General features: G+C 56.3%; 6 protein-coding genes across 9 annotated transcripts; 2 read left to right on the plus strand and 4 right to left on the minus strand.

Annotated features, from left to right (window-relative positions):
- Nucleotides 1-18,250: 18,250 nt before the first annotated feature.
- Nucleotides 18,251-22,318, plus strand: CDT1 (chromatin licensing and DNA replication factor 1). Its single transcript, XM_004377761.1, has 10 exons — nt 18,251-18,514; nt 19,130-19,252; nt 19,338-19,480; nt 20,035-20,232; nt 20,326-20,471; nt 20,650-20,750; nt 21,012-21,200; nt 21,530-21,667; nt 21,739-21,940; nt 22,155-22,318. The coding sequence occupies exons 1-10, from the start codon at nt 18,251-18,253 to the stop codon at nt 22,316-22,318; spliced, it is 1,668 nt and encodes a 555-aa protein (XP_004377818.1).
- Nucleotides 22,319-23,266: 948 nt separating this feature from the next.
- APRT (adenine phosphoribosyltransferase) lies at nt 23,267-26,424 on the minus strand. 2 transcript variants are annotated; one of them, XM_004377762.2, is made up of 5 exons: nt 26,295-26,424; nt 25,796-25,902; nt 24,244-24,377; nt 23,953-24,031; nt 23,267-23,797 (listed from the first exon to the last, which is right to left on the minus strand). In XM_004377762.2, exons 1-5 carry the CDS (start codon nt 26,372-26,374, stop codon nt 23,655-23,657), a joined length of 543 nt encoding a protein of 180 aa, XP_004377819.1. In that variant the 5' UTR covers nt 26,375-26,424; the 3' UTR covers nt 23,267-23,654. The 2 variants fall into 2 exon arrangements, with proteins under 2 accessions (XP_004377819.1, XP_023588282.1); XM_023732514.1 differs by having other exon boundaries at nt 23,691-23,797; nt 23,923-24,031.
- A 1,719-nt stretch (nt 26,425-28,143) lies between these two features.
- On the minus strand, nt 28,144-50,040 carry GALNS (galactosamine (N-acetyl)-6-sulfatase). The gene is made up of 14 exons (XM_004377763.2): nt 49,921-50,040; nt 47,389-47,512; nt 46,115-46,189; nt 45,257-45,359; nt 43,610-43,753; nt 42,586-42,652; nt 42,382-42,509; nt 42,050-42,189; nt 41,347-41,450; nt 38,334-38,470; nt 37,331-37,433; nt 33,063-33,184; nt 31,858-31,975; nt 28,144-28,366 (listed from the first exon to the last, which is right to left on the minus strand). Exons 1-14 carry the CDS (start codon nt 50,038-50,040, stop codon nt 28,280-28,282), a joined length of 1,572 nt encoding a protein of 523 aa, XP_004377820.1. The 3' UTR covers nt 28,144-28,279.
- A 281-nt stretch (nt 50,041-50,321) lies between these two features.
- Nucleotides 50,322-54,779, plus strand: TRAPPC2L (trafficking protein particle complex subunit 2L). Of its 2 annotated transcripts, none has more exons than XM_023732515.1 (5): nt 50,322-50,375; nt 52,167-52,339; nt 53,296-53,394; nt 53,677-53,756; nt 54,072-54,779. In XM_023732515.1, exons 1-5 carry the CDS (start codon nt 50,343-50,345, stop codon nt 54,089-54,091), a joined length of 405 nt encoding a protein of 134 aa, XP_023588283.1. In that variant the 5' UTR covers nt 50,322-50,342; the 3' UTR covers nt 54,092-54,779. The 2 variants fall into 2 exon arrangements, with proteins under 2 accessions (XP_023588283.1, XP_004377821.1); XM_004377764.2 differs by having other exon boundaries at nt 53,296-53,383.
- A 1,640-nt stretch (nt 54,780-56,419) lies between these two features.
- On the minus strand, nt 56,420-60,332 carry PABPN1L (PABPN1 like, cytoplasmic). Its single transcript, XM_004377805.1, has 8 exons — nt 60,078-60,332; nt 59,326-59,467; nt 59,210-59,212; nt 58,980-59,047; nt 58,328-58,434; nt 58,126-58,219; nt 56,836-56,972; nt 56,420-56,459 (listed from the first exon to the last, which is right to left on the minus strand). The coding sequence occupies exons 1-8, from the start codon at nt 60,330-60,332 to the stop codon at nt 56,420-56,422; spliced, it is 846 nt and encodes a 281-aa protein (XP_004377862.1).
- An 8,833-nt stretch (nt 60,333-69,165) lies between these two features.
- CBFA2T3 (CBFA2/RUNX1 partner transcriptional co-repressor 3) lies at nt 69,166-87,903 on the minus strand. Of its 2 annotated transcripts, XM_023732565.1 has the most exons (11): nt 87,751-87,886; nt 85,007-85,084; nt 82,137-82,378; nt 81,534-81,623; nt 76,538-76,719; nt 75,252-75,502; nt 71,887-71,972; nt 70,813-71,002; nt 70,065-70,133; nt 69,767-69,957; nt 69,166-69,468 (listed from the first exon to the last, which is right to left on the minus strand). In XM_023732565.1, exons 1-11 carry the CDS (start codon nt 87,869-87,871, stop codon nt 69,166-69,168), a joined length of 1,803 nt encoding a protein of 600 aa, XP_023588333.1. In that variant the 5' UTR covers nt 87,872-87,886. The 2 variants fall into 2 exon arrangements, with proteins under 2 accessions (XP_023588333.1, XP_023588332.1); XM_023732564.1 differs by lacking the exon at nt 85,007-85,084 and having other exon boundaries at nt 87,751-87,903.
- Nucleotides 87,904-116,432: the final 28,529 nt, after the last annotated feature.

Raw genomic sequence — 116,432 nt, forward strand, 5'->3', positions numbered from 1 at the left:
CGCCATGGCGCCCGGGACGGGTCGCCGCACGCGCCGCCCACCGCGGCCAGGACCCTCGGCTCGCCCGGGAGACCTGAGCGTCCGCCTCCTCCGCGTCTTCCTCCGGCCGGGCCAGGGACCGAGGCCCGCGCTCGCTCCAGTCCCGGCGCTGCGCAGCGAAAGCAGAGGCCAAGAGGGACTGCTGCGCGGCACAGCACTTCCCTAGTCGCTCCACTGCCCGCCGCCCGCCCGCGGACTTTTATAAGCTCGGCCCCCGCCCAGCCTCCCCAGCGGGCCCGCCTCCGCGCTTCCCCGACGGCCCGGCGCGCCCGCCCCGGCCAGGCATCCCCAGCGCGGCACCGCAGGCCTCCCGCCCCGCTTGCGCGCCTGGCGGGAGACCCTCGTCCAGGTCCGCCCGAGAAGCAGCACCCCCTCCCCCTTTGGCATTGACTCTCGGGTGTGCGTGGTGAGCGGAGGGAGCGCTCCTCCCTTGGGGCCCGGGGCCCGCATAAAGGCTCCCCAGCCAGGCCTCCCCTGGCGGCGCCGCCACGCGCAACTGCGCCCCGCGTGGCCGGCGCGACTTTCGCTTTGTTCCCCGAGATGCGAGGACGCAGCGCCCCCTGGGGACCGTGGGGTGGCTCGGAGTCCTCCGCCAGCAAGGCCAGCGGTGCCCACGTGGGCAGAGCCTCGGCCAGGCCTGGTCGCTGGACCTCTCGGCCGCCAGCGCTGTGAGCTGAGCCGAGCAGGCGGCTGCTTCCTGCCACTGCCAGGCGACCGGCCCTGCCCACTCCGCCACCCAACAGTGGTAAGGAAAGCCGGAGCACCTGCTGCAGCCCATCCACAGCTCTGATTCCAGGGTATGCTGGCCTTTCCCCACCCTGGACATGGGCTCCGTTGGCTCTGAGGGTGGAAGGGTCCCGTGCTGTAAGAGCAGAGCCCCCAAAAGTGCAGCTGGACTCTCACTCCCAGGACCCCAAACTCTGCAGTAAAACAACACCCCAAAGGAGCGGATGCGCGATCTTCCTCCTCCACTGCCCTCGGCCTGGCCTGCCCCTGGGGCATCACTGGGGTAGCTTGGAGGGGCTCCCCTTTGAGGGCACTGATGCCCACCTGCCCCCAGAGCCCAGAGACCCAGCCCCACCTGCTCCAGAGCAGAAACCCCATCCTCATCACACTGGCCTTCTAGGGACGCCTCCCAATGAGTCAGAAAGCAGAGCCCCTCCTCCCCCTCCCCTCCTTCCCCGGCAGAGGGGAAGTGCCGAGTACTGGAAGGAAGTGAGGACCCAGCACCCCAACCTCCTGGGTGAACCCAACACACATCACTGCCCTTCCCGAGGCTCTGTCCTCAAGAGCAAATAAGAGGGTTGTAGTCTACCTCTGAGCGCTCAATGCTCTGACATTAGAGAATTCTAGGGAATACTTTAAATCCGTGTGTGCCTCCACCCCTCCTGCTTCCAGGGAGCAGCTGTTTTACATATCAGGGGCCTGAGACAACATCTTTTGAATCAAGGGTTTAAAGGCAAAAGAAGTCTGAAACCACTCGTTTAAGCTAAGTCCTTTGAGGCTTAGGATAAGAGGCTTTCAGATCCTTTCCCAAGAGCAAAGGTCCTGGGCGGGGGGGGGGGAGTGCAAATGGTTTGCACTCAACTAATAACCTAAAAAGGAGGCCTGGTGATGCAACAGTTAAGTGCTCATTACTAACTGGAAGGTTAGAGGTTCGAACCCACCCAGTGGTTCCAAGGGAGAAAGACCTGATGATCTGCTCCCATAAAGATTACAATTTATGAAACCCTGTGGGGGCAGTTCTACTCAATCACACAGGGTCTCTATGAGTCGGAATCAACTCGATGACACCTAACAACTACTAACCTAAAGGTTAGCAGTTCAAACCCACCCAGTGGCACACTGGAAGAAAGGCCTGGCGATTTGTTTCTGTAAAGATTTCAGCTAAGAAAACCCTATGGAATAGATCTACTTTGTACCACATGGGGTCACCATGGGTCGGAGGTGACTCAACGGCAACGGGTTTTGTTTTGGTTTTCCCGAGAGCAAGCAAGGGATGAGAGGGAAAAAGCAAGAGGCCACGGAGTGAGGGTGAGGAAGGAGAGCCCCAGAGCGGGCAGGCCAAAAGCCGCCAGACTAAGCAGCGTTTGGGGCTATTTCACAGTACTTCCCACCCTTGGTTGGGCTCCAAACAAAGTAGCTGCAAAGAGATGGGGAAGTCTGGGAACTTGCCCTGCAAATGTACTTGCAAAGGAACAAAATGTATGTGTAGCTAAAAAAAAAAAATTGTTAGAGTAGCAAGAGACTGGAAAAAACTAACCATCTGCCCACAGGTACATCTGTAACATAATACAATATAGCAGTTAAAGAGAATAAGGCAACTATCTGTATCAGTACGCAACAATCTCCAAGATACTGTGTTATAACTGGAGAAGATATCCAGGTATACATGCACACACACACACACACACACACACACACACACACACACACCACACACATACACAACACTATAACAGATACATGCACATACACCAGTATAACAAGTACACACACACACACACACACTCACATAACAGTATAGCAGGTATACACACATACACACAGAGCAGTATAACAGATATACGTACACACACCAGTATAACAGGTACACGCAGTATGAGAGGTACACACACAGTACAACAGGAACACACACACAGTATAACAGGTACACACAGTATAACACTAACCTGCTTTCCTAGGCACCGACCACCTCTGGGTGGATGAAACACACAGGAACTGGTGAGGACTACCTGGGAGAGAAACATAATTGTCATTGAAATACCCTTTTGTACATTTTAAAATATTTTGCTAGATACCTGTATCATCTATTCATGAGATAAATTTAAAATTAGCAGATGGGGTGGGGCCTCAGAAAAAGAACTCCCTGGCCTACTTGCCAGGCAGGGGAGAAGGGTAGGGAGTGGGCAGGGGGTAAGTGGTGGGTACTGCGTCCTCCTGCCATGACCAGCCATGGCCAGCTCACAAATGCTGAGGAATGTGGACTGTGTTCTAATCCAGCTCCTTTCACAGATGAGGACACTGGGGGGCCAGAGTGGGGAAATCATTTGCCAAATGACAAGCCAGGGCTTGACCCTAGCTCTCCTGATTTAAGTCCCAAACTGCTTCCATCCGACCACTTCACTGCTCAGAGTCCTTTTCTAAACTTGTTTTTGCTGTTGTTGCTGAAATAGTAATTTAGTCTTGGAAGACAAGCGAGTCTCCCTGGGGAGAGAAGGGACTGGGACCAAGAGTGGGTCCTTGGGACTTTAGCTTTATGTCAGTTTCTCACTTTTTCCCAAGAATAATGTCATCATCAGTTGTATTTATTTAAAAAGCAATTTTATACATGAATGTTCATTGCAGCATTATTCACAATAGCCAAAAGATTGAAACAACCCGTGTCCATCAAAATGTGGTATTGACCATACCAAACCCTGAACCAAACCAAACCCATTGCCACTGAGTCAATTTTGACTCACGGCAACCCCAGGTGTTACAGAGTAGAACTGTGCTCCACAGGGTTTTATTGGCTGTACTATTTATAGAAGCAAATCACCAGGACTTTCCTCCATGGCACCACTGGGTGAGTTCAAACCACCAACCTTTAGGTTAGACCAAAACCAAACCAAACCTATTGCTGTGAAGTCGATTCTGACTCACAGTGACCCTACAGGACAGAGTAGAACTGCCCTATAGGGTTTCCGAGGAGCGGCTGGTGATTTGAACTGCTGACCTCTTAGTTAGCAGCCAAGCTCTTAACCCCTGTGCCACCAGGACTCCTTTAGGTTAGTAGCCAAACACAAATTCAGCCATAGAGAGAAATAAAGTCCTGACACATGCTACAACATGGATGAACCTTGAAAACATTATGCTGAGGAAATAAGTTAGACACAAAAGAACTAAGTGAGATATTGTATGATCCCACATATGTGAAATAGCTAGAATAGGCAAATGCATAGAGACAAATATATTAGAGGTTACCAGGGGCTGAGGAAGGGGAAAATGGAAGGTATTGCTGAAGATGATCTGAGTTTCTGTTTGGGGTGATGAAAAAGTTTTGGAACTAGATAGTGGTGGTTGTTGCACAGCATAGTGAAAATTCTTGTCACTGGATTGTGCACATAAAAATGGTTAAAATTGTGAACTTTTTGTTATATATGTATTTTCTTTCTTTTATTGTTGTAGTTTAAATGAAGTTTACACTTCGAGTTAGTCTCCCATACAAAAATTTATACATAAATTGTTATGTGACCCTAATTGCTCTCCCCTTACTGTGACAGCACACTCCTCCTTTCCACCTCTGATTCCCCATGTCCATTCAACCAGCTCCTAACCCTCTCTGCCTTCCCTTCTCACCTCCGGACAGAAGCTGCCCATTTAGCCTCTTGTATCTACTTGAGCCAAGAGGCACACTCCTCACGAGTATCACTTTATGTCCCACAGTCCAGTCCAATCCCTGTCTGAAGAGTTGGGCTCGGAAATTGTTTTAGTTCCGGGCCAATAGAGAATCCGGGGGCCATGCTTTCCGGGGTTCCTCCACTCTCAGTCAGACCATTAAGTCTGGTCTTCTTACTAGAATTTGAATTCTACACCCCACCTTTCTCCTGCTCCATCAGGGACTCTCTCTGTTGTGTTCCCTGTCAGGGTGGTCATTGGTGGTAGCTGGGCACCATCTAGTTCTGGTCTCAGGCTGATGAAGTTTCTGGTTTATGTGGCCCTTTCTGTCTCTTGGGCTACTACTTTCCTTGTGTCTTTGGTGTTCTTCATTCTCCTTTACTCCAGGTGGTTGGGACCAATTGATGCATCTTAGATGGTCGCTTACAAGCTTTTAAGACCCCAGACACCACTCACCAAGGTAGGATGCAGAACATTTTCTTAATAAGCTTTGTTATGCCTGTTGACCTAGATGTCCCCTGAAAGCATGGTCCCCAGATCCCTACCCCTGCTACTCTGTCCTTCAAAGTGTTTCATTGTATTCAGCAAACTTCTTAGCTTTGGTTCAGTCCAGTTGTTCTGACTCCTCCTGTAGTGTGTGCTGTCCTTCCCTTCACTAGTTAGTGAATAACCCTCACCACCCCTCCCCACCCTCGTAACCATCAAAGAATGTTGTCTTCTGTGTTTAAACTTTTTCTTGAGTTCTTATAATAGTGGCCTTATACAATATTTGTCCTTCTGTGATTGACTAAATTCACTCAGCATAATGACCTCCAGATTCCTCCATATTATAAGATGTTTCACTGCTTCATCATTGTTCTTTATCGTTGCATAGTATTCCATTGTGTGGATATACTATAATTTGTTTATCCATTCATCCGTTGATGGGCACCTAGGTTGTTTCCATCTTTTTGCTATTGTGAAGTGCTGCAATGAACATGGGTGTGCAAGTATCTATTCGTGTGACGTCTCTTATTTCTCTAGGATATATTCCAAGGTGCGGGATAGCTGGATCATATGGCACTTCTATTTCTAACTTTTTAAGGAAGCGCCAAATCCATTTCCAAAGTGGTTGTACCATTTTACATTCCCACCAACAGTGTATAAGTGTTCCAGTCTCTCCACAACCTCTTCAGCATTTATTATTTTGTGTTTTTTGGATTAATGCTAGCCTCGTTGGGGTAAGATGGTGTCTCATTGTAGTTTTGATCTGCATTTCTCTAATGGCTAATGATCGTGAGCATTTCTTCATGTCTGTTAGCCATCTGAATATCTTCTTTGGCGAAGTGCCTGTTCACATCCTTTGCCCATTTTTTAATTGCGTTATTTGTCTTTTTGTAGTTGAGGTTTTGCAGTATCTTGTAGATTTTAGAAATTAGACGCTGATCGGATTTGCCATACCCAAAATTTTTTTCCCAGTCTGTTGGTTGTCTTTTTACTCTTTTGGTGAAGTCTTTTGATGAGCATAAGTGTTTGATTTTTAGGAGCTCCCAGTTATCTAGTTGTTATATATATTTTTTAACACAATAAGATTAAAATTAAAAATTTTAAGTTAAACAATCAATTTTAATGTTGAGATGGCGTATGTTTTCTTATGTATATTTTCAGCACAATATAATAAAATTTAAAAATCAGTTTTAAGAAATATGCACATGGTTAAAAAACATTCCAGCAGCACAGTGCGTCTTCCCCTCACCCAAAGCCCTCCCCAGTGGCAGCCACATTATCTGTTTCTTCAGCATATTGTTTTCCTGACTCCTGGCCAGAGACTTTATGTGATTGTTCGGGGAGTTATTATTTTACTTCACCGAGTACATTCCTGTTGCGTTTCCCAGGCCCCCTTTCCTGGAAACAAAGAGCAGGGATTGATCCGTAGAAGAATGAGCATATCCACGGCTCCCATCAGCTGCTCCTGGGACGCTTCTAAGGGGCAGGTCTCATGCAGGCCTTGGTGGGGGGGCTCTATCAGGTGGTATTCAAGCAAAAAGCCCTTTCCTTTCTGGCAGTGGGAAGGTTACCCACCCCAAACACATGCAAACTCCCTTCCCCACACACCCACTCTTTTCTCAGTCCCAGTAAGCAGCTGAGGGGCCCAAGAAGGCCAGGGCATGCCATGCAGGACAGAGGGAGGGGTGGAAGCCCATATGCTCAGTCACTGCAATCATTCACCTGCCCACCTCTGGAACCAGGCCCTGCCCTGGCAAGGACCCTCTCAGGCTCGAAGGAGCTGATGTGACCACCGAGGTCCTAGGTCAAGCCCAGCTCTGCCACTCACTGCTGAGGACCTAGAATAGCCTGCATAACACTGTCAGCCCCCATCATACCCTCACATCCATGGGGCAGAGTCCTAGCTCCCCTGGGTGGTTGTGAGGGACAAATGAGGAGTCACTCATGTTCAAGGGCATAGCTGTAAATGGACAATGTGCTATCCAACTTTGAGGGGTGGACATTTAGGGAACCAACAGACACTCAACACACAGGCTAATTACCATCATGACACACGAGTGCCTCATCCTCATCCCTGTCTGCTGGCCTGTACTGGCCTTAAAGAACTGTTCTTGCCCTCCACATGCCTATCTGGATGGCCTGGTGATGAACAACATTCACCACTGTCCATGCCCAGGGTGTGACTTGGCACCTGTGGCCCAGAGTTGGTGCTAGCACCAGCTTGCTGGCCTTGCTGGCCAGCTGAGAGCTAGGAAGGTAGAAGGTGGGACCACCCTAAGTTATCAGGGGTGAAGTGAGCACAGAGACAATTCATTCATTCAAGAAGGGCCAGCTCAGTCCACCCGAGTGCCTCCCACAGCTAGGGTTCTCTAGCCCTGCATCATCCTCGGGAGCAGATGAAGTCTTCAAGGGTAGAGCTCTCAGCTCCTTTTCCAGCCTGCCTGGAACTGGTGGATGCCTCTTCCCAGCCTGGAGACTCACCCCTACTGGCACCAAGCACGCCCTCAGCTCTGCCTGGCATCTCACAGGGCAGCTGGCTCTCCCAGGGGCCCAGCTGGAGCTGAAGGTGAGTAATGGGCCTGGGTGCAGGCTGAGCTGCCCCAGCATCTTCTCCCTCATCCTGCCTGCCCTGCCTCCACTTTTGGGCTTGAACTGGCTGAGTTAGCTCAAGCGTGGAGCAGGGGCCGGGCACACCTACACCTTCCTCTTTCCAGCAAGCTCCTGGGTGGGGCACGTGCCACCTCCAGCCTGAGCATTATTCAGATTCCTGTTGGTCACCATCCCTCGGGTGCGCCATTGACTACTGCCCCTGATGGCAGTCCTGCTGATGGGAGTCAAGGCCTGTGGAGGGACAGGGGAGGAAAACCCCTTGGCAGCCTCCTCTGGGCAGGGAACAGCACAGGACCCCTGTGTGATTAGTTCTCTGAAGCCCCACAGGGTGAATGTGGCCTCTGTGTCCTGGAGGCTCAGCTGCGAGCAGAGATGGGAGACAGGAGACCCTGAGCAATTTGTCACCCCTCCCCCAGTCCTTCCACACCCCATCACCCACAGGGTAAGTCCTGCTCCTCAGGCCTTGACTGTCCCACCACCTGTGACTCAGCCACCACATGCCTCTGCGCCAGCCAATTCCCAATTGCATGGTTCTCCATTCCCTTGCTAGGAACTCGCGTCCCCACCTTGCCGCTCCTACTCGCACTTCTCCACCCCCTTGGAACCCACCTCCTCTGAGAAGCTTTCCTGATGGCCCAGGGCAGGGGGGTGACCACTCTCTGCCCTGGCCCTTCGAGGGGCTGTGTGTCTCTGATACACCCCGACTGCCCTGCCAGGGTGCCTCGGGGGCTCCGTTTTGGGGACTTTACACCCCCAGGACCAGCACAGTGACTGGTACAGAGGAGGGCCACTCAGTATCTGCAGAGCAGATACATGGCCACTACCTTTATCAGACACCACCATTAACTGCTGACCAAAGACTGCTACCACTGACCTCAGAGCGATGACCACTGACTGTTGACTCCAGACTGCTACCCTGACTGCAGACCACTACCAACTGATCTCTGACCTCAGAGCACTGACTGTAGACTCCAGACCACTACCACTGATCACAGACCACTACCACTGACCTCTGACTACAGAGTACTGACTGCTGACCACTGCCACTGACTGTTGGCCACTACTGCAGACTGCTACTGCTGACCACTCTGCTGACTGCTGCCACAACCAGCTGTGTGTGGGCAGCAGACAACACCCTCACCCTTGACCCCGACGGTGTCCCCTCTGACATCCACTCTCCTGCCTCCCACTTGTGCCAAGCTTCCATGTTGATGGTGAGGTGGTACCTGGGACTCCAGTCTGTGCACGTGAGCATGATTCAGAAGGGAGATAACTGGCCTCTGGTCAGTGGGAGCGAGGGAGTGAATTCTTACCCTTTTCTCCTGGACTGACAGCCCTGAGAGGTGGCTGTCCTGGAGGACCACCATGGGCAACTAAGTGGCCAGCTTCCCTTAGAGCAGCTGCTCAAGGACACATCTTCCCTACCTGGCCTTGCTCCTGCCACCATTTTCTTATTTGATTCCCGCCCTAGCAAGAGAATCTCAGGCTCTGCTTCCTGAGGAGCTCAGGTTAGGAGGGAGCTCCTCCAAGAATGAATGAACTATTTCCACTCAGTCCCTCCTAGCAGGGGCTAGGAGGCTGTGAACACACCTGAGGGAGGGCAGCCTCATCCTCATGGGGAGCAGCGCTCACCACCCCTGTGTGGCCACATAGGCACTGACTGCTTCTGACCCCCATACTCACCTCCCTCCCTGGCTCCTGTGAACCTTCCAGTCTACTTTGCTGGCCTTTGTCACCAAATGAAAGTCTTTATCAGGGAAATATCCAGTGATAGGAGTCTCTGGGAGGTGCTAATGCTTTGACTATTAACCTAAAGGTTGGCTGTTCGAAACCCACCCAACTGAGCCACAAAAGAAAGGCCTGGCAATCTGCTTCCATAAAACTTACGACCAAGAAAATCCTGTGGAGCACAGTTCTACTCTGTAACACCAGGGTCACTGTGACTCAGAATTGACTCAACGGCAACTGAGTTTTTTTGTTTGTTTGTTTATCTGGTAATAGAGTAACAACTGTCTGCAAGCAGAATGTCTCCCATCAACAAATCTCTGCATCATGGCTATGAAAATGCAACAGTCCATCAGAAGTTTTACGGGGACAGTAGGGGTTCCATGGAGCACTGGTGGTGCAGTGATTAAGAGCTACGGCTGCTATCCAAAATGTTGGCAGTTCAAATCCACCAGCTGCTCCTTGGAAACCCTATGGGGGCAGTTCTACTCTGTGCTATAGGGTCACTATGAGTCAGAATTGACTCAACGGCAATGGGTTTTGGGTGGTTCCATTGTAGAATTCTTGCCTTCCATACAACAGACCTGGGTTCGATTTGAGGCCAATGCCCCTCATGCACAACCACCACCTGTCTGTCAGTGGAGGCTTGCATGTTGCTATGATGTTGAACAGGTTTCAGTGGAGCTTCCAGACTCAGAATAGGAAGAAAGCCTGTTGATCTACTTCTGAAAATCAGCCACTGAAAACCCTGTGGATCACAAAGGTCCAATCTGCAACTTGTCAGAGGGATGGCGCAAGACTGGGAAGCATTTCGTTCCATTAGAGGAGGGCCACTGAGGGCAAGGGAGACCCCCGGTGAGATAGATTGGCACGACAATGGACTTGAACATGCTAGGGATCATGAGGATGACTCAGGACTGGGCAACATTTCATTCTGTTGTATATGGGGTCGCCATGAGTCACAGTCAACTCGATGGCAGCTATCAACTGCACTGGAAGCACGCCACGGTTCCCTGTGCTCCTGGCATACAGCAGGTGCTCAGTTAATACTGCTGAAGGAAGGCTGTCTCATGCCAGAGTGTGGGCTCTTAAGCACAAAGCTAACCTCTACCAGGCCATGACCTCCTCAAAGACAGGGCCACCTCTGACTCACCCTAGATTTCCCGGAATGGCGGCTGACCACTGGCACACAGCAGGCCCTTCAAAATCTTCGTTAAATAAGATGTACAGTTCATGGGCCACCTGCAACAGAGTCACCTAGGGTACCTGCTCAAAGGGCAGATGACCACCCTCACCTGTGGGGTTGGGGGAAGGAAGCAGTTCTGATTTGTTTGAAAAGCTAGGGAGCAGTCTTGGCCTTCTTCCTGGAGCAAGAGCCCCAGTTTCCTGGGGGTATTCTAAGCTACACACAGTTCCAGGCATTCTCCCCTGTGTGCTTGTAAATAATTGAGGGCACCGTGCCAAGGAAGAAGCGCTGTCTGTGGGCACAGGCCCTCGGTTGCAGAGGGACAGTGGGGTCACAACAAGAGGCTCCTGGTGCCTTTCAGGGCCCCTTGCTCTGTGGGCCACCGATTCCTCTGGACCGTGCCCCCAAATTCAGACTAGGGCTAGAGCTGGCGAGGTGTCCTTAAAGTCCAGGTGACTCGAGTCTGGCGGCTGGCACCAGGCTGAAGGAACCTGGGGTCAGGACAGGACAGAGGCTCCAGCCCAGCAGCAGGCCTGGTGCTCAGGGGACGGGATGGCGCTCTGAGGCCCTGTGCTGGCCCCCGCTACAGTCTGTCTGTACCGGTGCCGTGGGCACTCTGTGCCCTGAGAGCACCTGGGCTGAGTGTTCCTCCAGAGCCCAGCAAATCTCACCTCACGCAGTGAGCGCCTGCGGCCTCTCACACTGACTTGCCGTGGCCGCCTTGGCCTCAGACTTTTCCCCTCAGCCTCTCCGGCCTCAGAATTTTCTCGTCAGTCTCTCCCCCTAAACCTCTCCGCACTCAGCCTCTCCTGCCTCAGACTTTTCCCCTCAGACTCTCCTCCCTGCTTCATCCTCCCTGCCTCCGGCCTGGCCTGCCCTCCCGATTCAGTTTGGCCTCTCTCTCAGGGGCTGTCGGGGGAGGGCGGGGTCGGAATGGCCGGTCAGGTCCCGCCCCGCCGCTAGCCTTGCCCCGCCCCCAGGGCTCCCCGCCAGCCTCTCTGCTAGCTTCGCCTCGCCGCTGCGGACCCTCGCCCCCGACCTAACCACGCGCCACGCCCCCTTCTTTAGTTGCATGTACTTTTAATTAATTGTGATTTTTAAAACTGACACTCAATTCAGTCATGGGAAAACTTTTTAAGTATGTTTGGAACACCTTAGGTATGTGAACACACTTTTTCAACGGAAAATGTTATGAAATCTAAGTACAGATCAAATATTTCAAAGAAAATGTAGCAGTAGTGTGAATTGAGATGTGTTATAAGCATGAAATATACACTGGATTTCAAAGACTTAGTATGATAAAAATAATGCAAATTATCTCATTAATGATTTTTATATTGATTATCGGCTACAACAATAATATTTTGGATATAATGGGTAAAATATACTATTAAAATTAATCTCACCTGTTTCTTTTTGCTTTTTTAATGTAGCTACTGGAAAATTTCCACCATCCGTCTGTCAACTTGTGGTACTGTGGTGGCTTGTGTGTTGCTGTGATACTGGAAGGTGTGCCACCAGTACTTCAAATACCAGCAGGGTCACCCATGGTGGACAGGTTTCAGCAGAGTTTCCAGACTAAGACAGACTAGGGAGAAAGGCCTGGTGATCTACTTCCAGAACTTAGCCAATGAAAACCCTATGGATCACCACAGAATATTGTCTGATATAGTGCTGGTAGATGAGCCCCTAGGGTGGAAGGAACTCAAAATACACAGTGGTGGCAACAAAGGACTCAAGCATACCAGCGATCATGAGGATGAGCAGGACTGGGCAATGTTTTGTTCCATTGCGCATGAGGTCACCATGAGTTGGAGCCAACTCAATGGCAACTAATAACAACAACAACTAGAAAACTTGAAATTATTTATGTGCTTCACACAACCTCTACGGGACAGGGCTGCTCTGAAGATGAATCCTCAGGACAAAGCTAGCCCTCTCCCAACCCTGGCATCCTCTGAAACCAAGCGCTCATTGAACCACGTGGAAGCGTCACGCTCAGAGTGTTCATGGACCAATTGTGCAGATAAGGAGACCTGCCCAGTCATTTGCCTGTGGAGCAGCACTCTGACCTCTGCTCTCTTCCTGTCCTCTAATGGATCCCGAGGTTGTCTGATAAAAGTGGAGCCAAGTGCAAATCGATCCTGGCTGAGACTCTGTGTGTTCATCGTGTATTAGCCGAGGCTGTGAACACTCCCCCGAGGCCACAGGTGAGGCTTTCTACAGGCCCAGGATAGCCCGAACCTTAGCTCCACCATTAGCCCTTGGTTCCTGTCAGGCCCTTTCGGAAGGAAGAGTGGCCAGCCAAGGTGGATGTGGGAGTGCAAAGCCAGCTTCCTGGTGCACAAGCTCTGTGCCCTGCCTGTTTCAGCTTCTTTACCCTCAAATGGGTTTTGTGGATGGGTGACTACTTGGGGGCTTTTTTTTTTTTCTTCTAAATTTTATTTATTTTGTTGTTGAGAATATACACAGCAAAACATATACCAATTCACCAGTTTCTACATGTACAATTCAGTGACATTGATTACATTCTTCGAGTTGTGTAACATTCTCACCTTCTTTTCCTGAGTTGTTTCTCCCTAATTAACATAAACTCACTACCCCCTAAGATTCATATCTAATCTTTCAAGTTGCTGTTGTCAATTTGATCCCAAATATAGTTCTTAAAAGAGCATAATGTTCAAGGCAGATCTTTATTACTAGTTAAGCTAAACTACTGTTCAGTTTTAAGATGACTTCAGGGAATATTTTTGTTTAAGTCTTAAAGATTATCTCAGGGCAATAGTTTCAGGGGTTCATCCACCCTGCATGGCTCCAGAAAGTCGAGTCCTTGAGAATTTTGGGGGTGGGGGGCTTGCTTTCAGGCTGTGACAGACAAGGCATCAAATCACGGGGACAGGGCCTGCACACAGCACACCTCAACAGAGGTCAGCTACTACTGTTTCGTGGAACTGCTTTGAAAACTGTAAAGCGCTGCACACCCCTGGTTGCTGCTGCTGCTGTAATTTTTATTGTTATTATTATTACATGCAGATGGCACCAGGATAGAGCAGTTGAAGAGCTATGGCCAGCCCCTGATACCATGCATGGACTGAGTCATTAGACTGGCAGGGAGCAGGGCTGAGGGGATGGGAACAAGGCTGGGAAGTGGTTGCGATAGGGGCTAGAGAAGGGCAGATGTGGCTTCAGCTCAAACTTCAGAGCTCACAGCCAACTGTAATAATGCCCTTGAGTGTGGTTAAAATAATGATGATAATGGTGGTGATGGAGGTGATGATGATGGTGATGGTGATGATGGTGGTGGTGATAATGGTGAGGATAGTGATGGTGGTGATAATAATAATGGTGATGGTGATGATGGTATTGATGGTGATGGTGATGGTAATGGTGATGGTGATGATGATGGTAATGATGGTGGTGGTGACGATGATGGTGATGATGGTGGTGGTGATGATGATGGTGGTGGTGATGATGATGGTGATAACGATGATGATGGTGACTTGCCCATCTATTCTCCCTGGCTGAGGGCCTGGCATTGCCCTAAGCATTTAACCTATATCCCCTCATTTGGCCTTCACAAGCTCCCTGTGAGAGCCATATATTATCACTATCACCCTTTTATGGATGAGAAGACTGGGGCTCGGAGAGGTGCAGCTGCCTATGCAGAGTCTCACAGCCAGATTCCAGCCTGGGCTGTCTGACCACTGGTCCTGGCCTTAACCCACACTCCTCTTCCTCATTACAAGTCAGAGGTTGCAAATCCAGACCCCAGCTCTGTTCCACGGGGCTCCATCCATGTCGATGGCTTCTTGGGTCTTCCTGCCTAGGAGAGGAGCAGCCTGGATGTGGTGTGGGGGTTTAATGTCTCTGGGAGCGGCCCTCAACCAATGAGGGATGGAATGGACAACTCAAGAGGGTGTTCTACAGTACCTCCCAGGGGTCCCCAAAGGAGTCGAACCCCAGTTGCCTGCAGTGGTCATCTGCTCATAAACACACTTACTGGCTCTCTCTTCCCTGTTTCACCTCCTACCCCCTTTTCCCCGGAACCACCTCCCAAATAAATGATTTGCCCCCAAATCCTTATCTCAGGATCTGCTTCTAGGGTACCAATATGAGGACCCTCAATGGTACCTAAGTCACACAGCCAGCGGGTGGTGGCCAGGTAGGAAGTCCGTCCACGTCTAATGTGGTCTCCCTGGATTTCTGATGGCCCTGGGGCCTGTTTCCCACCTTCTCACACAGCTCTGGGAGGGTCTGAATCCAGCGCAGCAGCCTGTGTTTCCAGGCTGAGGGGTAGGCAGGTGGCAAGAGAAATGAAATGCTGGAGGAGCCTGCTCAGGCTTGGAGGCCCTGGGGCGGCCTCCCAGCCAAACCAGCTCATCAGCTTATCTGTGGAGGTCAAGGGCTTGGCCAAACTGACACTTTGAAAAGTCACTTGTTGTTTGGTCCAGCTACCTCTTCCTCTCTGAGACCAGGTGTTTCTTTAGTTTTGAAATGTGGAACAGAGCGTGAGGAGCCACCAGGTTGCTGTGAGAGGAGACAGCTGTCTTCTTCCTGATGAGAGACCTTGAGCCAAAAAATTTATTGCAGCCGGTCTTATGGAGAGGCTGTGCCTATAATTTATGCTCTCATTACAGTTCTAGAATCCCACATACTTTTCCTCCTTAATGCATAGCAGTCTTAAATTTGCAGTGTGTTCCACTCTGCCCCCCAAATCACTTTCTGTTCCCTTTGCAAAAAGCCAGGTTTTCCCATCTTAATTAGAATGAGACACAACATTACAGCTGGAAGAGACTCTAGAGTAAGGGTTTTCATGCAAAGTTGGGCAAGTTAAGCCTGCACAGGGTGCCTGGCAGAGGGGACCAGTGGGGGCTGAAATTTGCCTGAGCTCTGCTGGCAGAGACATGTATGATTTATGCTGATGTGGCCTGCATTTTTTTCTAATTTTCACAAAGGTGCTTTCTGGGTTAACTGTCATCTGGTCCAGGGGCTTTCAAACTTTTTCTTGTCCACAATCCACAGTGAGAAACACATTCCCCTCAACATTTTATTTTGAAAAATTTCAAACATATAGAAATGTTGAGAGAATTTTACACTGAACACTCATATAGTACCATCCAGATTCTATAATTAATGTTTTACTACACTTGCTTTATCACGTATCTATCTGTATATCCATCCCTCTATCCATCCTATAGGATCCCTTGTGGCACAGTGGTTAAGAGCTAGGCTGCGAACCAGAAGGTTGCCAGTTCAAATCCACCAGCTGCTCCTTGGAAATCCTATGGGGCAGCTCTAGTCTGTTTTACAGGGTCACTATGAGTCAGAATTGACTCCACGGTTTTTTTGTTTGTTATCCATCTTATTCGTTTGATGCATCTCAAAGTGTCAGGCATGAGCACTGTTCACCCCTAAACCACATCTGCATGCATGCCATTGACTAGTGTTCAGTATTTGTTTATAATTTGTTTTTTAAGATAAATTTACATACAGCGAAATGCACACATCTTGAACATACTACTCCATAAATTTCAGTAAATTCATACACCTGTGTAATCCAAACCCCTGCCGAGATATAGACCATTTCCATCACCCAGAAACTTCCCTCATGTTCCTTCCCAGTTAATTCCTCCCCTCAGGCCTCAAAGGCAACCACTCTTTTGATTAAGAAATCCATTTTACACTGTGGCCTACAGCACACACAGCAACACAAAACTCTAACAAAACATAGCCTTAAAAATGTTGGTTTCAGACTTATTGGCCTGACAGAGACTGGAGAAACCCTGATAGTATGGTCCCCGGACACCCTTTTAGCCCAATAATGAAGTCACTCTGGAGGTTTACCTTTTAGCCAAAGATTAGACAGGCCCATAAGACAAAACAAGACTAAAGGAGCACACCAGCCCAGTGGCAAGGACTAGAAGGCAGGACGGGACATGAAAGCTGGTAATAAGGAACCCAAGGTCATGAAGGGAGAGTACTGACATGTCATGGGGCTGTTAACCAATGTCATAAAACAATATATGAACTAATTGTTTAATGAGAAACTAGTTTGTTCTGTAAACCATCTAAAGTACAAAAAAAAAAGAAACCAGAAAAAAAAAAATATGCTGGTCTCAACCCTCTACATTGATTTCTTGATCCACTAACAACTTGCTGTTTGCAAAACATGGATCTAGTTGCCAGCCCTCTTCTTACAACTGAGAAGGGGAGCCACAGTTCATTCAATGTTCCCCTGGCCCACTACATCACTCCCAGCACTCTCACTCTGGAGGTTATTTTGTAAGTACCAATTGTACCATCCGACTGATGTCTCCATCACTTTAAAATTTTAAATAGACACATTCATGCTTTTTACAGAAAACTTGGAAAAGATGGAAAAATAGAAGCCTTTCCCAGTCCTCACCCCTCCCAAAGACAGCCATGTATTTCCTTCCCTTCCAGACCCCGGAGCTACACTCCAAGGACTGGCCTGACTGCATTTTTCTGTGGTAGGAATGTCGTTTATCTCTGGCACAGTCTGGAATAGGGGCTCTAGCACCAGGTTCTCAAACTTTCCAGGTAACCTAAGCTTGACAACTATTTTTCAGAGAATGAATCTCAGCCATTTTGAAGGCCAAAATCAAACCAAACCCGAGGACGTTGAGTCAATTCTGACTCATAGCGACCCTATAGGGCAGAGTAGAATTGCCCCATAGGGTTCCCAAGGAGCGGCTGGTGGAATCTGTTGACCATTTGGTTAGCAGCTGAGCTCTTAACTACCGCACCACTAGGGCTCCATTTTGAAGGCAGACTTCCCTTTTTCTTTTTTAAAATAACAGCTGTATTGAGATATAATTCACATACCGTGAAGTTCACCCTTTTAAAGTGTAGACTCAGTGGTTTTAGTATTCAGCTGTGCACTGGTCACCACTGTTTAATTCCAGAACATCCCATCACTTGGAAAGGCAGCCCTTTTTGAGGTGCATTCCCTGCCCGAGTTCAGATTCTGGTCCCCCCACTCCCCAGCTGGTGACCTTGAAGTTACCCCAGTCCCCTGTGCCTCAGTTTATCTCTACAAGGAGGCCGCCCACGTCATCGTAAGTTGTAAGGATGACTGAGTAAGACCAGGAGGAGCGACCAAGGAGCTGTCCTCCCTTCCCCGTGCGCGTGGGCTGCCCGGGTCCCTGTACCCTCCCTCCCTCCCCAGAGTACGTGCACCCCTTCCTGCGGTCCCTGCACCTCACGGGGTCCTTGCACCCCTCACCAGGGTCCCTGTACCCGATGCGGTCCCTGCACCCCATCGGTCCGCTCGGTCAGTGCGCAGCCCCTCCCTCCTCGTCTGGAGCTGCGCGCCCCGGGAATGCAGCTCGTGCTACCGCGGAGCTGAACGGTAATTGCACAAGTTTTACTTCTAAATTGAACTGTAAGCACTAGGCAGTGTACGTATTTCCCTGCTCAGCGCGCCTCAGTTTTGCTAGGGCTGCGTTTCACTCTGACTCTGAGAAGCTAGCATCCAATGGAGGTGTACTGTAAAGTGCAGAACACACATCGGGTTTGGAAGACTGCACAAAAGCGGAATGTGGGGTTCCCGTTAAGACCTTTAACGCCGCCAGCGCCTTGACTGTGCTCCGACTTGGCGATGCTGCCGGAGCTCCTTCTGCCTCAGCCACGCGCCCCGGCAAGTCAACGCTTGCCCTTCATCTCCTCGCCTCACGCCCTAAAGGTTCCGCCTAGAGCGGGGCGGGGCCGGGGCGGGGCCGGGGCGGGCCTGGCGCCGGCGCGAAAAGCGCGCGAAGAGCGGCGCGAAAAGCCACTTCCGTCCGAACCCTGGCCGAGCCAGCTATGGCGCAGCGCCGCGTCACCGACTTTTTCGCGCGCCGTCGCAGCGGCCCCCCAGCCTGCCTGCCGCGGGCCAAACAGGTCTTGCGCACTCCCAGCCCTGCGAAGCCGGCGCCCGGCCTTCCGGCTCCCGCCTTGAGTGACCCGCCGGGTGGCAGCCGCAAGCGCCCTCGCCCCGCCGCAGACCCCGCGCACGATGAGCCTGCGCCACCCGCGCGCAGGAGGCTGCGGCTGCCACTGCCGCCCACCCCGGAGCCTGCCGACGCGGTGAGGAGGCGGGGGGAAACTGAGGTCTGGGGGAGGCGAAGGAGGGGAAACTGAGGCCCGGGCGGGAGGAGACCCGGAGGTCCAGGTGGGGCAAGCAGGGGGTGGGGGACTGAGGCCGAGCCAGAGGGGACGAATTGGGATGTGGAGCACAGAGGGAAAATAGGCTGGGCGGAGGCAAGCGACAGTGGGACGGGCATGGAAGGGAAACTGAGGCCCTGTCAGGAGAAGACAGATGAGAAATGGGGAGGGGAACTGAGGCCTGAGTGGGAAGGGACAGGGGCAGTGGGGGCTGGGGAGAGGGTCAGGATTTTGGCTTTGACTGGAGTGGGCTGGAGAGAAGCCATGGGTGCGTTGGAGCAGGGAGGGCAGGACCTGAGAATGCTGGCTGGCTGCAAGGCTGGGCTAGGGGCAGGCCCTGGGTAACAGACCAGTGGGTTGCCCTTGTCCTTACCAGTTGGTTTTAGCAAAGAGCAGGTGTTTTTGGGCCAGGCGGCCTGGATTCACAGGACTGCTTCGGAACCCCAGTGACCTGAGGCTCCACCGGGGCTCTGTTTTCGAAGAGCTGGTGTGCCCGGGGTCTCGGCACCTGCTCCCTGTGGGTCCTTCCCCACCCAGGTCCCCACCCCCAGCTCCTCAGTAGCCTCTGGCTCCTCAGCCTGCTCTCCTCCAGGCAAGAAAATAAAGAAGGCCAGCCTCCCATCAGGCCAGCGGCCCTGCCTGGTGGCCCAGGGGGACAAGGTGAGGAGGGTGGGTGAGGATAGAGCTGGCAAGAGGTGGGGTGGCTGCTAGGCTGACATGCCCTCTGTCCTAGGTTCCCAGGAAGGACACCGTCTCTGAGCTCCAGGCGTGCCTGCAGCGGGCACGGAAGCTGGGTGCGCGAGTCCAGGCACTGAGGGCCTATGCCCAGGAGGGGGATGCCAAGAAGTCCAGTGTGCCAGAGCCTGAGGGGCACCCAGCGGAGCCATGGTGAGCCTGGCGGGTCTGAGGGGGGGGTCAGGTAGGGGGCGATCAGGCAGGGGACAGGGCAGGAGGCCCAGTCCTCCCACCAGGGCAGGCAGTCAATGGGGCCTGACTCCTGCACCCGCCTGCCATCTCTGCCCCAACTATGGCCCCAGCCTCCTGTAAAGGGGCGTGATAATCTCTGCCTTACTGAGCGTGTGTGTTTCAGATACTGTCAGTGGGTGTTCATTGAGCATTTGCATGGATTGTCATGTTTGTCCCCCCTGGGCCTGTCATCTTTGTTCCTTTTTCAGACGGGGAAACTGAGGCCAGGGAGGGTTAGGAGCCTCCTGGAGTCACGGGGCAGCAGAGCTGGGTTTGAAGCCGGGTCTTCCTTTCTCCCTCCCTGATACTCCTCGTAACTAGGAGACGGGTGTGAGGGCTTTGTAAACCGTAGAGTATGGTTCGTCCATGCGGGTGGTTTTCAAGCCTTAGCTCCTGGCAGTCCCCCAGGCCACCATGCCTGGTGCTGAGCACCGGGGTGGTTGGGTGGTACCTCTGACCAGGCCCATCCCTCACAGTGGGGAGAAGGCGCCCGCCTACCAGCGCTTCCACGCCCTGGCCCAGCCTGGTGTCCCAGGCCTGGTCCTGCCCTACAAATACCAGGTGCTGGCCGAGATGTTTCGCAGCATGGACACTGTCGTGGGCATGCTGCATAACCGCGCTGAGGCTGTGACTTTCGCCAAGGTCAAGCAGGGCGTCCAGGACATGATGCACAGGTGAGCGGCCTGTGCGGGCCTTGCCCGGCCCAGCCCTGGGGTCTGATGGGTGTCCTGCCCAGTTTTTTCTGACCCTTGCATCCTTACCTAAAGGCGCTTTGAGGAGCGCAACGTGGGTCAGATCAAAACTGTGTATCCTGCCTCCTACCGCTTCCGCCAGGAGCGCAACATTCCCACTTTCAAGGATGGCATCAAGAGGTCAGACTACCAGCTCACCATCGAGCCACTGCTGGACCAGGGTGAGTGCCTGGCCCATCGAGGTCTGGGAGAGGGACCTTGGAGCCTTGGTTTCCCTCTGTGACACTGAATGGGAGGCCTGGCATACACAGGCCCCAGCTCCCCGTCTGTGGCTCCTAGACCTGGGGCCTGGTCCAAGCTGGGCGAGTGTGGGTTACTCAGGCCCGGACTCTTCCGCAGAGGCCAGCGGGGCAGCCCGCCAGCTCACAGCGTCTTGGCTTCTGCAGCGGCGGAACATCTTTAGCCGGAACCTGGTGGCGCGGGTCAAGGAACATCACAAGGTGAGCGGGGGCAGGCCAAGGTCCTGGGTCAGCCAGGCCGGTCCTTGACCGGCTCTGCTCTGGCTCTGCTTTATTGTCCATGCCAGCCTCACAGCTTGCCTGTGAGTAGTCAGTTTCTGGGTCGGCCCCTGGTGCCTGGGGAGGCCACTCGGCCCTGAGTTAGGCCCCAAGGTGCCTCTGCCTTTTCAGCACCTGGCACCCCAGAGCACTGGGCCCTGAGGGGTCACCCAGCTGGGCTTCCATTCCCTTGTCCCCCTACAGGCCTTTCTGGCCACCCTGGACCCTCCCATGGAGGTACCTGAGGACCAGCTGACCCGTTGGCACCCGTGCTTCAACGTGGACGAGGTGCCTGATATCGAGCCGGCAGAGCTGCCCCGGCCACCCCCCACAGAGAAGCTGGTGACTGCCCAGGAGCTGCTGGCCCGAGCCCGAAGCTTAATGTCACCCAGGGTGAGGCTGGAGCCCTGGGGGTGGTTCGAGGGCTTGGGTGGGCCCCACGCTGGTGCGCTGGGGGGGCAGCCTGCCCCCACGTGGTAGGTGGTACTCGATTTGTCCACAGCCCACGGAGTTCAGGGGGTGTGCCTACAGCTACTAGCTAAACATTGGCCTCTGGCCAGCTGCCACTGCCCACTGGATTCTGGTCACTCTCAGTCCTCAGTTGACAAAGACAGGCAGCTAATATGCTGGGGGTAAATGAGGGCCTGGAAATACACACAGGGCTCTCAGGCAAGGGGCTGGGGTGTGGGCTCCTTGTGACCTCTCCCCCATTGCTCCCTCAGATGGAGAAGGCCTTGAATGACCTGGCCTTGCGCACAGCTGAGCCCAGCAGCCCTGGGTCCCCCTGCCCAGTCCCGCCAGCCACCCCACCTGCTGCCCCCAATGCCCTGAAGGGGGTGTCGCAGGCCCTGCTGGAACGGGTGAGTTGTGGCAATCCTGGTGGTTGGGGGTGCGTGGGGCTGCCCACTGACCTCCCTTTGCGTCCACTCAGATCCGGGCCAAGGAGGCACAGAAGCAGCTGGCACAGATGACACGGCGCCCAGAGCAGGAGCAACGGCTGCGGCAGCTCGAGCGACTGCCCGAGCTGGCCCGTGTGCTGCGTGGTGTCTTCGTGTCCGAGCGGAAGCCGGCGCTCACCATGGAGGTGGCCTGTGCCAGGATGGTGGGCAGCTACCACACCGCCATGAGCCTTGGTACGTGTAGGCACTCTGTGGCTGGGAGGGAGGGGTGTGAAGGTGGCTGGCCTCTGCTTGGAACCACCATAGCCCAGGGAAGTCCTGCTGGATGCACTGCCACATCACGCATCTGTACACAGACGTGGGGTTCGGCTGAGGTTACACAGCTGGCCAGGAGAGTCCATCCCTGTGGCCCCTGGCCCCAGGTCATGCTCTCACATGTTCTCTGCAGGGGACATGGAACAGCACCTGCAGCTGCTCGCTGAGCTGCTGCCCAACTGGCTCACCCTGCACCGCATCCGCACCGACACCTACCTCAAGCTGGACAAGACCGCTGACCTTGCGGGCCTCACTGTGCGACTGGCCCACCTAGCTCGCACTGAGGAGGGGCTGTGAGCCACGTGATGATGCCTGGGCACAGCCAGGCCTGTTTTATTCCCCTTTTCTAACATGATGTACTTTTTCTCCCTTCTTCAGTGTCCCCGCGGGGTGGTAAGATGAGTGTTCTGAGCTGCTTGGCCTAAGATCTCCCACCAGCTAGGTGGTGGGTCCCTCAGGACTCGTGTACAGCATATTGATATTAAACTGGTTTCCGTTGGTGGCTGTCTTTGCTGCTGTTGGGGCAGGTTCCAGCATCATTGGTGGTGGTTGGGGGCAGTGGGGCTGGGGGCAGGGGCAGCTCTGTAGCCAGCACAGGTTCAGAGTGTGGTAGACAGAATCCCAAACACCCTCCTGTCCTTATCCTGGGACCTGGGAATGTGTGACCTTATGTGGCAGTGGGGACTTGGTAGATGGAAGATGACCCTGGATGATATCAGTGGGCGCAGTGTGATTGCAGGGGGCCTTAGAAGAGGGAGGCAGGAGAGAGATATTTGAAGATGCCACACTGCTGGCCTTGAAGATGGAGGAAGGGAATGGCTAAGGAATGCAGGTGGCCTCTAGAAGCTGAAAATGGCAAGGAAACAGATTCCTAAAGCCTCCAGGAAGAACTGGTCTTGCCAACACCTTGATGTTAAGATTTCTAACCTCCAGAACTGAAGAGAATAAATTTGTGTTATTTAAGCCACTGAGTTTGTGGTAGTTTGTTAACAGTAACAACGAAACTCATATATTGCGTTTATTCTCTTCTGGCTGACTTCACACTGCTTCCATTATCCTCTGGAGCCTAACTGCACCCATAAAATGGGCCCTACAGCTCCTCCTGCTGGGCTCTGGTGGAAACGGAGGGCCAGAATCATTTGTAACGGAATGTGTGCTGAGCATTCTTACTAGTGCCAAGCCACCCTCAGAGGTCTAAGTCACAGAAGAGGAAGACAGGCAGAGGTGAGGAGGCATGGTAGGATCTGGGTCGGCAGTGTTTCTGGGGCTGGAGCCTGGCACTGAGCTTTCAGGTTCTGGGTGGTGCATCTCCCCATCCCCAGGTCCTAGGTACAGATGACAGCAGCTGGTACTTTTAACAAAGTTGTTTATTCTTGTTTTGCTGTGTGTATAAATAAACCAGCTGTGGCCTGGTCTGGGCTCTGGCACAGGGGACAAGCTCAAGGCCTTGACACACCAGAACCCACAGGAAGGGCCTGCACCCACCAGGAAACTCACTGAACCGCAGAAATCATTAGGAAAAAAAAAGTCCCAGGTGGGCATCCAGTGCCCCTGGTGGCCAAGAGAGGTCACTGCAGCTGCCCCGACCACACTTCCTGTTCAGCGGGAAATGTGCTGGAGCCTCCCAGCCGGGTCATTCGTACTGCAGGAGAGAGAAGAAGGGCACGGTGCCCAGCCTCTCTCGCCCCTTCAGTGAGGTCAGCTCCATCAGGCTCACGCACTCCAGCACCTTGGCCTGCAGCTGGCCTAGCAGCTCGCAGGCTGCCCGCATGGTTCCTGTGGGGTGGAGGGTGGGTTAGGGCACCTCAGCTCTTGAGCCCCCATTAGCATTCAGGGTCTGGCTGTAGAGTGCTGGGGCCCCACCTCACTCTGTACGGGAAGGCACACGCTCCCATACCCACCAGCACCCCAGTGTCAAGCTGGCCCCTCACCACCGGTGGCCAGCAGATCATCCACCACGACCACCCTCTGGCCTGGCTCCAGGGCATCCCTCTGGATCTCCAGCTCAGCCTGCAGAGGAAGGCAGTGTGGTGGTCCTCACCTCCTGGTGCCCGGCCCAGGCCCACCCTGTGTTCCTGGCTAGCTGAGCACCCCTACCTCGAAAAAGTCCCCACATCTGCTCCAACCACCGTGGCCCCACTTGACTTGGGGGTGCAACTTGGGCTCCCCAAGCAAAGGGCTCCCTGTGCCTGAGCCCCAGTTACAGCTGCTTGCCTTCTCACCTTCCCATACTCCAGTGTGTATGAGGCGGACAGGGTGGGACCCGGCAGCTTCCCGCGTTTCCGGATGAGCACACAGCCTACACCGAGCTCCTGGGCCAGGGAGGGGCCGAACAGGAAGCCGCGGGAGTCGAGACCTGGGTGAGAGCTGGGGTGTTGGGTGGCAGCCACATGGCACAACAGCATGGGGGACCCCTGGGGCCAGCACTGGATGGGGACAAAGAGCTGCCTATTCCAAGTGGCCCCTGGCCTTGCTGGCTCCAGCTGGAGACGGCTGCCATCTGTCTATGTAGCCCATGTCTGCTGAGCATCCCCCATGCGCAGGGACTGCTGGGACCCAGAGGTCGAGGGTGTGCAGCCAAGGCCCAGGTCAGGCCCACATGGCTGCCTGTTGGCTGTGAAACATTGGGCAAGTCACCTGGCCTCCCTGCAAACCTCAGGGTCCTCTCCTCCCTACACTGGGCTGCTTATGACGTGGGGGATGCTCAGCAGAGCCGGCACAGAGGTGCATGCATGAGGACAGCCCCTTGTCCTTCAGATGCAGCATCTGCCCAGGGGCTTCTCATCAAGAAGGAAACATGGCCAACAATCCCAACTGCCCTGCAGGAAGGAAGGAAGGAAGGAAGGTTCCTCCCAGCCAGGGAGTGTAGCCAGGGGCAGGAAGCGTTTGTAGGACATGGCCAAGTGAGGGAGGAATGGCCTGGCCATGCCCTCAGGTAAGAGCTGGTGCTTCCCTTGGGTAGCAGAGCTACCACAAAAGTCCGCAGCAGGGGTGGCAGGGCCTGACTGCCCAGCTGCAACTGCCCCACTGGGTGGTGCTGGGGGTAGGACCCCTCCCTCACAGACAGACTCAACAGGGACACCTGGTCCTTCTCCCCCTCACCTCCTCCCTTGGCTCTTCCTGTGACCTCTGATCTGCCTCTCTACTGAAGCCCCCACACCTGGCAAAGACCCTGGTATACACTAGGTGTTCTATGCGTGCTTGTAGAGAGGAAATGGAGAAAACAAGCTTGGCCCAGCAGATTAGGTCACACCCTCTAGGAACAAACCCTTGGGCACCCACCTCCCAGGGCCTGAGCAGGAACTTGGGTGGAGGGGCTAGCTCCTTGGCCTCCGTGGGCTCCAGAAGCAGTAGCCCTTCCGAGCAGTTAGAGGGGAGGCCCATCTTACAATCACATGGAGGGTCACCACCAAGCCTGGAGCCAACTCAGGCCAGTTCCCCTGAAGGTCCCCAAGCCCTCCCCTAGCAGAGACTGGGGTGTGTACCCTGCTCCTGAAGAAGAAAAAATCACGGCCCCACACCAACGCCCCTAAAATCCCCACCCAGAAGCCAGGTGCGCAGCAGGGGCTCGGTGATGGTGAGGCCTGGGTAGGAAGGGCTGGCCATGAGACTCCCGGGGCGCAGGCAGATCAGCCACCTGCACGAGGAAGCTCAGCAGCGAAGCCGGGCCAGCCGGAGTTGCCCTTGGGCACGCAGAAACCAGCGGGGCCTGGGGCCCAGACACGGCTCCTGACGGTCACCCGCCCACGGAGAGAAAGACTGCTCCTCGCTTGCCTGCGATGTAGTCGATCTTGCCGTCATGGGTTTTCTTCAGGTGACTGGCCAGGAGGCTGATGGAGGCTCGGAAAGAATCGGGGTCCTTTAAGAGGGGCGACATATCCCTGGGCATAGAGGTAGGCCTGGTGAGCCGAACAGAAGGTCCGCAGGAGGAGGGCAAAGCCTTACCCCTCCCCGCCGCCCCCGGCTCCCAGTGGCCCTGTGGGGCGGGCTGCTGACCATGCGCTCATTCTACAGAGCGTGAAACCGAGGCACATGGGGGTGAGGTGTCTTCCCCAAGCTACACAGGCCTGCAGGACCTTGCCAAGCCGGTACAGGGCGGGCGCAAGCTCGGTCAGCAGTTGTGCAAGAAGCCAAAGGGCGGTTCCAGCGTACGGGTCGCGGGGGCGCAGGAGACGGGGCCGAGGTCAGGCGCCCGCGCCCAGTGTCCGGGCTCCGTCCATCCGTCCGTCCGCGCAGCCCCACGTGGCCCGGCCCTCCTGGCCCACTCCCGCACCTGAAAAGCACGCCCGGGATGGGGAAGTCCGGGAAGCTGCGGATCCGCCGTGCCACCAGCTGTAGCTCGGACTCGGCCATCGCCGATGCAGGACTGGGTGCGCGTCGGAGTCAACCTGGCCGCACCCCGCGGCTCCGCGCATGCGCGGGGTGGGACGTGACGGGCGTGGCGCCTGCGCGTGGCGAGCCGCGAGGGGGCGTGGCACGACTCGGGACTGAGCGTGAAGGGCGGGGCGACTGCGCGGGGTGGAGCGCTAGGGCCGGTGCACGGGCTCCAGGGGGACAGTACGTTTTCGGCGCTACCGTATTTCTTCGAATCTAAGGTGTCATCGATTTTAAGACGCTCCTTTAGTGTTATACTACTGGGAAGATGCGGGGAACACGCTGTCCCGCGCGGCATCAGGGACGTTCGAGCGTGACCAAGGCGCGAGGGCGGTCGGTGAAATACGATCTTTCACAAGGGAAGCCCCGCCCGCCCGTACTCGGAGAGGTGGACTCTTGGTTCTGGCCGTTTTCACCGGAATTGGGGTTGTACCTGTCACGTCCTCTGCCCGCGTTCCCTCTGAGGGGCCCCCCGATTGCCCAGGAATGTCGGGAACGTCCCTGGGTGGTCCGGCGGCGTCCTCTCTCTGGCCTCCCTGCCAGGTCTTGCTGGCCCGCGACGGCGGGAAGAGCCCCTGGGCTGATCCTGCCGGTTCCCAGCCTGCGCTCGGCCCCCACTTGCAGGCATTTTTTCCCTCCCCGGCCAGCTGCCCTGCCCATTTGCTCGCTGTAGTGTTGGGCTGACCCTCCAGGAGTGGCCTGGGTGAAGGAAGTGGGCGAGGTGGGGGTACCTTACAGAAGGAAGTGCAGGGTAAAGGAGGTGACCTTGGTGACCTGTGCAACTGTGTTTGGGAACGGATTAGGGAGGCCTAAGCGGACAGGACGGGGAACAGCCGAGCCAGAGTGGAGACCTGGAGCGTCTGTGAGCCAGCCTTTGTGTAGAGCCGAAGAGCCAGGCAGGGGCTCCATCACTAGCCCAAGACTGCTCTGGGATTTCCTGCCTCCCCACCACCGCTCCAGGCCCATAGAGACACCAGAGGACACCAGGGATACGGTCCCCCAAACCCAACTCACTTTTAAAAAACACAAGACAACAGAGCTAAAATGCCTTGGGCTATTTTATTCTAAAACTGTTTTCTCCATGATTTCCCATGTTTCTCTTTGGCATGACAGTCACAGCATGAGAAGGTGCTCCTCCAGCCCTGGTCACTGTCCTGTCTGCCACCTGGCTTCTTAGGGGAGAGGGGAGGTGGCTGGCCCTGCAGACGACAGACACAGCCTCACAGTGCTGCTGGGGCCAGGCTAACTCTAGATCCCAAAGGCAGGCAGGACGTGGAGGAGGCAGCAACATCGGCCTCCTACTGGGTGGAGGCAGGGGTGTGCTGCCTTCTTCTGCATCCCTACCCCCTCCACATTCACCCCCCTCATGGGTGGTGCAGGGAGAGAGGGGTGGGCCTGGGAAGGCATGCGGGGTTCAGGCAAGGGGACAGGGCACTGAGGATCTGAACATGAGCCCTGGCAGTGCACCCTCAACACTGGGGCTGAAATACAAGCAGGAGGCTGCGGCAAGTGACTCGGGCCCTGTGGGTCCTAGAAGGAGGGATGGCTTGGGCAAGGCCAGCCTGAGGCGGTGGGCCATGTGGAGGAAGGGCCAGGACAGAGGCGGGTGGAGGAGTCCTGTGATCGCCGGGATGCGGGGGCAGTGGTCTTCCCCATCACCAAGTTCTGTAGCAGCTTGGGGGCCGAGCTGGGCGGTAGTCAGGGCTGCAGGATCAGGCCGATGAGGAGGAGGGCTGAGGTGTGGCTGCTGGTTTCAGGGCCAGGTCCTGGGCGACTCCAGCCTTGCTGGTCCTCTGTCGGCCTTGGGAGTGCAGGGCAGGGCAGCTTCAGATCCAGGCAGACAGAGCCTTCCCACCCTGGGCACTGGCCTGGGTTCAGCAGGTGCTAATGGGGCCAGGAGCACTTCTCAGGGACAGATTCCGGAGGCGTCAGACACTTCCCTAGCTTTTCACAGCCCGGGGGTGCCCAGTTCTGCAAAGTGAGAATTCAGAAAAAGAACGTGGTTATTGCAAGCACTGAATCAGCAGCAACTTGAGGTTTTTAGACTCATCTCCTTCCCGCCACCCCACCCTCTCAACTGGCTGCAGCATGGAAATCACCTCCTGTTTTCACGAGGTCCTCTCCCAGGTGGTCACCTGTCTGTTTTGATTTGGGGGTGTGGGGGTGGTGAGGCAGAACCAGCCACAGGACAACAACAAGGGCTTCTGGGGTGAAAGAGGTGAGGATGGCCATGGGGGGGGGGGCTGCACAGTGACCCCTGACCCTGGCCCTCTGCCCAGTACCCTTCCAGGCACAGGGATGCACAGCTTCCAGACCTTGAAGGCTTCCTGAGGACCCCAGTCAAGGACCTGTCCACATCCAGCTGTGCCAGAAAAGGACAGTACACCTCCAGAAAGGGCTGACCGAGAAGGTTCTCAAAGCTTTGACCAGCAGAAAGTGCTTAAACTGCCAACTTCGGTTTCCTGGGCCGTTCTTTAGAGCTGAGCCTGAGCAATGGCTGAGCCCGCTTCAGCATAGTGGGTGGGGCGAGGCCTTGGGCTGCCTCTCTCTCTCTGACTTTAATAAACAGCCCTGCTCTGGGTGAGGACATTTTTCCAGGAAGGAGACTTGCCGTAGAGAAGCCCTCTTGGTTGGAGGGCAGTGCAGCCTGGTCTTGCTGTGCACTGCTGGGCCACCTCCCTCTGCACCCGGAGGCCCAGAGTCGCCCCTCCCAGGATGTCAATGCTCATCCTGTCCGGGGAGGTGTCAGCTGGCACTCCCAAGTTAGCAGTCCCGAGTTAGCGGGCCTAACTGCCGTGTGGAAGGCCAGCCCTGAGCGGGTGTGTGCTGATGAGCCACCAGAGCCATGAATGCCAGCAGAGTGGCAGTTGTTAGTTGCTGTGGAATCGACTCTGACTCATGGCGACCCCATGTGTGCAGAGTAGAACTGCTCCGTAGGGTTTTCAAGGCTGTGACCTTTTGGCAGCAGAACTGCCAATCTTTTGGCCGGTAGGTGAGTGCGTAAGCTTGTGTTCTACCAGGGGCTCCTTAAAGAGCGGTGGAGCAGTGCAGAACCAGGTCCTGGGCCCCTCCCGTCTGGACTTGGTGGTCCGAGGCTGTGGCCGTGCTATAAGGCCTCCCCAGTGTCTCATGTGGAGCTGGGATGGACAGATGCCACCAAGGGCTGCGACAGGCTACGTGGCGACTTTACTTCTTGTCATCGAGTGCCTCATCCTGGGTGGGGCTGTGGGCTTGGAAGCTTGAGGAGCCTGGCCAGGGCTGGGTGATGGGGAAGGGGTGCGGGGCAGGGGGTATGTAAGGCTTCACACAGACACACGTTCACACCCACAACACGCATCCCCACAACCACGTGCCCACGTGTGCTGATACGCGTGTAAATCACGCACCCCTCGAGTGGACAGTGCTCTCTAAAGTCTGGGGACCAGCCCATACTGTTCCAGGTTTGTTCTCAGTGGTGGGGATGCGGGGTCAGCCGCACTGTCTCCCAGGTTCCAGGGCTGCTGTGGGCAGTTCCTCCAGCACCCAGCAGATGGCGACATCTTCTGGCGCCTCGCCGAGTGGTGGCGGTTACCTCTGTGCACCTGGAAATCAACCCAGGGCGGCAGAGTCCTTCCAAGGATAGCTTATTGGGAGGGGGCGCAAGGACACAACGTCACAGTCACCACAAGACAAGACTGTGTGAAGTGGGTAGCCCCTGCCTGGCTCCCAACATGAGGATGAAGCGAGGCTGCAGGGCACTGGGAGCCCCCGCTGTGCTGTTGAGGTGCAGGGGCCACAAACCCGCCACCGGCCTGTCCTAAGCTGCCCCTCCTGTGGGCTGGCAGTCTCTGTGGCCCGTCGTGGCCATCTGCCTGACAGTCCTTAACGTAGGAAAACAGCCTTGTGATCAACTCTGCTTCCTGTGCACGATGTCCTCCCATTACAGCTCATTACAGCTCCAGCCAAGCCAGCAATCACACCTCCTGGTGGACACGTCCACCTGGCCAGCCGAGCTCTGTGTATTCTGCTTTCAAGGGGGCTTAGGGGACAAAGGAGTCTGCGGGCAGCTGCCTGGCTGCAGTCTGTGGGTCTTGAATCAGTTTTTTCTCCTACAGAGAAAAAGCCCATGTTTAAAAGTATGTAAGCTCCTAAAAGCGCTGCCTTCCCCCTACCAGTCCCTTTGGAACTCGACCCAACTCATCCACGGGCACAGGCAGCTGTCGGGTTGGGCATACGAAGGGGTGTCGGGGCACTGTGGGAGCTGCTGATGGGGCGGGTGCAGGACACTAGGCACGTGCTGTCTGTTCCTTGAGTGGATGGCCTGCCCTGTTGTCCAGGTCACGGCTGCATGTGGCTGCGTGGTGAACAAGGCAGGCGTAGTGGCGTTGGACGGTGCCGGCAGGTGGGTCCCCTAGGGTTCTATGATCCCACCTGCTGGGGCTGCCTGTTGGGTGTGCTCATTGAGGATCTGCTTGTTGTCCCTGCCGGGCGGCCCTGGGGCCTGAGACCGTTCAGGATGGCCAGAGCATTGTTTGTTTCGCGTCCCTACCCTGTGAGCCGTAGCCTTATAAGACCCCGGCCACTGCTGCCCACGGCAGGTGGGAGGCGACCTTAAATGCTCTCTAGCCATTTCTGGGCTACCTCTATGGCTGTGTGTGCCTCGGACCTGGTGTAATCAGGCTGTTTTTCCGCCAAAAATAGAAGTGGTTTTATCTCACCAGGTTGTCACGAGAAGTCACTCGTGAGTTAAGGTGCGTCGGGGTCTGACATCAGGTTCCTAAGGAGGTGGTGGTGCTACGCACCAGAGCAGAGTGGCAGGAGGAAGCCCCGCCATCACGTGTCTGGTGGGCACTGCACCCACAGCGGCTGCGGTGCCTCTGACCACAGTGCACCCCACTCCAGGTTGGTTCTTCCTGCACTGGTGCCCAGCAGAGCTGGGGTACAGGGAGAGGGGACACCCCCTGCTCTGGATGGTGACGCCCACATCAGGAAGAAGTGGCTAGGCCCCACAGCTCCACATGCCCTTGGGGCACTCTCCCTCTTTCCCTCAGTGAAAGCCCCGATCAGACCACCAATTTTGGGGGCAGCCAGGTGCTGGGGGAGGGTGGTGTGGGGAAGGGGACCCTGAGGGCCAGGGTGCCCACTCTGCAGCTGGCTGCTGGCTCTGCCATGATGTCCTGGAGTCTTTGGAGGTCCTGGCTCATTCTGCACCTGCAGAGGTGGCCGAGTGGCTCTCTAGAATGAGCAGCTGGAGGGAAGTGGTTCTGGGCTGCGGTGCCACAGTCCCAGCCAGTGGGGCTTTTCAGCAGTTATCTGTGGAGGTCAGGGCCTGGGGGCGCCCTGTGCACCGAGGAGGAGGGCACCCTGGTCCGAGCAGCCACATGGCCTAGACACTTGCTGTGGAGGACCCCAGGGCATACAGCAGCCCCAGGCATGCAGACCCCTAAGCAGCCCCAGGCTGCCCATGCAGGGAGCCCACTCACCATGACAGCTGGGTTGCACACGTTGAGCTGGGGCTGCCCAGGCACGAGGGCCTTGCGGTGCTGCCAGACGGCTGGGGTGATCCTCAGGAGGGCATCCTGGTACTCGGCACTGACGAAGCTAAAAGGAGAGGGCGCTTGGTCATGGGCCAGCGTGGCCACTTGGACCCCAGTGGTGGGCAGGAGGAGGGCACAGAAGACACTCTGCAACTGGACAGGAGGGGACAGGGGACAGGCATACTAAGGTTAGGACTGAAGTTAGGGCAAGAACATGGGCAGTAGTGTCCACACTCAAGCACCCAGACAGGAAGAAGGTAAGGCCCTCAGGGTGGCTGTGAGAAGGACCTCCTTGGTGGTCCACCCCGTGTCGCCAGGCAGACTACGTGTGACAGGGACCTGGGAGATGTGGCTGGGTGGCCAAGTGCCCTGTGGCCACAGTCTGTCCCTGGGGTGGGGCTCTGGAGGCAGAGTGGGCGGGGTGCTGGCACCAGGCCAGGCCGCGTGGGCACCTCTCTGCAGCCTCCTCAGCACGAAGTGCATGCAGAACATTGTTAAGTGATGGGAATTTGCTTCATTATGAAGTACTGCCATCCCAGGGCGAGAAATTTGGAAAAAAGGAAAATGCCACTGACAGCTGTAAAATTCCAATACAAGTACTTTCAGCATCTTGAGTCCTTCTATTATTTTCTAAGAAAACACTTTAAATGGCCCACGTGTGTGTCATGAGGCCGGCATCACTGTTTCACAGTAGAGTGCCCTGAAGCCGGGTGACCTCAGTGGGCACAAGCCTTTCTGCCACTTAAACCATTCCCAGGAAAGCAAACAAGCACAGAAGATGCCATTCATCACCAGGGACAGAAATGGGAATTAAGCCACAACGAGATGCCACTGCACACTGTGGAAGTCGGGGGGAGCAGTACAGGAGGGGGCAGGGGCACCCCGAAACAGATCACACAGATAGTGTGCGGGAAAAGTGGGCACATGGGGGGTCCATCGGGGAGGGGGCACACAGGGACAACACCGTCGGCCCTTCGTGTCCCCTCAAAGAGCTTATAGCTCTTCTGTATATTGGGAAAACAACTAAGAATAAAGTGTCATGGGCATGGTGCTGGCAGTTGCCAAGGCTGTCTGACACGTTCTCTTGGTTTGGGTCTCAGTAGTCCACAGAGGTCCACCCTGCAGATATGCATGTGGGTGACTCAGCTCACCTGAGGGGGTAGCGCTCCCCGGGGTCTCGTCCCAGGTGGAACAGCAGAGGCAGTGACGTGTGCTCCTCCTGGGTGTGGGTCGTGACTCCCGAGATGTTCTGCCCTGGGCAGTAATTGATGCCCTGCAAGAGAGAGGCAGAGGAGGGTGCACCCTTTAGAGCTGGTGGCACCCTGAGCCCGGGCGGCAGAGCCAATGACTGAAGTCTCCCTGAGGGCCGCCCCTGGTGACCACTGGGCCCAGAGCTGTGGAGGAATCATGTTCCCCACCATCCTCCCTACTTTGGGTAGGGGTGATGAGTGTCTTTATTTAGTCAGTTTCATATCTTGATTGCCACTAGTTTTGAAAGGGAAAGCTCACTTCTAACACCCCTATTCTATCTGCCTAGTAGAGGAAAGGGTGGGGTAGAAGGTAACAGTTCACAACGTTCCTTCAAAAATCACAAGACAAGTGAGGACCACACAACCAAAAGCCAAAAGACAACACAGACAACAGAAAAGGACGTACAGGTGACCCAGTAACAGGCGAGGGCTTTAAAGCAACTATGGTTAACGTGTTCAAGAAAAGACTGAGAAAATGGAAGATAAGCTAATTCTCCTTTTAAAAGCTCACGTGTGTGGTCACAGCTCCCCCCTCCCCCCTGCCCCCTGACACCAAGACACAGGAGCAGAACACCCAGCCCTGGTCCACTCATGCCAAGGGCTGCCTTCTGCCCTTCTATGCTTCTTTACCCAGGGGGCAGCCTCTGATGTGCATTAAAGTGGACCTTACACGTAAGCTTGTGGTCTGGGCTCTATGACCCTCTATGGCCAGGGATCAATCTGTAGATCTGTGTTCTGGTACTTGAAGGCTGCTCCTCTGGGCTCCCGGATTTCTAGGGGGAAACCCCCACAAGTCTGCCACAAGGGGAGAGCATGCAGGAGGAGGCGCTCCCTGCCTAAGGCACTGGTGTCCAGAGCACCCTATAATGGATTGGCGTTAGCAACCCAGCCAATGCAGATGACTATCAACAGGTGTTGGAGACGTGGCTGTGGCATGTGCAATGTTAACACTTGAACTGGGGACAGGCGGAGGGTGTGGGGGAGTCATGCTTCTGAAATCGAAGTTGAGGACTCTCTACAGGCATCAGGCCTGTATGACTGCACACTGTTTCTAAGTGCCCATGTGTCGTAATGGACAGTGGCCAGCGGAGCAGTTAATGCTGTGCTTTCCATACAGCGCAAAGTTGGAAGCCTATATTCTACTTGTCTGCACTGAGCCATCAAGCCCTGTGTCGATGCCTGGAGAGTAAGGAGCCGCAGTGTCAGCTGTTCAGGGCGACCGATAATGGGCTCAAAAATGAATTTAATAAAAGGGGTGACCTTTTGACCTCCAGGAGCTGAAATGCTAGAGAACAATGTGGATTTAGCAGCTGGAGAAACAGCCGTATTTGGCATAAAAACACTGAGCCTTTACTGGAGAAGGACGCAAGTCTAGACAGAAAACACAAATTATAATTTGGATGCAAACCAAATAAGCTACTTAATTAAAATCCTGCTAATTGTACAGGGTTTCTCTCTGATGAGGCTGTGGAGGGAGACCTTGTCCACTGGGGTGTTGACGGCTAGGCTGTCTGTGTCCACAGCACACTCTGCCCATCATGGAGTCCCAGGTACGCCGAGGGCAGTGCGGCTGCCCCCCACACCCCGGCCTTGTCCCCAGAAGGCCCCAGGCTGGTTTTTGGAGAGGTGGGTGGAGGGGTGGAGGGGAAACTTTTTGGAGGGGAGACTCATCTAGTTAGGCTAATATGCTTGGTAGCTATATCTAACTGTCCCTCCCACCTCCTCCTCCAACCCTGTTGATGCTTGGGAGTCCTGCCCCAGGTCCCTCGTGGCCAGAGTGTCATTCTGGTCTGCCCCCAGTGAGGTGGGCACACTAACTCATGTCTCCATCTTCAGCGTTAGGCACACAGAGGTGCAGCTTTGCACCCCCCCACGCCCGAATTTACTGAGGGAAAGAATAGATGACCTCTGCCAACCTTGGCTGCCGGGCAGACCCCCTATGAGACAGCGCTCTCGGGCAGTGCTCTCCTCCACAAATCTTGTATTCACGAATCTTGTATGGTAAACAACAATTCCTAATACAGTAGAGCACTGCCCTGCACACCCCCCGCCCCCTGCCACCGGTGCCATGAATGGTGGCAGCCTGGTGGGAGATGCAGAGCCCGGCCTGGCCCTCCAAGACCCCACCAGGGGTGCAACCTAGGCCACTTGTGGAAGAAGTGCCAGCACATTCCTTGAGCTCAAGGACATCATGATTCGAGGACATCTGAACAGATGAGCTGACACACAGCTGAGTGGAGAAGGCCCTCCCTGAGGAAAGGAGCCCATCAGAGCAGCGAGGGCTCACCCAGACCCACAGATTGAAGTCACAGGGGTAGAGGACACTCCCCAGGGCTGCGGGGACTGCACCAGGACCCCCGCTCTGCCCACCCAAGGCCTGTGAATCAGAGTGGGCAGGGCTGCTGTGCTTGAATGCAGGGGCCCCTTCCCCAGGAACAGCCACCAAGCAAACCTCTGGGCCGGGCCCAGTGGTGCCTCAGCAAGTAAAGCCTCCCTGCACACCCCCTGGGGGGTGGTGGGGAAGGGGAAGGTGACCACTGGGGTAGGGGCCCTTTCACATTGGGGCGGCTCTCTGGCCCCCCAGGCCTCTCCCTCAGAGAAGCCCAAGACCCTCTGAGCAAAATCACCCTTACGTGCTATCTGGAAGGAACAGGAGAGGCAGACCAAAGTCTCCAGAATCACTGGCCATTTCAAATGAAAACAATGGCCTCTGCAGAGCCCAAGGTGGGGAGTCAGAAGGAGAGAGGCATCTTTGGAGCAAGTGGGGTCATGGGGAGGGCCCCAGTGATGGCCAGGCTATACAGCAATTGGACCCCTGACTCCACCACTGCCTCTGGCCCCCTCTGACCACCCCACCTCTGACCTCACCCCCACCTCTGACCCCTTTCCTACCTCTGATGGGGAGTTTGCGCTTTGCCCGACCTGCCAGTTGGAAAGCAGGAGCTGACCACAGGACCCAAGGTGGTAACCGGCCTAGGCTCACGCTCTCCTAGACCCAATAGGGTCTGCACGGTGCTGCAGCCATACAGACAGCTCCATGAGCAGAGTGTTCCATGGGTGGGTTGCTCCTGTGCAGCCTAGGAACAGCCAGTCTCTCTGCTGGGTGGCAGGTGGGCCCAGGGCAGAGAGGGAGACTAAGTGGCCACTTGCCCCCCATCCACCTGCTCCAGGACACCTGCCCAATGCCCGATAAATTTGTGATTTGCATCAATTGGTTCAGACTGTTCCATTACTTAAGATTTTTCATTAACTCAAACTGATTTTCCTTCCCATTAAGGCAAATTAGCAAGGTTTTCACTGAGGCTGGGAGGGGGATGGGGTAGAGATACTGGGAGGAGGAGAGCCAGGGAAAGACCAGGGGCCAGGGAGAGTAGGGTGGAGGGATGGGGCAGGGAGTGAGGAGGGGTAAGAGGAGGCAGTGTGGGACCAAGGCGGGAAGGCATGAGGGGAGAGAATGAGAGTATAGGACAGAAGGGAGGGCCGTGCAGGCTGGGGCCCCAGAACCCACGGCAGGGTTAATATGGTCCCTGCCTGTACTCTGCCCACCCTGGGGTGTGGGTGGTCAGCATTAAGGGCTGTGAAACAGTCACAGAAGGGGGCTGACAGATCAAACAAGATCCTGCCCAGATGCACACTTGTCCCCCACCTTCAACCCCAGGGAAAACGCCATGACAGCCTCATTCATGGGCAGTGGGGGGCCCCTGGGCCAGCCAGAAAGGACAGTGCTAAGACTGCAGACCCACCTCCCAGCCTCCAGCCTGGGAAAGGGGGACCAGAGGTGTGAGGGGAGGTTGGCAACCTGTGGGGGGCTGGTGTGGGGCAGGGCCAGAAAGCCACTCTGGATCACCTCCCAGGATGGCCCAGCCCCACGGCTGTCCCTGAGCTACCCGAACTGGGCTCCTAACGCCTCTGGGGCCCGGGACACACTGCAAGCAGGAAGAGGACACAGGCGCCTGCCCCAGCTTTAACAATGCCCTGCTACCGTCCTCGTCGCCCACCTGGCCCCGTTCTGTGCCTGAGATTGTCTCCACTCAAGGACAGGCAGCGGCGGTGGTGCCCAGGAGGTCACACCAGGGAGGAGGGTCACAGAAGGGTAAGGGGCCCCTCTGTTCTGGCCATCTAGAGCCCTGTGTGGAGAGACCCGGCGCCTGTCCCCCAGCCATTGTTACCTGTCTGAACTCTTCCCAGGAATTGGTCCAGGTCCAGAAGTGGGCCTTATACTGTCCCACAGTGGCGGCCATCAGCTCATTGCCACGGTAATAAAAGATAGGCCTGTTGGAGGAGGGGCCATGAGTGACAGAAGGACCCTCTGTCCAAGCCCTAAGCTCCAGCGCACTCGAGGGCCAAGCACAGATGCCACTCTCCTGTGTGGCTCTCTCCAGACATTAACAGATGAAGTGCTGTATCTTACATCCTTCTGTGACAAACAGTGGCAAGCCCTCACAGCCCACCCTTCCTGGGGCTGTGGCGAGAAAGCCCACTCTCATGGAGAGGGGGGCTGCAGGATGGGGTCCACCAGGCAGACATGGGCAGCTGAGAAAGGCCTGGTGGGGCAGGGGCCCTGAGAGCAGCACACCCCTCCCAGGCCAGGTCCTCAATCCATCCACAAAGTCAGAGCTGGCACGCAGCAGTCCTGTGGGGAAGAAGCTGTCTCCTTTCTAAGGAGCTTCTTATACGCAAGCCTTTCAGAGCCATAAGGAGGTGCTCTGTCTCTGACTGTGGACACTGGGCATCAGACCCAGCAGTGCTGGGGCGGGGCAGTGGCCTTCTCCCAGTCAGACCCTAGGACCAGTAAGAGCAACTTCTTCTACCCCTTGCACTTGAAGCAGAAAGGATCACACTGTGAGAACTGCCAATGTGAGCCAGAGACAGGGGGCAGGGGAAGGGACGACACGGCGCTCAGGGCAGCACACACCAGCGCCCCGGCCTGCAGAGAGCCACAGGATGCCTCCCCCACCTTCCGTGGCTGTGCCCTGACACCTCCCCCGAGGTGGGCCCACCACCAGCTGCCAACCAAGGGTCCAGGGCTCATCCACCAGGACTCCCTCTTGCCCTCCACCAGCCTCCCTCAGCACAAATGTGCCTGATCTAAAGTCACAGCCACCAGATAGGTGGAACAACTGCAGTGGCCATTAGTGATGGAGGGGATGGGGACGTCCATCTAGCACCGACCTGTCAATCAGCTTGCCCTGCAGGAGGACAGGGAGCAGGTCCAGGCCATCGATCTCCCTGTCACTGGGTGGCTCCAGGCCTGCAAGGGACAGGCTGGTGGTGAAAAGGTCCATCAGGCTGCCCAGCTGGTGGCTCACCTGAAACCGACACAGCATGACCCACTGCCTGGGCACCCAGAGGGCTCGGGGGCATGCGTGCTCACCTCCCAGCTGGGTCCTAGCCGTGTCTGGAGATGCGTGTTCACACACAGCACATACTTGGCATAGATAGTGTCTGCATACACGGAGTGAAGGCATCCCTGACCCTCATATACACACATGTACACATACACCCCACACAGACATGTCCGCATGCGTGGGGTGAAGGCATCCCCACCTTCCCCTATGTACCACCCCTATGCCCCCAGACTCGCCGGGAACCTCTGTGTCCATCCATGATCCTCTAGGCTGGTGCATGTGCATGGCCTCAGCCATGTGCTCAGCACGTATGAGTGCACTTACATCTCACAACCCTGCAGAGGTGTGGATTAGTGCCCTACTTTCATTGGGAGAGAGCTGCACACCAGGGTTGAGGGATTCGGCCAGCCTCGGAACCCATGAGGGCAGAGAGGGGGCTCAAACCGGGTAGGTCTGGCCCCCGAGCTGAGCCCTTGCTCATGGGATGGCTGCCACATGGGCTCCTTGGCCTTGGGCTCTCCTCAGTCAGAAGTAGGTAGAGGGAGAATGCAGCCACTCCCATTCTAACAAGCTTGGAGACCCTGAGCCGCTGAGCTGCTGACACCACTGGCTTGGAGTGGCCCGAGACCCCACACACTAACACTGTGAGATGGCTGGGGCCAGTGGGGTCCTCTGAGTGGTGCCCAATGCTGGCACTTCTTGCATTCACTTGGCACAGATGCAGCCTGGATGGATCCACCAACTTCTTCATGGAAGAGGTCCACCCGAGAGACACAGGAGTGTCACTGTCACCAGGCTGCTTCTCCAGGATGGGGCCAGTTAGGGTTGGCTGACACTGACAACTCAAAGCCATTTTGGGTTTTCCCAGTCAGGTATGGGTCCCAGCAGAGAGGACCCCACTGGGTTCAGAATACACTGAGGGCAAGGGGGTGTGGTGGGCGCAGCGTGGCTGGGGCCAGTCTCCTCCTGGACGATGGCCCCTGACTGAACTGGTGGTCCAGGTCCTGTGAGCCCACATGAGTTGGCTGCAGCCCCGACTCCGAGTCCTGAGAGCCGTGAGGAGGGCAGGGGCCGCGCATCTTCTGCTCATGTCAACACGCTGGGCCGCTTGGTCCCCTCTTTGCTCACCAGGTCGTGCCTGTGATGCTGGGATGAGTTTCAGTGACAGGAGGAGCCTGGGGCTCTTCCTTGTGTTTGATACCAGCCACCCCCACCCCCCAATGGAGTCCACGCCCCTGCTCCTTAATTGCATCTTGGGGCTTGGGCTGGGCAATGGGGAGACAAGGGCTTGACTGGGACCAGCCTGCAGGACAGATGGACACCGTGTCTGCTGGGCAGAGCCCAGGAAGGCTGGTGGCAGCTCCAGTTGAGCAGGCAGCAGCAGGCAGTGCTGTGGCCTCCACTCCCACTGCCAGTCAGACCAAGCGGCCACCCCACCAGCCCTGGGATCTTGGCTACCCCGGACCCTCCTGACACCAGCCAGGGGGATCATCGCTTGTGTCACCCAGGCCTGCCCTGACTTACATGAGGATCCTCCGAGGGAGGAGAAACATCCTACTGAAGTGGAAGGTGCACTTCACAGTCACAGCATTATCTGGGTTCTGCAGGGCGCAGGGGAGGGGAGCATAGGGCTACTAATGTTTGGTTAAAAATCCTTTACAGCCTTCCCGAAGGGGAAGAAGAGAGACGTCGTTGGGATTTTGGTCAACAGTGTCCTTCCATCCTAGTCACTTCCCTCCCTTCTAGTATTTCTTTAAGGACAAGAAAAGAAAAAGAAAAAAATGCAGACACTTCGAGTGTCTGGGAAGATCAGCCAGGAGGAGAGGTGGCTGGGATGGGGAGGTGAGAGGAAGCAGGTATCTGATCATCCTCCTATCAGCCCAGAACAGCTGGTGCACTCCACAAGATGTGCTGTTTGAAAAACATAAACTCTCCACGTGCACGTAATCCCTTTAAGGAAATGAAACCCGCTGGCTCAGGCCTCATGTCGAGAAGGGTCACTGATGCCGTTATCAGCACTTTCAAGCTTTAAATCTGAATCAAAGGTGACAATTAATAAAGTCGCCCCTGCCTAAGTGGGAGGACGGACTGTGTGAAGCCAGTGGACAAATGTCAGGGAGTTTCTAAACAAGCCCTTCCACGACGGTTATCACAGCACGCAGCCCGACACCCATCTAATTTAATTTTGCAGAGCTGGGAGGTGGTGGGGAGAGGCAGCTCACGATGCCTCTTTTCCCCTCAGGGAATAGGAACGTGCGGGCACGGGCTGGGCTGGCCTGGGGCAGAGGAATCCAACTACCACACACGCATGTTTCCCAGCTGAACGCTTCTGGAGAGCAGATGGAGTGTGAGGGCCTGCGGTGTTGGCTTCCTATGAGCCCACCTGGAAGGTGGGGAGGAGCAGCAGGTACAGGTAGCTCCCCACTCCCCAGTGGGCACTGACAGTGTTGGGGTGGGGGACCAGTGCACCATGTGGGCCTAGGCTCACACAATGGGGCTCCTGTGCCCAGGGAGGGACGCTACCGAGTGTTCCCGTGCCAGGTCACTCCCTGGGAGATGCACTTTGGGGAAGAGAGTCTGTGGCCACATGAGTTCAGAACACTCAGCTTACTCTAGGTCCCTCGGGGAGTTCATGATCACACTAGCAAACTAAAGGTTCTGACAAGTCCCACAGGAAAGAAACCTGTTCCACTCTGTTTCCCTCAGTGATTAATGTAATCACAGGTCAGCCACTCCCACCTGCTCAGCCCAGCAGAGTCCAGCTGTACCTCCGATGACCATAGGTGCCCTGCAAGGACTCTCAAGAGGGACACGGCCACACCCAGTCTGCCCCTTACCTGTCCCGCGGGGATATGCCCGGGCCACCACGCGATTGCTGGCTCCCGCACACCCCCTTCGAAGGTGGTCTGCTTCCCGCACAGAAAGGGGCCGTTACTACCAGCTGGAGGAAGAAAGGTCACAGTCAGCCTGGGCAGCACCCCGAGGCCTGCAGCTTGCTCAGCAGTAGGTGTGGCCATTCTGGCTGCCTGTCCAGGCAGTGCTGCTGAATGCATCGAGATCATCACAAAACCTGGGGTCGGGTGAGGAGCTCAGATGCAGGTATGAGGCCAGAAAGCTCTGGAATTGCTTGGCGGTGGTCGTCAGGAAAACACGTGTGACACTGCGCCACACTCCCGTCCCCAGCTTGCTCTCTAGACCTCGTGGGTCAGAATGAGGCCAAGGTGGGAGGCAGGCAGGTCAGACCAAGCAAGGTGAGCGCAGAGAGGGGCTGAGGGATGAGAGCGGGGAGAGCCGCTTGGTGGGAAATGCATGCTGATGGACACCCCATCTCCATGGGAGGCGGTGTGGCCCTGCCCCAGCCCCCACCTGTACCTGACTCCCCACACCACATCCACAGGCAACCACACCTGCCCCTCCCCCCTTCTCTCTGTGTCCATGCACACAAGCCCTTGTCCCCTCGGCTCCCCTGCCTCGGCTCTCCCCCCATAGCTCTGCACAGCCCTACCAGTGGGCATGAGGGGGGCCACCAGGCACACTTGCCTTGTTTGGGGGCAGAAACGAGGGCAGCGCCATTGTCAGATGTGAAAAACACGAGTGTGTGCTCTGCGATGCGCAGGCCCCGGAGCAGCTGCAGGATCTGCCCGACACTGTCATCGACCTCTCGCACAGCATCCCCATACCTGCGGGACCCCAGGTGATAAGGGTATCAGGGCGCTCCCAAGAGCACCATCCCCTCCACTGCAGGGCAGCTCCCGAGCCACGGACACCATCCTTCTGTGGACAGGAGCACTGCAGCTCAGCGCCCATCCCTGGAGGGGTTGAGTTCAACTAAGGCCACCAGGCAGTCACCAGCACTCCATGACCAGACTCACCGCCCTCTCTGACTGGTCCCCAGGAAAGGCTTGGAGGCGTAGACAGGTGAATGCGTAGCATCGATGGCCCAGTAGAGGAAGAAGGGGCGATGCTGAGACTGCTGCCTCTTGATGAAGTCTAGGGCTTCCTGGGAGGAAAGCGCATCTCCCTCAGTCCCAGGCAGACCCTGCCCCAGCCTGCCGGCCCACTGCAGGTCCCACTACCTGCAAGTAGATCTGGGTGAGGTTGGCTTCCCCGGTCTTCAAATTAATTGGGAATTCTTCATAAAATCTGAAACCAACACAGACTCAGAGGAACTCAGATTCCAGGACAAGGCCTCCTTCTCCTAGACTCCACAGCAAAGTCATGGCCTCATTAAGCAGCATATGACACAAACTAGCTGTCTTACACCCACCCTGACACCAGGCCTGTGCAGTATGAGGTGAACTACAGCCCTGTTGCTGTCCTGCCTTTTGGGAGCAGGAGTGGAGCTGCAAATGATAAAAGCACAATGAGGTGGATCAGTGGTTGCCTGGGGCTGGAGGCTGGGGGGACGGGGTGACAGTTAAAGGGTGCAGGGTTACCTTTTAGGGAAATGAAAAAGCTCTAAAACTGGTGGTGGGTGTACAAGTCCATGCATATGCTGAAGACCACTAAGTTGTATGCTTTAAATGGGTGAGTTGTGTGGTTACACCTCAAAAAGCTGTTACAGAAAAGGCAACAGGCTGGCTCTGCCTTTGGTACTGACATGGGACAAGAGCTTCCAAAAGCTAAACCAAACAACATTCCTGCAAAGTGCCACGCTGGAGGAATCGCTTTCGGTGCCCACTTCAGCCCATCACTTCTCAATCCTGCAACTGTTTTCCTAATCATTGAGGGCGCAGCCGACACTTCTGCCAGGCTCAGGGTTCCTAGTGGGTGGTGCAGGCCTGAGCCCCCACACTCTGTGCCTGACTGTGATCACAGGGAGCTGGGCCTGGAAAGTGAAACCCCACAGTGTGGTCTCTAGCAAAGGACCCCATATGAGCACCTGAGGTGTTGGGGCAGAGCCCTACAAGCAGAGAGAACACAGCTTCAGCTGGAGCTAGGGGGCCACAGAGCTGGCTACCCTGTGGGGGGCGAAGTGGGGCTCTAAGAGCAGCTCACCCAATGCTCCCTGCAGGCAGGGGCAGGGATGGGGTGTTACCTGCTGACCACCTCCTAGTCCCTGTACACGGTGACCAGGCAGGAACAGGGACAGGGCATTACCTGCCGACCATCTCCCAGTCCCTGTACACAGGGATGTTGGGCTTGGCCCTGTTGTCGTAAGGTCCAAAGTGACAGTTGGGGGATCCAAACCACTCGTCAAAGCCGTGCTTCAGGGGGTGGAACTGGGGCCTGTGACCCAGGTGCCTAGGAACAGGGACCCAGGAACTCAGGACCCCGCCAGCATCTTCATACCATGTCTGGTGAGGCAGTGCTCACCAAGTGTGCCACGCCGCACACACAGGGTGCCAGGTGGCCTCACCTGGGGAGGGCTCAGACCCCCTGCCCTGCACCCAGCCCCCAGCCCCAGCAAAGTGTGAAGGCACCACGGGCACGGGGACTCGAGAGGCTCTGCCAGTGAACAGGAGCTGGGCCCTGATGTGTTAAATCACAACAAAGCTGACAATCGTGCCAATGCCATCACCCCAGGACACTTCTTCCTGACTCTTCTTGACTCTCAGGACCTCCCCCCGACCCTACCCCTGCAAGCTGTGGGCCTGGTACTTTCTCTGGGTCTGCCAACATGAAACCTTTCCATCAGGTAATCACTACATCCACCACGTCTGAATGACAAGGCACCAAGCCTCCCTCTGCCAGCTAGGACGGTCAGGTCCGAGTGCTGGCCCACAAGAGGAGGGACAGGCTACTCCATGTTGCAGATGTGCCCGGGTGGCTCACTACCCGAGATTGAGAGCTTAGTGCAGCCATTCCCACACTGTGATCACCACGACAGCGATCACTGCAACCGGTGTCTTGGCAAGGCCGTCTAGGGCATTGAGGAGGTTCCTGTTGCAGCTCCACCAGCCTACAGGCCACAGGCCCAGCTGTGGGGCTTCCTGCCAGGACAGGCAGACGGCCTGGCCTGCAGCGCTCACCACCTGACCTCTGGTTTCCCCACTACTCTGCCCAAGCTCTCCTTGCATGGTAGACACTGCAGGTGGTGCTTGGCCCTGGCCCAACATGCAGCACCCCCTGCATCCTCAGGGCCACCATGTGGCAGAGTGGTCTCTGCTTGTCTGGAGCATGCAGAAACGCCCACCATCTCAGCCATTAGGCAGCCCTAGTCACTCCCCAGGTATCCTCGGACTGCTGGCCTGGCCTCCACTAGCATCATCTGAACATGCTCCGAGCTGCTGCCCCATGGGGGAGGGGGTGGGGGAGGGGTTCTGAGCGAGGGGCAGAGCCCAGGAGAGAGGATCATGAGCTGGGCAGTCATCAGGGAGGGGGACAGGAAGTAGGTTCTGGGGCTCAAAGGGGCTCTACCTTCATACAGCCCCCAGGCTGCACACCTGGGCGCCACTGGGATGACAGAGGTGCAACGTGTACACACAGCGTGGGGCAGTGTGGCTACACAGGCACTCATCCCTGCTATTCCCCATCCCATAACTCAGAGCCACTTGCCCGCCCCCAACCCTGACTGCGTCCTATTCAGAATAGTCCGGCCCAGATGAAGGTGCCTCTGCTGGCTGACAGCGTTGGGTTCTGTGTAGAGGGAAGCTGATGGGACGCTGTGGGGTGCGTCTTGGCCTGGTTGTGCCCACTTCCTCCCAGGAATCGTTCCCCATTTGGAAAGTTTCCATGATGACCCCTGGAAAGCAGCACATGGCGGGGGCTGTGCAGGACCTGCTCAGACGGGTGTGCAGCACTCACCACTTGCCAACAATCTTGGTGGCATAGCTGGCCTCCTTCAGGAGCTCGGGCAGGAGGCGCTCCGAATCTGGAATGCCCCCCACGATGTCCTGGGGTGTGTATGCTGTGGAGAACAACACAGCTGATCTCAGGTTGTGCACAGGCCAGCAGATCTCATGGCTGGCAGATGTTTCACATTAGCTGGTAATGGGCCTAAAAGTCGGTCTGTCCTTGACCCCCATCGGGGTAAGGGTCAAGGCTGTGGTTGGGAGCCGGCATGTCGTCAGTGCAGCACCATTACTGGGGGTGGTGAGCAGGGGCATGGAAAGTGGGGACAGGGTCCATGGCTCCCTCCCACTGGCCCTCTGCCCACCCACCTGCTCTGCCCTCAGTCTCCATACTCACCCCCAACCCTCCCTGGCTCCCCAATCTGCTCTGAATACCCTCCTTTCTTCACAGGCCACCTGAAACCTCACTTCCTCTTTGAGTGGTAACTAGAGACCTCTTCGAAGCTCCCCTGCACTCTCTATCTGGTACCCTGCCCCACCCAGCTCCATCAATCTCTTTATGGACATACAGCTTGTCATCCAAGGGGGGCAGATGCTTCTGGGAGGCTGCGCCCCTGGGAGTGGGAAGGAAGGTCTGGTAGAGGCCGTGCTTCTGCCCCTACACGGCCGTGCCTTCTGATGGGAGGGCTGCAATCTGCTGTCAAACTGTGCTTCGTCTTAATAAGAACCATATCTGATCTGGGTGAGCAAGCCTGTCTTGGAACCAAGTGGTGCCCATTCACTACATGTGGGCCTCCACCCACTTCCCGCTCTCATCCTTGCCCCGATGCCAGCTGCCCTGCCAACAGGGGCCCCTTGTGGGAGGGCATACCGTTCCGGGCGTGCCCGTTGGTGGTGTAGAAGCCGTTGCGAATGGGCAGGCGTCCTGTGAGCAGAGCTGCTCGGGCTGCATGGAAATGACAGAAACATGGTTGAAGGCGCCATGAGGGCAAGGGCACTGTGATGGCACCGTGTCTAGGACATGTGTGCCATGTCTGTGATGTGTGCACACCGTCTGTAACACACGCGCACCATGTAACGTGTGTCGCCCCGTCTGTAACGTATATGCACATCTCTGATATGCACACTGTGTTTGTGATGCATGTGCACCGTGTCTGTGATGTGTGCCCTGTGATGCACGTGCACCATGTCTGTGACATGTGCCACGTCAGTGGTGTGCGTGTGATGCACGCGCCATGTCTGTGCGCTGTCTGACATATGCATTGTCTGATGTGCACGCCATGTCTGTGACTCATACACAGCGTCTATCATGCATGTCATGTCTGTGATGCATGTATGCCATGTCTGTGACACGTGTGCTGTCTGTGACGCATGCACCTTGTCTGTGACATGTGCGCCCTGTCTGTGATGCATGCGTACCACGTGTGACACGTGTGCTGTCTGTGGTACCTGCGCTGTCTGTGATGCCATGTGCTGTCTGTGACATACGTGTTGTGTCTGTGACACACGTGCATGTCTGTGACACACGTACTGTGTCTGTGACGCATACGCCCTGTCTGTGATGCATGTGCACCATGTCTGTGACGTGGGTGTCATGTCTGTGATGTGTGTGCCATGTTGGGTTTCCTCAGGGCTGCAACTGGTCTCTCGGCAGCCCCCAGGTCAAGCACCACCGTCCCCCTGCACAAGGGGTCACTGGTTGCACATGGCACTATGGGCCTCTGCACAAGGCTTGTTCTCCTAGGCAGCTGTTCCTTCTAGACCCCTGGCCCCTGGAGACGCTCCCCTCAGTCTTCCCCAAGAACAGCAGGCATCAGGCTGTATGACCACACAGGCCTGTCTTTGGGAGGAGAGGGGAATGTGATGCCCCCTAGGCCTTATCGCAGCTTGTCCCCAACACCATGCACACCCATGGCAGCCAAGGCAGCGCTTCGACCTCGGAAATCCCCTAAAGACTCAAGTCCATGGAGGTGCCTTGACGCACCCGTGTCCCACACCACAGAGCCCAAATGTTCCTGAGAGTCAGGTATCCAAAAGGAAATGTCTCAAGGTCCCTGGCCCCAGGCGGGTACCATGGAAATGAGCAAGGCTGATGCCAACCCTGGCTGTCTGGCCCCGCTCCAGCTGCAGGCAAGCATGACTTACATGGTGAGCACAGGGGGTTGGCCGAGTAGAAGCTGGGGAAGAGCGTGCCTTCTGCGGCCATCCGGTCCAAATTTGGGGTCTCTCTGGAAGGTTCTCCGTTCACCCCCAGGTCACCCCAGCCCATCTACAGGAAGAGCAGGGAGATGCGAGTGAGGGTCCGTCTGACACATGTATCTCCCCAGGGGGACATGGCGAGGCACACAGGGAGCCACACAGGGAACCACAGGATAAGTGTGCTCACAGACGGCCAGCTGGGCCGTGACCGGGGTCCACCTGTGCCCCAGGCTTTGCCAGTTCCACGGCTCTGTTTCTGTTTGATCTTCCACCAGTGATGGTGCCTGCATACATTTTCCTTTCTCCTGACCTCTGGCCCAACATGTCCATGCTCATGGGGAAATAGAATCTACAATATATCCATTTATCTATCTAAATCTTTGTTCAGTATAAAGAAGCAAGCTCTCATAAATCTGTTGTGCAAATTTAAATTTACGAACAAATGGTGTAGAAATTTAAAATGATGCAGCTGCTGTGGAAAATTGGCAGTTCCTCGAAAGGCTAAACATAGAGTCACCATATCACCCAGAAATTGCACTCCTAGGTATAAACCCAAAAGAATTAAAAGCAGGGACTCAAACAGACACCTGTACACCATTGTTCACTGTAGCATTATTCACAGTAGCCAAAAGGTGGAAACAACCCAAATGTCCATGAACAGATGAATGAATAAACAAAATGTGGTACACCTATACAACGTAATGTTACTCAGCCACAAAGAGAAATGAAGGCCTAATGCATGTCACAACAGGGATGAACCTTGAAAATGTGATGTTAAGTGAAATAAGTTAGACACAAAACGATGAATATTGTATGATCGCAACTACGTGAAATGTCTAGAACAGGCAAAGGTATAGACAAAAGTGGTTACCAGGGATGAGAGGGAGTCAAGAGGGGAAGTCATTGCTTAGGGGGCAATGAGTTTCTGTTAAGGGTGATGGGTCACAGAGAACTTAGTCGCTGCCCTTTGTTACCTCTTTTCTTCCTAGAAGTGTGCCATATGTGTAATTATATGTAGATCTCTTGCATGTATGTGCAATATAAGTGTGTGTGTGGGTGGGGTCTAGAGAGACAGACACAAACAGACAAGAGGACAGGAAGGTCCCACACACCACGCACTGAGCAATTGCTCTGGGCAGCAGGCTCCTGAGCAGTTTGGACTTTTTCTTTGTACTTTTCTATGTTTTTCTAGGTTTTTTTTTTTCATTTTGTACACACCTCACTGATAATTTTTAAAAAATAAAGGTATAGGGACAAAGGGCAGCTCCCAGCAGCTATGGTAAGGGGAACAAGCACCCATGTGAGTGAAAGAGGAGTCATTTCTTCTGACCTACCCACAAGGGTGGGAGAAGGAAAGGCAGCCTTCAGCAAGGCAGAAATGCATTCTTGCCCTGAGGCCACTCATTTGGGAATGGCTTGCTTAGGTCCAATGCACATTCTGAGATACAGGAATGGGGGTTGGCAATGCTTCTGAGGAGGAAAAACTTAACGTAGTGAACCAAGTATTCTCAATCACCCCTGTCTGCCTCTTCTTTTTAACTTTGAGGAGAAAAGCCCTTGGGGAGACAAACAGACATTCCACATTTCTATTTTCTAATTCAAGGGAAAATAGTCAAACAATTCTGTATGTAGCTCTTTGGGAGACCAATATGTATCGAACATCAGCAATGGTCAATATTGTCCCCCAGTCCTCAGGACATTGCTGGAGGAGGCTGTATGGGTCTGACTCTCACAGGTGAGCTGCTGAGGTGTAAAGAGCCAGGATAACCCAACTTTGGCCCATGGCTATGTGGAAAGGTGGGACCAGGCTTGTCAAATTTCCTACATTCCCCCCAACACCTTACGTCCACTAATTCCAGCATCTCCATTTTGCTCACCTGGCTCCTTGGATAAGGAACTCAGGGATGGATAGAGCAGCAAAATGACAGCCCAATGGCTCAGTCCCCTGGGCGGGGCAGGGGGAGATGCGGCTGAGCCCAGGGTTACTGCCACTCCCCCACTGCTGGCTCATCGATCCCACCTGTGGGAAGCCCCAGCCGCACTTGTGCTGGACAGGTGACATTCTGCCCAGCTGATCCCCCTCTGCTTTAGGAAGATGTGACCTTTGATCAAAGTCCTCAGGGGGCTGGAGTGGCTAATTCAGGTAAGATAGAGATCAGGTAAGCCACAGGTCGGAGGCAGGCCAGGCCCTGGGACTTGGTCAGCTCTGTACCCCTTCCTGTCCCCTCCCACCCAGGGCAGTGAGGCCGAGGTGAGCAGGGGTACACTGGGGCGGGTCTACGCCCCTGCGGCCCTTCCTTCCCCTCAGAGAGGCTGCAACACGGGACGAGCACAGAGGGCAGGTGGTCTCCCAGAGAGGGCGGGACAGGAATCAGGACAGAAGTCCCTTCTCAGAACGAGGAGTGGCGGCCTGACTGCGACCAGACGCCTGGCCTGCACCCCTCAACTCGGCTCCCGCCGCCCCTCTCCCGGACTCACGTCGTCCATGAGCATTAGCACGATGTTGGGGGGCTGCGGGGCGCCCACGGTCCCTAACCCCGCGGCGCTCAGCACCAGCAGCAGCCTCCACCACCTTGTCGCCGCGGTAACTGCAGCCATGGCAACCATGTCGGGCCCAGAGGAGCCAGGACACCGGCTGGAACCAAGTGAGCTCGCGGGCTGCCCTTCCGGCAGGTCCAGGGGCGGGGCCGCGTGACAGGCGGGGCGGGGCCACGGCGGGGAGAGGCTAGGCCAACCAAGTGACAGGCGCGACAGGGCCATGACAGCAAAGGAACAGGCTGGGCCTGCCACGTGACAGAAGGGGGGGGCCTGCGACGGCAGGGTTATAGGTGGGGTGGGGCCTGGGCCTGGCGCGTGACTGGCGGGCGGGGTCACGTGATGCCGCTGCAGGGCCTCCCAAGATGGCGGTGTGCATCGCAGTGATCGCCAAGGAGGTGCGTACGGCGGGGCCGGGCCGGGGGTTTGTCGTCTCTCTCCGGTTCCCGCCCCGCGCTCACCAGGGCCCACGGCAAGGTACCCAAATCTGGGCGCCCGGGCCTGCGGGCCCCCTGTCTCCGGGCCCCCCTTTTTCCTCGTTTCTCCGCCGTCTTCCTCTTTCCCTAGCTCTGCAGGATTCCTTAAGAAACGGGCTAGAGGAGGCCGTTGCCGAGCGGAGGCGCTCGGAGGGCGTTCACAGAGAAGTGCCGCCTAGTATGCCCGGAACACCCTCCTCAGCTCCAGACTCGCAGCCCCGCTCAGGCGCCTCACAGGCACCGGGCCTCCTCCCGGATCTTCCTTCTGGTACTCGGCTGGGAGCCCAGGAGGGGCCGTGACGCCCGCTCCCCATCACCCATCCATCAGCAAGTTCTGTTGACGCTTCCTGCGGAATACATGGCTGGCTTTCCACTTCTCTCCATCTCAACCACCACATCCTCTCACTTGACTGCCACAGCCTGGTCACCCGCTGCCCACCCCTTCTGCCATCTCTTCTGCACACTGTAGCCATAGTGCTTTTTTCAAACGCATCAGATCGCTCCCGGCCCCTGCCTACAATTGCTTTACTGGTTTCTTACTGACTAAGGACAACGTCTGAGTAACCCCCTTTACAGGATCCCCTGTAAGAGACCAACTGTGGGCCTCTTTTCTCCTCCCCAGCCTCGTACCACTGACTATTGCCCCCACCTCCTTCACTGGCTAACATACACTTCATTTCCCCTAGAAAGCCTTTTCTGAATCCTGTACTAAGTGGAGGAGCCCTGGTGGTGCAGTGGTTAAGTGGCTGCTAACCTGAAGGTCAGCGGTTTGAACCCGTCCAATGGCTTCTCATCAGAAAGATGTGGCAGTCAGCTTCTGTAAAGATTACAGCCTTGGAAACCCTATGGGGCAGTTCTACTCTATTCTGTAGGGTTGCTGTGAGTCAGAATCTACTGGACAGCAATTGGTTTGGTAAACTGAGTGGGCTGGCTGTCCACTTGCTCCTAATCACACAGCCATTGGTGTCCTTCCCAGAATCTTCCATAGGATCAGGCCCCTCGGAACTGTCACTACTCCACACAGCTGCCTGGTGGCTGCCCTCTAAGCATGTGCTTGGCCTGTCATTGTTTATAGTTCATTGACTGTGTCCTTCACCAGACTGGAGGCCCCCATTAGTGTGCGTTGTCCTGTTTACCGTTATCTGCAGTAGCTGCTGCTGGACAGATAGGCTGTGAAGGGTTGTGGCATGCACTGTGGGAACAAGGGAAGATACTGACTCTGGCTAAAACCTGAGGGGTTTAGTAAAGGGTATACTGGGTGGTACTGGCAGCAGATGACATGTTGGGGAACAGTAAATATTTGTAGTGCCAGGAGAAGGTGCATGCTGGGCTGAAGCCCACAGACTGCAAGAGGGGGGCTGAGGCAGAAAGGTAAAGTGCCAGGTGCACGGTGATGTGTTAGTTCTAGGGCTGAACTCAGACCCATTTCTTGGAGTCAGCTTCTCCTTTCTGTCTATCCTGTTGAAGCCTTTTTGCAGCCACTACCGGTCTTAGGTGAAATTAGATCTGGTCCCCTGACACGCACAGCAGCTTGGCAGTTTAAGCAGCAATTTCAGAGAAGGAGAACATATTCCCCTGCTCCCTGCAAAACACAGGCGAGCTGCTGGTGGTTTCATTTGCTCGTTTTCATGACCACTCCATTGTGTTGTTTTCGTAGTGGGGGTGTGCAGAGTGGATTTTTGTCACCTCAGCAGCCCTCATCCTTTCTTGCAGAATTACCCCCTCTACATTCGCAGCGTCCCCACTGAGAATGAGCTGAAGTTCCACTACATGGTGCACACGTCGCTGGACGTGGTGGACGAGAAGATCTCAGCACTAGGGAAGGCCCTTGTAGACCAGAGGGAACTCTACCTGGGCCTGCTCTACCCCACCGAGGACCACAAGGTGTATCCTCTCGTGCTCGCCAGGGCGTAGGAGGCCCAGGAGGCAGTGCTCCATGTGCTGCAGGGCTTTATGTCTGGGGTTCCATCTACAGTTGCAAGGCGTGTTTTTGGCTCAGAAAACCTTGAAATGCTTTTCTAACATCCCTTGGAAAAAAGGTGAGGGTTTTCAGCTAACCAGGGAATTAGGACAATTTGAGGCTAATTAAGGCCTCATAGTCTTTTCCCTTAATTGGAAGAATAATTTGGGAAAAGTGAGGCTTGGATTATATGGAGAATTTGACAGTATACATTCATTTCTTAAACTGAGTCTTAGAGGAAGTGGGGGCTCCTGCTTCTTTCCTGCAAGGATTTCTGTCTGAGCTTTTTCAGTGGGGCCTCCACCTTTAAGCAAGGGAGAATTAGGTAATTTATCTTTGTCATTAGGTCCAGCCCCACTATCAGCTGTGTCATCTGACCAGTCCCTGAGACCCAGGGAGTTCACAGTAGGTGTTCTTATAAGCAGTCCTGTAGCTTGCTCACAGTCATACTGGGGCCCCGGGAGATGCTGGTTTACAAGATAAAGTAGCCTTTAGAGGCTGGAAGAGCTTAAGCAGGAGTCTCTTTTTTTGTGAAACCACTGGCTTTGCAGTTAAAAACTCTGAGACCTGGACCAGTTCAAGGGGGACAAAGCATTCTGCATACACAGACAGACTGAGGATCTGGGGAGTTGGCCCTTAAGTTTGAATAAGGTGGGGCTTCCTGCCTGCCCCAGGAAGTGTCCAGGACCACACCATGTGGCCTGCATGGCCAGCCTGTTGCACCTTCTGTGATTCCAAGGTCGTCACATTTTTCCAATGTGGTTTTGCCATGGTGCCACAGGGGGGCGTGGAGAAATGGGCCTCCTCCCATGCACCCTCTCCACGTGGTTGCCGTCCCAGCAGTCCCTGTGTCTAAAGCATGTTCCCTAACCAGATGCTCAGGTACGGCTACGTGACCAACTCCAAGGTGAAGTTTGTGATGGTGGTGGACGCCTCCAACACAGCGCTGAGGGACAACGAGATCCGCAGCGTGAGCACCGGGTGGGGAGGCCTTCAGCGGGGGTCTTTATTTATTACACCACTGGTTTTGCATTTAAAACTCCAGACCAGGACCGATTCAAGGGTGGACGAGGATTTCCGGGTGCACAGACAGACTGAGGGTGTGAGGAAGTCAGTCCCATGAGTTTGAATTGGGTGGGGTTTGCTGCCTGCCAGGCATGGGTGTGCTTTGTGTGTTTTGTTTTATTTTCCCCTTTGTACTGTGTTTTAGGTGCTCAGAAGTGTGTACGTGTGAAGTAAAAGTGTTGTTGGGTCTCTTCTCAGATGTTCCGGAAGCTGCATAATTCCTACACAGACGTCATGTGCAACCCCTTCTACAACCCCGGGGACCGTATTCACTCAAGGTGGGCATAAGTCAGACAGAAGGGAGCTGGGGGTGGCATGGTGGGGCGGAGCCTCCCAGTTGGTATCCCAGGTGCAGCCAGCAGGCACCTGGACACCTCCACAGACCCCAGTAGGGTCCTCCCACAGGGACAGGAGCCCTCAAGGAGGAAACCTCCTCCTGTCACTGATCCACTCTGCTGACTCGGTCTTTTACATTGACCTTGGCTGTTAGAACATGGCATTGCAGGCGTCTTCCAAATGGCCCTGAAATAAGTACAGACTAGGGGGGGACGTCACGGAGAGCCCGCCCTCCTCTGAGTGCCCCCTCCTTGCAGGGCCTTTGACAACATGGTGACGTCCATGATGATCCAGGTCTGCTGAGCAAGACCTCGCTGCTGCTGGCCAGAAACACACCTGTACATACTGTATCATGAGATGTGTGTATGCTGTCCCTAGCCTCTTCTCAGCATAACACACCTGCAGCTGGGCTGAAGCCTGCGTGTGGATCACTAAAGCTTGTGTGAAGTCAGACTTGGAGTTTTCCTTCCTTGTCAGCAGAGGAATGAAGAGAGGCAGGGGGTACACACAGCAAGAAGCCACTGCCCCCACTGGGCGTGGGAGGCGGGGGACCCCACAAGAGGGTTGCAGATGGCTGGAGCTGTGACCACAGAGCATGGGCCCCGGCAAGGCTTGGGGGCAGGGGCACACAGGTGGCCTCTCCTACCCCAGGTCGTGGTCTGTGGCATTGGCCACCTGAGCTCAGTACCAGCAGGGTAGGTGGAGGCCTGATCTGAGGGTTTGCAGAGGGGATGGCCATGCACCGTCCCACTCTGGGTGAGGCCTGGCCTCTTCTGGCCCGGTTGGCAGACGTCCGAGGGCTCATCTGCACCTGGCCCCAGTTGCCTCAGCCCCTCTGCACAGACCACACCATGCCTAGAGCCCTGTGACTGGGCTGTCCTGCTGGCCGCCACCGTCTGCTTCCTGCACATCTCAGTATGCAGAACTGGGAAGGACCAAGTGACCTCTTCCTGCCTACATTTAATGGCTCGAGCTCGAGACGGGCTAGGAGATGGGTCACTGCAGCCATGCTCCCCACCCCTGGGCAGGCTGCTTTGGGGTTAAAAGTGAGGACCAGCTGGTGTAACTGGGTTTCCTCACTCTGTACCCCCAGAAACCTGCCTAGCCATGACTCCAGCTGACCCCGTAATTGAGAGATTGCAGCTCCTTGTTGGGGTTGGTCAGCTCAGATCCTTTGTGTCTCCTGTCCACCTTGGGCATCCCCCAGTAGAACTTGGCAGTGGGCATGTGGGGTCTATGCACACAAGGAACCATTCCTGGTCTCTTGTAGCTTCTGTGTCTCCTGGCGTTCCTGGGCTTGTGGTCACATCACCCTAGTTTCTGCCTCTGTTATGTACCCTTTTACTTTGTGTGTCCGTCTCTGTGTATCTTACAATAAGGACACTTAGTCATTGGATTTAGAGCCCACCCAAGTCATCCAGGATGATCTCATCTTGAGACCCTTCATTTAGTGACATTTGTAAAGACCCTTGTTCCCAGTAAGGCCACACTTGCAGGTTCCAGAGGTCAGGATGTGGATGCATTTTGGGGGCCACCATTCAACCCACCATGAGGGCCATCGTTGACCCAAAGTCACAAGGGCAGGTGAATCCAGCTGCGTGAAGATGTCAGAGAAATGTGTGAACAAGTAGGGTGCCACCCCCTCCTAGAGAGTGGCTACCCTACCCCTGTGGTGGAGGAGAGGGCCGGGGACTCTGGGCCCAGCATCGATGGCGATGTTCAAGATGGCCTGGGGTGGATACCAGCCTGCCTGTGAGGTGACGTGTGGCACAGCCCCAACCAGGGTGTGAGGAATTAATAAAGGTAGAGTAATAAGGAGGGTTGCTCCAGAAAAACCCAGACAGCAATGTCATTATATTTAACGCCAGAATCAGAAGTGCTTGCACCTGGTCAAACTTTCAAGTAGGAGAGGGGGAGGACAACTTGTCTTTGACATTGGGGGGGGCGGGGGGCGGTGGAGTGTGTGGACCCAGAGGCCAGCAGACCCTGCTGCTGCCCCAGTTGCCTCAGGCCTGTACGTGGCTCCAGCCCCGACTGTTGACTGTCGGTGGTCAGGTGGGTAGGACCCAGTTTGCCCTGACCCACGGCCACACCCACTGGCACCTCTGTGAAATCTGTGCCTGAGGACAGTGACCACGTGTCCAAGATTAGGGGATAAAAGGCAGACCTGGTGTCACATGCTTTTAAGATCATTCAAATTTAATAATTTATGCTTTACCATTAAGATACAACATATATTTGTTTTCTTTAAAACGAGTTGGTTGAAGAGCCCTGAGAATGCCACGCCCACCCCCACCTGCCCAGAGCTTGCCCCGTGCTGCCCGCTGAGGCCCAGTGTGGCACTCCTTGTCAGGCTCCCACTGTGTTGAGGGCTGTGTGTGGCCCAGCCATGGCCCCGGGTTGCTATGGAAGAACTTCCTCCCACCCCAGTGATGGGACGCCAATTCTCGGGGATCCCCAACCTCCCTCATCCGCCTCTGTATTCCCACGCAGCTCCCAGACCCACCAAGCTCCCAGCCCTTCTGGAATAAGTGGTCTTTCCTGTGCTGAACTGTCGGCTCCTGCCCCAGCCCACAGCCCCGGACGAAAAGTCCAGTCCTCTCAGTCAGTAGAGTGAGAACCATGGGGAGAATCTTCCACGCCCCCTGCACAGAGAAGACAGCACGGTCAGGGCCTTTACTGGGCAGACAACCCTAGACCACGGAGGTCACATCAGATGCAGGTCATGGGCAAGGGCACAGCCAGCACTTAGGGGCTTTTAGGGGAACAGGAAAAGGTGGCTCCTCCAGGCAGGTCATTGCAAAAAAGCCCCATGAGCTGATGCAACACCCCGGACCTGACATCGGCCCTCTGCAGGGTGCCCTGTGTGTGATGACAGCTGCCGAACCAGAGCTGCAGTGACCAAGGCCCCAGCTGCTGCAGAGAACTGAGCAGCCCCTAAGGCCCACGGGGTCAAACTCCGGGAACCTTCCACCCAGGCACAGGTCCAGGCCCCTGCTGGGTGGCCCAGCCCCCACTCACTGGTTCAGCCCTCGGGATCTGAACATAGGTCCGCCCTGGAGGCTGCTGCAGTGGAAGGCACCTCTCCTGGCGCTCGGGTGTCCTCGTAGGCCCCCTCGGTCTGTGGAGCTGATTCCTGGGAAGTTGGTCCTTTTGGGCTGCACCTAGGACAGAAGGTTGAATCAGGCTGACGGGGACACACGCACCCCTCCCTCTCCCTGCCAGAACAGCCTAGATCCAACCCTGCCTGGAACCCAGGGTCAGCGATGCCTCCAGGAAGTCTTCTTGGGTTTCCTTGGTCTCTTGTGCACAGACCAGGTCTTCAAACCCTGCTGAGAATTTGCGTTTCTCACAAATTCCCAGGCAATGCTAATGCTGCTGGTTAGGGACCAATTCTGAGAACTACTAGCAAAGCAGTGGTTCTCAAAATTTATACATAAGAATCACCTGAGGATCTTGTTAAACTGTGGATTCTGATTCAGTGTATCTGGGGTGGAAATGCAAATTCTCAGCAGGGCTTCAAACTGGAATGAGCTGGTTTGAAGCCTTGGCACAGACCCCACGTGCCCACCCTGAGTGTGAGGTCAGAGCCTGAGTGTAGCACACCCCCACCTCCCTACTCCTGCAGTGCTGGCCCTGCAGATACCCTCATGGGCACCTCAGATCAGGACAGGTCCACAGTCAATAAGCTGGCTTCTAGCACCTGTGACCAAGCCAGCTGTCACCCACACTGCCCAGACCCCCTTGGACAAGGTGCCACACACTGAATGGTTGTCACACACTGAATAGCCATATCTGCAGCTGGAAGCCCCTTCCTCTGAGCCATGCTAATAGGCTTGGCCCAGGCACCCAGACTGCAGCTGCCCAGGGCATGGAGCTGGCCAAGCCGTTGGACCCCAGAGTGTGCCCTGAACTTCTTTCTCATGACGACTATTTAGGCCTAAATTGGGAGGGGGGAAGCAGCTCCCATCTGTCTACCTTCACCTGCATGCAAGCAGGACGCAGCCATGGTCACGTGCACCAACAGCCCATTTCACTGTCATCGTTTCCCTATGCAGGGGGGACAAGCTCGTTGGGGACCCCATGCCTGAGGCTTTCCAGCCACCCGGGGTCACTGCAGAGTGTGGACAGGGGTGTTCTAGGGGCGGCTGCATGTCCTCGGGTCAGTGCGCGGCCTCCCTGCGCCCATCACCACATCTTGCTGGAGGCTTGTGAGTTAACTGTGTGCAGAGCGGAGCCGGACCCCTACCCCAGCTCTGCAGCCCAAGGCTTGAGCCCAGAGGTGGGCTGACTTCGGGCGGCTGCGCAGACACACACCTTGATGATGCGGTCCCGGAAGACACTCTCGTCCAGTTTCACAGCAGCCTGGATGGAGCTCACAGCAGCAAACTCTATGTAGGCGTAGCTGGGGTGGGAGGGGGAAGGGGGCAGGGTGAGGGGCTGCCTCAGGGCCATCCTGGCCCTAAACCAGACCCCACACCGCCCAGCCCCTCAGCCTGCACCCCCTACTGACCCCTTGGGGTGTCCGGAGAACTTGTCACACAGGATGGTGACGCGGTGGATCTCCCCACAGGGGTTGAAGAAAGCCTCCAGCTCCTCAGCCGTGGCCCCGTAGTCCACCTGCGCACAGGTGTTAATACCTGGGCCCTTCTGGAGAGGGAGGGGCTGCTCCTTCTTTCAGCCCCACCCTTTCTCAGGCACCTCCAGGCCTGGAGGTAGAGAGGGTCAGAAGGAACCGAGATTGGCAGGATGGTGGCCAAGACCCTCCAGAGACAGCTGCTCCCCGTGGAAACCCTGCAGGCTGTGTGGCCCCACGTGAGCACTTGGCTGTGCAAAGTCTGTGTGTGGCTTTTCAAAGGTGGAATCAGTGGCCATCACTTAAGCAGAGAGGATATTTCATGGGGACATCCCAGTTCCAGCTCATGTTGAGGAATCGGAAGGCCTTGAGGGGGCAGTCACCCCCACCCATCAGACCTGCCCCTCCCGCTTGGCTCCCAAGCCCTCCACCCTGGGGGCATTCAGGCCTGCAGCCCCTACCCCTATCCCAGCAGCCAGAGGAAGTTCTGTCCTGTTTTACAGGGGTCCCTCGTGGGGCTGCCCATCCTGGTGGGAGGAGGCAGAGTGAGCCAGTTGAGGGACCTGACCCGATCTCATGCCCCACTCACGTTGCCCACGTAGATGGATCTGTGGTCAGCCTCCATCTTCTCCTGAGGACTCTCTGGGAGGGGGAGACCTACGAGGAGGGGGGCCTCAGGGTGGCTGCTGGGCGCATTTCTCACACCCCTGGGGGATGCACTGGACTTCTGGGGAGCCAAACCTCAGGGCTGTTCTAGAACACCCCAGCCCAGGCCTGGGGCTCCTGGAGACCATGTATATCCCTGGGCCGGCCCTTCACCCACTGGGGATCCCACCCACAGCTCCCTGAGGCAGCCTGCAGCCAGCCTGTTCCCTGGGGATGGGGGAGCCCCCGTGCTGGGACTGAGAGCAGGGAGGGAGGCCGGTGGTTCTTACCCGTCTCGGGACTCAGTAGCCCTCCAGCCAGCGCAGCCCCCGCGCCCTCCTCTTCCAGGGCAGCACCCTGCACGGTGGGCAGCCCTGGCGGCTCCCCAGCCTGCTCCATGGCCCACAGCTTCAGTTTGATGGCCTCCAGCTCCTGGCAACACAGCACCGAGACTCCTGAGCCCACTGAGGCCCCAGCCAACACCATGGGGTGTCCAGCTCTCAGCTCCCAGCTCCCAACCCTGCCGAGGCCCTGCCCGACCCCGTAGGGTGCCTGGCTCCTCACAGCCAAGGGTGGGAGTGCAGCTAGCCAGCCCTACAAATGAGAGAGCTCCACTTGGCCTGTCCTGAGGGTCCCCGGCCCCTCAGGGACAGGCCTCCCCTCCTCCAGAGCCCACTCAGGTGAGGGAGAAGGGAAAGGGCAGGCTCTCCTTCCTGAGCCTCACCCTGTTGCTCACCACCATGGAGATGGACTCAAACCCGCAGAGAGGACCCCGGAATCTCCAAGGGGACCACTACTGGGAAGGCCCCCAGGTCAGAGAGCCTAACCTTCCCGTCTAAGCTGGTGGGAGGTGGGGCCAGGGCTCCCTCTGGGAGGAGGTGGGCAGTGCTCTCCTATCTTAAGCTAGAGTTGTACTATCTCTCCTCCGCCCTGAGGGTGGGGCAGGGGCTCCAGAACAGGAGAGGCCCTGCCCCAGGTTTCCCCTGGCTGGGCACTCTATGTAGCCCAAGCCAGCTGTCACTTGGTCAGGTATGGCTGTTACCTGGTCAGGTACTGCGCACTCGGCCAGGTTCTCCCTCTCTAAGAGAGAAAGAGGGAAGCTTGCGTCTTCATTGTCTTCTTTCTTTGCTTCCTCTTTCTTCTTCTCCTCCTTTTCTTCCCCATGCCCCGGCCCCAGAGGGGGCTTCCCTGTCCCACTCCAGGCCCCCCAGCCCTGGGCCTCAGGGTCCAAGGTGGCTCTCTGGAGCCAGGCCTCAGTGGGGGGTGGGAAGAGAGAGCTGCTTGGGAAGGGCCACATGACCAGGCTGGAGGAGGAGGAGAGCCTGGGCGAAGCCTCTGCTTTGCTCACCTCCACTGCTGACACCTGCAGGGCCTCTGGAGTCTTAAGCCCTCACAGGCCAGCTGCTCTCACTTGAGCCCTTAAACGCCCTACTGAGCTGGGGCTCCAGCCTGGCTTCTCAGCCCTAAGGGGTTAAAGCCCTGCCCCTGGCTGCCCCCTTCCCCACCCAGGTAGGTGCCTCTAGGACACTATAATGGGGCTAAGTGGGGTGTGGGAGACTGCAGTGCTCTCAGGAACTCCTGAGGGCTCAGGAAGCCTACCTGGGGTCATCGGCACTAGGCTGGGACAGTTGTCTGAGCTCCCAGGAGCAGAAGCAGGAGCATGGTTGCTGGCACATGGGAGTAGAGTGGGCATCTGACAGACTGGGTGGGCAGAGGAAGGGTGAGGGGTTTTGTGAGACTGGGGTGTGGGCAGTGGGGGCTCAGATGCAGTTACAGGGGCCCTGTGGGCTGGCCCAGGGCTGGACGCCCGGCCCAGAGCAACTTCTGTCTGTCCCTCTTGACCTCCCACTGTGCCCCATGGGCCCTCCCCACCCCATCCCGACCAGCTCTGAGTTGAGAACCCCTTAAATCAAGCTGTGATCCTCTCCTGGGTCCCATGGGGGTTCCCTGGGGAGCCTGAGGGATGTGTTGCTAATGTTGGAGTTATGTGCAAATTGGCCGTGGGTGTTTGGGGTCCTCAAGAAAAAGTACCCCCTCCACAGTACTGCCCAGCTTTCCAACTCCTTTGTCTTTCCCTGGATGGTCATCTTTTCCTGACCCATCCCCCTGTGTCCACCTCGCCTCCACCATTCCATCCATGTGCAAATGGGTACTCTAAACTTCATGTCCCATCTCAATGTGTCCTACTCAGTCTTCTCACTGTCCCTTTCACTGGACAGAGAAGCCAGCACCCCACCCCCAGGCCCTGCTGTGTGGGATACGGTGCCAGTGTTCTGACTCATGTCTGTTCATAGGGGACCCCTTCTGGCATGTCTGCCTACCAGCTGATAGTTCTTGCCTTTAGGGGACACGGCCCTGCTCCAAATCGAAGCCCTGAGCAGCTTCTGCTCTGTGAGTCTCCCATCCCAGTCATAGCCAGTTGGTCCAAGTTGGGCCAGTTGGAGACTCTTCACTGGGAAATTGGAATTGTAGGAACAGAGAGACGGGAGTCGTAGCCCTGGTAGAACTGTCTCTCATAACCTGGGAGCTAGGACATCCATCTTCCTCCCATGTAGTGGCTGAGCATGCAGAGGGTGGGGATGAAGCAAGTGAGTCCTGGACAGTGGGGAGATGCTCTTCCAGGCTGAGGGAAGCTGGCCAAGCCCCAGAGGGGTCCAGAGAAGCCCCTGTCTCCAAAGAGGCCGACCTAGCATCTGTGCCCTTGCCTCCTGGACCCATGAGGAAGGAGTTCGGCTTCCACTGGGCTAACCCAAACAGCCAGGAAAAGGTGAGATTCCAGTCTGAGTCCTTGCCTCCATGCCCTTGCTACATGAGCCTTCTACCTATAACGTCCCCCTCAGCTGGAATTTCCACCATCCACGTGTGTTACGTGAGCACAACTCCAGGGGCCCATCCCCATCGAGGTATGTGCCGCTACCTCCAGGCAGCCTGCCTGGATTGCTCCTTCTCCCTTGAGTTACCATGGTGCCTGGACCTGCTCTGGGTAAGTTATTCATCCCCAGGGAGCCCCTAGCCAACCAAAAGTGCCTCAAGAACAGAGCCTGCAACTGCCCACCTGCACTGAGGACGGGGCCTCGGCTGAGTTTGACTAGACGAGCTGGGGGCAGCCACTGTCCATGTTGGGCCTCCTGGGCTGATGGCCTCAGGCCCAGCTCCCCGGCCCCCACGCCCAGCCTCTGCAATGGAGACACAGCGTCATGCCCTGTCTATACTGAGTCTGCTGACATGCAGCCCCAGCTGGGGCTCCAGCCAGTGCCTGGTGTGGGGACAGGCTTGCCCCCTCCCGGCCTTTCAAATGACGCTTTCAAAATACACCGTGTTCCAAGCCTGAGCTGAGTATTAATAACAGCCCATTCCTTCAGCCCCATTCCAGGGAGCTCGAGGTCCCGCACCTGGTTCTGGGCAGCCGCTGCCTGCCCCTGAGCACCCTGACAGCCACACTGTTGCTCCTTGGGGGATGAGGAGTCCCTCCCGCCCATGCTCACCCTCATGGCATGAGGTCTGTTGGGATGAGGTTCTAGTGCCGCCCAGAGTCAGCAGACACACTCAGGGCTCTTGAAATCAGCAGAGCCTCCCTGAGCTAGCTCAGAGGTTATCCAGACCTCCGGGGGTACAACCTTTGAGGTGCTCCCAACAGCCAAGAACTGCAGGAGGAGGTGCCGGCCCCCCCCCATCCTCTTCACACCCTGACACAACACCCCAGGTCTGCCTGTCTGTCTGCTGTCCGTCTCCCCGCTGCCAGAGCACAAACTCCACAAAGGCAAGGGCCAGTCTCTCAAATGTGGGCAAGGGTCCATGTTGAGTCACCAGGAAGTCAAGAAGGGGCAGAACCATGTGATGATGGTCAAGTTCGCTTTATTACAGGGATACAGGGTTAACTGACGCAACCTGAATCATCATGTCTTACAGCGTCCACAAGTCATAGGACAGAACACCAGAGGGGGACACGAGGGGGGGCATGCCACAGTCCCCACACATCGCCCAGGTGGGGGCCGAGAACGGGGGGAGTGGGCTTCGTGTTTCAAAAATCCCATTACAGGAAAGCAACCCAACATCTCGGTTCAACTCCCTGGTGGGAAATAAAAAAGAAGTGGAATTGGGAAATAAAGGTGTACCCCACCCCCCGCATATGCCTCTGGCCCAGTTTCCATTGGCCCAACCCCTTGGCCGTGCAGGACTGGTGGGTAAGCTGGAGGCTGCCTGGCTGGGCCCCCTTGTCCAGGTAGGGAGCAGGGGTACTGATGCCTTCATTTTGGTAATTAAAAAACAGGCTCCAGCTCTTGCCCCAATACTAATTTACTGCAATGCGGGCTCTTTGGGAAGGTATGCTAGGGCCAGATGAATTGAAGCGAAAGGAACAGAAAGTATGTAAGATGGGGTTTTCTGGAACTTAAAGGGAACAGTGCAGGTGTTGTTGCAGACAACCAGCTCCCCTAGAGAGGTATCCCGAGGGGCAGACAGACCCCAGGATTCTAGCTCTTCCGCCTTTTTCCCTCTGCCCTCACCTCTCCTCCTTTTCTGCCAAAATGTATGTAGCCAAGATGGGGCCTTCTCCCAGCACCGTTTTGGAACAGGGCCCACCACGGTGTGGAGGGCAGTGTGAGTGGACAAGAGCCCCGGGTTGAGGGGGGTGGTGCTTCAGGGAGCCTGTGGCTGGGCCTGTGGGGGTCCCGGGACCACCCCCATCTTCAGTCCAGTTCAGCCTGGGTGGAATTCTGTTCCTGGATGGACACCATTTCAGATGTGTAGGGCTCACCTCTAGCCACCTGGGACCCCAGGGAGGAAGATGGGGTGGGACTGAGGAGAGACAGACCAGGAGGACCCCTCAGCAAGGAGTGGGCTCCAGGCCAGGGGTCACTGGCTTCTTTCCCTACCACCTCACTCTCTCTTCCTGGGACACCTCCTCAGAAGGTGACCACTGGAGACAAGGGGTAGAGGGCAGGCCCTGCCCTTCAGTCCACTCTTGCCAGAGAATGTGCTCACCATGAGGTAGGTGTATGGGAGGCTGCAAGGAGGCTCCTGGCCAGTGTCCACTATGCTCACCAGGCTGGCCCCAGTTGGCCAAACTGTTGCTAGGCTATTGGGCCAAACTGCCGACACTGCCTGCAGCAGAACCATCTCTATCCCTTGGAGGTATTTGGACCAGGACTGGGGCATGGGAGGCGGTTGCCCCACAGGCAGGGTCCTTAGTACAGTCCTCGTTGGCTCAGGGTGGGAAGCAGCTGAGACTATGGGAGCTTCCAGATTGCCCTTGTGAGTCTGGTGCGCTGAAGACATTGGCACGGGTGGAGATGGGGACGGGGATGGATGCATGAAACGATAGATGCATGGGTTAGATTGGAGGATGGCTGGCTGGTTCGATGGCCGGGTGGGTATAGGGATGGGTGGTGGATGGACAGGTGGATGCGTGAAAGGATGAATGGATGGGGATAGTGTGAAGTGATAGCTAGGATACAGTGACGGACAGATAAATGGATGAATAGGGATGAGTGGATGGATTGATGGATGGATAGATGGGCAGATGAATGAGTAGTTGGATGGATGGATAGGTGGATGGGTTAGAAAGATGAAGTGATGAAAGAAAAGAATGAATAAATAATTGTGGGTAGGCTGAGATGGCAGACATGATGGCCACTAGAGTAGGGGTAGGGCAGGGAAGCAGGGTGGATGCCAGAGATGGGGTTTTGGTGTCAGCTTGAGTATCTATTTGGAAAAATTGGCAAATAGGAGAAAATTAGGGCCAGTTCTGATCTCTCCACCATGTTGTTGGGATGAAACCAAAACCAAATCAGCCCAGGCCTTCCTGCCCACCTTCTTCTGTCATGGAACCCTCTCCCTTCCAGGGAGGTGGCTCCTCCTGTCCTCATGGCCAGTTCCTTCCTGGGCCCTTAGAGGCCTTCTCCAGCTTTGCACTTGCCTACTCGGGGACAGCCAAGGCTCCCCCCTTTAATCCTAAAGAGCTGCACCCATGTGTGTAATGGGCACACTGGTCTGTGCCATAGTCCCTGTTGTAGGAAAGGCCTGGAGGGACCCCCCCCCCCGGGTGGGTAGCTAATTCCAGCAGACCCCGTGAAAAGATCCAACAGAAAATCTCCCAGATACACATCAGAGGCTGGGACACTTCCCATGAGAAAGGCCAGCCTGGAGCTGTGGCAGAAAGGGCCATGAAGAGATGAGGAGGGGCTGGGGAGAGCCAAGGGGTCATGCCTAACAGTATCCACACTGCTGTCCACTCATCTGCCCATCTGTCTACCCAAGGGCTTGTACGCTGGGCTGGGGGAGCCCCAGCAGCTGCCTTGCCTCCCTGCCTCTGTCAGGTGTCCTGTCCCAGCTTTGGCCTCAGAACAGAGAGTTGAAGCTGCCATTTGGTTTGGGATTTCTGTGAGCAGTGGGGCCTCACAGAGCTTTTGGTTCGACTGTGAATACGGGCTTGGTGGTGGCTGTGCAGGGAAGGGACACAGTGGTCTCTGGGTCAGTGGTCAGTGAGCTCGTGGAGGTACAGGGCAGTACCCACCCAGGGGTACTGCCAGAACCTTCCACCTAGACGCCCCCCTACATGGAACGAGACAGACACAGTGCAGACTGGGGTGGGGTGGGGGGGACGCTGGCCAGCCCCATAGCTCCCAAGGTGAAAACTCTGCCCACTCCCATCCCCTCCCCAAAGCTGTTGAGTTTGGTCCCGCCCTGTGAGGTCTTTGGCTGGAGGGGCCGAGCACAGTGATGGACAGAAAAGGCCCAAAACCATCCTGGAAAATGTCACTGCCTTCCGTAAGCCCCCTGGGTGGAGAGGCTGCCTGGGTTCCCCCCACCTTGCTGCCATCCCCCCGTTGTGATATTCTTGGCTGGCAAGGGCTCCTTCTGTTGGTGAGACCCCAGCAGGTGGGTTTCTTGGTACACAGTAGGGAATACTCTGGGAAACTGGGTATTTCAGTTTTGGTTCAGGGGACATCATCTTCCCAACAGACTGCCCAACCTCAGAGCCTCAGCCCTGTGGCCCAGCCCCTGGGTGCTGGCCAACCATGCTACCCTCCTGCACCCCTGCTTGGCCCTGAGGGGGAACCAGTGAAAGGAAGTGAAGAAGAGGGTTTATCATGCTGAAGAGCATGTCTCCAGGTGAAGGGTTCCCCTAAGGCTCAGCTTAGGCCAGCACCTCCTCAGGGACCAAGCCCCCCAAAGTCCTGACAAGCAGAGATTTGAGTCACCAAGGAAGCTGCCCCTGTGTCAGCCCCAGGCCACCTCATCAGACCTCCAGCAATGCCTAGGATGTTCACAGACACCCCATGGGTGTGCACCCCACTGGCTGCACACCCTATGGGCCACATACCCCATGAGCCACACACCCCATAGACTGCTCACTCCATGGGCACATACCCCACCAGCCGCACACCGTCTTGGACCACACAATCCCATGTGCTGCACAACCTCAGTGCCCCTGCCCTCTGCAGACATGACCCCACTTTCCTCTACAAACATGGTGCCTACCTCCCTACTGGTTACTTGGGGTCTTTGTAACCACGTGGTCAACTGTCCCGCCATCCTCGAAGGCACAGGGGGATGCACAAAGATGTCAGGTGGGAGAATGGGGTTGAGGATGGAGTCAAAGGAGTCCACCTCTGAGACGGAGCAGGTCCAGTTCGTGGACATGTCCGAGACTGAGGCAGTGATGGGTCCAATGCACGCAAACTGGAAACACCAACCACTAGATTTCCACTTCCTGATTGAGAACCCAAATTCCAAATTGGCCCTTGCTTCTCTGAAACCCACAAAAGCAAACCCTGGACAGCTGGAGGTACTCGCGGCACTGGGAGATGAGCAAGGCGGAGGGGACCTGGGAGTTTCTGGAGAGTCAAAGCTACCTATGGCGACCTTTAGAGTTAGCTTTCAGCTGCCAGGCTTGTTTTGGGACAGGCCTCGTCTCTGGCACTCGACTGAATCCTTCCTTCAATGCTCAAAGAATGAATGTTTACAACTCTGAAAATTAGCAGCACTCAACCAGCCATGCTCCCTAAGGGCCACAGTTCCAGTTTCGCTGAAGATCTGTCTCGTACGTGTCACATACTTCTGTGGTTTCTCTTAATTTTTTTTTATTTGGCAAACATTTCTTATTATTATCATCATCACCAGGAATATCATTATTTGGACCTCTGCAAAGACTATATACATTCACATTAACGTACAATATTGACTTCTTGCCTCTCGGCGGGGGTCCTCCAGGAACCCCGGTTCAGTAGCTGGGATCATTCTCCGTATTGCACTCTCATCCTTGGAGATTTTGACAGCGATGCAAGAACACGCGGGATCCCCAACACCGCGTTTGTTCTTCACCCAGCGTGAGCGGAGCTTTCTTACTCCTTTATTTCCTCCTTGAAATTGCTGAGGGCGTCGAGTGGTGGGGGGTAAGGGTCAGCGTGGGAGGGGACGAGCTGGGGAGGAAACATTAGCCCGTTGCACCACAGGCCGGAGGCAAGCAGGTCTGGGAGGCAGCTGGAGAGGAATGCGAGGGTTATATACAGCTGATCCAAGAGTCTTCACAGGTGAGGTGAGGGCGGGCTGCTTTTGTTTGTAGGTTTTTTTTTTTCCCTGCAAAAGTTTGGAAGGAGAGTAGCTGCAGTATGACTCGGTGGCTGGGGGCTGAGACAAGACCGGAGGTTGGGGGGTGGCGCAGGGCGGAAGGAGAGGTAGAGGAGGAACAACCGGATGTGGTCGTTGCAGGCACAGTTGCCATCTCCTCACGCTTTGAAAGCAGTCCAGAATCAACCCACAAGATTGTCACAGTTTCAGCTTGGAACAGTGAGCTCTCTGGGGAGAACACGTTAGCACTTCTTTTTCACATGTGGAAAAATCAAATGTGATGAGAATTATAGAGGGCATGAGGACAGACAGAGGTATCTTCCCCCTACACACACGGAGACTCGCAGCTGTGCGCTGTGCACACACAGACACACGTGTGCACAAGATCTGTGTGTGCACAGACACGTGCTGCACACAAGACGTGCACACACAGACACGTGCGCACACAGACCGGGCATGTAGGTACATGGCGAGGCTGGGTCTCCACCGCTCCCTCCATCTTCACCCGGCAAAGGTGCAGCTGCTTAGTGGGAAAGAAATAAAAGGTCGCTTCTTGTCGGGCAAACGCCCCGCAAACCCCAATATCCCAACACCCCAAAAAGGAAAACAAAAGAAAGAGACCGACATCCAAACAAACCCAAGAGTGGAATAAAACAGTGAAAAAAATACTTTGGCAGTGACCAAACCATTTTGGATTTTGATTTCTTGCATTTGCTTTTTGGATTTCCTTTGGAGCAGAGGTGTGTCCGGTATCCTTGGCTGGCTAGCTAGCAAGGTAGTTTACAAGTATGCTTCCTTTACTTGCTTAAAAAAAATCTTTTTGGATTTTTACTTAAAGCCAAAGAGCTGACATTAAAGAAACAGAAAAAGAAACCAAAACCAAAAATGCCTCTTGAGTCTGAAGCTGAAATCTTTCTTGCCGTCCTGGCTGTATCCACACACACATAGCCGGTGTGGTTTCGGAGACACAGCAGCTGAGGTCTTTGGCTAGAAAAGAACAGTTCTCTTTTTCCCTTTTTAATTGGGAGGGAGGAAAAACCCCACAGTTTTCTTTGTCCATTTCTGAGTAGCTCTTTTGCCAACAGAACAAAATAAAAACCCAAAAAATCTTTGCTGAAAATATAAACCACCAAACAATTGGATGTTTTTCCATTAAAAAGAAAGTGTGTGAAATTCACAAAGACAGAAAAACGAGAGAAGCAGAGAGAGAAAGAGAGGGAGAGACAAAGCCAGAAAGAGGGAGAGGGGACAGGCCGGTCACTGAGGCACCTCCCTGGGCCAGCCTCAGCTCCACTGTCCCAAGCCCAGTTGAGGTTTCTGAGGATGCTCATGAAGAGAGAGAGGTGGTCAGGAGGTCGTCAAATGAGTCGTCAGGTAGCTGAGGAGGTTGCATTGGATGCAGTTTTGTTGGTTCTGTTTTCTTTTGGAGAGAAGCAGTAGCAGCAGTGACTCCATCGGTCGGGCTCCCTGGGGCCGGCCAGGCGGGGCACAGCGTCCAGTGGGCTGGGAGGGTCAGCAGGGCCTGGTGTCCATGGGCCAGGCGTCAGGGTCCGGCAGTGTCAGCGGGGTGCGGCATCCAGTGGGCCAGGAGGGCCGGGGGAGCAGGGGCGGGAGGGCCCTGTGGAGCCGGCCTCGCTGGGGCTGGTAGAGCCCATGGGTAGGGAGGTGCCCAGGCTGGCGGCTGCATCATCGGACTGCCTGGGGATGGGGTCAGTGCCCATGGCCTCCGGGCCCTGCAGGCCCTGGCCACACACGTGGTGGTGTTTCTCCCAGTCCTTGTGCTGGCAGAAGGAGCCGCAGTAGCGCGCGGCATTACAGCCGCTGCAGGTCTCGCTTGCCTTGCGCCCGCAGTTCCAACAGCTCTGCATGCGAGGAGGGGCAGAGAGGATGTTTAGTAGGGGTGAGAACCCTCACCGCACCCTCTTACCCCCTGCCTGCACAGGTGTGGCCGGGGCCTGGTGGCTGTGGCCAGGGGTAAAGTGGGGGCCCTGTGCTTCCTAGGCTGTGACCTTGGCTAGCCACTTGGCCTCTCCAGCCCCTGTTCCCACACTTGCATCCGGGAACCCACTGGCCAGCTCACCAGGGCATGGGTGGGTGGCTCACCAGGTTTGGGGACTACACCGTGGCAGGGGGTGGGAAGGGGCAATGGGGGCGGCCCACCTCGCTGGAGTCCTCCTGCTGGTTGACCACGGTCAGCGCATCCTCAGAGGCCTGCCGCTTGGCCTCGGCCAGTGCCCGCTCCATCTTGGCGCGCTCTGTGCTGATGAGTTCATGGGCCTTGCGCTCAGCGTCTGACACGGCCTTCTGCAGCTCTGACATGGCCTGCCGCTTCACCTCGTTCACTGCCTCCTCTGCGGGGACCAGGGTGTCAGCACTGGGTGCTGAGTGGGCTCTCCCGGAGGAGTGGTCTGGGCCCTCGCCCCACATCCAGCCATCCTCCAGGGCCGTCCCCACTCACCAGCCTTCCTCCAGATCTCCTCAGGCATGTAGCCGGAAAGGGTCCTGGGCACGAACTCCCGGTGGGCGTCTGGAACAGAGGGGCAGCGTCACCCACAGGGTGGCTGCTGGCTGGCTGCCCTCTCACCCCAGCCCCGCCTGGGTGGGGGTAGGCCGTGAGCATGTTCTTCTCTAGGGGTCAGGATCCCCTTGGCGCTCAGAGGTGGAGACCCTGAACCAGTTGCTGGGGCAAGGGCAGGGCAGTGGCCAGGAAGGGGAGAGGCCTGGGGCAAAGGGACTGGGGATTCGGCAGGCAGCCTGGGCAGATGGCTGGTCCCCTCTTGGTTTCCACGTTTATCAAGTGCTCTAAGCCCCTGGCCCCCAGTCCCCTGAGCACCAGGTTCCTAGGGATCGAGTGGCATCTTTGTGTAAAGCAAAGAAAGGTCTCTTTCCTAGTGAAGGGGCCCCTGGGTGGTGCAAACATTAACAAGCTTGGCTGCTAACTGAAAGGTTGGAGGTTCAAGTCCACCCAGAGGTGCCTCAGAAGGAAGGCCTGGCAATCTGTTGCTGAAAAATCAGCCCTTGAAAACTCCATGGAGCGATGTTCTAGTCTGACACACATAGGGTCACCATGAGTCAGGGTCGACTCCGTAGCAGCTGGTGCTTTTCCTAGTGACATTGTTGGGGTTCCTGTTTCCTGGCAACACTGTGCAGTGGTCCAGCTCACACAGGACTGGGTCTCTGTTCCTGGGTCCTTGGGTGGCACCCACCTGCCGGAAGCCCCTCTGCAGAGCTGCTGAGGGGGCGTGCACTGGGCGGGGGGCCCTTCTTCAGATCTTCGGTGTCACTGTAGCGCCACAGCCAGTGGTTGAGCTCCTCACGGTCGGCCTCCTGGCACCGGCGCAGGACAGTCAGTGAGCGCCGTGTTTTTTCCACCATGTCCATGATGCAGTTTAGGAGCTGCGGGGGAGGCAGTAGGCCAGGTGGGCACTGGCTTCTGTCCCCTCGCTTTGCCGGGCCTGCTGCAGCCTCCTGCAAGCTCTACCCTGTGTCAGCCCTCTGGCCAACAAGCAGGAGCCTCGGGGGTCCAAGCCTTTACTCAGAGGAACAGCCAGGTGTTCAGATGGTCCCGTGAAGACCCACGTGTAGTGTCAGGGAAGCCGCTTGAGCAGCGGGGGGCAGGGGGTGCGGTGGAGGGGAGCGGGGCTGGGGGTGGGGCTGAGATGCCCTCTTGTACCCAGCCCAGGGCTCCCCATATGCAGTGCTGTGAGCACTGAAACTGAAAGTGTAGCTCGTGAATAGTGGGGTGGGGGCATCTCCTTCATTCCCTGGGGGCAGGCAGCGCCAGCACTGCTCTTGGGGATACTCTCCACCCAGGCCCCTCCCAGGAAGTGGGGTGAGAGGTACCCCATGCCAGCACTCCCAGAGCCCCTTCCTGGGAGACACCTTGCAGGGTGGAAAGGGCAGGCTCTGAAGGGCACTATTCTGGGATACACTCAGGGAGGGGTACCACCCACCATGCACCCAGGCCTCCAGGAGCCCGTACTGCACCCAGGCTGTATGGAGTGTGCTCCCCAAATGTCTTGGGGTACCCTGGGAAGGGCCAGTGTACAGAGGGCATAGTGGGGCATGCATGTAGGATGGTGAGGTCCTTCTCTCCACGCCCCCAGTGCCTTGCCCAGGGCTCAGATGAAGAGATAGGTTGACCAGATGAGTGTGGGGCAGGGGCGGGCTCTCAGGAGAGGGGCCCGTTGTGCCCACAGCTCTGGTACCCTCCAAGTGCTGGGGTGCTGAGCCCTGCCCCCACCCCTGCAGTGGTCCCAGCTTGGCACCCAGACACTCACGTTGTTGAGATGCTTCCATTCCTCAGCCCACTCACGGTCTGTAAGCCTGTGGTCGATGACCTCCTCTTGCCGGGACCCATGCACCGCTGGGAGAGGGAAGGTGGACACTGAGGACCAGGGTTGCCTGCCTGCCCTGCGCCTCACCCCATCTGTGGGTTGTGCCCGCTTCAGGGAAGAAGGGAGTGTGAGGAGGGGGCCAGGCAATGACCCCTGTCCACCGCCCCAGGAGGGACACACAGGCCTGCCCTCTGCTCAAAGCTTGGGGAGGGGCACAGAGACTCCTCCCATCCCTGATCTAGCCTTGACCACTCCTTCCCTGCCTCCCAGTCCAGCCCTTCTCACCCTTTCTGCCCTCCCCCTCTGTCAACTAAGCATCCTTAACCTCACTGAGAGGCCTCACCACTGCCCCAAAGCCTTCAGGGGCTCCTGTGGCCTTCTGGCTCAAGCCCACCCTTCTCTACTTCCTCTCAGCTAGTGGACTCCTACATATCCCTCAAAGCCCAGGTCACAGGGCCCCTCCTCAGTGGCCCAAGGCCCTCAGAATTCCTTTAGCCCCATATGTCTCTGGTTGTTGGGTAACTGTAGCTGCTCTCTTTTTTGTGCTCACCTGCCCCCCTACCCCAACCAGGCTGCATCAGCCCACTAGGGCTGGGCTGGCATGTCCCATTCACCTCTGTGTCCCAGGGCCAAGCTGCGCCCAGAGGACATGTGTAGGTTTATCTGTTGGATTATGAGCAAGTGAGTTCAAGTGTAGCCACAGTGCCAGTGTGGCAGGAACATAGTGGGGTCAGGCAAAGCTGGGGGCCCGATAATCAATCCTCATGCAACCTAAGGCACCTTGCCTCTCCGTGTCTCAGCTTCCCTGCCCTGCCTCCCCTCCCAGGGCCACAAGCACAGGGAAGCACATTGGAGGTGGAAGAACATGGGTTAATATGCAAACAAGGATGAAATCTGTGATCTGTGGAGCCAAGTGGGGATCTGTGCCAGGAACTTTATCTTATCCAATCCTCACATCTGTCTCTGAAGCAGGTCCTGCTATTCTTCCCATTACACTGATGAGGAAACCAAGGGTGGTTGTGGGATACGCTTGCCCAGGGTGGCCAGACAGGAGGTGATGGAAGCAGGAATGAACTGAACTTGACCTGAGTTGGCCAGGCCCCCAAAACTGCAAAAACTGGGGCACCCCACCCCATGGGTAATAGAACTAAAATGCCTCTGAACTGAGAAGTAGGCAGAAGTCCAACCATGCCCACCTTTTCCCGCAGTTTCTGTGAGATAGCAGATGCTTTCACCCCATTGTTTTCGGCGCCTCGTGTTGGCAGTGCTGAGCCTGCATCTGGGTTGGGTACCCCGGCGGCCACAGGATGCTTCCTGAGGCAGGGCTGTTCTCCTCAGCCTTCTTCAGCCCTCAAGGACCTCCTAGCCACCCACACCTGACATGCCCACCAATCACAGAGGGTGGGGGCACCCTAGCCTGTCCCCCAGCCTGCCCTGCCTCCTGTGGAGCCAGGGTCTGGGCCAAGGCCCCAACCAAAATAGGGGCCGGGACGGTGGACAGCTGGCGTTTATTTTTGCATTAGCAGAAGCGGGTGGGGATTAGCACCTGCCTGACCCGAGGCTGCAGGGGGCCAGACGCTGTCACCTGCTCCCTGGCCGGGCCCTGGAAGCTTCCTCCGAGTTGGGGCAGGGACATGGGCCCCTGCTGACTCCACCTCAGGGCTGGCTGTTCCAGGCCACCTTCCCCAGATGCTGGGGTTCCTGGGACTTTTTCATCCTGTTCCCAGCACAGAGAGGGGGTTCAGGTGAGGTCAGGGTCAGGCTGATGTGGCAGCGAGACTTGGGTGCATTTGTGAAGCCCGCTGGGCCTCAGTCTCCACATCTGTGACGTGGGTGTGCTAACAGCACCAGCTTCTGGCTTCCTTTGAGAACAGAGTATAGGGTGCAGTGTGGTGGGGTGGGGGTGCCAAGGCTTGGGGCTGTCATGACTCTTATCAGTAACACCTAGGTCTCCTACCCAAGCTCTGAGTGTGCCCGACTCAGTTCTCACACACTCTAGGGGTTAGAGGGGCAGAGAATACTCTTAGACCCAGGTGACAGAGCTGGAAACTGAGGCACAGAGAGGCCGTGGGACCTATCCAGGTCGCATCATGAGGAACGTTAGAACTAGGAGGAGAAACTGGGCAGTTCTGCCTTGTACACCCCCAGCCCTCTCTGCCTAGCCCTCCAGCAGCCTCCAACCTCATTTTCTTCCTCAGGCAAGCTTCCCCAACTACCTCATGTTCTAGGGACTTGGTGCTTGTGTGTTTTTTGTCCACCCTCCTCCCTAGAGTGGCCTGCACTCCATGGCATTCAATGATTGCTCATGAGTCTTATGGGGAACATTCGCTTTCCTGTGGGGCACCCATGTGGGGAGCGCCTTGGAGGAAGGGGCTGGTCTCCTGTGACTTTGGGATCACCCCCATAGCATGGCTGCTCAGTGCCCTTAATAAATTGGCATCTTCCTGGCCAGACCCAGGAAGGGGGCTGAGGGAGGCATAGTGTGTCCCTTATCCCTTTGCACCCCTGGGGGCAGAGCTGGACAGCCATCATTTTCTCATATCTATGAAGGGCATGAACGCCCCTGTGCAGGCACTGGGGGCAGCTGATGGGTTTATGCCCACGGGCAGCCAATGCCAGCACAGGCTGAGCGACTCTAGGTCCGCTAGGTACCCAGCCCAGGGTGAGAGGGAGGCACCTGGACCACAGAACAGACACCTCTACAGCCTCCGGGGCCCTGTAGGGTAGTTGAGGTGTGGGGGTCAGGCCGACCCTCAAGACACAGGCCCCAGAAAGATGGCTCTCCCTCAGAGCCTTCTGGGGGCAGCCCAACTAGGGTGGGGGCTCCCCTCTGGGCCTCTCTTCTTACCCTGGGGTCAAAACCCAAACCCACTGCTGTCAAGTCGATTGCAACTCACAGCTACCCTTTAGAAGAGTTGAACTGCCCCATGGGGTTTCCAAAGCTATAAATCTTTTTGGAAGCAGACTGCCATGCCTTTCTCCTGCAGAGCTGCTGGTGGGTTTGAACCATCAACCTTTTGGTTAGTAGCCAAGTGCTTAACCCCTGCGCCACCAAGGCTCTTCCCTGGGGTCAGCTCCCCATCAAATCTTCCCTCGATACTCACTTCATCAGTGACTTTCCTGGACAGACAAGGACCAGGACGCAGGTGATGCATTTACATGCATACAAATGCTCAGGCTCACCAGTGCTCATGCTAACACATACCCACAGGTCATGCATACCACACTCAGGCTCACACATGCAGGCTCACCTGTAGTCATGCTAACACACATGCACAGGTGTGCCCATCTCCCCCTACACTGCTCACCAATTTGCCGATGGTGTTCCCGTAGCTCCCGGGGATCAGGGTGGCGGTAGGAGTCGCGAAAGTGGTGGGCCATGGCCATGTCCTCGAGGCGATAGTGCTGGGGGGGCGGTGGTGTGGGGTGGGCCAGCCCATTGGGCTGGTGGCTCAGCCCATTGCTAGGGCTGTAGCGCTGGGCAGGGCTCAGGGTGCACGGCCGTTTGCTGAGGTGGTCAGGGTGCAGCGGGTCACGGTCTGACCCATTCTCTTTGGTCCTGGCCCAAAGAGCAGGCAGGGGTCAGTGGACACAGTCCCATGAGTCCAGGCGGTGGGGGTGAAAGCCAGACAGAGATGTGGGCCAAGAGAAAGAGCACACAGTGGACAGGAGAGAGAAAGTAAGGGGGAGACAGAGACAAAGAGAGGGATGGGGCAATGAGAGAGATTAGACCAGTCCCATGGGGCTCAGTCCTGTGCCCCCCACCCTCCTTTCCTCCCCTGGGGCTCGGGCCAGCCTCAACCCACCCCTGCCCCTCCCTGTGTGTCGGCTCCTGGACACGGTGATCAAGAAGCCTGATCCTCTGGTTAAGGGAACTCTTATGACCAGAGACCATCCACCCCTTCGGACCACAGCAGGACAAGCACCTCTGGAGACCTTGGACTCCTGGACGCTTGGGGTCTACGTCTAGCACAAAGAGAACAAGCAGGGTGCTTTCTACCAGATACACTCCCCTCTGCCCCCTCCCTGTTCTCCTGGGGCTTCCAGGAGGGCATCTGAACCCCCATGCAGCCTCACTCCAGCAACAGGGGCAGGCTAGGGGCACTCTAGCCCATACAGAAGCCTTGAAAGGTTGAACTTTACCAGGGCACAGCTTGCCGCCCATAGAATGCAATACAGTATCAAACTACATCTGTCTCACCTCCCATAGCATACAACATAGTATCAACCCTCTTAGCCCAGGCTTCCAACAAGATTGTTCTGGTTTGTACCCTGCTGAGAATTTGCATTTCCACCCCAGATACACTAAATCAGAATCTACATTTTAACAAGATTCCCAGGTGATTCTTATGTATAACTTCCTGGGACTTTGTTAAAAATGTAAATTCTCAGCAAGGACTTTGTTAGAAATACAAATTATCACCAGGGGTTTGAACCAGAAAGAACCAGTCTGAAGCCCTGCTCTCAGCCCTGGAACCAGGGGTGCCTGGCTGAGCTCTGGTGTCAGAGGCCATTTTCAAGAGTGAAGTAAGGTGAGAGCTGCCCACCCATCGTGCCCATTACCGCTCAAAGCAAGCACCCAGGCCCAGGGTACCTGTCAGGGGTCCTCTTCTTGCTGTTCTCATTGACTTCCAGTAAGAGCTCTGAGGAGTCGATGGGTGAAGAGGCATTGGCGTCCAGCAAGAGCTGCTCGTGCTGGGCCAGGTACTGGGCAGGCGTCTGCTTGGCCAGGCGGGCACAGTGCAGAAGTTCGCGCTGCAGCAGGGGCAGGTTGGCCTGCAGGGGAGCGGGAGGGGGGATTAGACTCCTGCGAGAGCTGCGGGGGAGCACAGCCCTGCTTGGATGGGAGCAGAGAGAATGTGGGCTGGAGGCCCAGGGTGCCAGCCCTGGCCTTGCCCCTGTGTGACCTCTCTGGGCTGTGCTCCTTGACTCTAACAAGGAGATTGCAATGCCTGTTGAGGGGGAAGACACTGACCCGCCCAGGGGTGCAGTGGGGACCCAAGCCCCTTCAGGTCACCAAGCTGGAGGAGCTGAGAAGGGGTGACATGAGGATGATAACCAGTATTCCCAGCCTGTACCCCATTGTACAGAGGAGGGAGTCAGGGCTCAGAGAGGGGAGTGGCCAGGTCCAGCATACAGCTAATTGCTAGTGGACCCTGACATGCAGTGACCTGCCATAACCTGGCAGAGCCCAGCCTTCCCTCCCACTTCTTGTGGGTCTCCAGCCTCTGTCCTGAGCCTCTAATTACAGTCTGCACTCTCAATGTCAGGAGTCCCTTCTCTGGGTCCACACTGCTTTTGAGCACCTGGCCGTATTAGCTAACGTGGCGCTCACAACCAACTGGTGATGGGAACAATGACTTGGTTCCACATTTTATGGATAAGGGTGCATGGCACAGAGGGGTTGATTGACATGCCAGGGACACACAGCAAGATTCAAACACAGATCCCGGCTTCCGACATTCTGTGCTAACCACTGTACCCTCCTGTCTTTCTCCCTGGCTGGACCCTGGTGCCAGCAGCCTCCCAGCATGCACTGCTTGGCCCCTCGTGCTACTTTCCCAGCATCTTCCCAGAGCCCGCCAAGGGGAGGGAGGGCAGGAGGGCTGAGAACGCTGGATGGAGGCCCAGCAGCAGGCCGCTTGGGAGAGCCAGCAGTTGTAAGTATTTGTAAATAAATACAATTCCCCAACTTTCTCATGGCGTTTCAGAGCCGTATCTGCCTGCTCTCCCTCCATTAGCGCACCCACGCGGCCTGATCAAGCAGCCTGATGCATTTTTGTCAAGCAGCTCCGGCTGCCAGGCCTGTTTTTCTACTTAGATAGCTGAACGAAGGCCAGCCTGCCATCTGTCGAACACGTCAGGAGCATGAGCTGGGAAACATGGTCCCAGAGAGGTTTGAAGATGCCAAACATCCGCCCTCTTCCTCCCCTCCTGAGTGGCTGCCCTGGGCCACGGAGGGGAGGGATCTGTGTGGCCAGCATGGCAGGGAGGGACGCTCAGGGCACCGGCTGGCTGCTGTCAGGGCAGTGGGAACATCTGGACGCCTGGCCAGCTGGGGCCAGCTGGGAGCCGGGCTACAGAAGAGGCTGGCTGGGCGGGGTGGCATCTCCCTGCTTCTGCAATGGAGGTGGCCGGGAAGAGGGGGCCCGGAGACAGGCAGCCCCAGCCATGTGGTCTAAATGTGCAGCAGTCCTTGGCTGGAGGATGGGGCCACTGCTTACCCTTAGGTTAGAAGAAATGGGGTGTGGGCCGTGGAGGGCCCACTGTGCAGACTCTTCCAGGGCAGTGGCTCCATTTTGTTCCCAAGAGCCCAGGGCGCCCAAGGGAGGCCCTACTAGAATGCTGGACAAGCCTGTCTGGGTCACAAACTCCCCTGAACCTCAGCTCTGCCATCTGAGCAAAGGGTCTAGTGCTGCAGAAAACTCCGGAGCTACTGTCCTCATAGAACTCAGGCCAGTGGGAAATGAGTATCTGCACCAATAATGACAACAGTGGTATTAGTTATGCAACTGTCTCCTATTTAACACACTCAGTCTGAAAGATTAGAGATGCGCTGGAAGAAAGACCTGGCAATCTACTTCTGAAAAATCAACCATTGGAAATCCTATGGAGCACAGTTCTACTCTGATACACATGGGGTCACCATGAGTCGAGTCTACTCAAGGCAGCTGGGTTGGTAGATGGAGACCCTGTATGCTTGTGGTTCTGTGGTCCACCACAGTGTTGGTGCTGCCTCCCAATAGCTGTGCAGCCTTGGGTGAGTTACTTAGCCTCTCTGGCTTCTCGGTGCTTCTGTAAGCTGCCTGTGAATTAACTCCATTGATCCCACACCCTGTGAGGCAGAAATCATCACCATCATCATCTTTATCGAGGAGAAAACCCAACGCTGGAGCTGGCCCAAGCCAGGTCTCTTGGTTATAGTTCATATGGCTCTTCCAGAAGGAACCTCCAGACCCATAAGGACGCAAGGTCCCCAGTCCCGTGGGGGGCCTGGTGCACTGGGAATCCTTGTTAAGTTGTCGGAGAGCAGATGACAGCAGAGGCCTTGGGCTGGTGGGGGCAGCAGGTCAGCCCTCTCGTGCATTTTTCTCCTGCTGCTCTCCTGCCTCGGCCTGGCCGGGCTTCCTCCAGGGCTCTGGGCTCTAAATTGGGTGTGGCTCCACAGATGGAGCTAGACTGTGGGCACCCCATAGGGGACTACGGGGCCAGCTCCTAGTAAAAAAGTCCTGAAATGGAGCTGGCCTGCAACCAGTTTTTATTTTTTATTTTTGAATTCCCCAGGCTTCCCGCAGAAGCTCCATGTCAGGGAGATGAATTAGATTCACGTGACAACCCCCTGGCCCTGGGCAGGGTCATGGCCTGAGGCCCTGAGCAGTCCAGGCAGAAGGGAGCAGGTGGGCAGACCCCTCACACTCAGGTCTGAATTACTGCCTTGAGCAATCCAGGCCTAAAGCTTCATATAGCTGTGTGCCTCTGTGGGCAGAGCAAAAACTGATGCAGAGGTCCACAACCAGGCAGTGCCAAGCCAGGGAGCGTCCTTTCTGATGCGCGCTGTGGGTGGCGCCATGTGGGATGTGGTAGGGAAGACCTGGCTGAGGGGCGCAGAGTGGGCGGGGGCTGTGGGCCTGGCTGGGGGCCGGGCCGGAGGACGCAGGCCATCTTTCTGGCCTCTGCTCCCGGATAAACAGGGGCAGCTGACGCCAGGCCAGGACATCTGCTGCAAATATTTGATCTGACAAAATCAGCAGTGCACTGTGTCCCCAAAGATGGGAGGCGGCAGAGTCAGCAGTAAGTTGAAAGAAGATGAGAAGAGATGGGGAGGGCTCCTAATGAATTGCAAATGATTGCCAGATGGGCCCAAACCCTGCTCCGCTGCCAGCAGTTTCTCTTTGTCACCAGCTTGGAAGTGTGAGCAGGGTGGGGCGCAAGCGGGAGGGCAGGAGGGGGAGCGGATGTGGAAGCACGGTGTGGGGTCCCCCAAGGTGCAGTGGAGGGAGCGAGGTGCCTATCGGCATGCTCTGCCAAGGCCATGAGGTTTGGAGCTCTAGGGTCCATGTTCAAGCCTGGCTCAACCACTGCCCCAGCTGGGGACCCCAGGCCTCAGTTTCCCTGCCTGTGAACCCTGAACGTCTGCCTACACTGCCTCCCACATAGGGCTGCAGGTGGTGGTCAACAGAGGTGGAGGTGAAGAGCTTTGCCAAGTATTCCTTGTCCGAGAACATCTTTAAACTTCCAGATGATGGTGGATGGTACCTAGCATGAACTGAAGGTATGCCATAATCTTCCCAACAACCACGTGATGAGTCCCACTTCGCAGCTGCAGAAACTGAGTCTCAGAGCCGTGAGGTCAAGACACCTGGCTGGTGAGTTGCAGATCAGGGCTCATACCTGGAACAGCTGGTCTGGTCTTCTCCAAGACCACCTGGAAGGTGGCCAGCAGCCAGGGCAGGCCTGGCCATGCACAGAAGTGCTGGCCAATGGCCCACGGACCTGGACAGGAAGCCATCATGGTCAGTCCAGGGGGATGAGAGCCACAGTGGCTGGAGGCAGTGGTACTCGTGGTCGGGCTCTGAGGCACCCATGGAATATGCCCTGGAGAGGTGCTCGGCGGAAAAAGGGTCATGTGTCCAGACAGGTCTGGGAAGCAGTTCATCCTTCGATTCCTGTCTAAGATGAGTAACTGCATTGGGGAGTGAAGGCCCTGGGAAGGACTGCAATGGAGATGCCGTTTAACACGGTCTAGGCCTCCACTTCTCCAATTTAGCATGGACATGGATCACCCAGTGTCTTGTGAAAATGCAGATTTCTGCCTCAGTAGGCCTGGGCTGGGGCCTGAGGGTCCGAGTGGCTCACAAGCTCCTGGACACCACTCCCACCTCGAGCACCACTGTTTATCCATAGATTATCGTACTTGTTTGACCTCATAACTCTTTTTGCATGTGATGCCCATTCATCCACCACCTGCCTGCCTGTCTACCCACCTGCTGTCTATCCATTCATCTGTCCTCGTCTCCTCCTCTTTACCCCTTGCTCACCTTGTTCCAGCCAGGCTGACCCCCTTGCTGTTCTTCAGACACATCAGGTGTTCTCCTGCCTCAGGGCCTTTGCACACACTGTTCCCTCTGCTGAGAAAGCTCTGTCTCTACTATCCACATGGCACCTCCATTACTCTTCAGACCCCCATTAAAATGCCCCCCGCTACCCCACGGGGCTTCCTGAGAATTTCCTTATAGCGCCAGTCTCTATAGGTTCTTTATGATGGCTGACTGATCGCCAACCCTCCCCCAGGCATTAGTTTTGCCTGGTTTGTTCATGCTGTGTCCCTGAGCCTGGCCCAGTTCCTAGCATGTAGTAGGTGCTCAAAAAATATTTGTTGAGTGAATTTGGACGTTAACATAGAGCTGAATCAAGCGTCCTGTCTTAGAGCACTGGATTGGGGGCCTGACTAATCCTGTCTGGCAACTAGTTTGTAGCTTTAGGAGTGCATGCTGACGGCTCAAGGGGTCCTGGGTCTCAACAGACCTGGGCAGGGAAGGATAGAGCCTTCCCCAGAGAAGTCCCACAGCAGGAGGTGGGGCTCACCTTACCTTCAGGAAGGGGATGACGAACGGCCGCAGAGGGAAGTTGGTGGCCTCCTGAAGCTTGGAGTGAAACTCCTCGATGGTCAGCGTGGAGTTCTGAGGAGGAGAAAGGCCACATCAGGACAGCTCAGGGCCTGAGCCCAGTATTCTCCCTAGGCTCCTGTGCTGGTGAGGTGACCCATCAGGGATGGCTCGAGAGTGAGGCATAGCCCCAGAAGGGCACACAGCCTATGTGTGAGAGGGCTGGCCCTCCCCAAGCTCCCCGACTCACCACAAGCCTCAGCACCAGGGTACACACCCATTCCCCAAGCCTCGAGCCCCCTGACTCACCATGAGCCCCAGCACCATGGTGTGCACCCACTCCTCAAGACCTGAGCCCCCCGACTCACCATGAGCCCCAATGTGAGGGTACGTACCCACTCCCTGATCCCCGAGCCCTCTGACTTACCACGAGCCCCAGCGCCAGGGTATGCACCTGTTCTCCAGGCCCCCTGACTCACCATGAGCCCCAGCACCAGGGTATGTACATACTTCCTGAGCCCTGAGTCCCCCAACTGACCACGAGCCCAGCACCAGGATGTACGCTCCCTACCCCAGCTCCCCACTCACCACGAGCCCCAGCACCAGGGTGCGCACCCGCTCCCCTATCTCTGGGGAGATGTCACTGCCGAACTGCTGCAGGGTGGTGAGGAAGCGCTTGAGTTTGCTGAGCTGCCGCGCGCCACAGGCTGGAGGCAGGTGCTGAGTGGACAGGGAGGCCGTGGATGAGGTGGCTGGGCCATTGCTGAAGCCATTGGGTGTGGACGGGGCGCCATTGATGGCTGTTGGTGAGTGGCTGCTGCCGTTCATCACTGTGGGCAGAGAGTGGGCATGAGGGTCAACAGTGATGACAACAGTAAAGACAAGAAGGACAATGACAACAACCACTACGTTCATTGACAATGACAACAACCAGGTTAACAACTACAAAGGTGACAATGATGACAATAGGGTGGGGCAGCTGTCCGGCTCAGCTCTGTGGAAGGACCCGCCTGAGTTTGCTTGTCTTGGATGGTGCAAGGTCTCCATTTGCCCCTCAGATCAGAGAGTCTTCTAACCTCCCCAAGCCTCACTATCCCCGCTGTGGGGCTGCTGAGAGGAGGCCTCGAGGATGTGCAGAGCTGTGGGCCCATGTCCGGTAGGCCTCAGGATGTCCCAGCCTCATGAGGACATGGGGGACAGACACAGCTCTGACCTTGTGAACACGGTGCCGTGGATGCAGCCTGGACTTTCTCTGAGTCCCCATGGTGGCTAGGGCTAGCCCAGAGGTGCCGTCTGCCTGAGACTTGGGCCTGGCCTCAGATTCCTCATCTGCAGTGGCCCTCAAACTAGCCTCGGAGTTCTGAAGTGGTGCTTCAGTGGCCAGAGGAGGGGGTGCTGGCCTTTAGAATGTGGGTTATCCTCTGTCCTCCCCACCTCCAGTGAGAAAAGCTCTGTTCTGCTAGGTATATGTGTGGGGTGTTGTGCAATCTTTCTTGTCAATAAGGGCTCTTTACTTAGTAGAAGTTTGGAAGCCATGGATCTGAGGTCAGTGTTGGCTCAGAAAAGCGTGCATATGTGCAGTGTCTCCCCTCTCTGAAGCAGACAGGCTGTGGGAATCAGCCCAGCACTCTGCTACCAAGGCTCTGAATCCTTCTTAACACAGGTCTTAGAGCAGCTACCCCCCTCAGTCGCAATGGCTCATACAAGTCGAAACCTGTTTGCATCCCCAATTTAAACAATCTTAAAAGCTCGTTGTAGGGCTCAGAACGGACACACCGGCTCTCAGGAATAGTTGCCTCATGAGCTGTGAAGGGTTAATAAGGGGCACCTCACCCTGGGGCGCCAGAGACAGAAGACTCCCCCCACCCTCACCCCTCCCTGAGGCTTTGTCCAGGGGACCCTTGACTAGACCAGACCCCAACATACGCCAATTTCTCTCTCACGGACTAGCTCCCGTCGTCGACCCCACGGTGGACGCTCACACACGCCTGGGTAGCCTGATGACAGCCACTTGGGTCACCCGTCAGGCTGGGAGGTGGCCTGTCACCACGGAGACCTTGCACAGCAGGGCTTGCTCCTCTTGAAGAGCTCGTCAGTCACCGGGGCCCGACCTCCGTGAGTCTCCGCGAGTTTCCCCGACGCTCTGTGCCCACCCAGCCTCGCCCCTACCAGCCTGTGCCCCGCCAGCTCCTGTTACGGCCTGGGCCACCTCCCTGCTGCCCTTACCAGCCGTGCCCTCCGTGCCGGGTCCTTTAGGGCCTGCTCGCCCGCCCGCTCCCTCCCGCCAGCCGCCAGGCAGTATCAGCAGCTTGCTAAAGAGACGCCGAAAATAACCTCCGGCCACAAGTGCTTTTACCCCACGACAGGTGTGTTACTAAGTTAAACCGCACACATGTCCCCAGCTGAGGTTTGGGGCACACGCTAGCATCCTCAGGCTTCCCCAGCCCTTGGGCTGGTGGGCAGGGTCGGGCTGGGACGAGGACCCCAGAAACAGACCTCCTGCCATATGTTTTGCCCTGGCACTCAATACAAGACCTCACCCCAGGCAGCTCCCTGGGGCTGGGGAGCCACCCTGTCACCATCAGTAAGAATCACAATGGCCTATTCGGTGGACATGTAGCTGGCACAGGACAAGGCCAAGCACCCTCAGGATTGTGACAGTGACAGCAAACTCTAACACGCACACATCACACACGCTCTGCTCTGTCGTCCTCATCCTTGACCCAGGAGCCAGGTGGCTGCCGCCCCTCTCCCCCCCCCCCCGCCATGTAGCCAACCTGTAGCGTTGCTGGCACCTGCTCTGACTGGCCAAAGTCAAGGGGGCCCACCACCTGACAAACATTCTGAATATCGCCCCTGACTAGCTTCTGTTTGCTGCGCTGAGAGCTCTGATGGGCCTGGCTGACCTGTGGGCATGCAGCGCCCAGCACTGGCTGTGCAGCCTGCTGGCAACACTACTTGCCTCATCTTCTCAGTCCCTGCAATCACCTCCAGCAGTGGGTGCCATGTGTATGTCCATTCACAGATGGGGAAACTGAGGCATGGTGGTGGTACCATGCCCAAATGTCAGAGCCCAGGCTGGGTCTGACCTCCAAACGACTACCTGAGCTGCAGACTCAACACTGACAAATGTCATTCAACCTTTTTGCAACTCTGTGAGTAGCTGTGGCCCTGTTTTGCAGTTGGGGAGAAGCCCAGAGAGGCCAGGCACCCAGTCCAAGGGCTGGGGCATGGATTTGGGACCCAGGGCCTGCAATGGCTGTGCTCTCCTGGGCCCCCTCTTGGACCTTCTCCTCTCTAGGCATCAAGGTGGGGCAGGACTAACATGGCCTATGCAGTAATGGTGGTTGCAGAGGCAGTGGGTGGGTAACTACAGACTCTCCCAGGGAAGAGGGCACTGGGGTCCTGGGAGGCATGGAGAAGAGCCCTGGAGGCCCGTGGTTTGTCATTTTACTTACAGAGACAGACCATAGACCATTTTAAGCAGCCATGAAAACGGCCATGGGGCAGAAACGTCACAGGCCCGTCCTCTCGATCTGTAAGCAAAATAAGAAAAATAGGCTGTCAGGAAAGGGGCGGCCGTCGGGACAGGCGGGGGCGCCTGCAGCCGGCCCTCCCCCCTCTGCCTCTTAACAGCATTTCTGGGAGTGGGGCTCTGTCACCCCCCGGGCCGTCCGCCCCTCTCTGGGCCTTGGTTTCCTTCTCCTAAAACAACAGGGCTGGATTGGGTGACCTCTCAGGGCGATTTTTGGCTCAGCCTCCTGGGGGTCTATGAGAATTCCAGCATCTCCATTGGTGTGTGTGTGGGGGATGTACTGTTTCTTGGAAAAGCTCTTCCCAGCAGATACTTGGTGACTCCACTCAGCACTATCCTTGAGGGACCTGGGGCTCAAGCTGTGGGTTTTGAAACTCTGTTGAGATTCAGGGCTTGGAATTTCCATCAGTAGACAAGCCAATTGTAGTTCCAAAAGGAAGCCCAGGACTGAGCAGCCTTGGAGGGAGAACGCACCAAAATGGAAAAAAGATCTGACTTGTCTGAGCTGGAATTAGTGGGTGAAAGTTACACGCAGACAGACTGTAGCCCTGTCAGCACAGGTAGTGAGCCCCCTGTCACAGGATGTAATCAAGGGTAGGATACAGCATTAGCCCATTGAGGGTCCTACCAGCTCTAGGTAGCTCAGTCTGGGTCCCTCTGTTCATATTCTTTCCCAGTGTTTTCTCTTCCTTCAACCCTCCTCCTACCTCTATGGCCACACTGCAGCTTCAACTCCAAAATGAATTCTTACCGAACCCTGAAGGATCAGGATGGTCACCAGGCAAGAAAAACCACAGCCCTGAGCTCTGGTTCAAGGTCACTCATCAGCTTGGCTGGGAGGCCAGTCCCTCCCCGGCAGCTTGGGAGGATTGCCAGGACAGCTCAACAGAGCAAGCGGAGCCCTCCGCCTAGGCTGCCACTGGCCAGGTGCACAGACACGGTTAACCACTAGCTTCCAGGGAATTATGTGGTTTAGGGACACACAGAGGCCACCTCCGAGGCAACCCAGAGCTTCACACGGACATTCCACCAGCTGGTGGAGCGTTGGCCTCAAAAAGAGAAGAGCCGCTTGTCTTTTCTGTCACCTCCCTGCTCTTTCAATAAAGCTGGGACCCTAACTGAAGAAATGTGAACCGCGGGGTGGGGGGGGGGCGGGGATGGGCGCAGGGGGGCTTGAAGGCTGGGATGGATGCGGCACATGGGACAGCAGCCCCCCCCATGCCAGTGTCCTCACATCTGTTCATAAGCCTGAGGCAAAGCAAAGTCTGGAAGACCCAGCTGATCCCAGGCTGTCCCCAGTCAGGAACATCTGGTTCCCAAATCTGCACTTCCAGGAACAAGAACTCCAAGGAAAGAACTGGACTGGGAGATGCCCCATAAGGGCCTGGCCTTGTCACATGGTCTTTCAGTCTGTCTGTTCCACTGGGCCCTGGGTGGGCAAAAGGAAGGTAGCCCGGTGGAGACCACGAGCCACCACACCAAGAAATTTGAGACTCTTTCCCAGAGAGGGCTTTATTTGGGTTCCAAATCCTGGGGAGGGTACCCCAGGTGTGGGGCTTCTTGGCCCCTGAACATGGGGTGCAGTGGCTGTGGATTCTCTCCAACACCGGTGACAAGACTGTCCCCCACACTGGCCCAAACCTGGGAGTCTCTGTCTTCCCAACTGCTCAGGACCCCAAAGTCACCAGAAAACAACCCCACCAACTTCTCTGACTTACAGAAAGAACTAGAGGCTCTCTGGCTCTCTGGAGCCTTCCCCGGAAGCTTGCCTGGCAAGGCTGGTCTACAGTGGGTCTGACCCCATGCCTCCATGGGTCGCCGAGTCTGTCTAAGGCCATTGTCCTCCTGAGACTGCTTCGGCGTTCAGCATTAGTGCAGCCCGGGAAGTCAGGGCTGCAGCTCAGCAGATGGCTCCCAGGGCTCAGCATGCACTCCCTGCTCCCCACACCCAACCTGGCTCCAGCCCACCATGGCCACCCAAGTGCTGTGCACTCCAAGTGGGCTCAACTCCGAGTCTGCCCAGGGTGGGCAGGCTTCAATCTTGAGAGAGAGCCACGAGGACTGGCATTCTCATGCGGCTGGGTCACAGAGGTGAGCAGGCCCCTGCACTAGGTGGTCCTCACCCTGGCCTGGCATCCTGGCACCTTAGTCCCCCATCCTGACCTTCTCCACCAGCAGGGTGCAGGGCCCAATGGAGTCCACCTGCACTCACGTAAGTTGCTGTGTGACCTTAGGGAAGTCCCCGTCCCTCTCAGCTTCATTTGCCCTCTGGATTCGGTCTGGTCCTGGGCAGAGGGGAGGGCCAAGGGCCAAGGGCCCTACTCTAAGAGCTTTAGAACTGCTAACTCTGTAGTCTCACAACAGCCTGTTAGGAAGGACTTCAGAGATGAGGAGCCTCAGGCACAGAGAAGTTAAGCAGCTTGCCCAAGGCTACACAGCTAGAACCTAGAAGAGCTGGGATTTGTGCCTTCACAGCTTGGCCCTTGGCCATGATGCCGAGCCCTATCCAGTGCCCACTGAGGGCACTGCCTGTCCAGGGCATGGGGCCTCACACTGACTGAAATCACACCAAGGCTTGGTATCCAGAAGTGAAGGCTTCCTGGAGGTGCCGCTCTGCCCTGCCCCGCCCTACGTCCGGTCACCACAGCCTGGCCTCGGGTCACTTACGTGTGTGGGGTGTGAAGGAGGTGTGTCGTGAGGCTCCCTGGGCTGCGGTGGGCGGCGGTGGCGGCATGCTGGGAGGTGTGGACTGGGGCTGCGTCTTCACCTCGGCTGGGGAGTCGGGCATTGCTGCTGCTTTCCTCTCCTTCCTGTCGACTGGGCGGTGAAAGGGGGTGGGAGAGATGGGGGAGAGAGAGATGGTGAGGCCCTGACCAGCAGTGGCCTTAGGCCTGAGCTCCCCAGGCAAGAGAGGCCAAGCTGGCCCCCGGTGTCCCAGACCTGCCCACAGGAGCCAGCGATGGTCACAGTTCTGGGGCCAGCCCAGACTGGCCCCAGGTGTCCTTCTAGGAGCCTGGTGGGTGAGGCCTGCAGGTGAGACTTTGGAGGACGCCAGGCCTGATCATCTTAGGCAGCTGCGGGGTGCAGCTGCTAAACCCCCTAGTACACAAGGCAGCGGTTCTCACACTTGAGCTCCATCAGATCACCTGGCAGGCATGCTAAGACCCAGAGTGCAGCCCCTCCCCAGGTTTCTGATTCAGGGGGTCTGGGCAGGGGCTCAGGCATCTGCATTTCTAACAGGTCCTAGGTGAGGCTGCTGCTGGCCCAGGCCACACTCTGAGAAGCCACGGCTCTGAGGGCCTCTTTCAGCTTTCAGGTCCTGGATGGGGCATCTGGGAGGGGGTAGAACCTCTATTTGGGCTACCGGCCTGCTTTAGGAGGTTCTGAGCACCAGCAAGGTAGGGGGACACGGTCAGCCTCAGATCTTCTAGGCGACTTACAGCACAGCTATGGACACAGGGTCAGCGTCCCCAGGCACCTGGACATCAGAACCTGCTGTGTAACAGGATGCCAGTGACATGGTAATCCTGGGGCTGGAGAGGCAGTGCCGGGGGCTGAGAGGGAGGAGGGTGGGGACAGGGAAGTGGAACAAGGACCAATCAACGGAGGCCCCCTCAAGGCAACAATCTTTGCAGGTGAAGGGGATGGTGTTGGCCCAAGCCCCCCTTCACCTTGAGTTAAGGTCAGGCAGCAACTGGGCCAGTGTGAAGGCCTGGGGGCAGGTGGCTCAGATTTCCATGACGGCTGCTTTGGGTCATTGGGGTGGGCGAATCCCTACCATGATAGGAGGGCTTGGCCCAAGCTGCACGTGTGGGGCCTCACCCCTGGGGCCCCACCCACAGGGTCTCCCCATGGGGCCCCACCCACGGGCCCCACTCATGAGCCAGGCCTCCCCTAAGCACCAGAGCCAAGAGGATAGTGGAGGCAGGGCTGTACTCTGGGGAGCCCAGTACCTGCCAGCTAGGAATGTTAGGACAATGACTGTTACCTCTTCTGATCTCTCACCCACTCTCCACTCCCAGGGCCCGGGGCACATGTGTGCTGCCAGGCGGAGGAGGGGGCCACCCAGCCCCTTTGTGGTGAATGATAATAAGAAGTGGTGCTCACTGCTGCTGTGCACCCAATACTGAGCAGGTCTCCCCTGCTCTCCCTCCTGCCTCCCTGTTCTGCAGAGGGAAGGAAGTCCAGGGATGCTGAGAACATGGCCACGTCACACACTGCTAGGCACTAGGCTGGGACTACAACTGGCCTCTGTACTCCACGGCCTGTGGGGGTCGGATGGAGGAGGCCCCTCCCGCTCAGCCCCATGGAGGGGGAGAGGATCAGTGACAGCAGCCATCCGGCCACTGCGGCACCTGCTGTCCCCATCAGCTGTAGCCGTCTGGCCTCCCTCCCGCCAGGCGCCCTGCCCTTCCTCTCCCTTCCCCTCTGCCTGTCAGGCCACCACCCGCTGATGGCTGGGCACACGTGTGGCTGCAGCTGTGGGGACCTGTCAATGCCAGGCCTGGCTGTGGGGCCGGCAGCTAGCCCCAGGGACAACCAAAGAAGGCAAACGTGGTGTCCTGACCCACCCTCCATCTGACCTGCTGCCCTTGGTCCGTGATCGGGCCAGGCGCCTGAGGGGGGTGGGCAGGACAGGACCAGGTCATGGGCAGAGCTCAAGGATGGGCAGGGGCTCTGGGGGCCAGGTTAAGACATGGAACACAGGTCCGTCCCAATGTCCCAAAACCTTTCCTCAGAGCCGGGTCCATTTGGGCCTCTCGGATGGAGCCAAACAGAAAATCTAATGACGAGAAAGCCAGCTGGGGAGGGGCAGAGAGGATGGGAGCTCCACCAGGGCTGGACCTCCCTGAGCTGGGCCCTTCTCACCCCAGGCCTGCTCAGTAATAACTGCGATGCTGAGGAGAGGCTGATGGCGGCCCCTGTGCTGATGGACCGCCATAGAGGTATGGTATGCACTCACAAGACCAACGTTTCCGGTACTGCCCACGTGCAAGGACACTTCTAGACACTGCAGATGGGATAGGTATGCCCCACTGGTGCCATGACAAGTCAGGAGCACACACAGACAGACAGACAGACCTGGGTGGGAGCCAGCCCCACAGATCCAGGGCTAAGTCTCAATGCCCTTCGTACACTGGCGGAGGCTCAGCAAAACCAACAGCAGCCACCTCTGTGGGCTGCCTGACAAGCTGCCCTGTTCTCCTGCAGCCGCTGGCGTCTGGCCCTGCCCCTTACAAGGGCCCTGAGCCCCAGCCATGGGCTGCATCCACCCCCAGGGCCACGGTGAGGTTCAGACCCTGGGCAGGTGGCCTAGGAGGGGACCCTGTGCCCATAAGCCAGCTGGGGCAGGAAGCTGGCCAGGGCGGGGGTTGACTGGGGGTGATGGCACCTGCCCACTGCCAAGGCCACCAGGCAGTGCCCATGTCGCCAGGTCAGCTGACACAGCCACCCTGGCAAGGCCACATTGCTACCTGGAGAGCTGCCCAGCTTCCGGACAGGCAGCTGGGGGACAAGCTTCCCCTGCCTCATTCTCGGTGCCCCATAGTGTCCACCCCTGCATCCTCAGCCCCTGCTGGTGCAGGCAGTGATGACTTTTTCCCTGTGCTGGCTATGGGACCCATAGCATCTCATCTAATCCTCACACTTCCCCAGAAGGCACTGTCACCCCCATTTTACAGAGGGGGGAAACCAAGGCTCATAAAGGTGTTGCCGCTCAAGGCCACACAGCTGTTAGGGCTCTAACTCAAGTCACAGGCCTGCATCACTGGGCCATGCTGCCTCGCGCTTGTGGTGGTGGGGCAACCAGGGCCCAGAGGAGGCTGTTCTGCAGAGCGGGCATGCTGTGGCGTGCAGGCAGGAGGAGGCTGAGCTGGCCATGGTGGTGATAGCTCCGTACAGCTCTGCTGACTGGTCTCTGGGTCTCACCCTTGGTGGGGAGTGGAGGGTCACGTGCTCATTTGCATCTATGTGCACGGGATTTCATAGGTTCCCGCAGACCCTGACATCTGTCCCCGTGCAGTGTACAAATGCGATGCTCTCACTTTCTAGTGTGACCATGGGTTCACACCCTGGAATCTGAGCACAAGGCCCTGAGACATGCCTGGTTATTCTGCAAACACCCCATGTGGGAGACCTGGGACAGACCCTGAGGGCAGATCTGAGTGTGAGCATTTTATGTGGGAGGCGGCCCCAGGAAGCACCGGTCAGGGTGGGATGGGAAGGAAAGGGGCCTTACTAAGCAGGTGCTGGGGTGGGCCTCTGGGGTGCAGCTTTGCTGGGAAGCCGGGAGGTGGTGGACATTGTCAGAGTTGTCCCAAATGACAATAAACTCTGCTCTTTAAAGCCCCCACGTGGGGTGTTTTATGTTAGGGCAGCTCTAGGACACTAAGACAACCCATCACAGCATCCCTTAATTGCTTGTCTTCTAATAACCTGTCCCCCTGCCACCCTCCATCCCGAGAGCCTTCTGCAGGGCTGGAGTGCTCAGAGGTGAGGGTGTGAGCTCACGGCCGAGGACCTGGGTTTATAGGTCAGGTCTTCCAGTCCTTTGATCTCAGACCAAAGGGTCTGAGACACAGGTGCCAGCTACAAATGAGTGAGGGGCCACTGGCCAGCGAAGGCCCCCATCCTCTCCACACTGCTGAGTGTGGCTCCCTCCTCCAGCCTGTCCATGGCCTCTCTGCTTCCCCACCACTCCCATCCCTCGTGACAATTCCCAGACCCCAGCGGCTGTCCCCAGGGCCCGTGGGAGACCCGGTATCTTTCCCAGACAGTGCATACAGTTCCCAGCTCAAGTCACTAATCCCCCGACAGAGGAAGCAGCCCTCCAAGGCCAGGGGGAGCGGTGGGAAAGAACACGGAATGTGCCGGAACAAGCCACCCCATCCATCACTGCCGCTGTCTGCCTGTGGTTCCCAGCCAGACACACCCAGCTGGAAACTGGCCACAGCCTAGCACTCCCAACCACAGGGTTCTAGAACCTTCTGAGGCGGGCCATTAGCATCAGTGTGGGGCTTGTTTCCCCAGCTCTGCCCTCTTCACAACCCCTTGCCTTGAAAGTCTGCAGTTTGATTTCTGCTCTGTCACTTTGTTTGACCCTTACAAATGTCCTGAAGGAGGAAGGCAGGCGGGAAACCCCAGCAATGGTAACAGAGTCTTGACTGTTTATGGACCAGCCCCATCGGAGCGTTTCATCCACACCGCACGCAACCTACGGGGTGGGCAGGTGAGGAAACTGAAGCCCAGGGAGGGGAGCCTTGAGCCCACTCTGTCTGGAGGGCACCCTGGGCCCTCATCTGGAACTGACTACAGGTGGGCTCCCAACGCTGGGCCCCCAAGGAGCCCGTGCGGGGTCCTGAGGCTATAAACCTCTCCTTCCACTAGTCCAGTGGATCCCTCATGACAAGGACCACCTCAGCCTCAGAGGCAGCAAGCTCCCAGGCAGAAGCCCTGCTGGAGCTTCTGAGCCAGTGCAGGGAATGGCGGGGGGTGGGGGGGCTGCACTCCAAGATGGCCCTACCTCCTGAGGACACTGTGCCTCGGTTTCCCCCTTTATCAAGGGGCAGGACATCAGGATGCTCAGTGGGAATGGGCCAGTCTCTGGACTTGGTATGCTGCCCCTCCCAGCCTCAGTTTCTCATCTGTAAATGGGACAGTTGGTGGCCATCCCTGGTGACACTGAGCTTGGCCAGGACAAAAAGAAATTAAGTCTTAAATTGTTGCTTTAGTATTTTCCTTTTAAATTATGCAAATAATGCACCTTCACTGCAGGAAAAGAGAAGAGCAGATGAAGAAAAGAGAACCCCCTCCACTTCTCTGTAAGGCCAAGACCAGCCTGCCACGTCTGGGGGTGCCAGTTAAGGCAGGGAGGGCTGTGTAAGGAGCATCCTGGGCCACGTCCTGCTACTCACCGCAGCCTCCACACCTGTCTGCACTGAAGGAACAAGGCCTGAGAGGTGGGGCCCCCGGCCATGGCCGACAGTGGGGAGGGCAGAGTTGGGAGCTGACCCTGAGTCTCTGAATTCCTGCCTCTGTCCTGCGCTCGACAGAGGCCCAGTGTTCTGAGACTCTGGCCAAGGCAAACCTATCTGCTTGAATTTCTTGGGAACCAGAGGTGTTAGCTGTCCTTCTAGGACTCCGCTTTCCCAAGACCCCAGGCCAGCACCCTGAGAGTGGCCACAGGGTCTTTTATTAGTGGCCCCATCACTCCTGTCCCTCCCTCCCTGTCCTTCTTCTTGCTTGCTTGCTCTGCTGCAGCCACTGCTGTTCCTTCAGTGTGTGGGGCTACTCCTGTCTCAGGGCCTTTGCACGTGCTGTTCCCGATGCCAGGGTTGCCTTCCAGATGCCTGAAGGGCTGCCCTTGTACTCCTGCCCACCTTTGCCCAAATGTCACCTTCCTGGTCCCTCAGTGAGGCTGCAACCTCCTGATCAGCCCCCACTCTCCCATCTTCCCTCTCGTGTTGTTTTTTTTCCATAGCTCTTCCCCAGTGAATATACTGTATGTGTATGTCTTAGATATTCCTTATTTTTCTCTTGATTTTTGCCCCTCGCCCAGGATGTCCACTCGAGGAGGGCATAGCTCTGTGTCTGTTTTGTTCATGTCATCCACAGCCCTACAACAATGCCGGGCACACAGTAGGTACTCAAAAAATAAGTGTTGAGTTCACGATCAAAATGCCCAAGGAGACCCAGACCATTGAGATGGAATGCTGCTACCTGCTCTCCCACCGGGGCCCCCTCTTAGCCGACTCCAGCCCCGATGGGATGGCCATTCTGACCCTTTGCCTCAGAGCCTGGCCAAGGCAGACCAGCCAGAGAGAGCTGCGAGAAGACCCTCTCTCCATGTGGCCTCTGGTGCCGTTGGGATCATAAAGGTCTGGATGGCAGAGGCAGGTGGCAGGTGTCCCCCCGCTTCTTGGAGGGGCTCATGCTGGCTCTCCTGTATCCACATGATGGGTTTGCATTCAGTGAACAGAAGAAAAGTTTGGGGCAGTGGCAAGGACGAATTATCCAACAAACAAGGTACACATGGGCTTAGTTGTGCTTACTTACTAATCTGTAGTGCACAAAGATGTGATGAAAACCTGGTGAAACTGTGCACTATAGATTAGTGAATAAACACAATTAAGCCCGTGCATACCTTGCTTACTGTAAGCCGGTGCATACTGTGCTTACTAATTAATCCGCCCCTGGGCACTGGACACAGAACTTGACGCCTTTGTCAAAACCCGCAAGACTGTGCAACACAGAGTAAGCCCTTGAGTGAGCCCTGGGCTTTCCTTAATGACAGTGTATCAATATCAGCTCATCAGTTGTAACAAATGTACCACAGGAACGGACTTTAGTTAATATAATGTACTGGTATCAGTTCATGAATCGTAGCAAATGAACCACACCAATACAGGATGTTGATAATAGGAGAAACTGTGTGTGTGTTGGAGTGGGGTCGGGGGAGGGCATATGGGAACGCTCTGTACTTTCTGTGTGACTTTTGTGTAAACTTTAAACTACTCTAAAAAAAGTCTATAAAAAAAGTTAGGTGGGAGCCTCTAGAAAGTGACCACATCTAGAAGGGTCCATGACCAGCGACGGACATTTAACTCCTGGGCTGAGCAAATGTGAAGGAACTGGGAAAGGGGTTGCCTGCATTCTGGCAAACCCAGGACATTGGGTAACACCCCCCAACATCCACATGAGTCAATGGTGAGCAGGGGCTGCCCCCTGCTCCAAGTCCACTGTCAGAGGGGATGGCTCCTTTGAACCCTGATGCTCAGCAAAGGCAACAGGAATTGTTTTTTGGGGGGGGTGGGGGTTGGTGAGGGATGAAGCTCTAATGAGTCCCAGGCCTGGACCTCAAGTCTCTCCCAACATCTGGTATCTGTTAAGGCTCTGTGCCTGGTGAATAAGTAATAATATAAAAATAAAAGGATTAGTTTTTTCTCCTCCCCTGCCCCCTTGCTGACTCCAGAGCCAAGCTGGGGTTCCTCCCTCCCCAGCCTTTCCCGGCCTTGGTCCTCTGCGGCCTGATCCAGGGCAGAACTCAGTGCACTGCCCCTTAACTTACTGCCTGCCGTCTCCTCCCTTTGGCCCACACTGCCTGATCCAGGCATTGGGCGTGGTCTCTTCCCCACCCAAGGACAGGACCCAGCGCGGCCAGCCTGGCAGGGACCCCAGACCACCCGTCCCTTTTGGTGATGGTGGTGAGGTTCATAAGGTCACCATGGAAATGACACTGGGTTGGGGGTCAGGAAACCTGGGTCTGATCCAGCTCTGCTACAGAACTTGGTGGAAAGTATCCCAGAACTTCTTTGAGCCTCAGTTTACCCATTGGCAAAATGGGGGCCCATAACTCTTGCTTCTCCAGGTTGGGAATATTTGAGATGAAGAACAAAAAGTTTATAGCAAAAGGTGAGCAAGGCTCTGGTTGGTATTCATCCTCCTTCCCAGCTCTAATACCCTGGAGAATTGCTAGAGGGGTGCACCTCAGGCTCACTCTCTTGGGGGGAATGCTGTGGCTATTCCTGCTCTGAGCCTCAGTTTTCTCACCTGTAAAATGGGGATGATAAGAAAACCCACCCCGAGAGGATGAACAGGAGAATGTCTGAGGGGTACATGAAGATGACTGTCACAGCCATGGCGGCCGGGCAGTTTTCCACTCAACAAGCAGAAACACTATGGCCACAGAGCTGCCCAACTGCCCCACCTCAGTTAGCTCCTGCCATGGCCACATGCAGAAGTGAAGCTAACAACCGTCTCGTAGTGATAGAAGACAGCAAGAGAGCAGGTCTACCTGGGAACGAAGGCCCTTCATGTCACCGAGATGTGATGAAACTGGAGTGAACAAAAATCTCACTGGACCTTCCCACCAGGCCCCGCCCAGGGGTCCCTAGTAGAAACTCTGAGGGCGAGGCACTGGGGCCACCGCCCCTTCTGAGCCAGCTATGTCGTGCCCAGACTAGAAGACCTGGCCAGAGAGACCCGGCCTCCCCTCTGTCTCCCGCCCAGTGTCTGGTCTAGAAATCCATGGCCCGTTTTACACCCTATAAATGGGGCTCATCAAAGACACTTGGAAGACAGGTTGAAACTGTCTGCCTCTTGAAGCAGGGATGTGGGTGCGCGGGCTGCTTACCGACACTCCTCCACACCTCCCCGGGGTCCGTCCAGTTACCTGCCGGCCCTTCCTTCCAGCAAGCATTCCTGCCTCAGGACCTTTGCACTCACTGTGTCTCCTGCCTGCAATGCTTTACTCAAGATCTTTGCAAGGCTTTCCCCCTGGTGTCATCATTCAGGTTTTGGTTCGAATGTCCCCTCCTCAGAGCAGCCTTCCCTGATCACCCAAGTCTAAATAGTCACTGCCCCAGCCACTTTCCACCACATCATCCATTTCATTTTCTTCAGACACTTCTCAGCACTGCAATCATCCCCACGCTCACCGCCCAGCTCCCGGAAGACAGGGATCTTATCCATCTGTGTGATGTTAATCCCAGGTGGAGCCCAGAGCAATGCCCGACACTGAGGAGTTGCCCACGAGGCTGGCTCACTGAGCTGTAAAAGCGAGAGTCCCCTTTGCCATCCTGAGCTGCTGTGGCCCCGTCCTACTCAGGATGTAGGATAAGGTGGCAGGAAAAAGCTGGGGCCTGGGTTTGAATTGGGGTCTGCCCCCTCATCTGTAAAATGGGAAAAGAAGACCCCCCTCATGGGTATGTTGTGAGACCAAGGAGCATTTTGTGTCTGGCTCTGAGCAAGTGCTCAGTCACTGCTGGGTAGTGATATGTAAGACCCTCCCTCTGTGACGGGCATTCACTGAAAAAGTGGCCTCAATTCTCCACCCTTCCCGGAACTCTACCCCTTGGAATGTGATGCTACAGCTCCTCCCATCAGGAGGTGGGTCTGTTTCCTCCCTTTGGGCCTGGGCTGGCCCTGGGACCTGCTGTGGCCAATAGGGTGCGGCAGTAATGACGTAGCCAGCTCTGAGCCTGGGCTTCAAGAGGCCATCAGTTCCACTGGCTCTTGTATCTGGCCCCAACATGAACACACCCCCATGTGAAGATGTCTCATGTGAATACACCCAGGCTAGCTGCTGGAGGGTGAGACACAGGGCAGAGTTGGCCCAGCTGTCCCACTGAGGCCCCAGTAAGAGAGCCCAGCCCCCATTAGCAGAGTCACCAAACCTGTCTGCAGCTGACCCCAGACCTAAGAGCAAGCCCAGCCCAGACCAGAAAGACCACCTAGCCAAGCAGCCTGAACTGCCAACCCACAAGATTATGGGATAAAGACTGGTGGGTGTTTGAAGCCATGAAGCTTTGGGTTGGTCTTTCACATAGCAATCGCTGACTGAGACATATTGGCATTTAGAATCTCAGCAGTCAGCTGGGAGGGAGACAGTAATGCGGCGGTGGGAAGCAGGGAAGAGGAGTGATCCATCAAATGTCACCTCCCGTCGAATCAGGGTCTCAGAGGCCAACGTCACTGCTCACTCATCTCCTTCTCTGCTCCCCATTCCTGTGTGGTGGCTTCTCAGATTTGTAGATCAGCAATACCACCTTCAGGAATGTCTTCTAAGGAGGTAACCATAGGTGTACACGAACATTTATCTATGATGATGTTCATCACAGCGTTATTTTATGAGAGGGACACACGGAACAAATAAGATGACCCCCAACAGAGGGCTGGTTAAGTAAACTATCTAGTTGATGCAATAGTAAGGAGCCATTAAAACATGTTGCCAGGACATTCACTTTGGAAAGTGGCTTTTTCTACTCTCGGCCTTGGTTTTCTCACCTGTAAAATGGGGATGATAACAGAACCTACCCCAAGACAATGACAGGAGAATGTCCGAGGGGTATAATGGGGACCCCACCACACACCCCATGACGCAGTAGTTTACACCTAGGTGCACTTCCAGCAGAAGTGCAAACACGTACATTGAGAGGTACGAACAGTGGCATTGACTGGCAGCTTACTCATAATAGCCCTGACTTGGAACAGCCAAGCCCATCAAGAGTTGGACAGATACATGAGTTGTGGCCTAGCCAGACAATGAAGTACTACACTGCAGTGAAAAAGAACCAGTACAACCACTCACAACCACTACTGCTGAGGGAAAGAAGCCAGACCCAGAGAGGATTCCATTTCTATGAGGTTTCAAAACAGGCAAAATGGTCTACGCTGATAGAAGTCAGGGTGAGGGCCCCCTTGATGGGGGTCTCTGGTGGTTGACCTGGGTGAGGAGCACGTGGTACGTGCACTTCATGAGAGTCATCCAGAGTCTACCTTTCTTCAAAAACTTGCGGACCTGCCAAACCGATGCTAGGGACCATGCTCTAATGATGGGAAAGAGATCCACGAGGGACAGTCACAGGCAGGTGACAAGAGCATGTCATTCCATCTTGTAAATAGACACACACGTAGAAAAATCACGCGAGTCCAAATGTGACGGCAGCTCCTGGGGGGAAGTGGGTCCCATTATTCTCTTCTTGCCTGCGCTCTTCAAGGAGAAGGGTCTGGGGCACAACTAGGGCCTGGGCTTCGGAGTGGCCACGGAGCTCAGTGTCCCAGCAAGCCAAATGTGCACTCCCAGGCCCCCAGCCCTGAGCCCTGTGAGGTGGCTCCCGAGCTTGCCCTTCCGCAGCACCCTGCGGCTGAGCAAAGAGTTAAAAAAGTGGGAGGTGGGGAGCTCCAAGTGGCTGGAATGAAAACCTTCCTCATTCTCCAAAGGCCGCAAATGCGATCCAGATGCTGACAGCCTGCTAGCCCTGTGGCTGGCGCATGAAGGAAGCACATTCCTTGCCCAGCTGCTGGGGCTGCACCGCCAACAACAGCTTCCTGAAAGCTGTGGGGGTGGCAGCCCCCCCATCTGAGCCTGTCCGCTGCCAAGAGGGCCTGCCAGGCTGGAGGGGGGCAGTGGGAGAAGGGGGACACTCATCACCCAGCACTGGTCCTGGCACTCTGGGAGTCATGGGCATCTTGGGTCCTCCCAAACCCCATGCATGCACACCACCAAGGGTAAGGGGACCATCTGCAGACTGGCAGGTCTGCATGTGAATGGGCTGTGACAATAAATGTGGGTAGTGTGGTGGGTAGACAGGAGGGTATGTGGGTAGATGGCTATACAGAGAGATGAGTGGGTAGGTGGTGGATGGGTGAATCAACTGATGGGTGGATGGATAGATAGGTGGGTTGGTGGATGGGTAGATGGGTGAGTGGATAGACGGTGAATGGTGGATGGGTGCGTAGACAGATGGGTGAGTAGGTAGATGCATGGATAGATGGATCCATAGGTAGATAGTGGATGGATGGGTGGGAGGATAGATAGATGGGTTGGTAGATGGATGGGTAGATGGGAGAGTGGGCAAGTAGATGGATGAGTGGATAGATGGGTGGGTGGGGGTTGATGGATGAATGAGGGGGGGTAGGTGGGTAGGTAGATGAGTTGATGGATGGATGGGTGGGTGGGTAGGTGGGTTGATGGGTGGGTGAGTGGGTAGGTGAGTTGATGGATGAATATGTGAGTGGGTAGGTAAGTTGATGGATGAATATGCGGATGGGTAGGTGGGTTGATGGATGGGTGGGTGGGGGAGTAGGTGGGTTGGTGGATGGATGGGTGGGTGGGTGAGTGGAGGTGTGGGTAAGAACATGGATGGGTGAGGAGGTGGACCAGGGAGTGGACAGCTCACCTCCGCTCCTTATTCTGTGTACCTGGGTTTGTCCCCCAGTCTAACTCCAACTAGGAAAGGTTGCAATGTGCTCATCTAGGAGATGAGGGTTCATGGGGCTGGACACATAGTGAGGGGTCAGTGGTGTGCAGAGTGAACGGATGGAGAAGCAAATAGACTAGACAACGAACAGAGCCAGGGCATGACAGGGAGCCTGGTAGGTTATGTGGTCATCACGCCGGTCAGGCCTCACCCTCTCTGGGCCTCTTCTTCCTATCATGGTCCCTGCCCTCTCCCATCTCAGGAGGATCAGAGGTGCCCCTTCACTAACTCAGTCACAAACATTCCCAAGCATCCTGGGGCTGGGCCAGAGCTGGGGCCCCAGGGTGAGGGACACCAGGCCCCTCCTTCGGGCGGCACAGAGCTGCACAGGGGTAGGGTCAGAGCCCAGGCTTCAGGGTCTGGTGGGTGGCCTTGGGCAGGCTTCCTCCCTTCTCTGAGCCTCAGTTTCCTCATCTGTACATGGGCGCGAGGACAATGGTGTCCACTTGGGAAGGCTGTGTGAGGACTAAGTCAGTGTCTGTTCAGCAAACACTAAACACTTTACCAACACAGCTGCACCTGGTATGGTAAGGGCTAGGATGGGGTGGGGTGGGAGCTGGAGTCCCCGAGGTGGGGCCTCACCAGGCTGTGGGGGTGGGGTCTGCAAAGGCACCCTGGAGCAAATCTCAGTAAGCTGAGATTGGAACAGAGTATTTCAGTGGTGGAGGTGATCCCCCCCTACTCCCACCCCACTGTAAGAGGGGGTGGGGCAGAGCATCTGGATGGAAACAGATGCAAAGAGCTGAAGTAAAGAAGAGAGAGACAGAGATCTCACGCATTTCCTCCAGTGAGTGGATACGGCCCCAAAAAGGTTGCATAACACCCCCTCGAATATTTAAAGAAGGATCTAATACGTACACAGACTTTCTAGAGAGAAACAAAACCTGGCCTCTGGGGCAGTAGGGAGAAGAACTTTCTTCTCCCTGCACCCCCTCTTTGTATTATTCCGCTCCTTGTAAAACCATGTTTTAGTGCTCTTACCCCCCTGGGGAAATGAAGAACTTCTTGGCTGGATGGTAGAAACAGTAACAATGAATAGTTACAAATTGCCACATAAGTTAATAAATAGATACATTACTACAGATTCTTAAAAATATAAAAAAGGAATTGACAAAATCCCAGGAGCTTGTGTGCTCTCTGCTGACCTAGGACCCTGCCCTAGAAGACAGTGTGCTCAGAGTTTAGTTGTAAAATTCAAAGTCCTTAAGGGAAAGGGGGCAGTGGAGATTCAGTAGTAGAATTCTCACCTTCCACGTGGGAGACCCAGGTTCCATTCCTGGCCAATACACCTCATGCGAAGCCACCACCTATTCCTCAGTTGTTATGATGCTGAACAGGTTTCAGTGGAACTTCCAGACTAAGATGGAAGAGGAAGAAAGGCCTGGAGATCTACTTCCAGAAAGCAGCCAATGAAAACCCTGTAGATCACAGCAGTCTGATCTGCAACTGATCATGGGGATGGCACAGGACCAGGCAGCATTTTGTTTGTTGTGCATGGAATTGGGGGCATGATGTCAGGAAAGAAGACACAACGGGGGGAGAGGGACACTGAGGTGTCAGAGAAACTTCTAGAAGAGGTAATATTGGAGCTGGGTTCAGAGGCTTGTAGTATTTGCACACTAGAAGGGTGGAGGGGAAGGGCATTCCGGCAGGCAGTGGAAACTCATGGGCGCATTCAGGAGGTGATGAGTCTCCGCGTACACGCATGTGAAGATGGGTGTGGGAGGGAGGCTGGGTGGAAAGGTCCTCAAGTGTGTGGAGGGTCTCAAAAACCAGGCCAAGCCATTAAGATTTTCCTTTGCCGGCAACAAGGCGCCACCAAAGGCTTAAGCCAATTCCCAAAGTGCTTTCATTGTTTAAAAAACATGCAAATTGGCTGTGTATCACCTTGAACTCTCCAGAGGAATGCTGCCAAAATTTAAAAATAATACCGCTGCTCACATGAATGCTAAATAATAATTAGCGGCTGGCGGTTGATCGTGCACGGTGTTGAGAGGCTTTCTCCCAAAGCCAGAAGATTCTCCTGCCAACCTCCAGCCTCATCGTAAGTGTGAAATCGGCCCCAGTGTGCCTGGGACATGGCACACGTATGACATGAACATGGAAGAGAATGTGGTATAGCACCAAGGACACAGGTCAATGTTCGGCACTAAGTGATTCCTCTGAGCCTCCTGCCCTCCTCTGTCTGATGGGAGACAGGTCCCACTGGCTGTGAAGGGACCACAGGCGAGGGTTTCCTGAAAACCCTGGGATATGAAGGACCAGACAGCATCTTAACAGTGACTTCCCCTTGTGAAGGCAGGGGTTAGAGGAGGCGTTAGGCTAACTTTGCTTCTGGGCAGCTTTCTTATCTTGCTCCACTTCCTTCTTGCACGGGGTGACCTTCAGGCTGGTGTGACCTCAAGCAACCTGTGTGCTGTCCCCACAGCAGGTGGCATGAGTCAGCCCTGTGGGCACCCTGATGTGCACTGTGGGACCCCAAGTGCAGACCCAGGAAGCTGGGGAAGTGCAGGGCCTGCTGGTCCTCTCACTCCCACCCAAATGCCAACGTACGTCCCACTCTCACCTTCTGTCTCTTAGCTCTTTGACGGTGATGCCCTAACTGATGGGCCTCCTTGGCCCCATATACCCAGAGACAAGGAAGAAGCCTCAGCAGCACAGGGGCAACAGGTCCTAGTGCCTTTTTGGGAGAGGCCAGGGCTGCTGGAAAACTGCACGTTTCTTCTCATGGAGAACCCGCATAGGCAGGAGGAGAGCCCTATGCCCACCGGCACAAAGGGCTCCCCAGCTCTGCCATTATCACGGCTAAGCCTCACAGCCAGGGGTCTATTGCTACCCTCATTTTCTAGATGCCCAGAGAGGTCCAGTTCCTCCTGAGGCCACACAGTACCCAGTGCAGGCATGGGGTCCAAGTGAACACCCTAGGCCACCCCCAGGGCTTTGAACCAGTTTGTTCCAGTTCAAACTTCTGCTGAGAATTTTCATTTCCACCTCAGATATACTGAATCAGAATCTACAGTCTAGCAAGACCCCCAGGTGATTTCTTATGTATAATAAATTTTGAGAATTACTACTCTACTAGTGATTTGCAGAATTGGTCCCTAACCAGCAGCATTAGAATCGCCTGGGAACTTGTTAGAAATGCAAATTCTCAGCAGCTGAGTTCGAAGCCCTGGCCACCCCAGCTGGTCGACTGCCAATGTCCTTAGATGGTGTTGAGTTTAGAGTTCAGCCCCAGGCAGGGTGGCCTACATCCCTGCAGGGAGGAGAGGTCAAGCCCCCAGCTTCAGGGGAGGGATTGCCAGCTGGACCATGCTCTCTTGGAGGACACACAGCAAGAAATCCCTGGCTGTCCTGAGCTCAAGGCTCTTCCCAGACCCTTGTCCCTGATAGATTCCAAAACGCTCCATCTTCTCATCCCCAGAAACTGTCAAAATGTCTCAGAGATTCCAATCATACCTAAATGACACAGCCCAGCCTCACCCTCACCGCAGGCGCTGCCACAGCCTTGGGGGGGCCCCCATCCCCAAGTGTTCGTCCAATCTGAGCGTTGACTGCGCACTCGACCTCCCGCTAAGCTTTTCACTTGTGTCCCCTCAGGCCCTGACCCCAGAACCCGAGATTCAGCCTTGCTCTGTGGGAGGCTGTGTTGGGGAGGTCCCGAGAATGCCCAAGAGTGAGCCTGACCCAGAGCTGGCTTCTCATTATTATGCAGGAACACCCGCGTCGCCAGGACCCTCAAAACAGCACTGAGAGATGCGGGAAAGACCTCTCCAGTCCTCCCACCCCCCTCCATCCAGACATAACCACCTAGCTTCTGTGTATCCTTCCAGATAGTTCTGTGTAAATACAATTCTACACACGTTTACACTTTTAAAAAGGACAAAATGGGTGCCTACTAGTCCATCTCCACCACCCATCTGTCACTTTGTTGCACCGTGGTTGCTTGTGTGTTACTGTGATGCTGGAAACTATGCCACTGTTATTTCAAATACCAGCAGGTCACCTGTGGTGGGCAGGTTTCCGTGAAGCTTCCAGACTAAGACAGGTTAGGAAGAAAGGCCTGGTGATCTACCTGCAAAAATCAGCCAATGAAAACTGTATGGATCACAACAGAATATTGTTCGATATAGCGCTGGAAGATGAGCCCCCTAGGTTGGAAGGCACTCAAAATACACAGTGACCACAATAACGGACTCAAATATACCAACGATCATGAAGATGGTACAGGACTGGGCAATGTTCTGTTCCATTGTACACGGGGTCACCATGAGTTGGGGCGATTCAATAGCAACTAACAACAACTACTCTGACTGTTCTGTAATCATCATTTCTCCACGTAATATGCTGTGAGAATCTCTTCCGAGCAGAATCCTGGCCCCACCACTGAGACTTGTAGGACCTTGGGCAAGTGGTTTAGGCTCCTGAGCCTCAGTCTGCTTATCTGTACAAAGTGGGTGATTACAAGATTGACCTTGGGAGTGAACACAAGAAGCAGTATGAGAACTAAAGAAATTAACGCCCACATGCAGAGTGCTTCACAGCAGGCTGGGCATACAGTGGGTGCCACATTAATGTCATCTAGAAACAGGCACTTTCTAGAGCACTTGCTCCCTCAAATGTGCCTTCTAAGGTCTCAATCATGTGGATGGGCTCCTTGGAACCCCCGGACATCTTGGGATGTCACCATCATCCTCATTCTCCAGACGGGGCCACAGCAGGAAAGGGTCAAAGCTTCAAGGGAGGGGCAGGGCTGTGCTCAAACTGGGCAGGGTCCTCTCTCCTTCTGCGCAGATGGAATGTTCTAGGTCTGTGCTAGGCATGTCAGTTGCTACAAGCCACCTGTGGCTACTGAGCGCTTGTAGTGTGTCTGGGCTGACAGAGGAACTGAACTTGTTATTCTGTTTCATTTTCATTAGTTTAAATTTAAGTAGCCACAGGTGGCTTGAGGTGACTGTATTGGATGGCACAGCCCACCAGGCAACGCCAAGTCACCAAAAACACAGGCAGGAAAGGATGCCCTCACCTTCCCACCCAGCGGGCAGCCGCCCACACTCCTTTCCCAGCTCTGCCCGGGTCCCCCACTCAGGCTGTGTGGTCTTCCCCTCTGCCCAGCCCAGCCTGGCCCACCCAGCCCCACGACCCTACAGCCCTGTGGCCCCTGGAGCCCGGAGCACCCCCGTCTGGGCCCTGGGGGATGGCACAAAGGTGGGCACAGGCCCCTGAGAGCCATCCAGGAGGCATCACCTCAAACATCTTAGGGCTGCAGCCACCCCCACCCATCTGAGAACCACACGTCCTTTCTCTGAATTTAAGGAAAACAGCCTCCTTGGGAAGCAAACCTGTAAGCAGATGTTTTCTCTTGGCTCGAAGCCCCCACTCTCCCGCCTGGCCCTGTGCCTCCGCAGAGAGGCCCGCACGCTCTCACAAATTGAAGGCTGCCATGCAGGGGAGCCCGAGTTACTCCAATTCTTCTTTTTAGGAAGGGGGAGGAAAATATAAGGGAAAAATGTGTTTTATGAGCCTGCCTTTGCCATTGTTTATGTAAACAGGTAAATTGTTTCCTCCTCAATTAAAAACATCTGCCACATAAATGAATACCAATTAACTCATCCTGTTTTTAATTACTTTGTTAATTACACACAGGCAGCGGAAAGTATGGCATGGGGAAGGGGGCCTGTGCCAGCCAGCTCGCCCCTCCCCACCCCCCCCAGCTTGGCAGGAATAGAGACACAAGACTGTGATGGATGAGGTGGCAGCGATGCTGGCTCCCTGCCAGCCGGGATTCCCTGATCTGGCTCTGAGTGGGCACCGATGCCCAGAGTCCCCTGGTGGGGACCCAGCCCTTGGCCCACGGCAAACACTGGGGAGGTCAAAGCCCCCTCCCACTGCCCTTCCTGCCCTCTGCTGGCCCCACAGCTCCACCTTCAGATCTGTTGTCCCTGGGGAGGAAGGATGGGAGGAAGGACATCCATGTGCATTTTGCTGGGGGAGGGGGAGGTGGAACTGATTGATGGACGTCTGGGCTTCGTTCAGGAAGCCCTGTGGTAGGGCCCATGGCACAGGGCTGCCATAGGGGTCAGATTCACTCAAACGCACCGCCCAGGAGGTAAAAATGGAGTGGCTGCGTCTACACAGCACTAACCAGTGCCAGGCACTGAGGTCATGGGGCTGGAGCCCATTCAGTACCCTCCTTGGACACTTCCCTGATGCCCACCCATGATGCACTGTCATTGCGTTGGGTTCTTCCTTCAGTGCCTTCATCACATTTTGCGATGACATGGTTACTGGTGTGCTCAATGGCTTTGTCTCCTCCCCAGCCCCGGGCATGCACGAGGTGCTCGATAAATGTTTACGGAAAGAGCAAGGAAACTTCTTCCAGGCCTGCTGCATGCTCTGCGGGAGGTGCTGTTCTCCCCATTTTGCAGATTTCAAAGCTAAGGCTCATGAAGTCGGTGAGCTGTCCAAGGTCAAATTGCTTGGATGTGCCAGATGCAGGATATGAACCTAGGACTCTGGTCCAAAGCTTGCGCTGAGTGCCACTGTGCTCCTCTCAGTGTTTCAAACTCCTTCATGCCTTTGAAGACCCAGGGAGCTGAATTCAGGGGGTGGGGGCCCTTTATTTGGCACTTCTGACAGGTCCTGGGGATCCTGGGCCCAGACCTGCTGGGTATGGAGGGCTCCACACTCCCACCTCGCGTCTTGGGTATCCAAAGCCTCCTGGTGAGGCTAATGTGCCTCCCTGGAGAGTGGCCCCCAGACTTGAGTGCGGCTGCCAGATCCTCTCGACATCGCTTCCTGCAGATTCCCGAAGCTCACAGGCCCACAGATGGGCAGTGACCTGGGGACTCAGAGGCCATCCAGCCAGAGACGGCCACTAGGTTCCCACCAAATACCACGTCCAGTCAGTGGGAAGGATGCTGCCACCTCAGCTGGCTCAGAGGGGAAGGGGACATAGGTCAGCGGTATCTGTACAGGCACTGGGGGGGAGGGACCGGCACGTTTGCCACATGAGGACCCAGCTCACCCTCACTTCACTAATGAGAAACTAAGGCCCAGAGTGTGGAGGCTGCCCAGTGTTCTATAACAGTCTGCCTTTCCTACAACCTGTGGTCACAGAGCTGCCTGCACTTGGGAGGGGCCTTCTCAGGGGGTAGGTCAAGAACACATGAATGGGCTGGTGGGGAGTCCATCCCACATGCAGACGAGGGATGACAGCAGGCAAGGACCCAGACAAACATGGCCAGAGGAGGGATGAATAAACCTCACCTAAGGGTCACATTGGATCGACTGCCCGTCTCCACTGAGCTTCAGAGTTGGGGCCCACAACTCCCAGGGCTGCACCACTGGTTTAAAAAGATGGCCCTAGCTCTAGAGCCTGTGGGCCCAGCCCCACAAGAGCGGTCCAGTAGATTGCCAGGGACCACCCCAGCCTGGAGGTGAGCCTCCTGGGTCTCATCCAGCAGGGGACAACAGCTGGAACTGAGGTCCTGCTGGAGGGGTGCCCGTGGGTGGGTGTGAGCCTAGCAAAGGGCAGCTCAGAACCTCCCCAGGGGCAGAGTCAGCCCCAGGCCACCCTGCAGCCAGGGCATGGGGTCTCTAGGGAATGGGGTCACCACAGTGGCTTTGGTCTGTCCCCCAGCGGGAGGTCTGAGGAGGCCGCCAGGGACTGAGTTTCAGCAGGATATGCTGCACATTAAGAGCTACAATGTTTTTGGATTTGGAGAGAAATAAAAAGTAACTATCTTGATGCACCCTGCCCAGGATCAGGGGTTGGAATTCTGCCCTGTGTCCGGATGGGCTCTGGGAGAGGCTGACGCTCACCCTGGGGGGCTGCCCTTGAGTGGGAAGTCCCATTGTCCTGGGGCTGCCAGGTGGAAAGCCCATGTGGAGACACTTTGTCCACAGCCTAGCTGACACCTGGCCAACACCCAGCCCCAGCTCCGGTGAGCGGGCCCTCATGGACACCCTGCCCAGCCTGCCCCTCAGATGCCGGTAGTCCCACATAGCCTCAGATATTGGGGGGCGGGGCACAGAGACATGCCATCCCCAGTGGACCCATCTGAACTCTCGAGCCACAAGTCCAAAAATGCAACGGAATGGCTGTTCTATGACAGAGTTTGGGATGGTTTGTTCTGCAGCATCAGGACTGGAAGCATCCTCGCTGGCTTGCATCACAGCCATCCTTAGAGCCACCCTGGGACAAGGGGACACCTTTTGCTGCTGTGGCTGCTCAAGAAATATTTGTTGAGGGAATGGTGATTTCAAGGGTGGCCAACCGACTGTCCAGATGTCCCCACGAGCTCGCCTTGGTGGCCATAACACTTAACTGACCCCCACAGGTGGGATCATGGTCAACCTTGAAGGCTGGAAAGCAGACACCAGGGATTAAAACAGTTTGTGGAATCAAATACGGTGACAGCTTGCAGGCAGGCGTGCGCTGCTGTTCAAACACCTACCTCCCCAGCAAGGCATCCCTGCAGCAGGTGACCCTGGGCAACTGAGCCCGCTGCCCCAGGCCATGGTGCCATCATTGTGGGGAGGGCCAGGTGGGCAGGACACACAGTACCTGCTCACTGAGGCCTGGTGTGTCGTCAGGCACTCAGCTCGGCTAGGCTGGAGAAGGGGGGACAGCAGGAATACACAGACAACCCTGCCCTATGATTGCTGACCTTCTGGGGGGAGCATGCAACAAAATGAAAATGCAGAAGACAGAGCATGGCGGGGGTGGAAGTGCTATGGAGGAAATAAGGCAGGGAGGGGGCAGTGGTATGGCAGCCAGGCAGGCCTCACTCCAAAGCTGCCATCCCAGCAAAGGCCTGCAGGAGGGGAAGAAGTGGCCACAGGGTGTGTGTGGGGGCATCCCAGGCAGGGGCCACCAGTGCAAAGGCCCTGGGGTGGGAGCAGCTAGGAAGGCAGAGCCCAGCATGCCTGGGGAGGTGGATGTGGCCCTGGAGAGGACCCTGGCTCTGCTCAGAGTACGCAGTGAGCCCCTGGAGGGCCAGTGACTGGCCTTGAACAGCCCCTCAGGCTGCTGGGCAGCGGCGGACAAGGAAAGAAGCAGGGAGACCTGGTTCAGGATCTAGTTCCAAACGTGTTAGAAAGCAGGTGTGGGGACTCAGTGACTGTTTGTGGAATCAAATACGGTGACAGCTTGCAGGCAGGCGAGAGCTGCTGTTCAAACAACCACCTCCCAGTGCCCCACGAGGCATCCCTGCAGCCTGCGCTCACCGCCCCAGGCCATGTGCTGGCACTGTGAGGAGGGGGTGGTGGGGCCGCCCTGGAGGGGCTGGTGGCTCTGCAGTTAATCCACCTTAGAACCTGGTGGGGAGACTGAGGCCCAGGCAGCTCCTGACTGATTCTTCCCCCACCTCCACCCCGACCTGTCCCTCATATGACTGTGTCACTAACAGTGAAGATCAGGGAGGAGAGAAGGGCCAAGCTAAACTTCCTCCTTCTACCACCCTCAGCACTTCACACTTGCCTCCTGGCTGCTGGGGGATCAGAACCTGTCAGCAGCTCTAATTTAGGAGGGCCAGAAACTCTCACCTCTCAGCCTCCAGGCTCCTGTCCACCTTGGGGGCTGAAGGGACAGGTAGGGAGTGGTGCCCTCACTGACCCCAACCCTGACGGGCATGGGCCTGTTGGTACCAGAAACATGGGGGCCAAGGCCAGGCCCAGTGACTGGTGACCCCATGACCCCTCCAGTCTTGGAATTTGGGGTGGGGGCTACAAATGCCCCACCCTATACATAGAGTTACGCTCTTAGGAGGTGGGGAGGACCCCATAGGAGAGTTCTGCAACCAAAAGGCCAGATGACAGGAGGTGGGAGGAGTTCCAGGTGGCACCTTTCGTAGTAATAATTCCAGGGTTCACAGCTACTCCCTTACCTGGCCATAGACCCTTGGGGTCACCAGGGCCAGGAAGAAGCCTGAACTCAACTTGGGAAGGGAAATGCATGTTATTGCACAGACAGATAGGCACCATGCAGGCCCTGAAGGGTCATTTAATGTTAGGCCAGTGGGAGGGTCTGAATCCAGAGCTGGCTCTGCCCCCTGGCCGGGGGGGCCACCCAAGCCCACATCCCTCCAGCTATCTGTAGAGCACGTCCCAACACCTGCATGCCCTTCCTGTTTGCTTGTTTTCAGTCTCTGGGGTGGGCAGGCAGGTGGGTGGGGACCATGGGGTCTGGAGGCAGCCTTGGTCCACTTATGGGCTGTGCTCCGGGAGACTGGATCATCTGTTATAAAACAACCTCATCGGTCGTCATGAAGACGAAATTAAAGCGGGGCTGTGGAGAGCACACAGCACCTCATGCAGTGCTACCCTTCTTATAGCTTCTGGAATGTTCTCAGAGACCAGCCATTGGGGACTCTCCTACAGGTCTGCTCCAGGGCAGTTTCCCCCTCTGGACAGCCAGGTCAGAGGTCACACTTTCTTCTTTTGGCCTGGTTTTCACACTGTGCAACACTGCACACATACCCACACTCGCATGTACTCACATACATATACACACCCTTGCACAGACATGTACCCACACACACATGCATGCACTCTCAAATGCGCACACATAACACACACCCTCACACCTGAATGCATACGCACACACATACCCTCACATCTGCATACATGCACACACACCCTCACACCCCTGGGCTCACACACCTGCACACACATACTTGAGTTTGAGTCCTACCTCTGCCACCAGCTAGCGGTGGAGCATGATGGTGTGAGCCTCAGTTTCCCCTCTGTAAAAGGGGAGGACGGAGCTCACCTCCTTGGACAGTGTGGTGAGGCATGAGTCGGGAGGAGGGGGCAGTGGGCAGGGGCTAGGCTGCTGGAGAAGGACCCGTCCCCCTGGACCATCGTTCTGCAGAGAGAGTAGGCTCCCAGCACAGGGCACTGGCAAGAAGAGGAGAAGCCAGGGTTTGGTGCACAGTTTCGGATGCCTCACTCATCGTCAAACCTGGGACAGCACTGGGTGGGGGTGGGAGGGTCTCTTGGAGGGGATGTAACAGCCACACCCACAACACAAGGATAGGCAGGACAGCCCCTAATAAGCAAGGGCACCCACATGCCAGATACAGTGAACTGGTCTTTTGCACCTCGTAGCAGTCCTGGAGGAGCTGCCCTGTGGTCCACATTATGCATTTGGACCTGAGACACAGAGAGGGCAAGGTGTCTGCTGAAGGGTACACAGCGTGGAGTGGGGACTTGGAATTCGATCCATGCCTCAGAGCTCGGGAACCAAGAGTGATACCCATGCCCCTCTCTGGTGCCTCGGCAAGCGGGGCAGGGACATGTGGCCACCTCCAGTCCTGCAGCCCCCTAACCTCTCAGTGCCTCCCACCCCCCGCGAGATTGGGCCCACTGCAGCCAGAGCAGTTCCTTTTGGCCAGCCTGGTTTCACCCTGGGTTTCCTGGGTGCTTCTGGGGGTCAGGGTGCCAGGTGAGAATTACTGTGAGACACCAGGAAGTGGGGGTGCTGTCCCGACTGCCCTGGGAGTGTCTGGTGGGCGTCTCCTTGGTCCCAACAACCCAGCCACCCCAGAGTGTCTCCACCCAAGCAAACAGAGGGATAACCAGCCGTGAGGCCTTCTTCCAAGTCCTCCTTCACCCTGTCTATCATGTGTGCCCCTGCCGTGCAGCCTGGGGGCTTTGAGGACCCCAAACCAACAGGGCCACCCCAGCCCAGGGAGGCCACACATGTGCAGAAAGTAAAAGAGGGAAGTGCCCAGGGGCCAGGTGCAGGGCAGGCAGGAGGTGGGCCGGCCGGTGCCTCAGCCGCAAAGACATCTTCCTTATTATGGCCAGGTTGTCTCTGCTTTCCTGCCCAGTGACATCTGGCTCCACGCAGCCCCACAGATCACTAAAAGCAGAAGTCCTAACTTCTGTGTTATTGCTACAGGAAACGCAGACGCGGCACACTGGGAAGCACAGCCTGTCAGCCTTGGGCCCCTTCAGCCTGAGCCCAGCCCCTGGGGCCCAGCTGTGGATTCAGAAGTGGGAACCAGGAACCAATTCAGTACCCTTCTCAGCATCACAAGTTTCCAGCCTGCACGCCAGCCCTCTGCCGGCACCTTTCCCACTGAGGCCACCAGGGCAGGTCCACGCCAGGAATTTTTTTCCAGCCCAGCAAAGCCAGGCTTGCGTTTGATTTCTTGGCTGCTTCAGCTCTCCAGGAGGTGAGGGGGAGGCGGGTCCCAATAGGCCTGGCTCTCTGGTCGCCTCCATCCTGGTTCCTATAAAGGGGTCCCAGCCTCAGAGAACTTCAGAATCTGGCCCTCTCGTTTTGCCCAGGAAAGTCAGGAAGGGAACATTTATTAACGCCCTGACCCCGCAGGAGAGGATGTATGTAGGGTGTGGCTCCATCTCTGCCGGCTCCTGGGGAGATCAGTACCACAAGGCTAAGCCAGTGAGCAGCTGTCTTCCTGGAAAACGTGGGGGTGTCCGCCCAGCTATCCCACAGGGGTATCCAGGGAAGCTGGGACACAGTTGTGGAAAGGAGCCTCAGTCTCCCCATCTGAACTGCCTTGAAAATGAGCCCTAGCCTCCACAGCTCCCACACTGGATGAAGCCCCATCCCACTTCCCCCCGCCACCCCCCTCCACAGAGGGGCCATGGGTATCAGCTGGGGGTGCCGAGTAAGTGCAGGGCCCACTCCCCAAATCAGACCTGAGGTCTGGGCTGCAGCTCTGGGGGCCCGGCCTGCCGAGCGTCCGAAAGCTGAGCATCGTCATCACCACAGCATCACTCTGCCCAGGCCAGATGAGAGGCGGGTGCACAGTAAATGCCCGTCACTTGGTGAGTGAGATTTGGCCACGCCGCCCTGCTCTGCCTACCAAGGACAGGACAGCAACGCACTCTTGCGTTGCATGCCCTGAGGCTCAGGACATCCCTGGGTGGGTCAGGACTCAGGACACCCCTGGGCAGGTCAGGGCTCGGGATACCTCTGGCAGATTGGGGCTCAGGACACCCCTGGGCAGGCCAGGATCCAGAACGGGAGGGCTGGGTGGCAGGGGGGTAACATAGGTTGCCCCTGGCTCGTAGTGCTGCCAACAGCAGCTGCTATGTTTGGATACCCTGTTACAAACAACATTCCAGGGGCTTCTCAATCTCCTTGCCCCTCCCACACCTCGTGTGGCCAGAACCCAGGAGAGCTTAGAGCAGCTGGGATGAGGCTGGCCTTGGGCCTCCACAACCCAGATCAATCCAGACCAGGCAGAGGATGAACTCTTGGTCCCCTGCCCCCAGCCCCAGGTGGAGCCCTGATACCTGTCACAGCCCTGCAAGCCGGAGGTCTGTCTAGGTGAAGGTTCCTGTGTTTGGAGCATTAACCCCGTTAGTGCCATGCAGTCAGTCAAGAGACCCTGCAGTAGCTGGTGCGCTCAGGTGCGTGGAAGACAGCCGACAGCAAGATGGGGGACAAGAACCCCAGATGTGGCACAGGGAGGCAAGTAGTGGTGGAGCCAGAGCCAAAGGCCAGAAATGCCAACTCGGCAGAGACCCTGGGTGGGGAGCTCAGAGCGCCAAGGCCAGTGGTCAAAGCTGACCTATGTGCCCTGACCTCTCTGGGCACCTGTGAGACGCGCACCATACCCCCAACTGTGCAGGGTCATCATAAAGGAGACAGCGAGTGGTGTGAGTATGGTACTCGGCACTTAGTACCGGCTTGACCAACACACTGCGATTCTCAGCCCACATGTAGACGCAGGTAATGAAGCTAACATAGGTAACTTGGGTAACGCAAGTAACCCCAGCACAATGGGCTGCACGCAGAGCGACCGGTAATATGGGTAATGCGGGTAATGCAGGTAACCCCAGCAACGCAGGTAATACAGGTAACGTGAGTAACGCAGGTAACCCCAGCACAGCGGGCTGCATGTAGAGCAACCGACCAGGCCAGAGCAGCCTTGGGAAAGCGGTTCCTCCCTATCACCTAGCAGCACAAATTAAGCACCTGCTGTGTGTCAGATCTCACTATCAGGCACAAAGTCTCTTTGGCAGGTGACAGGTAGACGATGCCAGAGTCCCTTCTATGTTATCATTCTGAATATACACATGGGTGTGAAGACACATGCAGACACACACAAACACACACACACTACAAGTTGTCCCTTGTCCCTCCCTGCCTGGGGAGGAAATGCAGATCCATGTAACCACCTACCATCCTGCACCCTGGCAGTGTGGGAGGCTAAGGATGAATCAGACAATCCAAATCAACTGCTCCAGTGTAGCAGTGGAGGGGGAGGCCAGTGACAGCCCTGATGCTTACAGAAGGTGGCAGGGAAATGCCTCCCCTGGTGCACACCTCCCCCACTGCCCCAGAGGGAGCAGCCGCAGGTGAACCCCAGGCCTCCAAGGAGAAGATCCTGGGGATTAGTGGCTCAGCCCGCCAGCGTTGCCAGATCCTTGCATAGGAAGGAAAATTAATTTCTTCCAGTCATGCAGAAATGAAAATATGTGAGGCCGAATCAGGGAGATTTCCTGGAGGTGGTAACTCAATTATGTGGGTAGCCCGGTGACAGAGGAAGGCGTGGGGCCTTACATGGGCTGGGGGCGTCCCAGTGGCCCAGCAGATCCTGGAGGAAGGAGTCCGGGAGAATCCTTCCTGTCGCCAGCCCTGGTTGGAGTGGAGCCAGGTACCACTCACATGATGATCCGTGTTCTCCCAATCACTCCATAGATCCAGGCACCTCCCATGGGAGATGGGATCCACCAGAAAATTGGTCTTAATGTGATATTCCCTCCCTCCCTCCCTGCATCTGGCAGGCTCTCAGGTGGCACCGAACGCCAGTCACATCTGTTTCTTGCACTCAAAGCACTTCTTCTCTCCAGTTCCCTTTAGCCATGGCAGGCTTACCAGACTGACCACTGCCCAACAAAGCTGTCCCAAACGGTGTGGCTTGTTCAACCTGGCATTCGCTGCTCAGAACAGCACCTTCCTTGCTAATGGCTCCCCATGCAGGCCAGCATCTGCTTGCTGGCCCCGGAGGGATGTCCTGGCTTCCCTGCCCCAGAGGAGAGAAGAGCTGCGGGCAGCAGTGCTGCATGGTCCCATCTGACCTCTTCACCCCTCAAGCATGCCATGTGCCAGCTCCCTGCAAACTCACCCAAGGGTGGTTGACAGGCCTTCCCACCCTTCCTCTGCCCAGTAAAAGAGGCCTGCTGTGTCCTGCCCAGGGAAGGCTGGGCTCCCTCAGGTCCAGCCCACCCCATCTTCTGGGGTCTGGGGAGACAAGCAGGGTTCCAACTGCAGGAACTTCCTCAGACCTGGCAGCCACTGGGGCACCGAATAAGTGTCCCCCATCCCTTTGTCCCTAGCCCACCCTGTCCTGGAGGGTGGCCACCCAAAAGCCTCTTGCTCTGTGTCCAGGGAGGAAACACATACCCAGTGAAACGTAATGAAGTGACAGCCTGCCCAGAGTGAGAGAAATGGGCACCTGACAGTTACTCCAATCAACCACAACAGCACACAATTTGTTTCCAAAGGAAGTGTTTTCTCCCTGGACTCTTCAGGCAACGTGCCTGAAGTCTCCCAGCCTCTGCGGCCGGTGGGAACAGAGTTCCTGTGTGTAGTGGGGGAGGGGGGTCTCCACACTGACCGATCCTGCGCTTGGAGCCAGGGCACCCCCGGCTCCCGCGGAAGGAAGGCGGTAGCCGGGCTGTGTGTTCAGAGCCGAGCTGCTCCCCGCCGCCTGCCACCAGCCTCGCCGCCTTCTGCTCCGCACAAGCCGTCTTGGGCTGAACCTCCAGCCATCTGTCCCTCCAAGCCTGCTCGCACCTCCCTCCCTGCTCGCTCCCACAGCCTGGCGCCTGGCCTGCCCAGCTCACAGATGGACGGTTCCCAAAGGGGTGAGCGCAATTGCTGCTGCTCCCCGGGGCTGCCGCGGGGCAACCGCGGCCTGAGCTGCAGGACCCCAGGGGGGCAGCGGGAGCCCCCTCATCACCGCTCAACTGCTGACCACCCCTATCGCGGTGGCAACGCAGGAACCAAAACAAGAGGGGGAGGGGCTAGAGGGAGCCCTAGACCCCCTCCCCAACCCAGCGACTGTCACCTCCGTCCCTCCTCCCACTCCCCTGTCACCTGGACAGTCGCCTTTGTCAGGAAATCCAGACATCCCAGGGGGCCCTAAGGGTCCACGTCCCCAGCACGCAGTTTGCACCTTAAGTTTATAACCACACCCCTGGGCAGATCGGGCTCGCTGGTTCACCTGTGGGGGGGGGCAACTCAGTGCCAAGTGGGTGGGCGAGGCGCGGGCTGCCCCACCCTGCCGCGGAGACCAACTTTGAAAAGTCTGGGAGGGGGTGCCCGGGACGGCCCGCGCACTCAGCGAGGCGGCGAGGAGATCCCGCCGCAGAGCGGACAGAGTCGGGGTGACAGCGGCGGCGAGCGCGGCAGGGCGACTTACGGTCCTCAGGTCCGGCGGGCGGCGAGGGCACGGCGCGACTGCAGCAGTGGCTGCGAAGTGGCTTCTCCTCGGATTTGTGTTCCCACCTCCGGAACTTCGGGGCAAGCTGGCTGCTGTGTCCCGCCGCCTGGGGCTCAGGCGCGCGGCGGCGCCAGGGCACGCGGGGCGGCTGCCGGGG

The sequence above is a fragment of the Trichechus manatus genome, unplaced genomic scaffold, assembly GCF_000243295.1.
Source record: "Trichechus manatus latirostris isolate Lorelei unplaced genomic scaffold, TriManLat1.0 scaffold00053, whole genome shotgun sequence".
In the NCBI taxonomy this organism is placed as follows: Eukaryota; Metazoa; Chordata; class Mammalia; order Sirenia; family Trichechidae; genus Trichechus; species Trichechus manatus.

What these genes read in the sequence shown, in the direction of transcription:
- CDT1 (XM_004377761.1), top strand. Translation starts at nt 18,251, where the DNA reads ATGGCGCAGCGCCGCGTCACCGACTTTTTCGCGCGCCGTCGCAGCGGC. An exon ending in TGGTGGCCCAGGGGGACAAG is followed by an intron (nt 19,253 to 19,337) that starts GTGAGGAGGGTG and finishes GTTCCCAGGAAG; the next exon opens with GACACCGTCTCTGAGCTCCA. An exon ending in CCACACCGCCATGAGCCTTG is followed by an intron (nt 21,941 to 22,154) that starts GTACGTGTAGGC and finishes TGTTCTCTGCAG; the next exon opens with GGGACATGGAACAGCACCTG.
- APRT (XM_004377762.2), bottom strand. Translation starts at nt 26,374, where the DNA reads ATGGCCGAGTCCGAGCTACAGCTGGTGGCACGGCGGATCCGCAGCTTC. An exon ending in ATCCCGGGCGTGCTTTTCAG is followed by an intron (nt 25,903 to 26,294) that starts GTGCGGGAGTGG and finishes CTCTATGCCCAG; the next exon opens with GGATATGTCGCCCCTCTTAA. An exon ending in TGATCTGCTGGCCACCGGTG is followed by an intron (nt 23,798 to 23,952) that starts GTGAGGGGCCAG and finishes TCCACCCCACAG; the next exon opens with GAACCATGCGGGCAGCCTGC.
- GALNS (XM_004377763.2), bottom strand. Translation starts at nt 50,040, where the DNA reads ATGGCTGCAGTTACCGCGGCGACAAGGTGGTGGAGGCTGCTGCTGGTG. An exon ending in GGGACCAGTCAGAGAGGGCG is followed by an intron (nt 42,190 to 42,381) that starts GTGAGTCTGGTC and finishes GGGGTCCCGCAG; the next exon opens with GTATGGGGATGCTGTGCGAG. An exon ending in GGGGAGCGCTACCCCCTCAG is followed by an intron (nt 31,976 to 33,062) that starts GTGAGCTGAGTC and finishes CTCTCCTTTTAG; the next exon opens with CTTCGTCAGTGCCGAGTACC.
- TRAPPC2L (XM_004377764.2), top strand. Translation starts at nt 50,343, where the DNA reads ATGGCGGTGTGCATCGCAGTGATCGCCAAGGAG. An exon ending in CCCACCGAGGACCACAAGGT is followed by an intron (nt 52,340 to 53,295) that starts GTATCCTCTCGT and finishes CCAGATGCTCAG; the next exon opens with GTACGGCTACGTGACCAACT. An exon ending in GGGGACCGTATTCACTCAAG is followed by an intron (nt 53,757 to 54,071) that starts GTGGGCATAAGT and finishes CCCTCCTTGCAG; the next exon opens with GGCCTTTGACAACATGGTGA.
- PABPN1L (XM_004377805.1), bottom strand. Translation starts at nt 60,332, where the DNA reads ATGTGGCCCTTCCCAAGCAGCTCTCTCTTCCCACCCCCCACTGAGGCC. An exon ending in AGTGCGCAGTACCTGACCAG is followed by an intron (nt 59,468 to 60,077) that starts GTAACAGCCATA and finishes CTGTGTTGCCAG; the next exon opens with GAGCTGGAGGCCATCAAACT. An exon ending in AGATCCCGAGGGCTGAACCA is followed by an intron (nt 56,460 to 56,835) that starts GTGAGTGGGGGC and finishes TTCTCTGTGCAG; the next exon opens with GGGGCGTGGAAGATTCTCCC.
- CBFA2T3 (XM_023732565.1), bottom strand. Translation starts at nt 87,871, where the DNA reads ATGCCCGACTCCCCAGCCGAGGTGAAGACGCAGCCCCAGTCCACACCT. An exon ending in ATGGTCTATGGTCTGTCTCT is followed by an intron (nt 82,379 to 85,006) that starts GTAAGTAAAATG and finishes CTCTGCCCACAG; the next exon opens with TGATGAACGGCAGCAGCCAC. An exon ending in AGCAGGAGGACTCCAGCGAG is followed by an intron (nt 69,469 to 69,766) that starts GTGGGCCGCCCC and finishes CCTCGCATGCAG; the next exon opens with AGCTGTTGGAACTGCGGGCG.